Source organism: Microtus oregoni, unplaced genomic scaffold (assembly GCF_018167655.1).
Source record: "Microtus oregoni isolate MIOR12 unplaced genomic scaffold, Mior012 000021F_ref0000039, whole genome shotgun sequence".
In the NCBI taxonomy this organism is placed as follows: domain Eukaryota; kingdom Metazoa; phylum Chordata; class Mammalia; order Rodentia; family Cricetidae; genus Microtus; species Microtus oregoni.
The window spans coordinates 28,605,968-28,750,146 of record NW_024543080.1 but is presented as its reverse complement, the minus strand read 5'-3'; the positions used below and the strand labels follow the sequence as shown (position 1 = coordinate 28,750,146).

Below are 144,179 nucleotides of genomic sequence, written 5' to 3'. Positions count from 1 at the left end.
ACACATTGGACTGTGTGCACACGTGTAAGCCAGAGGTTAACCTCTAAGGGCTCCACTTATATGTCTGTGATAAGGTCTCTTAATGAACCTAGAGGTTTTAGTTTGGATTTCTTTGAGATAGAGCTTCTCTGTATAGCCCTGGTTACATCCACAGTTGCCCATTTTGTTGGACAGAACAAAACAAGTCACATTCACACCCTAGACCAAAACATTCTGTAGGCAAACCACTCCCTGAGAGGAATCCAAAGTTATCTCCTTAAGAGAACTCTTACTTAGTTGGACCCTTAGACTTTTGTTTAAGATAGAAACATATCTTCTTCTCTATTCCTGAAATACAAGGTCTGGCTATTAGCCACACCTGTTGCAGAATTCTGGTCTATGTCTAGGTGGTGTTACAATCTGCTGTGGGCTTGTCCTGCCCCTTTAAGAGACAAGCCCCACCTACTCCCCCTTCCACCAAGGCAGGTGGATTTTCTTCTGCTTCCAGTCTGTGCTCTCTCTCTTTCTCCTCCCTCTTCTGAAGAGGTGGCTGCTGCCTCTGCCTCTTCTCCTCCCCTCCCCCCTCCCTCTCCCCCTACTCTTTCCTTGCCGTCTATAACCCACTATATAAATAAACTATAATAAACTAATTAAACTATACCCAAACTTTCTCTGCGTGGAGTACCTATTTGTCTCTCATCCACTGCTGCTTCTCATGGGACCAGCTGTCCCACAACCCAGCAAGGTCTCTCACCCGCTGCCTCCCACCTGCTTGGGGCCCACAGAGGCCTTGGGTGGTGAGACCGGGGCTGCCCCTTGTGACCTTCTGTTGTCTCCCACACACTGCTGCCCTTAACCACCCGCAGTGACCTGTGTGACACGGGTCCCCACCTGGAACCCACTGTCCCTACTGTCCTGCTGCCGCCCCTTGGGGAAATGCGCTGTTTTATCTAAACCATTACAGGTGGGACCTTTGTTTGAGGTAAAAACACAATAGCCTTGAAGAGTAGAGGTAAGTTCCAACTCTCTGACCTTTGTCAACATGGAAATAGGCTCACATTTTTGGGTCTCCACACCTTAATGGACTCCATCCACCATGAACTCAGTAATAATCCTGTAGAGAAACAGACACCATCTTGTGGTGATGGTGCATGTTATGCCCAGATCATGGAGTCCCCCCAAAACCAACCAGGAGACCGAGTCTTGTATATAAAAGCAAAGAGCCTTTATTCTTATACAAGTTTACAAACTTGGACTTTCCGTGTGTCCGTTGTATTAAAGTGGTTGGAGAGCCCCAAGCTCAGTTAGGGTTTGGGTCTTATCACAGCAAATGTGTTCAGGACCCCTGATTGGCTGACACTTGTCTAGGGGTGTCTTGGTAAAAAGCAATGGGTGTGTGCTGGGAGGTGATCCTATCTACAATGTCTGGAACCTGGAACATTAGGAATTTCTTTTCAATAATCTGTTCCTGGCTGGTGCCTGGGTAGAGCCAGTTTGTGGTCTTTCTTGGAACCAACTATTGCCTTAGGGTAAAGTACTGAGACTCAGGCCTCTATTGAGCTTGTCACGGCTGGGTCCTACAGTGCACATCTGTAATCCCAGCACTCGGGAGGCAGGCAAATTTAGTTCGATTTGTGACTTTCCAATTTGGTTTGTTTCTTTTCTTTCCTTTTTTCCTTCTTTCTTTTCTTATTTTTTGTCCTTTTTTCAAGACAAGTCACAAATCGAACTAAATTGGTCTCCAAAATATGTCTTCACAGCTGGTTTTTTTGAACAGACAGGCTTTTGAATCTTCTCTGAAGCCCATCCATTCTTACTGCCTTTGTAAAATTTATAGAGTATCTGCCAAAGCCTATGTAGAATTGACCTCTGGTAGCAGGCAAGGTGCTTTGGGTGCTTCTTTAGAGAGAACGAGTTCTTTTTCCGTGCCTGAGTTGTAGATGCTCCTCCACCTTGGAGTCATCCCTTTGAAGGTAAAAATTTAGACTCACCTAGCTAAGAAGTTCTTAGAGAAATGAATGGGCGATTGGAAGGTTGATACTCTGGAAGGTGAAGAGGAATTGCTTGGAAAGCAGTAAATGAAAAATCTTAATGAATGCTGTAAGAGCTGTATGTATTACATAGATAATAGTTTTCTACCTTAATAATGAAAAACCTACAAAAAAACTACTTTATTTAAATGACATTTAAGCAGGGTTAAGGCCAGGTAGTGGTGGTGCACACCTTTAATCCCAGCATTTGGGAAGCAGAGGCAGGCAGATCTCTGTGAGTTTGAGGCCAGCCTGGTCTACAAGAGCTAGTTCCAGGACAGGCTCCAAAGCCACAGAAAAACCCTGTCTCGAAAAAAACAGTAACAAAAAATAAGCAGGTTTAGTAAGTAGCTCAGTGATAGAACTCCTGCCTAGCATTTGGAGGCCCTGAGTTTGATTCCAGTAATGCCAAAGAAAACATTGTTTTAAAAAAGTAATAAGGGCATGGAGATACAAATCCATGTTTCCAGCACTTGGGAGGTAAAGTCAAGTCTACGGGAGACCTTGTGACCCTGCTTCCACTCCCACTACAACAAAAATTAAATAGGGGAAATAAAGTTGAAGATAAATAAATAGTGATATAATTATCCCAGAAAACCAGAAATAGACGGAATTACATGTTAGTTCCTGTGACTTAGGTAAATCTTTGGCAAATAAACTATAACCACATGTCTCTTGTTAGTGAGGATAACTTCTGAGAAACACACTGTTAATATTTATTCAAACATTGTATATTTGCACAAACCCAGATGATATAGGTCAGTCATTTGACACAGCCTTTTCTTTCTTATTGTCTGACTGTGTACGTGTGGGCATGCATGTGGGACGTGTGGAAGTCAGAGGACAACTTTTGGGAGCAAGTTCTTCCCTTCCAGTGTGTGGGCTCCAGGGATTAAATTCAGGTCCGCAGGCTTGGCAGCGAACGCCTTTACCTGCTAAGCCAGCTCAACAGTGCTGACGTGGCCTCTTGATTTAGTTATGACTAGAAGTAAGTGTGAGATCTATGGATCTATGGGACTCCAGCCAGCGTAACACGATACACACTGAGAACTTTTTGTTAATCAGGACATGAGTGTAGATATGTGGGCACATGTCTATAATCCTAGCACTTTGAGATGGAAGCTGGAGTCCAGAGCAGCCTAGATGAAATGAGACCTTGTCTCAAAAAAAAAAAAAAAAAAGTCAAGAAAGTAAAATAAAACGGAGTTAGTTGGAATACACTCTAAGATGATGATAAAAAGTATAGTTTAATAAATAAGTAAAAACCATAGCATGGAAAATATGTAAATCAATACCACAGTCATTATCAAGTATTATGTACTGTACATAATTGTGTGTTCAAAACTTTGACGTGACTTAGTGCCATAATTTTATTTGCGCATCACCACAAAGGTGAGAATATGTCAGGCTGCAGTGTTACGTATGATGACTTTGTCACCAGTGATAAAACATTTTCAGCTTCATTGTTCAACCATTTTTGTCGTTTTGTTAGATTTTATTTATTTTTATTTTACGTGTATGAGTGTTTTGTGTACATGAATATCGTACACCATATGCGTGCAGTGTCTAAAGAAGCCAGAAGTGGGTTTTCGATCCTCTGGAACTGCAGTTATACAAGTTTGTGAGCTGCAATGTGGGTGCTAGGGGCTGAACTCGGGTCCTCTAGAAGAGCAACAAGTACTCTTAACCACTGAGCCATCTCCCCAGCCTCTTTGCTTTCTTTTTTGAGACAAGGTCTCTCTATGTAGCCCTGGCTATCCTGGGCAACTATGTAGACCAGACTGGCTTCAAAATCTCAGAGATACTCCTGCCTCTGCCTTGATGTATTAGGTCTAAAGGAGTGTGCCACCATGCCCAGATCTCTTGTTTGCTTTTTATTTTAAGACAAGGTCTCCCTGAGTTGAAATCATTTTGAAGCTTAGGCAAGCCTTAAACTTTAAAGGTTTCTGACCCAGTCTTCCTACTAACCAGGATTACAGGAGTATGCTATCAGGCTCACCTTGGCTAAATCATTTCTAAGCTAAATTACTGAAGCGCTAACTGTTTTTAACATCTTGTTTTTAGATGGTATAAGAAAAATGAATAAGTTTGGGTTTAATTGTTCTTTTGGTACTCTTTGGGGGCCTGCCACCCAGCTCCCAAATAAATACAGAGACTTATTCTTATTCACAAATGCCAGGCCTAGCTTGACTTGTTTCTAGCCACTTTTTCTAACTTAAATTATACCATTTCTCTTTAGCTACGTTTTGCCTTCTGGGCTTTTTATCTTTCTTTATTCTATATATCTTTCTTTCCTTCTAACTCTATGGCTGGCTGGCCCCTGTCATCCTTCTCTTTTCCTTTTCTTGCTTCTTGCTGTCTCCCTAGATTTCTCATGTTTATTCTCTCTGCCCACCAGCTCAGCCTATGTCTCACGCTAGCCTAGCTGTTGGCCATTCATCTTTATCAGACCAATCAGGTGTTTTAGGCAGGCAAAGTAACACAGCTTTATAGAGTTAAATAAATGTATCATAAAAGTCATCTCTTTATCAGACCAATCAGGTGTTTTAGGCAGGCAAAGTAACAGAGCTTTACAGAGTTAAACAAATGTATCATAAAAGAATGTAACACATCTTTGCATCATTAAACAAATATTCTACCACAAATGAATAAACACATCTTAAACTAATATTCTACAACATTCAGGTCTGTTAGTAAACACGGATAAAACAGAGTTGTTCTATAAGGAAATACATGTATCTGAGGCAGGAGGAACTTTGCTGGCGATGGTCCTCACCTGTGTTGAAGCTGTCTATCACTGCAGCCCCAGAGGACCTCATGCTCATCTCTAGCCTCCTGGGGCACTGCATGCCTCTGGTGGACAGTCGTACCTGCAGACATTACAGCCATACACATAAAATAAAAATAAATAAATCTAGAAAAATCGGACATGGTGTTATTCACCTATAATCCCGTCACTCCTGCATAAGGTGGGAGCAGGAGACAGACTTGTGGTGGTGTTCCCCGGAAACCTGAGTTCCTTCATCTGTGCTTGTTCAGCCAGATTCAGCCCTTAGATTCAGTAGGAGTTGTTCCCTTCTTATTTGCTTATTAATTCCTTAGATAAGGTTGCACCGTGCTGCCATAGCGGGCCTCAAACTCCTAATCACAACTTTTTTTCCCTTTCAGATAAGCAGCTGACACTGCACTGAACTATCCCAAGCCCAACTTGAGCTAACTTAAGGAGATTCTGACTATTTTTTCTTTTTTTGTTCGTTCATGCATCTCTCCTTCTCTCCTTTTTTTCTCTTTTAGAAGACTACTCACTTAAGATTTGTTTCTTTTTATGTGTATAAATGTTTTGTCTGCATGTGTGTGTATGTGCGCCGCTTTTGTATCTGGTGACCACGGAAGCCAGACGATGGCTCCCTGGAACTGGAGCCCTAGTCAGAACAGAACTCGGATCTTCCTCTGCAAGAGCAGGAAATGTTCTTAACCACCAAGCCATCTCTCTAGTCTCCTGTGGTTTTGTTGTCACTGTTTTGTTTTTTAAGGAAGGGTTTGTTTTGACTTGTGAGGTTTCTGAACTGTACTTTTTAAAAAATCTACTTGTTGTGTGCTTTCCACACAAGCTGTTAGGTGGGAAAGGGTCAGAGGATAACTCTGGAATGGTTCCTCTCCACTTTTATGTGGGTCTTGGGGATCAAACTCAGGTCTCTCAACTTTCAGAGCAAGCACCTTGACCCCCTGAGCCATCTCTCTGGAGTTTATGTTTTGTTTTTTGAGAGAAGGTCTCATGTTCAGAGTGGACTCAAGCTCACTATATAGCTGACAGTGGGGTTTTGTCCTCACTAGGAGGTCCCACCTGAGAGTTGTCTTCATAGGTACACACCAACTTGAAGCCTCTGCTTTTGAAGGAGGGTTCTAGAACACTTAAATCGCTGTCTCAGAGCCAGGCATTGGTGGTGCACACCTTTAATCCCAGCACTCGGGAGGCAGAGAGAGGCAGATCTCTGTGAGTTGGAGGCCAGCCTGGTCTACAGAGCTAGTTCCAGGACAGCCAGAGCTGTTACACAGAGAAACCCTGTCTTGAAAAACAAACAAACAAAAATCACCGTCTCACAAAACAGAGCAAAACAAAACAAAACAATCCAAAAAAGTGTACTTCTAAATAAACAAACAACACTTTGTAGTAATAAGAAGCAGCGGGGCTGCGTCCCTGGCACCCGGCCGCCTGCACGGCTAGCTTTACCCGAAATAATTACACAGAAACTGTATTCTTTTAAACACTGCTTAGCCCATTTCTATCTAGCCTCTTCTAGGCTAATTCTCACATATTAATTTAGCCCATTTCTAATCATCTGTGTGTAGCACCCCAAGGTGCGTTTACCGGGAAGATTCTAGCCTACGTCCATCCTGGGTCGGAGCTTCATCGCTCACGTCTGCCCGGGAGATGGGAGCATGGCGTCTCTTCTGAGGCGTCTGCTCCCAAGAGGAGAGCTGTCGAGTCTGAGCTCACTTCCTCTTCTTCCCAGCATTCTGCTCTGTTTTCTCCACCCACCTGTGTTCTAACCTATGAGGGCCAGCCAAGCAGTTTCTTTATTTTTTTAACCAATGACCTTCCTCCATCAACACTTTACCATTAAATAATTGCACAGTTAGCACAATGGCACTGCAGAAACAGCTGTTGGTTGGCAGACAGCCTCCACCAATGCTTGGCTCCAAGCACATGTCACCTGATGGGCAAAAGTCCAAAGCAGGATTTTAGAAGCAGTTTAGGCCATCCTGGGCTTTTCAAGAATCCCTCTCCATTTGAGAACAGCACCAGCAGCAGCGACAGCGACAAGAGCGGCTGGAACAGATAGTACACTAACCGAGGTTAGACAAAATTGAGGAGCATTTTAATAAAGGGTAATCTACAAACATTTATTTATTCATTTATTTGAGATAGGGTCTCACTATGTACCCCATGACAGTCTACAATGTGCTGAGAATCCTGGACAACCTCTGCCTTCCAGCGATTTCCCCGCCTTAGTCCCTGAATGTTAATGATAGGGGATCTGCTACCATGTCTGGGTATACAAAGCGCACAAATGTTACAAATAATTGTCCAATAACCAAATCATTATTTTATATTCTTTTTGTTAACTAAACATTTTAAATTATGTATTTAGTTAGTTATTATTAGAATGGGCATATTCCACAGTACACATATGGAGCTCAAAAGACAACTTTGTGGAATTGGTTCTCTCCCCCACCTTTACATGGGTCCAAAATCGAACGCAAGTCATTGGGCTTGTGGGGCCAGCAAGCACTCTTACTTCCTGAGTCATCTTGCCAAGAACTGTTATGAGTAATATTTTCTGTTAGTTGACTCAGCCAAATATCATTAAAATAATTGCTGGTAGATTTTTTTTTGTCCTGGAACTAGCACTTTAGACCAGGCTGGCCTCAAACTCAGAGATCTACCCACTTCTGCCTCCCAAGTACTGGCATTAAAAGTGTGCACCACTACAGCCCTGCCCCTAGCCATTTTAGAACTGGTAGTCAGCACAATATGACTTATCCAATATTCCAAAGATTTGTGCCATTTTTGCTTTCTGGATATTTCTAGGTAATTCCAGAAGCCAGTTCTTGAAATATGGACTGCCTAGATAAACAGTTTTGAAAAACTTCAGAGTTCATTTATTGGAGATTTGTCTAGAGGCTAAAGAAATTAATTAGAGCAAGAAATCTTGTAGGGTCTTGTAGAAGTAGTTGGGGTTTATAATTTTTCTTCCCCCTTTGCTCTGATATGTTGGGTGCACTGCTCTGTAAATATTAGTGAGGTCATGTTGACTGATGATATGGTTGGACTCTTTTGTTTTGTCTTCAAGACATGGTTTCTGTGTGCCCTGGCTGTTCTGGAACTTGCTCTATGAACCAGACTGACCTCAGACTCAGAGATATGCTTGCCTCTGCCCCTGCCCCTGCCCCTGCTCCTGCTTCTGCCTCTGCCCCTTCCTTTGCAAGTGCTGGGGTTAAAGGTGTGCTTCTTTAACATTCTGCTTCTTCATTTTTAAAATTACATTTAGTGAGTGATTGTTTGATTGGGGTGGGGACTCACACCACAGCATGAATATGGAGGTCAGAGAACAACTTTTGGGAGCAAGTTCCCTCTTTCTATAATATGGGTCCCAGAGATCGAATTCGGGTGTCAACGTTAACAGCAATTGTTTTAACCTTCCAGTCTGTCTTGCTAACTGTGCAATGAATTATAGAAGAAGTAAGTTTTCTTTTTAATCTTTAAAAAAAATTTTTTTGATAAGTCTCCTATATCTCAGCTGGCCTTGAATTCATGAAGAAGTGGAGGATGGTCTTGAACTTCCGATCCTCCCACCTCTACCTCTCATGTACTAGATTGTATGCTGTCCCAGAGACCAGACCCAGGGCTTATGCATACTAGACAAGCACTAGCACTCTGCCAGCTGAACTACACCCACCCGGCTCTTACTTTTATTTTTGGTAAACGATTTTGCTATGTAGCTATGGCTAGCCTGAAACTCATCATGCTGACAGGCTGCTTCCAGTTTAGGGCAATCCTGCATCCACCTCAGCAGCAAGAAGGTTACAGGTATGTGCATGCTACCTGGCCTAGGAGGGACAGACAAGCCAGGTGCACACCTTTGATCTCAGAACGCAGGAGGCAGAGCCAGGCAGCTCTCTTTGTATTTCAGGCCAACCTGGTCTGGAGTTCTAAAGCATCCAGAGGTATATAGGGAGACCCTTTCTTAAAAAAGAAAAATAGAAAGAAATAAAAATATGACAGACAAGCTGGGTGTGGTTGCTCAGGTCTGTGGTCCCAGGATTAGGAAAGCACAGGCAGAAGGATTGCTGCAAGTTCATGTTGACCCTGGTCTTCACAGAATGTTTTCAGGCCCGCCTGAAAAGAGAGACCCTGTCTTAAATCAAATAAATAAGTAAAAATAAAATAAGTAGGGGCTGGGGAAATGGTCCATCCATCAGTTAAGAGCACTGGATGCTCTTCCAAAACAACCAGGTTCAATTTCCAGCAATACTTGGCAGCTCACAACTGTCTGTAACTCCAGTTACAGGGACCCGACATCTCATACAGACTTGAAGGCAAACACGAATGCACATAAAATAAAAATAAATAAGTTATAAAAAGATAAGAATAGTTTAAAAATGAAATAATATAATGACAGTTAAGTGTCACAGACCATGTCTATGGAGGTAAGAGGATTGTAAATTTGAGTCCATCCTGGACTACATTGTGAAATCAAGGTCAGCCTGAGCTAGGTAACAAAACCCCTCTTTAAAAAAAAAAAGTAGCTGGGTGGTGGTGATGCATGCCTTTAATCTCAGCACTTTGGGAGTTTGAGGCAGGGGCCTCTCTAAGTTTGAGGCCAGCCTGGTCTACAGATCATGCTCCATACAGTTAGGGATACACAGAGAAACCCTGTCTTGGCAAAATGAATGAATGAATGAATGAATGAAGTGACAGACAGGATGCAGTTCTGGGGCAGATCATTTACTTAGCATCTTTGAGGTCCTGAGTTAAATTCCCAACATCACAAAACAAACCAAAAAAAAAAAAACTGTTAGACAAAATCTGCATCTAATGAGATAAAGCACCCAGAGTTCTTAGACACAGCACCTGCACCCACTATTTAATATCTGTTAGCCTGCTATGTGCTCAACATATGTTAGCCCACTGCAAGTCGTACCGTCACTGCCATCATTGCTGTGAGTTCACTTTGTAGGGAACAACGGGAAAGTAAGTAGTGTGAGCCAGCACCAACAGGTAGATAGCAAAAGAGGGAGATAGTGACAGACACCCTGGTGCCTCAGAGACCCCCCTGCGGGGTGGTGAAATTACAGCTCAGCAGGGAACTGAGGAAGAACTGAAAGACTATCATGAAGGCAGTCCTGTTCTTCCCCTACAGCTTGCCTTCTAAAGAGACCTCCAAGAAGTCTGTTCTTCCCTAAAGAAAATAGGGACAGGACTGGGCAGAAAGTCCCTGCAGGACTTGGGATTTCTTGATTCTGCTGAATCTTCTTGGCTAGTTAGAGATCTCCCTATCCCCACTGTAATGGCCCCCACCACACACACAGCCATCCTCCTGGTTTGGGCTTTGAGGGAACCCTGAGTTGCCTGAGGAAGTGGTATACCTAACCAGAAGCAACAGCCAGGCAAGATCTCAAGACCCACCTCTGTCACCACTCTTTGTTTCTGGAACTGTAACCAGATTCAGACCCCAGCAGGCAGGGAGCACGTGTGACCCATGAGAAGGTATACTGGCCTTGGGGGAAAAGTCACTTGAATAAATACTTTAGTGTAAATGGAGACCCAGGGACCATATGAGAGAATGGCAGTTAAAGGTGTCAGACAACGATGGGAAGAACACAGAACTGAACCTGCCTCGTTTATTCATGCAAACCCACTAAGAGATTCTACATTTAATGTTGTCGCCATTGGCGTTACCAAAGCCCTCACAGATGGGTACAGAAGTGCAAGCCTCTAATTCCAGTCCTCAGGAGAATTCTCCCTGCCAAGGGAAGAATTTGAGGCCGGTCTGGGTACTGTGAATTTGCTATGCCAGAAACATATATGGACTCGTTCGTGTCTTTCCACAATGTCAGTATTCATTAATAATAAATTTATTTACAAGATACAATGATTACGTTGGCGGAAAATTGCTAGTTGTCCCAATATCCCTCGATGATTGTTGACAGACACAAGCTCTTTTATCCTAATCTATTTTTGTTTTTGTTTTTTTTTAATATTTATTTATTTATTATGTATACAGCATTCCTTCCATGTATGCGTGCAGGCCAGAAGAGGGCACCATTACAGATGGTTGTGAGCCACCATATGGTTGCTGGGAATTGAACTCAGGACCTTTGGGAGAGCAGGCAATGCTCTTAACCTCTGAGCCATCTCTCCAGCCCCTCTATTTTTGTTTTAAAGTTTGTGTGTGACATTCCATATGTTTTGTGGTGTGCACACATGTTTGTGGTATGCGTACACATGCATGCGAGTGGAAGTCTCAAGGTGGTTGTTTTCCTGGATCATCTCCACCTTTTCCAAACAGATGTATTGGGGCTGGATAGATGGCTCAGTTATTAAGAGCACTTGTTGCTCCTGTGGAGAACCTGTGTTCAATCCCCAGCACCTACACGGTGACTCTCAACCATCTGGAACTCCAGTTTCAGGAGACCCAATGGGCCCCATGGGCAACAAGCGCACACAGAGCACATACACAAGTGCAGGCAAAACACATTTTATGATTTTTCATTAGGAATATGTGCATAGGGGGCTGGAGAGATGGCTCAGAGGTTAAGAGCATTGCCTGCTCTTCCAAAGGTCCTGAGTTCAATTCCCAGCAACCACATGGTGGTTCACAACCATCTGTAAAGAGGTCTGGTGCCCTCTCCTGGCCTGCATGTATACACACAGACAGAATATTGTATACATAATAAATAAATAAAATATAAAAAAAAGGAATATGTGCATATCTGTGTGTAGGTATGTGTGTATGAGTGAGTGAAGGGGCCCACTGAGGTCAGTGGTATATCACAGGTGGTTGGGAGCTGTCTGATGTGAGTGCTGAGAACTGAAATCAGGTCCTCTGAATTGAGGTTAAGAGCAGTATGCTTGCTGGGAGATGGTGGCACATGCTTTTAATGTCAGCACTCAAGAGGCAAAGGCAGGCAGATCTCTGTGAGTTTAAGGCTAGCCTGGACAACAGAGCTAGTTCTAAGATAACCAGGGCTACACAGAGAAACCCTGTTTCAGAAAGTTCTCTCTTCTCAAACGACTCTAGCTTGTGTCAAGATGACATAAAACTAGCCATCAAAGTGATCGCTCACTAAATCTGGAGCTTGGCATTCAGCTAGGTAGGCTGGCCCATGAGGTTCAGGGATCTCTTGTCTCCACACTGGAGGGTTGAGGTTACAGAGACACCACCATACCTGGCTTTTTGTGTGTGTTCTGGAGGTACAAACTCAGGTCCTTGTGCTTATGTGTACAGCTAAGTTTATTTCGTTAATCAGTCACCATGACATGATTGGATTAGGGATGTAACTCAGTGGGTAGATCATTTGCGTTGGGTTCCATTTCTAGCACTGCATTAACAGGCGAAGTGGTGTATGCCTCTAATACCAGTGCGTGGAAGGCGGAGGATCAGAAGTTCAAGGTCTTCTATAGCTATAGATCTAGTGGAGGCCAGTCTGTGTTACATAAGACTCTGCCTCAAAACTAAATTGGTTAATTAAAACAAAACAAAATAAACCTAAACCTCATGTCAGGACCCCAAAGAACACCCAAAGTATGGTGTTGACTGAATAAATTCTCCTTTTCTGCTTTTCCCCATTGCTTTGCCCATTTAAGTGATCTATTCAGAATGGGTGGTTATTTTAGGATTTCTTTTTTTTAATTTATTTATTTATTAAAGATTTCTGTCTCTTCCCCGCCACCGCCTCCCATTTCCCTCCCCCTCCACCGCCTCCCATTTCCCTCCCCCTCCCCCAATCAAGTCCCCCTCTCTCGTCAGCCCAAAGAGTGATCAGGGTTCCCAGCCCTGTGGGAAGTCCAAGGACCACCCACCTCCATCCAGGTCTAGTAAGGTGAGCATCCAAACTGCCTAGGCTCCCACAAAGCCCGTACGTGCAGTAGGATCAAAAACCCATTGCCATTGTTCTTGAGTTCTCAGTAGTCCTCATTGTCCGCTATGTTCAGCAAGTCCGGTTTTATCCCAGGCTTTTTCAGACCCAGGCCAGCTGGCCTTGGTGAGTTCCCGATAGAACATCCCCATTCTCTCAGTGTGTGGGTGCACCCCTCGCAGTCCTGAGTTCCTTGCTCGTGCTCTCTCTCCTTCTGCTCCTGATTTGGACCTTGAGATTTCTGTCCGGGGCTCCAATGTGGGTCTCTGTCTCTGTCTCCTTTCATCGCCTGATAAAGGTTAATATTCAGGAGGATGCCTATATGTTTTTCTTTGGGTTCTCCTTCTTATTTAGCTTCTCTAAGATCACTAATTATAGGCTCAATGTCCTTTATTTATGGCTAGAAACCAAATATGAGTGAGTACATCCCATGTTCCTCTTTTTGGGTCTGGCTTACCTCACTCTGGATAGTGTTTTCTATTTCCATCCATTTGCATGCAAAATTCAAGAAGTCCTTGTTTTTTACTGCTGAGTAGTACTCTAATATGTATATATTCCATACTTTCTTCATCCATTCTTCCATTGAAGGGCATCTAGGTTGTTTCCAGGTTCTGGCTATTACAAACAATGCTGCTATGAACATAGTAGAGCATATACTTTTGTTGTATGATAAGACCTCTCTTGGGTATATTCCCAAGAGTGGTATTGCTGGGTCCAGGGGTAGGTTGATCCCAAATTTCCTGAGAAACCGCCACACTGCTTTCCAAAGTGGTTGCACAAGTTTGCATTCCCACCAGCAATGGATGAGTGTACCCCTTTCTCCACAACCTCTCCAGCAAAGGCTATCATTGGTGTTTTTTTTTTTTTGCCATTCTGACAGGTGTAAGATCGTATCTTAAAGTTGTCTTGATTTGCATTTCCCTGATCGCTAAGGAAGTTGAGCATGACCTTAAGTGTCTTTTGGCCATTTGAACTTCTTCTGTTGAGAGTTCTCTGTTCAGCTCAGTGACCCATTTTATAATTGGGTTGATTAGCCTTTTACGGTCTAGTTTCTTGAGTTTTTTATATATTTTGGAGATCAGACCTTTGTCAGTTGCGGGGTTGGTGAAGATCTTCTCCCAGTCAGTGGGTTGCCTTTCTGTCTTAGTGACAGTGTCCTTTGCTTTACAGAAGCTTCTCAGTCTCAAGAGGTCCCATTTATTCAATGAGGCCCTTAATGTCTGTGCTGCTGGGGTTATACGTAGGAAGTGGTCTCCTGTGCCCACGTGTTGTAGAGTACTTCCCACTTTCTCTTCTGTCAGGTTCAGTGTGTTTGGACTGATATTGAGGTCTTTAATCCACTTAGACTTGAGTTTTGTGCATGATGATAGATATGGATCTATTTTCATTCTTCCACAGATTGACATCCAGTTTTGCCAGCACAATTTGTTGAAGATGCTCTCTTTTTTCCATTGTATACTTTTAGCTCCTTTATCGAAAATCAGGTGTTCATAGGTTTGTGGGTTAAAGTCAGGGTCTTCTATTCGATTCCATTGGTCGACTTCTCTGTTTTTATGCCAATACCAAGCTGTTTTCAATACTGTAGCTCTGTAATAGAGTTTGAAGTCAGGGATGGTAATGCCTCCAGATGATCTATTTTAGAATTTCTAATGTTGTGATAAAACAGCATGGCCAACGCCATGTGTGGCGGTGCACATACACCTTTAATCCTAGCACTTGGGATGCAAAGACAGGTGGATCTTTGGGGTCTCTGTGAGTTCAAGGCCAGCCTGGTCTATATAGAGAGTTTTAGTCAGAGCTAAATATGACCCTGTCTTAAAAAAAACAAGCAAACAAAACGAAATGACCAAAATCAACTTGTAGAGGAAAGAATTTATTTCATTTTACATCTTGCAATCCATCACCCAGGAAAGTTAAAGCAGAAACGCAAGCCATCAACTAAAGTAGACACTCGGGAAGCAGAGGCAGGCGGATCTCTGTGAGTTCAAGGCCAGCCTGGTCTGCAAGTGTTAGTTCCAGGATAGGCTCCAAAGCTATAGAGAAATCCTGTTTAGAAAAACCAAACCAAACCAAACCAAACCAAACCAAACCAAACCAAACAAACAAAAAAAGAACTGAAGCAGAACCATGGAGGAAGGCTGCTCATAGGACTTCCTTAGCCTGTCTTCTTATACACCCCAGGACCACCTGCTCAGGGGTGGCACCCCCACAATGGTTTGGGTCTTCCTACACCAATCACTTATTAAGAAACCACACCACAGACCAACTTGGTGGGGGCATTTTCTAATTGGAGGTTCCCTCTTCCCAATGAACCCAGCTGTGTCAAGTTGACAAAAAAGGTGCCAGCACAGTGGCTAAGCCTTGCTAGCTCTGACATTAACTCCGGTAACGTTATTCCTTTTCCCTGGGAGAAATAAGGAGACGTACTGAAAAGGACCAAACTTCAGGTGGCTGTAAATTCAAAGATGGCTTTCCCCCACCCCAGCCTTTAAGCTGCCTCTGAGTCTTAGCTGAGTGGAAAAGTACTGGGTTCACCCTGAGCGTCTGCTGCTACCCAGATAAGAGACAAAGGAGGGAAATCCTATCACCCTGCAGGCAGCTTCTTGGAACCAGCCCAGCGACTGCGACTGACGACTTCTAGGAAGCAGCTGCTAGCTTTGTCCAACCTCAGGCAGATTCAAACCTCTAGCAATGGAGGGCCAGTCGCCTTAGTGCCTTGGCCCCTTCCTGTCTAAGAGAGGGAAACACATGTCTTCGCTTATGAAATCTTTGCTCCATGTGATCTCAGCCTAAGTTTCCAAGTTCTAAGTTTTTGAGAAGTTGAGTTCTTGGAAGATTACGTTTGTGCAGGAGGAGCCTGAGCATCTCCGAAGAGCTCTGGGATCACTCTTCTTGCAGGGCGGACCTTATTTTGGGAACTGTAATCACACGATTTAATTAGAAAACCAAGTGCAGTGGGTTTCACTGGCTGCCAGGGTGACAGAGGCCAAGCAGCGGCACTGGCTCACCAAAGGTGAGGTGGGTTGAGCTACTATAGACAAACAGCAGAGTCAAATCAGGGATCAAAACAGTCTGCTGCCCGCAAGAATGGCTGTTATGAGAGCCAGAAGACGCGGCATTCTGGCGAGGACGTGGACGTGCAAGGGCGCCATCGGTGGGAATGGAAATTAAACCAGTACCGCCATATGGAAAACAACATGGGAGTTCTTCAAAACATTAAAAATAGAACTACCATTTAATCCTACAATCCCACTACTGGATGTATATTCAAAGGAAAGGAAATCACAATGCTGAACTATCTACACCCCGGTGTTCTGGGCGACACCACTCCGGATAGCCGAGAGCTGCAAACTGAAGGGCTCGCGGGCTAGCCAATGAGGGGAGAGAGATGAGCCGGCTAGCCAATGAGGGGGCGAGAGAAAAATGCTTCACACAGAACAGATTACTGTGTAGTTGAGTAAAGGATGTAGTCCAGTTATTTGTAACAATTTAGGTATATTACGTTTCATTTTTTAAAATTTGTATTTTTAAAATTTAATTTATTTGCATTAGTGTTTTGCCTGCACGCATGTTTGTGCGAGGGTGTCAGGTCTTGGAGTTACTGACGGTTGTCAGTAGCCATGTGGATTCTGGGAATTAAACTCGGGTCCTCTGGAAGAAGAGTCAGCACTCTTAACGTTGGAGCCATCTCTCCAGTCCCAGGCCTTTTTTTTTTTTTTTTAATGTATAAGGATTTTGAAATTTTCATTAATTTTGTTTCTTGAGTGAGAGTTTTTTGTATAACTCAGGCTGCTTCCAAGTTGTGATACTCCTGCCTCAGCCTCCCAAGTGCTGGGATTATAGGCATGTACCACCACTATTGATAACTTCATATTTTTACAAAAAAAAGAAATGACAGCTAGGACCATTTACTAAGTGACTTAAACAGCTATAAGCTTAGACTAGCCTCCCCACCAAAGACAAGGGGTCCCTATTTGGCATTATCCTTATGATCGGCACTACTACAAAGTCCATCGACATGTGAGGAGAAGTAGTATTTAGGATACATTTATTTAGGATTTAATGGAGTGTGTCTGTGTAGTTTACATTCCTCATGACATTATAATTTATCCCAGCATAGGAATGGCTTCCAGGAACTATACTATAGAAACTCACTAGTAAACATTCATGGACAATGCTAAGACCTTGAGTTTGAGCTCTCCAACACTGCAGATACAAAACAGGACAATACATAGTATTTAAGCTTTATTACTCCCCAAGAGATTTTGAAACACACAAATTATTCTGTAGGCCATGTTATTGTTATTATTATTGTTATTATTATTATTATTATTATTTTGAGACAGATTCTCTTGTAGCCCTGACTGTCCTGGAACTAGACCAGGTTAGCATCAAACTCACACAGATCTACCTGACTCTGCCTCCTAAGTGCTGGGATTAAAGGTTTGTACTACTATGCCTGGCTGGCTTCTTTTTTTATTTTAAAAGATATTTTATCTTTTTCTCTCTCTCTTTTTTTTTTTTTTTTTTTTGGTTTTTTGAGATAGGGTTTCACTGTAGTTTTAGAGCCTGTCCTGGAACTAGCTCTTGTAGACCAGGCTGGCCTCGAACTCACAGAGATCCACCTGCCTCTGCCTCCTGAGTGCTGAGATTAAAGGCGTGTGCCACCACCGTCCGGCTGATATTTTATTATTTGTGTGTATGTGTGTGTGTGTGTGAGTGTGTGTGTACAAGTACCCACAATGGCCCACAGAGGTCAGAATCATTTGGAGCTGGAGTTAAAGGCATTTATGAGCTGCCCAGTACTGTGGAACAATCTTTTTGTACACTGTGAATATTTGTTGTTCTCATTGTTGGTTTAATAAAAGAGGAGCGGAGGAGAGAAGGGAGGGGGGGAACTGGGATTGGTGTGTAGATAGATAGATAGATATCTAGATAGATAGATAGATAGATAGATAGATAGATAGATAGAGGGATGGAGAAATGGCTCAGAGGTTAAGAGCACTGGCTACTATCCCAGAGGTCCTGAGTTCAATTCCCAGCAAACACATGGTGACCCACAACCATCTGTAATGAGATCTGGTGCCCTCTTCTGGCCTGCAGACAGAACACTGTATGCATAATAAATAAATTAATCTTTAGGAAAGAAAGAAGAAAGGAAGGAAGGAAGGAGGAAAAAAGAAAGAAAGAAGGAAAAGAAAGGAAAAAAGGGAAAAGATTGACTGGCCAATAGCTAAGCAGGAAGAGGTTAGGTGGGAGAGCCAAACTGAGAGGACACTGGGAAGAAGAAGGGCAGGGTCAGCAGGAGTTGCAGAGAGAGCAGGAGATGAACATGCCATGCTGAAAAAAAAAGGTACCACTGCTGGTAGAGTGCAGATAAGAAATATGGGCCACTTTAAGATATAAGAGCTAGTCAGTAACAAGCCTAAGCTATCTGCTGAGCATTTGTAATTAGTAATAAGTCTCTGCGTGGTTATTTGGGAGCCAGTTGGCAGGACAGAGCTGACTGCCCAAACACAGAGAAAGTCCACCAACAAATAACACCCAACGCAGGCCAATATATATCCATATAAAAAAAGCTTAAGAAAAGGTTCCAAACCTGCAGAAATAGAGCCAAACATGGCTTCCTAGTCTCACAATCTTCTACCAGCAACAGTACAGAGACATGTCTCCCATAAGATGCTTGTGAGATGGAGCCAGCTGCCAGCCACCATGTGCCAGCGCATGCACTAATCTGAGCTGTGCCAATGGCTGACATGGTAGTTTAAGATTCAGCTCATGCGATCAAAGAACAATACAGATGCTCAGTAAAGACAGATCCAGGTGGAAGAGATCTCTAAACAGGTTGCAATGTGTTTAAAAATATAAATAGGCTTCAGAAGAAAAAGAGAAGGAATATAGACAGTCATAGAAAAGATAATTTAAAAACAATAAAGCCCTTTAAAAAGAAATAAAGTAATATAAAAGAAAAAATGCACATGAAGATGAAAAATACATGGGGAGTCTGGATTCTGTATATTATCGTGTTGTCTTTAAATTTTTTGATTGTTGATGAATGAGCAACAATTGCTAAGACACATTGGATTATGGAGGCTTCTGGATTAAGGCAACCTATATGTTTTTAAAATGTCTTGACTTCAAAATAGAACTGAAAAGATATGTTACTTTGGAGAAAAATTGTGCTTTTATTTCCATAGGAAGTGAGAGGCTGTGGATTCATTCTAGGTTGATATGGTTGATGGACTAAGACCCCATCCCGGAAAACCTAGCTACAGACATATAGTAATAAACCCAGAAAAACTATAAAACACGTAATGCATATTTAACCTGCTCAAACATAAAGCAATAAAAAATATCAAAAAACCAAAAAACAATCTTTGGCTAACTTGTGTACAATGCACAGTCTATGCTTGTATTAATACAGATATGCATGTTACCTTTAAAGTTTATGTATTTTCAGAACAAGGGGACCAGAGACCAATGAAAATGATGAGAGGTGAGCAAGTCCCTCAAAGTGCCTCTGTTACAGTCTCCCCAGAATTCTGCTTCCAGAATACTTTCAAGGCTGGCAGGTTGGCAGATGCCTGCCATTCAAGCTCAGTGCTCGGGAGGTAGAAACAGGATCAGGAGCTGAAGACCATCAGCAGTTCTTATATTTCTGGTTGTGAGCCTATCCTTTAACAGCTGAGCCATCTCTCCAGCCCCCATCAGCAGTTCTATAGCAAGTTCAAGGCCAGCCTGGGATGTGTGGAACCCCGTCACAAAAACCTGAAATAAATGAACCATTGTCGAGTTCACAGTCAACCACTCTAGGAAACGTTTGACAGTTTTTGTTTTGTCTTGTTTTTTAATCTAATCACTTAGCACACTTAGCATGGTGGTGCACACTTTAAGTGCACTTGGGAGGCAGATACAGGAAGATCCCTGAGTTTGAGGCCAGCCTTTTCTACAAAGTGAGTTCCAGGAAAGGTAAGGCTACACAGAAGAAAAAATGTCTCAACAAACAAAAACCAAAACCAAAATTCAAGCACTGAGAAGGAAGAGGCAGGAGAATTGATTCACGTCATCCTTTGCTTCATGAAGAATTTGAAGCAAGTATGGGCTACATGAGACTCTAAGAAAAAAAAAAAGCAAATGGGAGAAAGAAAATAGCTCTAATCTGAAAACCACCAAAATGTGCCTAAGAGGTGACATAAAAGACCATGGATGTTCAGTATTAAAAAGAACTCTTCTCTTTTTCCAAGGCTAAGACTGTCTGTGAACTAACCGTGTGACCTAGGCTAGTGTCAAACTCAGAGCAATCTTCCTGATTTAGTTTCCTGAATGTGAGTCACTGCTCCTGGGTGGGACAATTATTATTACCTACTATTATTAGAATATACGCATATATAGTGTATATTAATGTGTGTGAACACATATGCCACAATGCACATGTGACTGTCGGAAGACAGCTTTATGGAGTGGTTTCTTCCACCTTTATGGAACTTCCAGGGATCAAACTCAGGTCACGAGGTTTGCTTTGCAAGTACATTTAACCTGCAGAGCTGTTTTGCCTGCCCTGGATTAATAATGGGTAAAGCAACAACTTGGGGGACTCTCAAGATATAGTGTGGAATGAGAGCCAAGTTCAAAAGGTATCCACTGAATTCTTTGACTTGTAGAACTTTCTCAAAATGACAGGTTTTAAATTATATTTTATTTCTTCTGTGCGCTGAGGAATGGGTTTGGGTCAGAGAAGAACGTGCAGAATTTGCTTCTCCCCCTTTTACAGTGTGGGTCCTGGGGGTTGAGCTCTTCCATTCAGGATTGGAAAGCGCCTTTATCTGCTGATTCTCCTCAAACGACAAATTTTAGAGATGGAAAACGGATCTATTATTTAATGCCTATCGTATTTACCTTAAGTTGAACTAAATGAGCTTGTTTTTAATTCCAGATAATTAAATATTAAAACAGGATGGAATAGCAAGGAGACAGAGTTTTCCATCTAGACTGCCCAGTCAGCCTTGTCCGGCCAGCCATGCCCTAAATAACCACACAGAGAATTATAAACTCATGTCCAATAGCTCAGGCTTGTTTTTAGGTAGCTCTTATAACCTAAACCTTTCCATTCATCTTTGTGCTGCCCCAAGGCTCACTTCTACATACTTCTCTTCCTGCTCGCTCTGCATCTCATGGCATCCCCCCAACTCCAGCTTTCTTCCCCCCAGCATTTTCTCTTCCCGAAAATCCTGCCTACCCATCAGCCAATCAGCTTCTTTATTAACACTGAGAGCAGCACATCTTCACAGTGCACAGAAGGATTGGTCCACAGCAGTAGCAACTGCTCTTCCCCTTGCTGTGCTCTAACACCTGACCGAAAGCAGTTTGGGGAGACAGGGTTTGCTGTGGTTCACTGTAAGAGAGATTATAGGCAGTCCACCAGGACAGGAAGGCATGGTGGCAGGAACATGAAGTGCCTACTCACACTGTATCCACAAACAGAAAAGAGAAATGAAGGTTGGTACTCAGTGTGCTTGCTTTTCATATACTCAGTGTAGGACCCCAGCCTATGAGATGGTGCCATCCACACGGGAAATTACACACATCAAGGTTTAGAATAGTGACTACTCCAAAGGAGAGAGAAGAAAGTGCTTAGATTTCCGGTAGATCCACAACTGAAAATAAGCATAGACTAATTAAGATTTACGAGAAAGACTACATCCTACTTGTACACTGAGGAGAAAATCTAATAAAGATGAGACCAGATATAGAAGATCTAATAGATGGTAAGGCTGGAAATGGAGAAGTAGGAAAATCATTAAGAGATAGGAATTAGTTCAAAGGCAAGGTGTCATCCAGTGTGAATAACTGCACAAGCAAAAGTGGAAAAAACAACTCACAATCAAGGCAAATAAATAGTAAAATACCAGATATACAAATAAGCATTGACCAAACCAAATACGACAATAGAATGTTGAATCACGTCTGCAGCAATTGGTCCAAGAGGGTTAGGATTTCTTCCAGTGATCTGGAGTCATCCACTCAAATTCAAGACAAGACCAAACTAAATAAGCTCTCCATGCCAACCATGTAAGATGGCTCACTTCTAGTCACCCTAGCTCCAGCTCTGAATCTGATGTTTAATTCCACGACACCTAATGCCTTCTCTGCTCCCACTAGATAACTTCCTGTTCACCTTGCAGCCTCTACCAAAAGCAAGTGGTGACAAACTCGCATGACAGACACTGTTTGCAGTCATGGCCTCTGTACTCCTTTACTTCCAGATGAGGATGATTGAATTCATGGTTTTGAAGGCAGACCTAGAGAGGACCCTAAGAGGAGATGCAGAGGTGAAATGCAGTGGTCTGTTTGAAGATGGAACAGGTTAAGAACTTGGAATCAGGCCAGGCGGTGGTGGCGCCCGCCTTTAATCCCAGCACTTGGGAGGCAGAGGCAGGTGGATCTCTGTGAGTTCAAGGCCAGCCTGGTCTACAGAGCAAGCTCCAGGACAACCAGGATCATCCTACAGAGAAACCCTGTCTCAAAAAACAACAAACAAACAAAACCCTGGATTCAGAAGTGGTGAAGTGGGAGGTAAATAGAATCAGAAAATTATGAAGGAAAGTATCTTTAAAAAGATTTCTGGCCGGGCGATGGTGGCGCACGCCTTTAATCCCAGCACTCGGGAGGCAAAGGCAGGTGGATCTCTGTGAGTTGGAGGTCAGCCTGGTCTACAAGAGCTAGTTCCAGGACAGGCTCCAAAGCTACAGAGAAACCCTGTCTCGAAAAACCAAAAAAAAAAAAAAAATAAGAATATGAAGACTCAAAAGAAAATAATAAAGCAAAGAAACATAGAAGATAGTATCAGGAGGGAATTTGAGTGAGTGCTGAAATTTGCCCGTGTTTAATTTCCAATTTCTTTAAATATCCCTGACCCCTAAAGGTAGAAGAAAACAAAAACACACATTAATGAACAGACCAGTTGAAGGTCACGGGCTACATCCATAGTTAAAATTCTGTTGCTAGAACAAAATAAGTCACGCTCATACCCTAGACCAAAACATTCTTTAGGCAAACCTCTCCCTGCGTGGAATCCAAAACTCTCCTTAAGGGAACTGAAACTTAGTTGGATCCTTAGACTTTTATTTGAGGTAGGAACGTACCGACCTTTCTATTCCTGGAGTACAAGGTCTGGCTAATAGCCACACCTGTTGACGGCAATAACCTTGATAGAGCAGAAACTCTCTGACACTTAGGTGGGACCTTTGTTTGAGGTAGAAGCACAATAACCTTGAAGGAACTAGAGATAAGCCCCAACTCTCTGACCTTTGATCAATGGAAGAAATAGGCCTCAGATTTTTGGGTCTCCACAAATAAGATGACCTCACTCAAATGAGGATTATACCAGGTATTTAAAAATAACAGTTGGCTATTATGATTATTTTGTATATAATTTGTTTTGCTTATATCTTATTCATTTCTGAGACAGGAGAGCCCAGGAGAGGATGACCTTGAATTTCTGATTATCCTATTTCCACCTCTCACGTGCGGGCACATTCTCCCACATCTGATTTTACGCGTTGCTGGGAATTGAACCCAGGGCTTCCTGTGTGCTAGGCAAGCATCTTACCAACTGAACTACAGCACCAGCCCTTATTTATTTGAGACTGCATGTCATGTAGCTCACTCTGGCCTCAAACTTGCTGTGTAGCTGAGGCTGATCTGATCCTCCTTTCTTTACCTCCTAGATGCTAGGATTACAGGCATGCACCACCATGCCTGATGTCTGTGGTACTGGAGATTAAACCCAGGGCTTTGTACATGTCAGGCAATTATTTGGTTAATTAAGTTATATCATCAAGGGTTGGAGAGATACCTCAGAAGTTAAGTGCACTGGCTGCTCTTCTAGAGGTCCTGAGTTCAATTCCCAGCAACCATAAGGTGCTTCACAACCATCTGTAGTGAGATCAGCTGCCCTCTTCTGGTGTGCAGGTGTTCATACTGACCGAGTACTCATATGCATAAAATAAATAAATAAATTTTAAAAAGTTTTTATCATCAGCTCCCTTAAATTTTTTTTTTTGTGTGTGTGTCCTGGGTGATGGTGGCACATACCTTTAATCCCAGCATTCCAGAGGCTGAGACAGGCAAATCTCTGTGAGTTTGAGGCCAGCCTGGTCTACAAGAGCTAGTTCCAGAATAGGCTCCAACGCTACAAAAAAATCTTGTCTAGAAAAACAAAAACAAACAACAACCAAAAAAACCTTTCCGTTGGTGGGTGAGAAAGGTCGCCGAGTAAAGACGTGCACCACAACTTTAATGATCTGAGTTTGAGCGTCAGGACTCACATGGTAGGGGGAGAAAGCTGACTTCTAAAAGTCATCCTCTGACTCAGCATACTAAACAAACAAGTAAGTGTAAGGTGGACATGGTGGTGCACGCCTTTAATCCCAGCACTAGGCAGAGGCAGGCGGATCTCTGTGAGTTTGGTGCTAGTTTAGTTCACAGAGTGAGTTCCAGGCCAGGCAGGATTATATAGTGAATCCCTGTCTCAAAACAAGCAAACAAAAGCAAAAATAAATGTAAAAAGATTAGAATAACAACAAAAAACTGCCCCTAGCCAGGCAGCGGTGGTGCACGCCTTTAATCCCAGCCCTTGGGAGGCAGAGGTAGGCAGATCTCTGTGAGCTGGAGTCCAGCCTTGTCTACAAGAGCTAGTTCCAGGACAGGCTCTAAAGCTACAGAGAAACCCTGTCTCGAAAAACAACAACAAAAACAACAACAACAACAAAAAAAAAAACAACCAACCAAACAAAAAAAGCCTGCCTCTGCCTTGATCTATTTGGATATGTCTACAGTTTACTGTCACGTGTATAGTCATAGAAGTTGGAATGCTCTACTATTCCAAAATAAGTACCATATCCTTGAAAACTCTTTCTCTCTCTTGGCTGACAGTTCTTCTAGTGATTTATTTTACTTTATGTGTAAGGGTATTTTGCCTACACGTAAGTATGTATACTACATGGTGTATATATGTACTACATGTATATATGGGTACTACATGTAGGTATGTGTATTACATGTATGTATGTGTACTATATTATGCAGTGCTCTCAGTTCTCCTGAAACTGGAGTCACAGGAAGGTTGTGAGTCTGGCACCATGTGGATGCTGGGAATGGAACCCTGGTCCCCTGGGTGCTCTTAACCCTAAGCTATCTCTCCAGCCCTATCTGTCCACCCCAACTGATGTTGTTGTATAGGGAAAGTAGGAGTGTGGAGGTGCCTGCAGTGAGAAACTCGGTGGGATTTTCCTGAGGCAGTAACACTCACTTTGTGTCCTGTGTGATGAGTAGGAAAGAACGCTTCTCACTGTTTGTTTCTTTGTTTGTTTCTTTGTGTCTCTCTTTCTTTCCCAAGACAGAGTTTTTCTGTAGCTTTGGAACCTTACTCTGTAGACCAGGCTGGTCTCGAACTCACAGAGATCCACCTGTTTCTGCCTCCTGAGTGCTAAGATTAAAGGCATGCGCCACCACCGCCTGGCAGTTTCCCACTGTTTTAAGTTGACTTCTGTACCCAAGATTATATTGGCTTGTTTGTCTGTTGGAGGGAAAAGGGAGTGAGGGCGGTGAGTGGGGATGAATTCATTTTGGCTCGTGATCTGGGAGCTGCAAGGTTGAAGGTGTGCATCTGGCGATGATCTTCTTGCTGGCAGAGTCTTAAGCACAGGACATTGCACAACGAGAGACAGGAAGTAAACAGGTCTATGTTATGAGCATCTTAACTAATGCTGGGAGTGGAACTCAGGAGTAAAGTGTGTGCTTAGGATGCAGGAAGTTTAATTCCTAACACCAAAATTTTTACTATGGTTTTACAATAGGTCTTTCTTGTTAAAGTCCTTTTATTCTTCTCTCTCTCTCTGAAAGACATGGTCTCACTATATAGCTTTAGCTGGCCTGAACCTCATAGAAATCCAATTCTCTTTGCTTCATGCCTATAATATCAGCACTTAGGAGGTTGAACAGGAGTTTGAGGCCAACCTGGGCTACACAGTGAGTTCCAGGTTAGCGTGGGCTACGGAGAGAGACCTTGTCTCAATGTGCTTTCTCCAAAACAGTGTTGGTCAAAGGAGGGTAATAGGGGAAACCACAGAACATTTTGCACAACAGAATTAGAGAAGGGGTTTGCTTTCAAAGAAGGGTCAACCGAGTAGGGAACAGATTTATTCTTAGGGTTTACTAATAGCTGACAGAAGAAAGAGGATGACGTAGAAAGTCGGGGCATCGGGGACATGGCAGAGGTTTACCCAATATCAGCAATAATGAAAGCAACAATGCCGACCCAAGGAGGCACAGAAAGGGGAATCTGTGAGGGACCGGGTAGGAAAAGGAAGGAGAAGGAAGAGCCACAGTAAGAGCAGCTAAGAGGGTGGTGGGACAGCTGTCCATGGTTGCCCTGTGGAGAAGTCCCTTTTCCGTATAGTGATTTCCCACTGAGGCTGAGGAAAATTGGATCTGTTTGGGTTTCTAGGAGCTGCAACTAAGAAAAGGAAATTCGACATAGCTGCTAGGGTTATAGTTTGGTTCATAGAGTACTTGAATAGCATACCCAGAGTCTGGGTTCAATTCCCAACATTGCATAAAGCAGGTGAGAAGATGCCCACCTGGAAACCAGGGCTCAGGAGGGCCAGGCTCACAGCTGTTCTCATCCACAGAGCAAATGTGAGGCTAGTCTGGGCTACAAGAGACCCCGTCCCAATTCTATATTTTATTCATTAACTGATTGATCAATTGAGACAGGATGTCTCTTTGTAGTTGCCCTGGCTGTTCTGGAACTTGCTCTGTAGACTAGGCTGTCTGTGTCAGTATTAAAAAAAAATCTGGGTGGTGGTGGTGCACACCTTTAATCCCAGCACTCAGGAGGCAGAGGCTGGCGGATCTCTGTGAGTTCGAGGCCAGCCTGGTCTACAGAGCAAGTTCCAGGATGGACTCCAAAGCTACAAAAAGAAACCCTGTCTCCCAAATCCAAAAACCAAAACAAAACAAAGAAACAAAAGTTAAAGAGAGAAAAAGAGAGAGAGAGAGAGAGAGAAAAGAGAAAGAGAGCCGGGCGGTGGTGGCGCACGCCTTTAATCCCAGCACTAGGGAGGCAGAGGCAGGCGGATCTCTGTGAGTTCGAGGCCAGCCTGGTCTACAAGAGCTAGTTCCAGGACAGGAACCAAAAGCTACCGAGAAACCCTGTCTCGAAAAATCAAAAAAAAAAAAAAAAAAAAAAAGAAAAGAGAGAGAGAGAGAGAGAGAGAGAGAGAAGGAAGGAAGGAAAGGAGTGAGGGTGATGTTGGCTCCAAAACTGATCAGTTATGGAACATCTGACAACCCTATTACAACAGGTTTAAAGTTCTGACTTTCACCTTAGAGCCTTTGGGGCTTGGGGTTGCTAAGAGTGACCCTCTGGGTTCTTGCCTCTTCACACACCTCACAGAAGCCTTCTGGACTTCATGCTTATAGCTTCTGGGAATAGCAAGGCACTGTCACTGATTGACTGATGTGCTTGGCCTGCAAAAGGTGTCACCTTGAGTACTGCCTAAGTGACAGCTGATTTTTGCCCTAGCCTACTTTGAGGGCAGGGTGCCAGTGGGCCAGAAGCTGCTGTTCTGCTGGATGAGTCAAAGACGGTAGGAGCTAAGATGGATGTCAGAGTGTCTTAAAGACAATCTCCAACCGTACAATTCCACCTGCCTGCTAAAGGACACACCCTCTAGTACTAGGCCAGTTGCCATGGTTACCACCAGACTCATAAACACAGGGGAAGGATACAAAGTCCAAATTCCTAGAGCAATATCCACTCAACCCAGAGTAGTCATGACTATTCCCTCCAGTTATTGGCATATTCCTCCAAAATTATTTTTTCTTTTCTTTTTTTTTCTTTTGGTTTTTCAAGACAGGGTTTCTCTGTAGTTTTGGAGCCTGTCCTGGAACTAGCTCTTGTAGACCAGGCTGGCCTTAGGCCTCAGAACTCACAGGGATTCATCTGCCTTTGCTTCCCGAAGGCTGGGATTAAAGGTGTGTGCCACCACTGCCCAACTCCAAAAAGTATTTTACTCTTCATTCATTAACCCTGAAGCCCTAAGAGCTGGGGAGTTGATTTGCCGAAAGGATTTCCCTGTGTAATAGCTCGATGTGTGCCGGTGCCACGTATGCCCGGTCCAGGAAGTTGAGTTTGAAGCGTGTCTTTCAGTGGTGTTCCTGGTGAAGCCTGAAAGCCTCCTTCACTGTTCAACTGCTCCCTCATCTGGTTACTGGGTCCACAATTCTGAGAGGAAAAAGGAATCAGGTCACTCTGGAGGTTTGTCATCATGGACTGCCCTCATCACCCTCTTTCCAGGCTATATCAGGTACCCTGAAGAAACATAGGCTCCGTGGACAAAAACAACAATTTAGTCTACCGATCTGCTGGGCAGTGGCGGCGCAGGCCTTCAATTCCAGCACTCTGGAGGCAGAGACAGACGGATCTCTGTGAGTCTGAGATGGCCTGGTTTGCAATGTGAGTTCCAGAACAGGCTCCAGAGCTACAGAGACATCCTGCCTTGAAAAAAAATTATTATATGGGTCATTCTTGACTTTCTTTCCCAAATACATAGTGAGTGAGTGGTGCTGTCTGGCTGTAATATCAGCTTCTCCAGAAGCCCCAGGAGAAGAATGGAAAGTTCAGGTCTTCCCAGACTACAGAGTGGTTTTTTGCCTCAAAATTAAAAATAAATAAATAATCAATAGGAAGGCTAGGAATATAGCTCAGAGACAGAGGACTTACCTAACATGCCCAAGGCCCTGTGTTCAGACTCCAGTGCCAAGTACTAAAGAAGGAAAGCAGTGTCCCCGGGGTCTAACCAAAGGACCTGAAGAAAAGAGGAACCGAGTGCCGACCGCCATTTCAAAGTTAACCACAGTTCTTATCAGGCCAGTGGAAACTGGCCTGTTTGGAAATTCTGGCCAGTATCTCTACAATCCAGACTTCTCAAGAGGTTTGATGAAAGACTGATAGCTTTTTTTGGTTTTTGGGATTTTGTTTTTTTTTTTTTTTTGTTTTGTTTTGTTTTTTTGTTTTTTTGAGACAGGGCTTCTCTGTGTAATCCCGGCTGTCCTGGAACTCACCCTGTAGAGCAGGCTGACCTCAGACTCAGAGATCTGCCTGCCCTGAGTGCTGAGATCAAAGGTGTAGGCTGCCACTGCCTGGCTTTTTTCACCTTTTCTCTTCCTTGAGATAATATATTGTTATATAGCTCGGACTGCCTTGAACTCACTAAGCAACTCAGACTGGCCTGGAACTGGAGGCAGTCTTCTTGCCTTAGGCTCCCCAGAAATTGGCATGAGTGACCCTGTTTTGGTTTTTCATTTGGTTTGTCAAGAAGCTTACTCTAAAACAACAGCCTTCCTCGAGGCAGGGTCTCAGTACCAAGGCTGGCTTTGAACTCCTGACCCTCTTGTCTGCACCTCCCTGGTTCTTCACAAAGTCATCAGACACTGACCTACCCAAACAGCAGTCTCTCAAGGACACCACTGATCTGAAGAGGTAGTGCTCCAAGGTTGCCTGTTCCAGATTCTGGAGAGCTCAGCAGTTCAGAATGCATCGTGTTCTCTTAGCAGACAAGAGTTCAGCCCTGAGCACCCACTTCAAGAGGCTCACAAGCACCTGTAACTCCAGCTCTGGGAAATGCTACACCTCTGCTGACTGTGGTAATCACCTGCACACACGTATGCAAACACACGCGTGCTCACACACACACACACAAACGTAAATTAAAAAATTATCTCACAAAAGTGGAGAGAACAGCATTACTGCTGACCTACCAATTGCACTTCTAAGAATTTGTCCTAAATAAGTGCACACACTAAATCCTACATGTATGCAAATACTTAAGAAAGAGAGGGAGCTGGGCATCGTAACCCCAGCACAGAAAGCGAGGGAGCTGGGCACAGTAACCTCTGCACAGAAAGCGAGGGAGCTGGGCACAGTAACCCCAGCACAGCAAGTAAGGCAGGAGGATCAGGAGTTGCAAGTCATCCTCTGGTACACGACGAGCTTGAGGACATCCTGGGCTACATGAGGTCCTGATTTTATAATTAATTACTGTATAGAATATTTCTTAATTATGTTATGTGCATTGGTGTTTTCCGGCATGCATGCCTGTGTGAGGGTGTCGGATCCTCTGGAAACATGTGGGTACTGGGAATTGAATCCCCGGCCTCTGGAAGAGCAGCCAGTGCTCTTAACCACTGAGCCATTTCTCCAGCCCATGTACAGGATATTTTTCTGTGGATTTTTTTTTCTGAATTTGGAAAATGAGCTACCTCCTTGAGTTTCAGGAGCATATACCATTAGTACATAAGTATGTTTGTCCCTGGGCCTCAGATTTTAGAAGGATGATAGCAACTTTCTCTCCTTCTTGCTTGCATTGATCCTCTGACCAGATCAGAAGTCTTCCCATCTTACTTATGTATTTAAATATGTATCTTATTTGGAGTGTAAGCATGGAGGCCAGAGCAGGTAGGAACTGGAGCCCTCAGGAACCAGGTCTCTCCTTCAGCCTCCTAAGCCGGCTGACCCTCGTCTGTCTTTGGTTAGGCTCCTGTGCAGCCTTCACCTCCACACCACTTTCCATCCTGATTTGATGACATATGCACCCTTTCCTTTTTGCCCTCTTGCATTGCTCAGATGTCTCCTTCAGCATCATCCCGAAAGGGGGACAAAGAAGTGAAACGTTAGGATAGTGTGTATGCCATATTCTAAGTTAAAATTATTCTTAATTCTGAAGTTTATGAGTAACAAACCATTGTATTCTGTTGTGGAGAAGTTTTTAATTCATTCTGACTCACAAGGTTTTGCTCTCCTTTTTCCCTCCCTTTGAAAGATTTTCACCTCCCCCTCCCACCTTTCCTTTTACCCAGTGTTTAGAAAATTTTGACTGGGTAATACCAGGAAGGGACAATCAGGAGGACTCTCAAGAATTCAAGACCAGCTTGGGCTACGTAGTGAATTTTAGGTCAGCCTGGCCTATAGAGTGAGATCTTGCTAAGGAAAAAAAGAGTAACAACAACCCCTCCCACTCCTGTAATAAAATTTTAAGATACCTTTTCTCCCTCAAGACAATTTTATTCCTAAAACATTTTGTTCCTGAGGTTCCTGAGATAGGTTTCATGTAGCCCAGGCTGGCCTCCAATTCTTTGTGTCCCCAGGATGTCTCAGGTACTTCTGATGCTCCTGCCTCCACTTCCCAGAGTGCTGACATTGCAAGTGTGTGCTCCACACTCAGTTATGTGGTGGTGGTGGGGCTCTACTCGGTGCTTAGTGAAGGCTAGACCCTCACTCTACCAAGGGCGCTGAGCCCAGCACATTCTCTCCATTCTGCGTTAGTTCTCTCTTTTATCCTCCCCTTTTCTTTTCCTCCTTACAGAATGTGAGTACGCAGGTGTAAAATCTTACCTCCAAGGATATAAAGTTACTTTTCGAAACTTTTCCTCTGCTCCCTGGATTATTTTTGCAATCTCTAAATCTTTTTTCCCCCTCCAGCTTGCTTGTTTCGGTGTCCGTCTTTATTGTTGGAAGCTTTCCTGTAAGCCTTGGAGGCCTGTTGATCCGTGGATGTTTGTTCTGGCTCTCAGTGGACTTGTTGCAAATCTGATTGGAGGCTGGGTGTGAGGGGGCGGGCTTGCTGCCTGCGAGATTTTTAGATGGAGGTAGCTAAGCAGCTTGAGTGGGGGTGTTCCCGCACGTGTCTATGTATGTAGGTATATTCTCTCTAGCAATTCAGGAGAGAGAGTTACTTATCTCCTGCCAGGAAGAATAACCCCGACTTCTGGCTCTGCGGCCCAGAGAAAGGAAGGAAGGGAATATTTAGGGATCTGCCCACCCTGCCGCAGGCCAGACATTTGGTTGTCCTCAGATAAAGGACTTGTGGGGAGGGAAGTGGGGCCCTCTCCTCGTCGCATCCTCTTCCTCTCTCCCTCTCCTCTCCCTCTGTCCCTCTTTGCCTCTCTCCCAGGCTTCTTTTCTGCACCCCCTCCCTTTCTAACTTTTTATGTAGCCCAGGCTATCCTCAACTTTCAATCCTTGTGCCCCAGTCTCCCCAGTGTTGTGGTACAGGTGTACCCTCCATGTCCAGCTTACCCCCTCCTGTTTGCAGGGTCTCATTCCTAATAGAGTCTCCCAGCATTCAATTGCTGAGTCTTCCCAGGACGCATGGTTTTCCTCTGCCCTCCTAGGAGTTGCCTTCCTCTGTTTTCATGATCATGTGGTATAGACTTGTGGGTACAGGTGTCTCCTGGTTTTACGGAAAGGAGGTTTGTTTCCTTTTGTTTCGGTTGTGTTTCGGGGAAGTGTTTTAAAGAGGTTAGGGCCAGTGAGATGGTCCAGTGGATAAAGTACTTGCCACCAACCCTGTGACTCAAGTTCGATCCCCGGGATCTCATGGTATGAACTCTTCTTTAAGGTCTTATAAACTGTCCTGGAACTCACTGTGTAGGTCAAACCAGTGTTGAACTTAAGGCAATGTTCATGTCTCAGCCTACTCAGTGTGAGCCACACCATCCAACATGACTGAAATGAAAATGTGAGCATGTGTTAATATACAAGGCTATAATTCAACAATTCACCAAGAGGGACTAGGGATGGTGAGGCCTTGTAGCAATGAGCACACTTGGTGCCCAGATCTTGGTTCCTCAACACTGCTCTTTAACTAGAAGAACTGGGAGTGCCTTGGAGAAGTACTTGATTCTAGGCTGGGACATATTGAACCTGAAATGTCTTGCGGTACCAGGAAATAAAGACATGCTTGAAAAGAGAAGTGGAAATATCAGAAGGACTCATGAACTAATGACCTTTTCACTTTCAACTGCCAAACCTGGAACGACTTGAGAAAAGAAATAAAGAATTATAATGTACAGCATAAAGTCAATGTCCATCATAATTATATTGATGTCCATCCCGAATAAATGGGAGTAAGGAAAATGCATTGGCCACTGGGTTCCAATTAATAGATGCAAAATAAACGAGGGATGCAGAGATTAGCAGTGTTCTTCCTGAGGCAGGCACAGCAGGAGGAAGCTTTGCCAGCAAGATGCATGCTAACATCAGGGGCTGCAACACTGAAGAGAACATGTTTGCATACTGTTAAAGTATCGCACATGTGTGAGCCTGCCGCAAGGAAACCTACTATTTTGTACACCTAATGTATGTTAATAAAATAAATAAAATGTCTTAACCAAGCTAGATACTACCAATGCAAAAGAAAAAACAGTGACTTTACTGTCTGACTTAAAACCAGCTCACTGCTTCCATCAAGACTGATGTCACCAGTAGTAAGATACTGATATCATGCACTGAGAAAACAGGCTCTCTTAAATGGTGTTTTTGCCAAAAATCCATGATTCCAATGAAGTGATGGGAAATATACAAGAGCAACTAAATTCAGAGACGTTCACATATTACTGTAGATGGCCCTCAGTTTATAAGGGGTGACATTTGGATTAAAGCTGTCTGTGATGCTGCATTTAGGGTCTCACCCTGATTAGACTGTAGGACGTCTGGAGAGTTGCTAAAGTATATGTTTCCAGAGAACATTGGCATGTGAATTAGCTTTCTGTGGTTAGACCCTCAAGGTAATGAGCGTGATCCAGTCGGCTAGGCCCCACACGTAAGAGGAAGGGTCAAGAAATGTATCCATGGTCTCTGACTCTTGGTGAAGTGGGCCATGCCTGCTGGGCTGTGCTCCTAGACATCAGACCCCAGGTTCTTCAGCCTCAAACTGTACTTACACTAGCAGGCCTCTTTGGCCCCCTTTCACCTTTGGTCTCAGACTGGGGGTTGCATGGCCAGCTTTACTGGTTCTGAGACTTTTTGTTTATTGGGTTAAACAATTTCTCTGGCACTCCATCTCTCAGTGGCCATTGTGGAAAAGATTCAGTTTCTCTGTGTGAGCATGTCCCCCAATAAACACCACATACACAAACACACCTTCTATGTATCATTATAAATTGAAAATACAGCAACCTAAAAATGTGTTTATCTGAGGGCTGGAGAGATGGCTCAGAGGTTAGGAGCACTGGCAGCTTTTCCAGAGGTCCTGAGTTCAATTCCCAGCAACCACATGGTGACTCACAACCATCTATAATGAGACCTGGTGCCCTCTTCTGGCCGGCAGACACACATTACAGAACATTGTACATAATAAATAAATAAGTAAATAAATAAATATTTATATTAAAGAAATGCACTTATGTTTACTTATTTGATGAGCATGATGCATGTTTGTTATATGGAGGTCAGAGTACAACTTGTGGGAATTGGTTGTCTCTCTTCCACCATTCTTCAGGGACTTTTACCTGCAGAATCATCCTGCCTGCTCTGAGAAATAGTTACTATAGCTAAGCGATGGAACATCTTAGTTGACAAGAGAGAACACTGTAGACTGTCTGGTTTTGTAATCCCATGGTTGATTGGGAGCTGCAGCTTCCTGCTGCTGCTCAGTGCCACAGAAGGGTTTCCTACCACATATCACCAGCCCCAAATTCAAAGTTTACATCTTCTTCAAATTAAAAGCTGTAAATTGAGCCGGTCAGTGGTGGCACACACCTTTAATCTGAGCATTCGGGAAACAGAAGCAGGCAGATCTCTGTGAGTTCGAAGCCAGTCTGGTTTACAGAGCGAGTTCTAGGACAGCCAGGATTGTTCCACAGAAAAACCCTGTCTCAAAGAAAAAAAAATTATAAATTGAGCTCTCTGTTGTGATAAGAGCGGCGGGGCTGTGTCCCCGGCACCCGGCCGCCCACATGGCTAGCTTATGCCCTGAAATAATTACACGGAAACTTTTTTTTTTTTTTTGGTTTTTTGGTTTTTTTCGAGACAGGGTTTCTCTGTGGCTGTGGAGCCTGTCCTGGTAGGCTACTAGCTCTTGTAGACCAGGCTGGTCTCGAACTCCTAGAGATCCACCTGCCTCTGCCTCCCGAGTGCTGGGATTAAAGGCATGCGCCACCATCGCCCGGCTGGAAACTATTCTTTTGAACACTGCCTGGCCCATTAGTTACAGCCTCTTATTGGTTAGCTCTCACATTTTGCTTTAACCCATTTCTAATAATCTGTGTAGCCCCACGAGGTGTGGCTTACCAGGGAAGATCTTAACCTGCGTCTGTCTGGAGTGGAAGAATCATGACGACTGCCTGACTTGGCTTCTTTCTCCCAGCATTCTGTTCAGTCTTCTCTGCCTACCTAATTTTCTGTCCTATCAAAGGGCCAAGGTAGTCTCTTTATTTAACCAATGAAATTAACATAAAACAGAAGACTCTCCCCCATCAGCTCTTGTAAATTGGGGACTGTTCAAGCCCTGATCAAATGTGACAAAATCATGAGAGAACAACGGAGCTGTCATAAATGGAAGGAGACTAAGGACATATGACTAAGTGCAGTGTGGGATTCTGGAACAGAAAAAAGAACATTAGGAGAAAAGGTGGCTAAGTTCTGGTAAAGTGTAATTGTTTGGCGAATTCTGAAAGTTCTTCCTCAAGTGCATGTGTTGAAGATATGGTCACCAGCTGGTGGCACTATTTTGAGAAAACTTCCTTGGAAGAAGTCAGTCACCTGGGATGTGTCCTAGGAGACTCTTTCTCCTCCCAGACTCCTCTCTGTGCCTTTTCTCAACTTCTTTTTTTTTTGTTTTTGTTTTTGTTTTCTCAAGACAGGGTTTCTCTGTAGTTTGGAGCCTGTCCTGGAACTAGTTCTTGTAGACCAGGCTGGCCTCGAACTCACAGAGATCCACCTGCCTCTGCCTCCCGAGTGCTGGGATTAAAGGCGTGCGCAACCACGGCCCAGCACCTCTTCTCAACTTGTTGGCTGCCATGAAATAAGTAGCCACTTCCACACCCTCCCCATGCCCTGATGTCTTATCTCATACCCTGAGTAAAGGAGCCAGTGTGTCTTAAACTGAACTTGTGAAAGAAGGCTGGGGAGATGACACAGATGTTAAGAGCACTGACAGCTTGGCTTTCCCAGAGGACTTGGGTTTGCTCCTCAGCATCCACACGGTGGCTCACAACTTTCTATAACTCTAGTCTCATAGGATCTGATATCCTCTTCTGGTATACAGATATACATGCAGACAAAACACTCATACACATAGAATACATTTTTTTTTTAAAAAGGAACTTGTGGCCTGGCGTCTGGAGGCAGAGACAGGTGGATCTCTGTGAGTTTGAGGCCAGCCTGGTCTACAGAGTGAGTTCAAGGACAGGCTCAAAAATAAATAAATAAATAAATAAATAAATAATATTTAAAAAGGGAACTTGTGAAAGAAAGAGTGAGGCAAAATAAACCTTCAGTTCTTCCAGCTTTTCCTCTCCGGCTTCTGTCATGGTGCTGTTGTCTAGAGCAATAGTGTTGGGTAGTTATTACTACCCAATTATTACCCCATTAACAAGCCGGTTCTGAGGGCTGTGCTCATGCAAGCTGAAAGTTTGTAACTTTGCTGTCTGTGGGAAATTATCTCAAAAAGTAAAGGTTGTGGATGTGACTCGGGCTTCCTTAGTATGACCAAAACCCCAGTACTGTGTAACGTGTGTGCGGTGGTATGTCAGAACATGATCCAAGAGTGGAGTCATGTAAGGAGATTTCTGAGTGATTGTGAGACAATGCCAAGAAACCAAAACAAGAATCTTGTGACTTTGGTTTCTTCCAAAACACAGACTTGCTCTTGGATTATGCTTTCGTACCCCTCCCAGCATATCGGATATGAATGAGTTTCCTTCAGATTATTCTTTACAGTTGCCTATTGTTACTTGTCTATATACCTCTATGGAAAACATGCTTTTGCCATGTGTGGCTTGCCCTTATGATTGTACACTTTACTCTGTGACTCCCCTTAACCCTATGAGTGGAAATTGTCTGTTGCTCTGAATGAAGTTGGCTATGCATGAGATTTTAGTCCACCTCTCAGGTACCACTGCCTCTAGATTGGTAAACAGTGGTTCGCACTTGTGATCCCAGCACTCAGGAGAGGGAGGTAGGAGGATCAGAAGTTCAAGGATATCCTCAGTTCTGAACTAAGTTTGAGGCAATTGAGCAATATGAGACCATCTCAAAGGAAAAAGGGGGCAGATGAAGAGGGGAGATCCAGATGAAGATCTGGATATCGAGGAAAGAGCCGCTCTTGGAGGAATGATGCCCCTCCCTCAGAAGGGTTGTCATAAAGTCTGAGTGGTCGTGGGGGGCACACTTACTGACTTGGTGGTAGAGGGCTGATACAGTTCGAGGGCAGACTACAGCTGTACCATCGATGCCAACTCAAAGGCTCTTCCATTGAGTCCAGAACCAAGTGATGTTTATTGACTGTGTTTGCGTGTGAGTCATTACTACGATATGATTCAATCGTTAGTTCTAGCTGTGTGGCCTTAGGACAATTACTTACTCTGTCTGAACTTTAATTTCCTCTGAAAATGGAGATAATTACTCCAATTGTCAAGGAAGACATTACTATGTATTTGATAAAATCTGTCTATATTTCTTATGGTAACATAACTAGATAATGTTTGCCTCTTCTAAGTAGAGTTGCCACATAAATGACTGGCCCTCAAGTTGCTATTCATCTGTGCTTGACGACTTGATGAAAGAATAGAACCGTTGACATTCATGTACTGCGACAAACTTTGATTGGTGATTAACTCTTGTTGCTGTTTTGCACAGATTCTTACACTGTAGCGTCCTGGAAGACATCATCTAGCCCAGGCTGACCTCAAACCCACCTTTGTTGGTCTGCCTGTCTTAGTCTTCCAAGTGCTGGGTTGTCCAGGCTGGCTTTGAACTCACTCTGCATCTCAGGCATGCCTGAACTTGTGTTCCTTTTGTCTCAACCTCCCATGTACCTTGGATTACATGCCTTTGACACTAGACCCGGCTCTTCCCTCTTTTCATGCATCCCTTTCTTCTTTTTTCCTGGAAAGAATCTCTAAATTAGCTCAGGTTGGCCTCTAACTTGCAATCCTGCCTAAGCCTCCCAAGTGCTGGCATTGCAAGTGTGTACCAACATCCCCAGCATCAGGTTTTTCTCCTCTTTATCGAGCTGAACTCTTATTTTACAACCCAACAGAAAAGCCCCACCAACCATCTTGTCAGGAAAGATGAGTTGAGTCGAGAACCTGTGAGGCTTGCCCTAGCTTCTCTTATTCTTTGGCCACGAATAAAGGACATGGTTTGTTTTATGTAGAACTAACTGCTAATGACTAATCTTTTCCGAGTTAGGATCCATAAAGAAAAAAATTATGTATTCTTAATTTCCTCTCATTGGATAGAACTGTAGGAAAATGATAACTGGGGAAAATTTTTGCTGGCATGTTTCTTTCTTCACCCCCTTGACTGGTCTGAAGACAGGAAACTAGGAGAAGCAGTGTAACGATAGGTTGTGCTTAGAAAATGGAAAAATTGAACCCCAGCTAATAAAAACCTACTACAAGATTGAGTCTTGTAGGGTTGTAGGAACTTGGATCAAGCCATCATGGCTCAGATTCCAAACCTGAGCTTCTCTGACTCAATAATGTTTTTTTGTTTTTTTAAATTCAGTTCAACAAATACGTTGCACTGTGGATTTTTTTTTCCCTTTGGATTTTTCGAGACAGGTATTCTCTGTAGTTTTTGGTTCCTGTCCTGGAACTAAAATCTTTTTTTTTTTATTTTTATTTTCGAGACAGGGTTTCTCCATAGCTTTTGTTTCCTGTCCTGGAACTAGCTCTTGTAGACCAGGCTGGCCTCGAACTCACAGAGATCCGCCTGCCTCTGCCTCCCGAATGCTGGGATTAAAGGCGTGCGCCACCACCGCCGGGCGCACTGTGGGTTTTTTAAATATTGTCTCTTAGAATGACTTGTAAACCAGACTGTTGATTTATTATAATAAAGAATATAAAGCAGAGGAAGTAGAAAAAGACAAGATCTCCTGAGTAAATTTGGAGAATGGGGACCATGGGAGAGGGTAGAAGGGGATGAGAGAGGCAGGGAGGGAAGCAGAGAAAAATGTAGAGCTCAATAAAAATCAATAAAAAAAGAATATAAAACAGTTTGCTTATTTACCACCTACTTGAGACACTCTTCTTTTGTAGGAAAATCTTCAAGGGAAGCCAAATCATAGACTATTTTCTGATTAATGGCAAGCTGGAGCAAGATGACCAAAGTAGAGTGAGCAAATTATGCCCCTCCAGCTGGCACACCAATGTCTTAGTCAAAATGAGAGGAAACCATATAATCAGGCTCTTCCAAGATGCCTTCAGGACCACACAAAACTGAAGGCAACAATCTTTTTAATGAGGATAGAGTTTCTAAGAAATGCTTTGTTTTTCCTTTTTTTTTTTATTTATTTATTTTTTTTTTTTTAAATGTGTAGCCCAGGCTGGCCTCGAACTCGTGATCCTCCTGCCTCTGCCTCCTTCAGCAAATCCTACCGGCGTGCGCCACCACAACCGGCTTTGTTTTTCCTTTTTATTCTTTTCTTCCTCTCTCTCTTTTTGAGACAAAGTCTCTGATAGCTGGCTTATCTCAAATTTGACAGGTAGCCAAGGTTACAAGGCTAGTCAAGCGCTGGAATTATACATGGTGAACTGATTCTTCTCTGTGATATTATCTTTCCTGGGAGTTGAAATTCTAGCTTTTTGCTACCTCTTCACTGATCCCAATTGAGGGGAAAGAGAGGCTTACCAAATTGACAGACTCTGGAAGAGCAGCCTAGGCTACAGGTCTCAACTCTTCTTTCTCTTGGGTAAATCTGCTATCAGGGGTACACAATTCCTCCAGGGTCCAGAGGTCACCAGGGCCAACTTCTCCATCATCTAGATTCTGCTTAGTATATGGCATTCTGGCAACTGGTCCTGCCCACCTCAGTTCCCTGAGAGTTTACTTTTTTTTTTTTTTTTGAGACAGGGTTTCTCTGTAGCTTTGGAGCCTGTCCTGGAACTAGCTCTTGTAGACCAGGCTGCCCTCAAACTCACAGAGATCCGCCTGCCTCTGCCTCCCGACTGCTGGGATTAAAGACGCGGGCCACCACTGCTCTTATATTGCTGGAGTCACATTTCCTAGCCCCAGCTCTGGGAATTTCTTGTGTCTGCCTGAAGCGGGAGTTTGCACCCAGTGCTAGCTGCTCAAGTGCTTGGCTGTACAGTAGGGTCTTTTAAGAGAGTCACGCCTTTGTACACTGAGCCTCCCAAAGGGAGCACTTTCTCCAACCCTGTGTGGATATTCCAGCCTCCATGTTGGACACCATATGTAACAAGTCTTTCTCTGTCCTGCCAGCCAGCTCCCAAATAATGACATGGAGACTTATTAATTGTAGAAGTTCAGTTTATAGCTTATGCTTGTGCTTAACTAGTTTTTATAACTTAAATTTATCCATTTATATTAATCTACATTTTATCATGTGCATTATCGCTCTTTCATCTTGCTCCTCCTGTGTCTTCTGGTATCCTGCCCACCTAGATTCCTCCTCTTCTTCCTTTCTCTCTTCACCTGGAAGTCCCGCCTACACCTCCTGCCTACCTATTGGCCATTTATTTGTATTTTTTACACCAAATCATAGCAATATATTTCCCCACAGTGTACAAATAATCTCACAACAATACAGTTTCCTTCCTGGTTAAAGGATACACACATCATGATTATCCTTGGTCGTGGTGGTGGTGCACATGTTAAGCCCCTGTCAAGATATGAAAATTCATAGTGATATGAAACAGGTGATATAATCGTAGCATGATTCCATCTGAACTGTGGCTTATCGTAAAGTCCTCACAAAAATACAGAGCTTACCCCAGAAATGAGGGCACTATCCTTGGAACTACCTAGTTGTGGTTTCTTTCTTTGTTTGTTTTTTTAAAATAATCTTTACCAATCCCGTTTCTCTCCTTTTAGGTTTAGTGTTTGCTGCATGCTTGTCTGTTGAGAAACTGGATAAAACAAAGGTCTGCTTCTCAAGAGCGTCTGTTCCAGCTCCATTTCTGCAAGAGTGGCTGGTTCATCATCATTGTCATGTTTCTGGGGAATGACCCCACGGTCTCATGCATCCTAGGCACACCTCTAACCTGCATTCCCAGCCCTCTTTATTGCTTTCGATATTGTGAGACAGGGCCCATGAGCTTTGGGCTTAAGATCCTTCTGTCTCAGCCTTCCAAATAGCTGGAGTTTCAGGCCAAGGTTGACAGGCTGGCCTGAGTAGCAGGATTTGGAAGCATGGACTGTTAAATGCATAGATAAATGTTTCCTCCTATAGAATAAATATGATCTGGATATATCATCCTGAGACACTTGCCATTAATTTGACTACTTACTTGTAGTCAAGTAAGTTTGGAGGTATTTAGTGTTACAACACTCTTAAAACTCATTATCACATGTGTATCCTAAAGGCTCTGTGAACTTAAGAGGAAAAGCACAGAGCTAAAAGGAGCCCTTCAGATTAACACACATATACTATTTACTCTGTTTTTTTCGTAGCTTTTTTTTTTTTTTGTAGTTTTTCGAGAAAAGGTTTCTCTGTGGCTTTGGAGCCTGTCCTGGAACTAGCTCTTGTAGATCAGGTTGGCCTTGAACTCAGAGATCTGCCTGCCTCTGCCTCCTTCCTGATTGCTTGGATAAAAGGTGTGCACCACCACTGCCCGGCAATCACCCCTTATTTTAATTTCCTTATTACCCCCTGTGTATTTTCTCACAGCTTTGAGAAAGGCTAGCACAGTGGTGAGTGCTGTGTTTCTGAGAGAAGAGACACAGACGAAGTCTCACTCATGCCAGTTCTTATTGGTAACAGTTATCTTCCCTGGCTATGTGGGGCAGTCTACGCTTGTGACCTCCGCACGCAGGGGGTTGAGACAGAGGACCATGAATTCCAGGCCTACTTGAGTTAGTTATTGAGAACCTATCTTGAAATGAAGAGAAACACAGGGGGCTGGAGAGATGGTTCATTGGTTGAAGAGGGCTTAGTGCTTTCCAAAGGACTCAAATTTGGTTCCCAGGATCATGTTGGACGACTCACAACCCCGTAACTCCAGTTCTGGGAGTCCAACACCAGCTTCTGACCTCTGACAGTACTTGCATGCATCTAACAATACAAATACACACAAAAGCGGCCGTGGTGCATGTTGTTAATCCCAGCACTTGGGAGGCAGAGGCAGGTGGATCTCTGTGAGTTAGAGGCCAGCCTGGTCTACAAGAGCTAGTTCCAGGACAGGCCCCAAAGCCACAAAGAAACCCAGTCTCAGAAAAACAACAACAACAACAACAACAAAAAACCCAACCAAACCCAAACCAAACTGAAAAAACCAAAAACCAACCAACAAAGAAAAAAAAATGCCCCCAAAATAAAAAACAAACACACACACACACAAATATATATTAAAGCTGGGCGGTGGTAGTGCACGCCTTTAATACCAGCACTCGGGAGGCAGAGACAAATGAATCTCTATAAATTCAAGACCAGCCTGGACTACAAGAGCTAGTTCCAGAGCAGGCTCCAAAGCTACACAGAGAAGCCCTGTTTCTAAAGACAAGCAAAATATTCCCCCCCCAAAGGAAATAAATAAATAAATAAACAAGAAAACAACGTCTCTCTGGTAGTACTCAGTTCTTCATTCAGGGAGTGTGTGGTGGGCACGTGTACATGCAGCATCAAAACTGACCTTGATCACCCACTCTGTTTAACTGGGCTCTTGAATCCAGAACTCAATTGGGCTAGTCTGATGTGGGAGTCCTCTCTGTATGTTATGAATATGCTTTATTACCATTGGTTAATAAAGAAGCTACTTTGGCCTACGCCAGGGCAGAATACAGGTAGGAAGGAAAACTAAACTGAATCCAGGTAGAATGAAGGAGGAAGCAGGCAGATGTCATGGAGCTGATGAAGGAGAAACACTCCAGGACCCTACCAGTAAACCATGAGCCTCAAGGTAAAAATATAAAATAACAGAAATGGGTTAAGATGTAAGAGCTAACTAGGAATATTCCTGATCAGTTGGCTAAGCAGTGTTGTAATGAATACAATTTCTGTGTGATTATTTGAGTACGGGTACAGTCTCTTTATACTGTCTGGTCTGCCGAGTACTGGGACCACAGGGGTGCCACATCTACCCAGCTTTTACGTTTGTTTTGGGAACCTGGACTCCATTCTTTATGATGGCACAGCGACCACTTCGTCCACTCACTCAACCATCTTTTGCCTGTTTACTGAATTTCCAAAGTGAATTTCATAGGTTAGGATATAAAGTAACGGGTTTCAGCATGGTCTTTCCTGACTGCATGTGTGCCTGTATGCATGCTTGTCGCTAGAAGCTGACAAGGGGCATTTTCATTCCTCTCCACTGTCTGTGTTAAGGCAGGATCTCTCGCTTGAACCCAGAGCTCACTGATGTGGCTTATTTGTAGGAGGGATCATTTCTCCACCTTCCAAGTGATCAGATTGGAGGGAGACTGCCACATTTGCCATTTATCTGTGTCCCAGGGCTCTGAAATCTGGTCCTCAACTTCCATGGCACACACTTTACTCATTGAGCCATGTATGTTCCCAACCCCTGACAACTTTAAGTGATCCAACCTACCTTTTATAGATAATTGTAGAAAATTAGATTTTCTTCATGACTGAGCCCACTCATATATATAATTTATTGAGCTTCTAACATGTGTTCATTATTTAATCAGCGAGCAGATACCATGAGTGGCAGCTGAAAGATAAGGAGAGTTTGGAATATTGAAGCAATTCTCCGAGGCCACAAGACTACCATTGTCTGGATGTGGTAAAGAAGTCTGACACGAAACCACTAGAACTTATTTGCTTTAGCAGTAGCTAAACAGCAGTAGCATCTCCTATCGTCTCCACAGGACTTGCTTGGTTTTCATAGTGCTGAGGCTTCACACGCTAAGCAAGCGCAGGGTGCTCTAACTGACCTACAACCCCAGTCCTTTTGAGACCTGAAACTAGACACGGGACGTCAGTGTATGTTCTGCTTTCTTTTAATAACATTCTAGCAACAATTCAAAGTGTAATTGGGAATGAAAACAATCGATAAGCTATCATGTAAGAAAAAACCCAGACAGATTTCCTTCTGATTTGCCATCTTCTGTCACAGGGTATGCTTACTCTTTTAGCACATTTGCTTATGGTGTACAAGTATCTGAGTTAGGCAGTGGGGAATACAAGGCTGGGTGGAAACAACCCATCTTCCAGGAACTGATAACCCAGCAAGGGAGAACACACGTATGTAAGGAACTGGAATTAACCAGAATGCTGTAAATCAGAATCAAAGGTAGAGGAACATAAAGGTCCCACATACTACTTTTTGTTGGAATGAAGTCATACTTGGGTTCTCAAGGCAAATACAAACAAGCAGGTTTAGAATTTACCCATTACATATGTTCAAAGTGGCTCTAGATAGAGAAATAGAATTGTGATGCCTTGGTGATTTTATTCACAAAAATCAATGTCATTTTTCAAAACATTTACCGATTTCACCATTTCCTTAAAGGTTAGTCTCTTGATTAAAATTTGAGGACTTATCTCATCAGTAAAGGTATTAGCTAGTAGGCATTTTGCCTACTTCTTCACATTTACTTGGTATTTTAAATAATACTACTTTCACATAATTAATTATAACCAATTATACCAGAGCCAATTGAAGACTGCAGAGGGTGGATTATGAGGAGTAGAAAGTCTTACATTTCTTCTTTGAAATCACAGGACACATGAGCTTGAAAGAGAATGTGACAAACAATCCATTTATTCCAATGCTGTCTTCCCTTTGAAAGATGTGTTGTACTTTTCCTATTGGCTTAGAATGGGAACCAATAAGGAACCAGGAGCCTTGTAGCTATTCATAAAGCAAGCCTGGCATTGTGAAAGCTGGTAAAGATTGCTTTGTTCTTTGCCTCTGACTTTCAGAATCTTACGGGGTTGACATTTTTCTTTTGAAGAGTAAGCAAAAATAATTCAGCTTGGGTGGTGTTTGCCTTGAAATATATTCTCTAATGTTAATTCCTTTTTTATTGTTTAGACTTAAGATGTGATAAATCTTTAAACAGATGTTCAAAAGAAAATCAAGAACTTAAATACAAGTTTATTATCATGTCGAACATACTCCAGGTGAACAAAATTAATATAAATTGGCTAGATTTGTTTGAAGTTTATAATTATTAAGGTTCTTTCATTTCAAGAGTGGTATAATTAGTTATTAGTATCCTAATAGCTGCCTAGAAGCAGAGTTAATGTTAGGTTCTCAGCAATAGCTATGTATGCTTGGGATTCTGGATTATTACAATTTTTGTTTATGATAATATTTAGAAAAAGCCTGCAAGGTGTTTACACAAATTTTTCTAAACATTGAAACTCATGATCTCTAAGACAAAAAGAAAATGAAAATAATTTTTCCTTTGATATTCTTTTCTGTGTGGAAGATTTTTTCAGAAAATGTAACATCTTAAGTCTCTGCTGAAATGTTCTAGTTTCTAGAAAAAAACCCACTAGACTTTTTTCTTTGAGTGTGAGAGCGTTCAAACCAGACTTAAAAGGGATTTTTTTTTTACTTGTATTCTGTCCAAATTTACATTCAGTTTAAGTAATTGCCGTAAGAGCATTGACAGATAATCTGTATCTTTGATGTACATGAATACTTTATCATGAGGTTAGTTTACTGCTGCGGGGATGGGGGTGGGGCAGTGAACAAATACAAAGTAATTGCAAAGAGAGAGGAAACTCCTGAAGAAAACAGAAAAGGCGAAGCGGTCAGTACCATCATTAATCAGAAGGCTAGTATAAGACACTTTTGTACTCTGAAAGCACTGACCGTTGCACGTCAGGACAGAACAAACTAAACAGGGAAGAACAGCAGAGTCCAGCAAGAAAAACATGGAGCGGGTTTAGGGGACGGGCTAATAATCCAGGATCCTAAGAGGGAAGGGAACACTGTTGCTTTTTCTTGGCACCTGAAAACTCCAGCTCCACGGGGGCAAAGGCCGCAGCTCTTTTGGGCTCGGGCCAGCGTGTGCCGACCGCACGTTGGCGGCGCGGGCCGGGAGCCGGGAGCCTCCGTCCGGGTCGCTGCGGCCGCGGGGCCCTTTGTTTCCCGCGGGGCGCCGCCGCCTGTCTGCCCCGAGCGAGCGGGGGCCCCCGTGGGGGACAGCGTGGGCCCCATCGCCTCGCCCCTCCGACCTCGCAGCTGCAGCCCGGCCCGCCCCAGCTCCCAGTTCCTCCCTCGCTGCCCGGGCCAAAAAAACGACCTTGTTTTGCTTTTCGGGAGAGAGGTGAGGGCTTGACCCGGCCGCGGCTCCCCGGGGCGTTTTCTCGGGCCCCTCGTCACCGCGAAGGGGACCCGCGCCCGCCTTCCCCGGAGCTCGAGGGGACGAAGGAAGCGCCGCAAGCTTCCGGGAGAGAGAGAGCCCTCGGGGCCGCGGGACCCGGGCTGAGCCGCCCGCCAGGCCCGGGACTCACTTCTCTAAAGGGAGCCGGCGAGGCGCCAGCACCGGTGGCTGGGGTCTCCGGGCCTGCGCTCCGCCGTGGGCCGACACACCCGGGACGAGCCCTGCGGGGACTGGTGCTGTGTGGCGGAGGTCACGGCCCTGAGCCGGGGCGGGGGCGGAGGGCGGCGATCCACCTGGCTACGTGGCAGCCATTGCGGCGGCCGTGAGACCCCTCCCCACGCGGCCGCCCACCCGCCCTCTCGCGGCGGGCTCCTGCGCGCGGCGGGCTCCGGCGAGGCTGCTCTTCCCGGGTCGGACGGAGAGCGGCAGTGTGTCCCCGCTCCGCACGCTCGCGGCTGCGTCTTTTCCCCCCCGCGGCCACAGCTGCTCGCCAGCCCCGCGCCGCGCCGCACCGGAGAGAGCGCAGTGGCGGCGGCGGGAAAGGGTTGCGGACCCGCGGCGCTCGCTCACTCGACGACGCGGCCCGGGCCTCGACGTCCCCGCTCCCGCGGCAGGTAAAGACGGAGGGTGGGGGAAGACAGGCGACGGGACCCGGGGAGAAGGGGGCCGGAGGGGGAAAGAGGAGGAAGGACGAGAGGGGGGGGAGAACCCGGGAGCGCGGAGCCCACAGAGGAGGGCCCGAGGCCGGCGGCGAGCGACGCGGAGACCCGGGCAGGCGCGGGCCGGGCTCCGGGCGGAAGGGGAGTGAGGCGTCGCGGGAGGCGGGCCCTGGCGCGCGGCCCGAGGCCGAGAGAAGGCGGGCGCCGCGGCCGCTTCCCGGGCCTCCAGCGCCTGGCGGGCCTCCAGGCCGCGACACACCCCTCCCGCCCCCGGGGCTCTCCCGGTGCCTTCTCGCCCCGACTTGACCCCGCGCCCCCGCGAGCGCCCCGCCGGTTCCCAGGCCGAGCCTTCTGGGAACTTGGGCCGCCTGCCCGGGCACGTAGTGCTAGTAGAGGTGTTTATTTACTCACTCCCGGAGCACACACGCTCGCTCGCTCGCTCGCTCACCGCCCGCGGGCTCGCCTCCCTCTGGGACTGTGTGCCTGCCACCCCGACCCCTTCCCAGCCCCAACTTTCCCTCCCGCTCTCCGAGACCCAGTGCGAGCTCTCTGGACACCGGGCTTCGAGAGAATGAGTCATACCGAGGGCAGAGTTTATCCCGTTGGTGCTTTTGGTTACGACACTTTGATTCTAACCCCCAAGAAAAAGAGAGCGGAGGAATTTATTATTATTATTATTATTTTAAGTCGAAGCCACATCAGAGCTAGGGCCCGCAGGCTTTAGGGAATCCTTCCGCTACTGTCTTTAGGAGTAGCAGCTGAAATTTGCTGCACCGACAGGTTTGTACACATTCCTGCCATGCAGTGGTTGTAATGTCTCCGTAGCACAGTTCTGACGCGGGAGGGATTGGCTGCTTTTTCTACTCCAGGCCGCCGAGCCAATCAGGAAGCGCGGCTTGCCTGGAGACTGGTTAACTCTGAAAAGGTGGGGATTGGTTGAGCTCGGGGAAGAAAATCCCGGAGATAACCTGGCCTTTTAGAAAACAATGACTGATTTGCCGCTGCCTCCCCCGCTCCCACTTGTTTATTATAATACGTTGTTCTTTGGTAACAGTATTCGCTCTTTCAGTCCTTTGAAGAAATCGCTTCCACTGTTGTCTTTCAAATTAGCTCTCGACTGCAACTCATTTGAACTCCTATGGCTCAGTTTTCACAGAGATAATTTTTAGAAATATAAACATGCGTTTTGTGCATTAATAAGTGTGGCTCGGTTTCCTTTCAGCGGATTTTTGTTGTTGTTGTTGTTGTTAATGGTCAGAATTGAAGTCAGTTTTCAGTTACTATGCCAACGTATTATTTAAATGTTCTGCGAGGATGGGGGGAACTACAGTGGTGGAGGTGGTGGGGAGAATTAGAAAGAAATGGCTGTTGCTCCTCTGCAGAGAGGCGGCGATTTAGTTAGCAAGCGAAGAGAAAACAAAACAACAAAAACCAATAAACACCCCAACCTGGAAAGGCGTAAGAGACCTGCCTCTCCTGCCTGTACTCAGCGGATCTGTGCACCTGTTGACTCCAGTCGCTGTGAAGCAGAGACAGTGGCAGCACTGAACTTCATAGAAAAACGGGCATAAGTTATGGTAAAGGCGTGTATCTTGTATACAGTTAGAGGCTAACTACTATCACTGTAGATGTGTTTAAAAATTTTTTTCTTTTAAAACCTTCATCATTAATCATGGTTATCTTTGCCTTCGGTTATACAAAGGAAGCTTAATATTATTTTTTGAGATAGGGTCTCTATATGTAGCCTTGGCTGGCCTGGAACGTTCTTTATAGTTCAGGTTGGTCTCATCCGAAAGATCGCCTGCCTTTGCTTCTCAGGTTCTTAACTATCTGGGCCACTGGACCCAGAGGGCAGTTTTCTAGTCAGCTTGACTTAGAAAAGAAGTGCCTGTTTTCTTTGTCTTCCTTTCAGTCTTTCATATGCAAAATAATGTAAGCTTGGGGAAGAGCCACCTGTCAGGTCAAGTAGTGACTCGCAACAGACATCTCTTAAATTCTGTTGAAAATGGTTTATGTAGGAATTGAGATCAAAGTTCTTTTGATACTCCCTGTGCTAGGCAGAGTAATACATTATTCCCTTTACTGTCTTCACTTTCATGGCAATGAAATCACACATACTGATGCCAGGTACTGTTTTAAGGACTTTATGTATAGTATTCATATTTAGTTTACCTTACTATGAAATTTGCATGCGTTTTCAGTTTTGTTTTACAGGCAAGAAGAGACTGGGAACTATTCAAATTGCTCAAAGTCACCCAAGCAAGGTATACAAAAGGGTTCAGGAAAACCTAGGTTTTTATGATTCTAACCTTTCTCTTAACACATTTCTGTGGGCCTTTGAAACTAGAACTTCATTTGTTTTTTATCTGAGATAGAGTCTCACTATGTTGCTAGCCTTGGCTGTCTTGAACTCTCTATGCTGGCCTCAAATTCATATAGAAATCTACCTGCCTCTACCTCCCAAGCTAGGATTAAAGGCAAATCCCACCATGTCTTGGATACCCAGAAAATAACTACATTTTCAAAAATCCACTCAACCTATCAATTATAAAATATGCTTACCATTTGTATGTGTCAGTATAATAAATTTTTCCAGGTAAGCTGATGTGTCATTGATTGTAGGGTCCACTACCAGTATGTATGTAATGCACAAATATGTCTTACGTGGATGAAATAAGATGTATCGGATTCTCACCTAGACATTTTTCCTACTGTCACTTTAGTTTCCCTGTGTATAAGGATTTTTAAAACGGTTAAGGTCTTTGGTTATTGGATTTACTTGTATCTTCCTACCTGTCCTCAGAAGGTCTTTTGCCGAGGGTAGGTGGTTAGAAGGAAGGCCTTTCAGAGCCGGGAGCAGTTTCCTTCTTAGCCCAGAGCTCAGAGCTCATTGCCTTCCAGTAGTTATTAATACACCTTGACTACATTTAATCGATTCTATCTGAACACACAGAACTTAACAAATTAAAAGAATACCTCATTGATTTCTATGGGATGTTAAATTGATGAGTCAGCTGGATTTTTATGACTACTAATCAATGAATTACTAGTCAGAAATTCCATATTGTTGCTCCTACTGAAGCTGGTTAGTGCGTGCCAGGTTCACTTAAAAAAAAACCTGATGGTCAACAGTCCATTGTTTTAAATATGGATTGTCGGTGCCTATCCTTTTATTTATTTATTTTGACACAGTGTCTTGTAGTTCAGACTGAGCTTGAATTTAGTATGCGGCTAAGAATGATCTTGGGTCTTGCTGCTGATAAAAGCTGCATCGTCTTAAATGTATACCCTCCACAGTCCCAAAGGATGATGACAGAACTACAGGTGAACTCTAAACGTCCAGAAATGATTCTGTTGCAGAACTTAAATCTAATTCAAATAGGGTTTCTAAACCCAGAAATAAGCTGAGAGTGGTGGTTTCTACCTGTAATCTCAGGATTTGGGAAACTGAGCCATGAAGACTGCCACAAATAAGTTCAGGGTTAGCCTGGGCTACATAATGAGTTTCAGGCCAGTCTGAGCTAGAAATCCTACCTCAAATAGCCAAAAAGTATGTGTGTGGGGTGTGTGAGGGGGCGCTGGAAAGATAGCTCAGCAGTTAAGAGCACTGGGTCCTCTTCCAGAGGTCTTGGGTTTTATTTCCAGCACCCAGATGGCTAGCATCCTCCTTTCTCCTCCATGGGCACCAAATATACGTGTGTACAGTCATACATACAGGCAAAATAGCCATACACACTTACAAAAGAAAAGAAAGAAAGAATGAGTGGGCAGAGGGAGAAAGACAACAAACTCTGATTTTCAGTTTTTTTTTTTTTTTGAGGCAGTGTCGCTTTATATAGTCCTGACTGTCCTAGAACTCAACTGTTCATCCAGTCTTAAATAGGACATGCTTTCTGTTAATTAAATTTAAGAATTATTTGGGAGAGTGATATAAATAGGACTTAAGTTTTTGCTGTTGTTTCAAAGTGGGCAGTAACATTTCTTTTCTAGATGGGCATGGTGTCTCAGTCCTGTAATCCTAGTACTGGGGAAGCTGAGGCTGGGGGATCACTGCAAGTTCAAGGCCAGTCTGGTTTGCATAGTGATTTCAACTCTAGCTCGGGCTCTGTTGTGAGATCCTGTCTCAAAAAAAACCAAAAAAACAAACAAAAAAAAAAAACCCCACAATAACAAAAGAGCCTCCGCTTACTATCGTCTTTCCCCATACGTTCTCCTGACACAGTTTTGAGATGTAATGTTATTTACTGTAAAGGCATCTTCAGTCCTTCCCATACTACTGTATTGAGTAACATTCTCCAAAGGCTAGGATTGCTGAGAGGCTGGTATTGAATCTTAGTATTTCCAACATCCTAAACCAGTGGTTCTGAACCTTCTTAATGCTGTGATCCTTGAATACAGTTACTTAAATTTTTTTTTTTAAGATTAATTTATTTACTTTATGTATATGAGTGCTCTATCTGCATGTACACGTTTATGCCAGAAGAGGACATCAAGTCCTTCTATAGATGGTTGTGAGCCACCATGTGGTTGCTGGAAATTGAATTTAGGAACTCTGAAAGAGCAGCCAGTGCTCTTAACCACTGAGCCACCTCTCCAACCCTTAATACAATACTTGTGTTATAGTGACCCCCCCCACCATAAAATTTTGTTTTGACTTCATAACTAATTTTGCTACTGTTACCAATTTTAGTGAAAATGTCTAAGATGCAGGGTATCTGATGTGCGACCCACAGGTTGAGAACCACTCCCCTGGAAGACTGTGGGCATTAAATAACTTTTAGTATGAATGACAGATACTTGATTTGTTTGTTTTTTGTTTTTTCCAGATAGTTTCTCTGTGCAGCAGACTGTCTTGGAACTCACTCTGTAGACCAGGCTGTCAGAGCTCTGTCTGCTTCTGCCTTCTGAGTGCTGGGATTAAAAGCAAGCTCTACCACTGCCAGACTAGGATTTTTTGCTGTTACCATGTACTTGCTGAATATTGTGTACATCATTAGCCCAAAAGCTCTTTTCCAGCACCTGAACATCTGTCCTAATGACATGCCCATTGGATGTTCTTTCATGTGATTCGTACTCTACATATCCTGAAGCTGTAATCATCAGCTGTCCTATCCTCAAACCAAAAAAGTACACAGGACCATCCCGTTTCTGCCTCATCTCTCTGGGAAGATTAAACTAGGTAGTGCATATGTGTATACACTGATTGTCAGAAATATAAGCGGTTATTTGTATCCCTTTTCATTTTGTTGTGATCAACCAATGGACCTCATTGGGTATTTCTCAGATAATCTCTTGGGTATATTTCTTTATCCTTAATGTTGCCATTGTAGCAACAATGTAGCATCATCTCAGCCTGTTTGCTTGGTCATCCGTTGATTTGTGTGCTTTCACTGTGGCCAGAGTCATAGTTCTAATACATTTGAGTTGAGTAGGTAACTTGGATATGGAATTTGTTTGTTTTTGTTTTTTGAGACAAGTTTTTCTGTGTAGCCCTGGCTGTCCTGGCACTTGCTCTCTAGACCAGGCTGGCCTTGAACTCAGGAGATCTGCTTGTTTCTGCCTTCTGAGGGCTGGGAATAAAAATGTGCACCACTACTGCCTTGAGGGTTGTGGGACTTTAAAAAAGTTTTTCCTCGCCGGGCAGTGGTGGCGCACGCCTTTAATTCCAGCACTCGGGAGGCAGAGGCAGGCGGATCTCTGTGAGTTCGAGGCCAGCCTGGTCTACAAGAGCTAGTTCCAGGACAGGAACCAAAAGCTACGGAGAAACCCTGTCTCGAAAAACCAAAAAAAAAAAAAAAAAAAATTTCTCCTCTTCATTGCTTCATGAGTTAGATTTGGCTTTCAGGATCCTTGTGATTGGACTCGAGACTAACTTGATCCTCCTATGCCTTCCCCTCTTCCCTCGGAGCAAATCTTCCGTAGTTCCTTGCATTTTTCCTTTACCATGCTGAGCTCTTTCAATCTAAGCATTATTAGAGGCCTTTTTCTGTCCTGACTGCCTCCTTATTTCCTTGGTTACCACCACTTTTGTTTGCTAAGTCATACTTGTCTGCCATGTCTCAGTGTGGGCGGTAGTCTACCAAAGAGCTCTTTGACACAAGCCTGGGGAACACAGGCCCCGTGTTTCCTTAGCACTCTGTGTTCTCATAATCACACTGTGATTGCTTGCTTGTTTGTCATTTCACCATGTGCTAGGTTAAGGTATAACAAAATGCCTGAAAAATATGATCTGAGTTGCATTGAAATATAATAGAAAAAGCAATTAAATAGTAATTTGGGAGCTTACTTAGTAGAAAAAGAACAGAGAGAGACATTGGTTCTGATGAAAAATTTTTTTTTCTTTTTTTTTTAATTGAGAAAAGGAGAAAAAAACAAACAAACAAGTTTCCACCTCCTCCCAGCCTCCCATTTCCCTCACCCTCCTCCCACCCTGCGCCCCCTCCTCCCACCCTTCTCCCCCTCCCCCCACTCCTTTCCCCCTCCCTCTCCAGTCCAAAGAGCAGTCAGGGTTTTCTGCCCTGTGGTAAGACCTAGGACCTCCCCCCTCCGTCCATATCTAGGAAGGTGAACATCCAAACTGGCTAGGCTCCCACAAAGCCATCACATTACGTAGGATCAAACCCCCGTGCCATTGTCCTTTGCGTCTCATCAGCTCTCATTGTTCGCCATGTACAGAGAGTCCAGTTTTATCCCATGCTTTTTCAGTCACAGTCCAGCTGGTCTTGGTGAGCTCCCAATAGATCAGCTCCACTGTCTCAGTGGGTGGGTGCACCCCTCTTGGTCCCGACTTCTTTGCTCATGTTCTCTCTCCTTCTGCTTCTCATTGGGACCTTGGGAGCTCAGCTGATGAAAAATTTTTAAGCTGGAATGTAAAATAGTCTCTGACATCTTATTTCCATCTATTTGGTTTTCTTGTTATTAGTTAGGACATTTTGGATTTCAGGTTCTGGAAGTGGCCTGTAGGGGTGGGTGTTATTGGCTCATGTGACAATATAATAGAAGTTGTATGATGAAGGAGGCTGTGAGGATGGGAACTTGACCATGGCTGGACCTTTCCTGTACTTATAATACATATGGACTTCATTTCTCCTTCTGCTAAGGATGGGACCTGGTTCCTATCAGCTCAGGCCTATTTACTTAGTGTCTCATGTTAGTGGCTCTCTGTGCTATTTGATGACACTTCTATAGCCTGTGTTCTCTTAGTAGGAAGCTGACCCCCAGTGGAGGAAGGGATGGGGAAGGAGTTCAGGGCAGATATAAAGCACGTCCATTGCCATTCTTAGTTACTTGTCTGTATGAACTGGTTTTTGTAGGAAAGAGGTGGTCTATGTTAAGGACCTGGGTATTCCAGGTGCTGAAATGGTAAGTCTGCTGTTTGAAAGAACTAGTAGCATTTTTGGCTTATACTGGTATACAGGATATTTATTGAGTTTTTGTTTGCTAAATAATACACATATCTGCTTTCATAGTAATAGTCTAAAGTAGGCACAAAGGTGTCAGGATAAAGGTGTGCCTAGGATGTACTGGGAATTGAGTTGAACTCAGGCTTTGGGAGAGTGGATGACTTTTCTAGAAGAAAGTTAATTAATTGATTTAGGAAGTATCGCTTTGGTGGGGTGGTGTAGCGGATCTCTGGGTTGAGCACGTACGAGGCAGAGATACGTGATTCCTGATGGAAGCAAGTGTGCAGCTACAGATGCAATAGAGAACGTGTGAACTAGGGGAAGAAGGTGCCCTATTGTGGTGAGGGAGCAGGTCATAAGAGTCCCTGAATGCATTACCAGCTTGATGGAACTTGGTGTTGAAAACCAGAGAATCGTGAAAATTTTACGTTGAAGTAGCCATGGAATATTCACGAGGCAGTTAGCTATAGAATTTGGGAGAGAATTCCTTAATAGAATCAGTTACAGCTGTTGAAGCAGTGAGCTTGGATGAACCTAGATAAAGTGAGTAGAGCAAAAGGCTGGTGATGTGACACAGCCTGGAGGAATAGTGGCATGAAACAAGGGGCAGAAGAGAGGACGTCTGTGCATGAGGCCGAGTGCCAGCTAAAGAAAACCAGTGGCGTAATCCCTGTTGTGCACCGGGGGTGTATTCTAAGACCCTAAATGGAAGCCTGAAACTGCGTAGAGCACCAAACTGTTTATGTATTTTTGTTTATCCCTTTCTTCACTCCAGATTTATGAAAAGGTTCCCATGTAGACAGCACTCTACTCATGTTTTGTTGTGTATAAAATATGCTTTGTTTTCATCTCAAAGTCTAATTAGGGAATGAATAGTGGGTGAATAAGAAGAAAGGGGCCAGCCAGGAAGATGGTTTAGGAGGAAAGGCACTCGCTGTCAAGGCTAATGACTTGAGTTTAATACCCAGATCTTTACATGATGGAGAAAAGAAGAGATTGCTTTAAGTTGTCTTCTGACCCCACCCACATGCACAACATGGAATGCACATGTCCACATACGTGCATCATACATACACATGAAATAAATAAATAGAAAAAATCTTGAAAGACAAGAGAAAGCAAGAAGTTGAGATGTGGTTTGAAGGCTATAGTAGGGATAGAGGTGAAGGAAATAAGAATACATCCATATGAGAGAGGATAAGGTTAAGTGATAGCTTCAAAGAGGATCACAGTCAATGAAAATAAGGAATCACATGTCTTTAATCCTAGCACTCTGGAGGCAGAGGTCAGCCTGGTCTACAGGGCAATTTCCAGGACAGCCACGGCTCACAAAGAAACTCTGTCTTAAACTCTTCCCCTTCCCCTCCAAAGAAAGGAATCAAGGATTATTTTTGCTAAATGTGTGGCTTGAGCCATTGGGGGGTGGAAGTACTTCATGAGATTGAGAATATTATTGAAGGCAGAGGTGTAAACTATGCCTTGTGAAACATAAACTCTGGGATAGTTTTAGATATGCAGTGCATTAGGAATGTAACTGGAGGGGGCATGACGGCATGCATGTGGAATCCCTTCTAGCACTGGAGGGGGCATGACGGCATGCATGTGGAACCCCTTCTAGCACTGGAGGGGGCATGACGGCATGCATGTGGAATCCCTTCTAGCACTTGGGAGGTGGAGGCAGAAAGATCCTCTTTGCTGCATAGCAAATTTTAGGCCAGCCTGAACTACATAAAACGTATCTGAGTTCTGGGTTCAATACGCAGTACCACTGCACATAAAAACAAAATCCCAAGTTGAAATATAGATACCCAAGTAGAAATAATACATGCTGTACAAGAGAAAAGGACTTGGACTGGAGGTCTGCCGCTGTGGTAGAATACTTCCTAGCATGTCTTTTCCTGTATATATAAAAGTCACACTGTGAATTAGGCACAGCAAGGATGAACAACAACAGTGAGTAATTAAATAGAAAATGGTAGAAAGTTCTAACAATATACTGGAATAAAAGGTATATGAGGCCAGCCTGGTCTACAGAGCGAGTTCCAGGATGGCCAGGGTTACACAGAGAAACCCTGTCTTGAAAAACAAACAGCAGCAACAACAAAAAGGCTACATGAATGTGGTCTTTCAGATTAACTGTTGGGCCTGGAGAGATGGCTCAGTGGTTAAGAGCACTGGCTGCTCTTCCAGAGGACCTAGGTTCAGTTCCCAGCACCCACACAGCAGCTCACAACCATCTGTGACTCCAGTACCAGAAGATCCAGTGCCCTCTTGGGGCCTCTGTGGGCATCAGACATTCATATGGTACACAGACATACATAAAGGCAAACCACTCATACACATAAAAAAGTGATTGAAGGATCACACTCCTACTTCCTGTGGTCACACAGTGCCTTAGGGGTGAGCTGAAGTGAGGTGGCGAAGCAGTAGCTACTGCTTTCTTCCACTCAGTGGTGAAGAGATGTTCTTTAATACATTTTTTTTTTTTGAAACAGGGTCTTGCTGTGCAGTCCTGGATTGTTTGACACTCTATTTTGATCATTGCAAACTTGCAGGGATCTTCCTGCCTCTGTCTCTGAGTGCCGGGATTACAGGTGTGCAGCGTCATTTCTGGCTTCCAGAGGACCGTTGTGAGCAGGAAGGAAGGGTTTATCATGTTTGGCTCGTGGTTTCCAAGGTTTAGCTGGCCCAGTTGCTATGGCCTGTGATGAGGCATGGCATCAGGGCGGCTGTAGAATGGGGCATAATGTAGTTGTTCACTTCCTGTCAGCAGGAGGGGCCTAGAGACAAGATGCCTCCCTTGATCTGCACTGCCTCCTAAAGTTTCTGTCACCTCCCAAAATACCTGTGAACCCACGGGGTATACTTTCTATCCAAACCCCATACGTCTACTTTTTTTTTTTTTTTGAGTTTTGTGGTAATGGAGATCAAATTTAGGCCTTGTACATGCTAGGTAAACACTGCCACTAAGCCATTTGAAATTATGTTACGGTGAACAGTACCTAAAATGTAACGTGTCATTCTGTCATTTTAACACCTCTCCTCCCGTTTCATGCATGAAGATTTGAGATAGAGTCTCTTCATGTAGCCTAGTCTTGCCTCAAATTTGCTATGAATGAAGCTCAGGCTGGTTTCAGACATTGACACTGCCTTAGCCTCCTGCGTGCTGGGATTATGGGTGTGAAAACCACCACACCTGGCTGTACAAGCTCAATTTCTATCAACCTTTCACCTAACAATGGTTTTTTAGTATCAATTAGTGATTTTTTTTTCCCTGTGGGCACCAGGTATGCATATGATGGACAGACATATACGTAGGAAAAACACTCATGCATGTAAAGTAGAAATTAAAGGCAAATTAATATTTTAAAGTAAAAACTGCCATACATTTAAAATAATTTGTTTGATTTGCTCTTGTTTTGTTTTTAGTGTCTTGACTACTGTAACGACAGTAGTCATGGATAGGAATAGGGTAGGCTGGACGTGGATAGCTAGAGCGAGGCCAGATGAGGAGCCAGAGAAAGGAACCTCAATCCTTGAACTGGGTTTGGGAAAAGGGCAGTCAAGAACCTTACTTGGACCAAGGAGTATTTCAGCTCAAACTAAAACAAGTCAAGTAAATCACTGACTGCTTTTTGCTCTTATTACTGATAATCTGTGAGAGTATTCTACTAGAATAAATGCTTAGTTCTTGCTCCAGTATTTTCATAATGTAGTAGTTGCTTCCAGTGGAGTCAAATGAGGTCTTCTTTAGCTTTCTTTTAACAATATCATGCATTTCTAGATGTTAGATCTACTTTGGATTTTGTTTTGTGGGGGGGAGGGTAGTTTTTGGGACAGGGTTTGTCTGTGTAACAGTTCTGGCTGTGGCGGGGGGTGGGTATTGGAACGCTCTCTGTAGACCAGGCTGGCCTCAAACTCAGAGATCCACCTGCCTCTACCTCCTGAGTGCTGAGATTAGAGGCGTACACCAGCAGGCAAGCAGTGGTAAGGTATGCCTTTAATTTCAGCACTTGGAAGGCAGAGGCAGGTGGATCTCTGTGAGTTCAAGACCAACCTAGTCAACAAAGGGAGTTCCAGGACAGGCTCCAAAGCTGTAGAGAAAATCCTGTCTTGAAAAACAAAAGTAAAAAAACAAACAAACAAAAAAACCCAACCAAACCAAACAGCAACAAAAAATGCACCACCGCTATCCTACTCTTAGTTTGGATTTTTATTCCATTTAAATTAATAATTTGAATGCTGGGCATGCTGGTACACACATACCTTTAATCCCAGCACTTGGGAGACAGAGGCAGATAGATCTCTGAGTCCCAGGCCTGCCTAGAATAAGATTTGGGGCTACATAGTGAGACCTCCATGCCCCCCAAATTGCAAAAAGATTATAATTTGGTATGAATGTGCCTTATAAAGTGTGTCTAACGTTGCATTTATTATGTTTTCCAGTGAGAAGACAGCTTTAGAGTTGCAGATGTCAACTGTGGCCTTCCTGAGCACATTGGTATCGGCAGTGCCAGCCAGACAGTAAGTACTACTAAAATCATAGGTGATGCATATTTTACACGTAAGTTTTCAAGCTTTCATGTACATATTTGAGTGATTAAAAGAAAAATCAAGAGAAAGTGGGCATGAGAAATTTTGTTACTAGGATATGTGTAAGGGCTGGCGTTGGTGTTGTGAAATAGTGTTGACTTCAACAACTGCATTATGGCTCCAGTTTTACCATTTATTGAGTGTTTTAGTGTCTTTTTCCCTAAAATTTCACTTCTTGAGCTTTCATATTTTATATATTGTTAGCTATCTACATATATCTATCATGTGTCTGTTTTATGTATGGAACCATGTTACGAGTTTTAGATCATGATCCATGTTCTCAGAACACGGCTTGTCAGGGAGATGAGCATCTCCAAATGAAACTGAAAGTCACCTTTTGTGTGGATACCCTGGTCAGTCACTTTCTCCAGGTTCTGTCCAAGTGGCATAGGGCACGTAGTGCCTCATATGACGTGATATAGTCCTTTTCCAGTGTGTCGGTCAGCACTGTGGATTCCTCCAGCCTCTCTGGGCTCTGTAGGACAGTGATGGAGAAGATGGATCATGTATAAAACACGTCTGGAAATATTGCAGAGAATACAAGTTGGTGAACTAGCAATGGAAAGCCCTAAAACAAGCAAGATGAATATTGCAGGAAGTAGGAAAGGACTGCAGAAAATGTTGGAGGATTGTAGAGAGGTTTACCTTCTGTCTGTTCTTAGAACAAGAGCCACATGCTGCTCAGCGCTGGTTTTACCTTAGCAGGCTGTCTCAGAACTCTCTGGTTTCTCTAGAATACTGTATTCTTTTTCATTGCTGCATAATACTTAAAGGGTATAGTTTTTATGCTATGTAGATACATGTTAAAGATAATTAGTTTTATTTTCTATAAATACTGTCTGTTTTGGTGACATAGCCCTGGCATTTCCATGAGACTTTAGTATCTACCTTATCCCTAATCATATTGCATACATACTGTAGAAAGGATTCACTAGGTAGCCCAGGTTGGGTTTGAGTTCACAATTTCCTGCTTAAGCTTTGAGTGATGGGATTGCAGGTATATGTCATCTAGTATGCTTGAAATCATCTTTTATCTTTTAGGTGACATAATCTTTTTTTTTTTTTATTTATTTATTATGTATACAATATTCTGTCTCTGTGTATGCCTGCAGGCCATAAGAGGGCACCAGATCCCATTACAGATGGTTGTGAGCCACCACGTGGTTGCTGGGAATTGAACTCAGGACCTTTGGAAGAGCAGGCAATGCTCTTAACCTCTGAGCCATCTCTCCAGCCCCTAGGTGACATAATCTTAAAGAGTATATTTGTTCTTGCTTTTGTTTTCTGAGACAGGGCCTCACTATGCAGATCCGGCTGTCTTGGAACTTGCTCTGTTGATCAGGCTGGCCTTGAACTCACAGAGACCTCTGGAAGGCTGGGACTAAGGGCATACACCACCATGCCCAGTGAACTTCTGACGTTCTGGCCTTTACCTCTCCAGTGCTGGGGTTGCATCACACCCAGGCTATATAGTGCTAGGCACCAGACCCAGAGTCTTGGACATGCTTGGTGAGGACTCTTGGCTGAGCTCCATCCTTAGTCCCAGGACCTTAGCTCTTTAAAATCATTTTAAAAGGGGGGCATTTGAGAGTCTAATATAGGATGATGTAAATTTAAGGCCAGCTTAGTCTACATAGTGAGTTCAAGACTAACCTACATAGTGAGACCCTGTGACACACAAAGATAATCCCATTCAAATTGAATATTAAGGTAGAAGTTTTGGGTACGTATATATGCAATTTGTGTTTAGAGTGTCGTTAATAACTGGTTTTGTTCTTTTGATTTTTGGGACAGGGTTTCTTTGTGTAACAGCTCTGGCTGTCCTGGAATTTGCTTTGTAGACCAGACTGACCTTAGAACTCACAGAGCTCCTAGCCCCTCTGCCTCCCTATTGAGGACTAGGATTAAAGGTGTGGGCCACCACCACCCAACAGCTGTTTATTTGAAAAAGCCAATCTGTTCACGTTTTCCCACCACACATCAAACCTTATCTATCCCTATCCCTATTTTCTGTATCTTTTTAGAATATATTCTCTTATTTAAGACAGCTGTTTGCAAAGAAACTACAACTTGCTTAAATGCATGTCTTTTAAAGGCTCTCATGAAGAAAGAAGACGAAATGTACAAGATTGGATGCTAAATTAGTGAAATATAAGTCACTTATAGTACAATAAATGAGACTAATGTAAATTGAATACAGAAAGTAAAGCTGATAATTGAGATATTTTGTTGTTTTTATACATCAGAATTTCCCAATTTTACTAAATATTGTTTGGACATTCAATCTTCTTATGTGATGATGTTTTCCATATATCTGCACACAAAAAAGGAGAAGAGGTGGTTTGTAAACTGGTTTAGTATAGAGGGAAGATAAGATTTATTTTTGTATGAGATAGTAACCCCCATTCTGAAAAAAATGCATATATTATGTTTGAAGAATGTAAAAGTAGTACATAACAAAGTAACATATAAACTATAATATTATATATTACCACTTGTATATATATATGTATGTGTGTGTGTGTGTGTGTGTGTGTATATATATATATATATATATATATATATATATTACCACTTGTAATCCTTCTTTATTCTCATTCTAATCCCGTTCTGTTTGTGTGGCTTTATAGATGATTTTTAGTTTGCATCTTGTTTTCTTTTTTTAACATTGTATCTTAAAAAAATCAAAACAAACAACCTCCTTTAATATTATCTAAAATCTCGACTCCACCAGCTTGGGAGACCAAAGTAAGAGGATTGGAAGTTCAAGGCTTCCCACTACTTGAGTGACTTTAAGACCAGCTTGGGAAATTTAATGAGGCTCTGTCTCAAAATAAGAAAACTAAAAAGAGGCCTGAGAATATGTGAGGCCCTAGGTTCCCACTCTTAGTACTACAGAAATAAAATTTATCCATAGCCCTGACTGTCCTGGAACTCTGTAGACCAGGCTGGCCCTGAGTTCAGATATCTACCTGCCTCTGCCTCCTCAGTGCTGGGAATAAAGGTGTGCCTCACCGCCACCTGGTTTATTCTTTAAATTAAAAAAAAATTTAAGTAGTTTCTTGCATGCAGGTCTCGAACTTGTGTCCTTGAGCAGTCCTTGTGCTCTGTGCCCACAGTCATCCGGACGAGAGCTACACCTTCCACATTCAGCTCAAAATGTAGTATTTAGTGGCTGCCTACTTAGTCACTATCCTATTCTTGCTAACAAACACCATGACCCAGGCAACTCTTATAAAAGAAACCATTTAACTGGGAACTTTACAGTTTCAGAGACTTAGTTTATTTTCATTGCAGAGAGCATGGCTTTGGACAGGGTGGTGATGGAGATTGAGCCTGTGCAGGTACATTCTTATTCAGACCACACTGCCTAAAATTCTGTCTTTCTGAGTAGAGTGAGAGCCTTGTTTCTCCTTAGCAGTAAAACAACTCAATTTTAGAAGGAACAAGTCATGAAAATAGATGTTTCTTCAAAGATATGCAAGTGGTAATGTACATATAACCTTAGCCACATTAAACCTTAGGGAAATGCAAATCAAAACTAGCTAGTCAGACTAGATAAATCTAAATAAAATTGCCATAATTAAAAAGAAGAACATTAACAGGTATTGGTTGAGAGCGTAGTGAAATTGGAGCGCTTGTACATTGTTAATGGGAATTGCAGTGATGCACCTCCAGGAAAAATAGTCTAGTGGTTCCTCAAAGGGCTGCACAGTTACTGTATGACTTAGAATTCCATTTTAAGAGATATGAAAACATGTATCTGTAAAAAGCCCATTCATGACCATTCAGAATGGGGCTGGAGAGATGACTCAGTGGTTAGAAGCACTGGCTGCTCTTCAGAGGACTCAAATTCAAGTCCAAGCACCCACATGTTGGCTCACAACTGTCTCTAATTCCAATTCCAGAGGATCCAGTGTTCTCTTCTGGCCTCCTTGGGCACGGTACATATGTGGTGCACGTATATACATGCAGGCAAAATACACATGTGCGTAAAATAAGAATTTAAAAAAGAATGCTTAGAGTAAGATTATGTATTATAATCAAAAAGTAGATATTCAATTTTTCATCATTTGGCAGGTTGTTAAATAGGAAACGCTCTCTCTGTACCGTGGTCTGTTGCTCAGCAGCGGTGAGTGAGAGAGGCCCAGCTGTTGTAGGCTGCAAGTAAGGCGAAATTTGACACTGTTCAGGGAAACAAAGCAAAACATGATAAAAAGCCATATATCATGGCTCCATTTATACAATGTCCCTGAATAGGGAGTCTATATAAACAGATTTGTGATTGCCAGGGATTATAGAGGAGGGGACTGAGATTAAGTATTCATGGATGAGGATATGTTAGGAATTTTCTGGAATTAGATTGTGGTGATAGTTGTACAGTTCTGTAAATATACTGAAAAAGCTCTGAATTATTTGCTTCAAAATGGTGACTATAGACCAGGGGATGCTGGCTGAGTGGAGAGCACTTGCAGAGTACACATGAGGCCCTGGGTTTACTCCTTTGTACCATAAACACCAAAAAAAAGGTAACCCCCCCCCAACCCAAAGAAAACTAAAAAGAAGAAAGAGACTGCAGAGGTGTAGCTCAGCTCTTATGAGCACTTGCTGCTCTTGCAGAGGACCTGGGTTTGGCTCCTAGCTCCCATCCTGTGCAGTTTACAGACAGCCGCCTGTATCTCTAGTTTGAGGACTTCCGACACACTCTGCTGGCTTCTGAGGGCACTTGTTCTTGTGTGGTGCACACATAGACAACCAAGCACAAACACACATACATAGATATAAAGAAAGAAAGATGTGTTTATCAACCTGTGAATTGTGACCCCTTTGGGGGGATTGAATGACCCTTTTACAGGGGTCATCTTAGGCCATTGGAAAACAAAGATATTTACATAAGATTCATAACAGCCTGGGCTGTCAGCAGAGAAACCCTGTCTCAAAAACAAACAATAAGTCCTAACAGTAGTAAAACTATAGTTATGAAGTAGCAACTAAAATAATTTTATGGTTGGGAGTCACTACAACATGAGGAACTGTATTAAAGGGTTGTAGGATTAGGAAGGTTGAGAACTACTAGATAGTGAATTTTATGATGTGTGTATTCTGTTTTAATAAAGATGATATATTAATAGATAATTGGGAGTCCACACATTTAAAAGTATGTCCAGATGATAGCCACTGTGCCCAGCTACCAAACATTTTGAATTTGGAACTAGCAGGTTTTGCAAAGTGCTGAAATGTGAGTTGTAAGGGAGAAGGAAGTCAAGAGCTGCTCATGTGGTCCCAGCTTCCAGTCCCAGCACTCTGCTATGTGGAAGCCAGCTGGGCCTACAGTGTGAGATACTGTCTCGCAAGGACAGCAAAATCGCTATTACATTTTTGGTTTCAGCAACTGGAAGTTGCCCTTAGCTGAGATTTACACATGCCTGGCTTGGGTGTTTATGGAGCACTGTGTATCTCTGAACAAGCACTGGAGGAAAGAGCTGAAGGGAGGAAGGATTTATTCAGCTCCTTGTTTCAGAGGTTTCTATCAGCACATTGACTCCTTTGCTTCTGGACCTCTGGGGGAAGCAGAGCACCATGCTTGGAGCATGCGGAGAACAGAGCAGTTTCCTCCCTCGAGTAGGGAAGTCAGATAGAGAGACAGGAAGAACCAGGGCCAGACAGACTCTTCATGTCACACCTCTGGTAGAGTGACCTACTTCTAAACCAAACAAGTTTCACCTCCACGTCCTACCTCTACCAGTTCAGTCATTAGTCTGTCCATGTATTAATCTTGACTAGGTCAGAACTCTGTTAATCAAATCACATCTTACTCATCAGATCTACCAGCTGAAGATCATGCTCAGTGGGGAGTTTGATGTCACGGCCAGGCAAGAATTGCTTGTTAAATTAGAACCTGTTAATTTGTTAGCATGTTGCTTGAGTTTCAAGCCATTAATTTGTCTGTCTCATCTACTCATCTACTCTTTGGTGGTTTCATTCAACCTAATCACTTGAAACCCAAGCAAGAAACCACCAAAGAGTAGATGAGACAGACAAAAAGAAGTCTTAAGACTAAATAAGCCCTGGATACTCAGTTGTTTCAAGGCGAGAGATTAGAAACCCCAAGAGTGGTAGTGTCCTCAAGAGACTAAGGTCTTGGGATGAATTGCTCAACTGTGGAAAGGTAAGGACTGAGAAATGGACTTGAGATTGAGATTTTCCTGACTCATTCTCTCTCTTTGCTCATGTCTCTCTCCTCCCTCTTCACTTTGATACCTGAGGTAGCTCATGCTTACTGGATAAGTGTTGTACCACTGAGCTGTATCCCTAGCTAAAATCACTTTCTACTGGTTGCTAATATACAGAAATATAGATGGGACCAGGGTAGAATTTTCTGATGCAAGCCTGGAGGCCTGAATTTGATCTGTGGGACTCATTCATGTAAAGGTGGAGGGAGATAAACAACTAACTGCACAGTCTTCTGACCTCCACATAACAACAATAACCACTAGAACATGCCATCAACCTGGCTAAATTACCTGATGAATTCAGTACTCCATAATGATAGTTTTGTATATATAGTTCTTTATCTTAGAACATTTTTATTTTTCCTGGCTTTTTGAGACATAGCCTGACTGTCCTGGAACTCACAGTGCAGCCAGGCTGGCCTGGAACTCAAAGAGGTCTGGTCTCTCGCATCTGGCTTTTCTTCTCTAGAACTTTTATCTCCTTTTCTAGCCTAACTTACATGCTGAGTGACCTCTGGTACAGTGTAGTAGGGAAGTGATTGTGGCAAGAATCTGCTTTTCTGTTTGCAGAAGGAAAGCTGTCAGCAGTTTACACTCTGGGGCGTTTTAATGCCTTCAGCAGCTCCTTTCTATTTCCAGTTTGTTCTTGTTAGCATGAGTATCTCTTGTGGGGATTCTGTCAGTTTCCCTTCCTTCTTTCCTTCCTTCCTTCTTCCCTTCCTTCCTTCCTTCCTTCCTTTCTTTTTTTGTTTTTTTGGAGCCTGTCCTGTAACTAGCCTCGAATTCACAGAGATCTGCCTGCCTCTGCCTCTGAGTGCTAGGGTTAAAGGTGTGCTGCCACCGCCACTTGGCTTTTGTTTTGTTAATACTAGGAATTGTATTGATTGATTTTTCAAACATTTAAAAACGCCTTAGTCTTAATAAATTGATGCATTGCATTTTTATGTAACTAATGTACCTTAAGTGGTTAAAGTTTACATCTGAAGTGTCCAGAGGGCTCTGTGTTGGGCTTAGCTGGTGGACATAGACTTTGAGAGGTGATTAGCTCACAAGGGCTTTGTTGTAATCAATGGATCAGTTCACTGGTTCATAATTTGGCCTTAACTAAAGAGGGTGGAAACTAGGAAGTGGGTCATGGTTGGAGGAAGTAGGTGCTAAGTAGGGAGGCAGCATCCGATTCCTAGCACTCTCAGTTCCTTCTTCCAGGAGCTGGCAGGAAGCATCTCTCTCGCTGTTGCTGCTGTCTGATGTGCCTCACCATAGGGGATAGCAATGGAGCCACTCATCCACAAGCTAGAACCTGAAACCGTGACTCAGATAATTCTTTCTTAGTTTATTGCAAGTATTTTCACAGTGTCAAAAAAGTGTACCTTATCTGCTACTTTTTACTATACGCTTGCATTCGTGAGATATTCCTATAATTGACAAATGTAGTGTTTTACGGGTTTTGTTTTTATGGCTTGGCTCTCTGACCAGTGAGCCCCAGGGCTTTCCCATCTCTTTCCTCCCCTGCTCTAGGATTATAAGCAACTGTACTGTGCCTAGCTTTTTATGGGGTTCTGGAGACTGAAGTCAGGTGCTCCAAGCTTTTTACAGATGGACCTATCTCTCCAGCCCCAAGACTTGGTCTTTTTGATCTGTGGATCAGTTAAAAGTATGTTGCTCAGATTCCAAGTGTTTGAAGATTTTCTTCTTGTCTTTATGGATTTCTAGTTTGTCTAGTTTGTCTCTTTGCAGTTAGAGGCATACATACTTTGTATGCTCTCGATTCTTTGAAGCTCGTTAAGACTTGTTATGTCATGTAGGCTATGGTTTATCATGGTAAACTGTGCATTTGAAAGGAATGTCTGTTCTGCCACTGTGGAGAGGAATGTTCCGTGATTGTTGGTGGTGTTGTTCTGTCTTCTTGGGTATTGTCTAGTTGCTCCACAAATTGCTGTCAGTGGAGTATTGAGCTCTGGACTGAAGTGAGATTTGTGTACTTTCCCTTTTAGTTCTGTCAGTTTTTTTTTCCTGTTTGTAGTTGTTTTTGATGCATAGATATTTAGTGTTGTTATATTTTTTTCTGGTATGTTGGCCCTTATTATTACACAACGACCTCTTATTTCCCGCTCATAATCTTTCCTCTGAATTCTACTTCTATCTGATATAATATATAAAAAGTAATTTTTAATTTTAATTAATTTAAATTTAGGCACATGTGGCTCGTGGCTGTCATTACTGGAAGGTGGAGGGAGCTATGACACAGTTTAATTAAAGGTAAATTTTATAGTATGTTAAAAGATGTTAAGAGCAATGGGGGATTAGCTAGAAATGGGGACTGAGACAGAGCGAGTGGGATATGTGACTGAATTAGATAGTCAGGGAAGAAATTCTTGACTATGACACTGAAGAGGGAACAGAATTTCAGAGTGAGAATTATACATGCTAATACCTTGTGAAGAGGACATATCAAGGGCTGGCAGGGAGGCAGGCAAATGTATGAACCTGAGCTTTACTCAGAATGGCCTGGAAAACTACTTGAGAACTTAGAGCAGCCCCTGATCCAAGCTGACTTTGGCTTTGTAAAGATTACTGTGGCTGATGTGTTAAAAATAGACTCTAGGGGACTGTGGTGCAGTGGAGACAAGTTAGGGGATAGGAGTGTAGGAGCAAGATAATGGCTGCCAGACCCAGTAGTTAGGGTAGATTTTGGGAAAAATATCAGGGCCTTTAATTTCAGTGGTTATCATCTCTTTAAAACATCTGAAATTAAAGATTATTAATTTTAGAGATGTTAAGTTGGAGATGTTTATTAGACATACTGAAGCAGAGAAAACAAGTAGACTGTGGATGTACTGCAGATCCACAAGTCCCTCCTCTTGTGGAACTTACATCGTCCTGGATATGGATAGTAGACACATTGGTGAATAACGTACTAGAGATAACAAACAGGAAGAAAATCCAAGTAAGAAAGGAAGTATGTTTTTTGTGGAGAGTGTGGATGCTGCTCATTTAGTAGAGTGCTTGCCTAGCATACATGAAGCCCTGGGTTTTGATCTTGGCAACACATAAAACTGGAGGTGGAAGCAGAAGGATCAGGAGTTTAGAGTCATACTTGGTTACATAGGGAGTTCAAGGTCACCTGGGCTACTGAAAAGATTTTCTTGTACTGAATTAACAGTATGGTCCCATTTGAGTAATAATAAGGTGGTGAGAAACGCTGTCTTACAGGTATCTGTTAGAAAAGTAGACAGAGGGAGCCCGAGTGTGAAGGGTCCCAGGTGGGAGCATGGCTGAAATGCTTGAAGAGAGCAGAAGAGCCGGGAGGCTAGATGTGCTTCCAGTGGCAAGAGCTAGGGAACAGTTAGGGGCAGGTAGTGTCATGATGGCAAGTGTCTGGATGACAGGCTATTTTAATGGTGCTCTGTCCTGAGTGAGATGGGATAGAAAATTAGGGACAGTTTAGCAGACAGAAAGTGTCATCCAACCCATGGATTAAATGTCACTGCTTGTGTTAAGTAGATTGGAAGAAAAGGAATGGAAGCAGGGGGATTGGTTAGTGCAGGCTAGTAGAAAGTCTGATAGTTAAGTCAGCGGTGATGGCAGTAGAGGGGATAAGGAGCACACTTTAGGAATTGCATTGCCAGGTTGTCTTTCCACTTGGATGAGAGGCAAGCATAATTCCAAGATTTTGAGCTGAGCATCTAGAAGAATAGAGTTACATTAACTGAGATGGAAATACCAGGAGAGCAGGTTTGAAGGGAGTGATTGGGGTACAGTCTTAGGTATGTTAAGTTTAGGATGCCTATTAGATATCTGAGTATAGCTGTTCAGTAGGCATTCTGGTAATGTTTATGGGCCCTTTTATGCTTTAAAATTAAGTAAAGATATTAAAACAGTACATTTATTATTTAGAAATATGTTACACTATATTGTTATTTTAATTTTTAACATTTCAAATCATGACAGCTGGAGTATTTTGGAGATAAATTGATTTGGTTTTGGTTTTGCTGTCAGAGTGGTGCTAAGAGTTAGTCACACATAGATGTTCCGTCTTAGAAGTCTGAGTGTTTTACTTGCTTTCTATTTTAGGTCCTATTACTACTGGATTTGCAAGATTTTAATATGAATTTTTCTTTGAATTATGATTTAAATATCAAAAATCTTTAAATTTTTTTAAAAAGGGAAATATTTTAGTTTTGGAAGTCAGAATGCCAAGGAAAAGGAAAAATCTTGGGGGAAATCCTTTGCGGAAGACTGCAAACTCTCAGGAAATTGTCGTATCCCGTGTTGCTAGTCATGAGGAGCCAACCACTACTCTCCCTTCCATGTGTGAGACACAAATTGCTCAGGAAGAACTCTTCACCAGTATCTCAGAGATGTTTTCTGCTCTGGATCCTGATGTAGTGTATTTGATGCTTTCTGAATGTGATTTTAAAGGTGAGAAAAGTTTAGTTTGAATCCTTTGCATCTTATAAGAAGACTTCATGTTCTATACCATGATGAATAGCAATGCAGAAAAATGATATTATTTTGTTTGTAATGTGTAAAGTATCTCCCTTGGACAAAGGTACTAAGTTTGGTATCACTAGAGCTGTGTAGATAAAGATGCTTTCTACTATAAAGAAATGTACAGTTGTAGATGTAAGATGCATGAATACATATATGTTCTACATTTCATTCTCTCTTACCTCCTCTAGTCAAGTTGGTGTTCTTGACATCTTTGAGTTTGTTTTCCTAAGTTGTTATTGAAAAATAATAGTATGTATTGTCTAGGTGTTTGTGGTGAGGATTGAAGGTTTATTTTGTTGTTTGATAAAGACTTCCGTATAGTATGCTATAAATTACCTGTAATAAGTTGTTTAGAAGTATGTTTGCAGGCAAAGAGAACACTTCGTTGTCTGGATAAAAGTTAATATTATTTTTGGCTATGGTTGTAAGATAAAATCGTTGTAGATTTGAAGGTTTTGCACATGCCTGGTAAGCTTACATTCTAAGTTACTGTGTGAGCTGTAATGTGAGCATTTCTCTCCTGTTACGATCTATACCAGAACCCAGGTTTCATTGGTGCTCGGAAACAATAGCAGGGAGTGTGCTGTAAGTGACTAACACACCTATTTCCTAATTTTATTGCCTTTAAGTTTGATTTCTTGAACATACGTGTAGAACACAGTTGGGAATTGCAGCCATGTTATCCTGTGACCTAACAAACTCATTTCTCTTTTTCAGAATCTCCCGTATGTTGTATTACGGAGCGGCGGGCTGTGTCCCGCCATCCGGCTAGCTTTACCCGAAATAATTACACGGAAACTGTATTCTTTTAAACACTGCCTGACCCATTAGTTTCAGTTTCTTATTGGCTAGCTTTTACATATTGATCTAACCCATTTCTATTAATCTGTGTAGCCCAAAAGCTGGCTTACCAGGAATGATCTTAACCTGCTTCTGTCTGGAGTGGGAGAATCATGGCGACTCCCTGACTCAGCTTCTTTCTCCCAGCATTCCGTTCTGTTTACTCCGCCTACCTAAGGGTTGGCCTATCAGATGGGTCTAGGCAGTTTCTTTATTAATAAGAAATCACTCCCACATCACCCGTAGACCTTTTTTATAAACACTTGATGTTATGAGTACTTTGAATAATAGCATTGATGGCATTTTATGTTCTGCTTTTTAAAACTCAATATAATGGGAAAGTTTTCAGTGCTCTTATATATTTCTCTTTATAACAAGCTTTATGTGTTTCTATTTGGTGGTTTCTTAATGCTCCAGTGAGTTGTATTCTAATTTATTTTATTTCTAAGTTTCTCATTAATTATCATTATTATAAAGAATATTTCAGTGAAAATTGTCTTTTGTTTCTTTTGGCTTTTCTTTTTAGCCCCAAAGCTTTACTTCTTGCAGCACAGGTTAAGAATAGTTTTCTGGACCTGGAGAGATGGCTCAGGGGTTAAGAGCACCAACTGTTCTTCCAGAGGACCCAGGTCCGATTCCCAGCACCTACATGGCAGCTCACAACAGTCTATAACTCCAGTTCCAAGGGACCTGACACCCATGGCAAAATATCAAGGCACATAAAATAAAAATAAATAAATTAGACAAAGAATAATTTTCTGGTCTTGGAACTATACTGCTAAATTAGCAACCAGTGAGGTATGCCAGAGTGTAACACTACCACAGCCTTCTCAGCCTTGTGAAGAATTATTTTAAGGTTTCAGTGGTAATAAGATTGTGTCTTTTCTTAACTTTTTAAAATAAAGAATAATGTTGAACATTTGTGTATTTGAGGTTTTCTCATATTCTATTAATTTAGTTTTAAGGTCATTTTTATATTATGGTTTTAATTTTTCCAGCAATCTTTTTAATGATAATTATCTCTGTATCTTGGTATGTTACTTTATACTGCTTTTCATTATAAATATGCTACTTCTCTAGTTGATCGCTTTGTTTATCTACCATGTTTTTTTATTTTTTATTTTTTCTCTTCTGTTTGCTTTTTTCCCCTATACTTTGTTTTAGTGTTTAGGGCTTCTTGTCTTTGTAGTTTTTCTATATTCTCCTAACTGACCTCTCTGCCAGGCTTGCCCCTCCAACCCCTCTTTGTTTTTCTCTTAAGGGAACATTAATTGGGTGCTTGCTAGGTGCCAGTCCTTGTACACAGCACTTTTCATGGATTTTCTCATTTAATCCCCACAACAACCTATGAGGTAGGTACTTTTATTATCCCCTATTACAAACAAGAGAGTCAGTTTAGGGAAGTTAACTAGCTTGTTTGAAGTATCATATCAAGCATGTAGAGATTTCAGTGATGGTGTTCTGACTCCAGAACAGAGCTGTGTCCTATGTGCTGTGCCTTTCCATGTTTAGCTTCCTTAAGACAAAACAATATAAAACAGAAACATAAAATAGAAAGGACCTCCAAATTTCAAATGCTTAAAAATGACTTTCTTTTCTTGTGGTGCTGATGCCAGACCCAGGACCGCAAGCGTTTTACCCAGGCTCTCTGCCACTGAGCACCGCCCCTAGCTCTCACATGTTTGAAACCTAATGGCTCTCTTATTTGTGTTGCACCAAGAGCTCAGCATTGGAGTCAAACACACCGACCCTGGCTCTGTTACTGTGTGACTGGGGTCCAGTTTGTAATACTTTTTTGAGCTTCATTTTCTTGATGCTTTCTAGGATGATAGGTTTTAAAGTATTAATTGAAGACCCAGTGAGGTGATCTGTGTAGTGCTCCTAGCCAAGTGCTGAGGCTGGTAATTTCTCTTCCTCTCATGGCATTCAGGACCCCTCTTCTCCAGTTTTATCTTCCTCCTTCATCCACTGCACAGAACCCTATGAGCTAACTCTCCAAACCAACTTCTCTGAATACTTGAAACAAGTTTTATATTTTCTTTTCATTGAGACAAGTTCTCACTATATAGCCCTGGCTGTCCTGGATCCCACTATGTAGACCAGGCTGACTTTGAACTCAGAGAGATCTGCCTGCCTCTGCCTCCTGAGTGCTGAGATCAAAGGCAGTTTTTTATTTTCAAACTTGGCTTTAACTTTTGCCCTGTTTGGCAACTTGATTTTTAATCTTTTAAGTGCCAGATCATATACTACTTTATGTGAAATCTTTCCGTATTCTTCTATCACTATAATATTTCTACGTTATTAAAAGTACACATTGTTTATATTAGGATGTAATTATATTTTAATGTAGATGTCTTTATAGTCCATTTAAACTTTATAAAATCATTTGTATTAAAAATATGTCTTAATTTTTGTAGCAAGTATTTCTGATTCATATTTTTTATATTGTAAAAAACATAGAGTGAACAATGTAAATGGATAGGTTTACTAAGAGAATACATATTTAAAATTCTTTATCCTTAGTAGGATATCCAGTAGGTAAATAATTGTTGGGTGAGTCAACTGATTTTAGAACCTTTATAAATGACCCTAATATATATAGTCTGTTTATCAGAAATTTTTAATTGGTAGTAGTTTATTAGTTTGAAAGAATACCGTTCCATGGCTTTGTCGCTGATACTTCTCTAATTTAGATTTTGATTTGTTAGAGTAGTGTTAATTTTCAAAAGATTGATACATTTTCAGTGTGTATATGTATTTTGTTGTTGCTGTTATTGTTCTCATGCAGTTGAAAATGCTATGGACTGTCTACTAGAATTATCTGCCACTGATGCCAAGATGGAAGAATCGCCTTCACAAACTTGTGTTGCTTGTGAGGACAAGCCAGTTGCATCAGGAAGTGCAGCAGTGGACATGCGTCCTCCTGAAGAAGACAGTGAAGATTCAAAACTGGATTCATTTTTGGATATGCAGCTAACTGAAGACTTGGATTCCTTAATACAGAATGCTTTCGAGAAATTGAACTCTTCTCCTGATGACCAAGTATATTCATTTTTGCCTTTGCAAGATGCTAAGAGTTTTAATAACCCTTCTACCTTTATGAATTCAGATTCTAGTGGTATGACTTCTGTTCTTTCTGTACAGAATACGGGCTCAAACAATGAAATTCTCCAGAATTCTGCTGCTTCACTCGGTTCAAACCCACTGACTTCACCTTCAGTTTTGAATGAGTCTGAAAGTTTTACCAAGGGTAGCACGCTGGCAGTAGACGGTGGCTTCTCAGAAGATTCTCCTCTCAGTGGCTCTTTAAATCCAGCAGATGACTCTGTTGTAGGTTCTGGCAATTTTAGCCAAAGACAGAAAGATCTTTTAGAACCCAAGTGTCCTAGTACACAGTGTCCTCAAGCCCTTGTAGATTTGGGTACCAGTGAACCTCAGGTTCCTTCAAATCTTCCTCTACAAAATCCAGGGCTTGATTTACCAGGTACAGATGGGGACCGGAAATCTGCTTCTGTGCCTGATGTTTTTGTGCCCTCTGAAGGGTTCAGTTTCAAGCCACACAAACATCCTGAACTGCCACCAAAGGGGAAGGATATGAACTACTGCCCAGTTCTTGCCCCTCTCCCTTTACTCCTTCCTCCTCCACCACCTCCACCAATTTGGAACCCCATGATTCCTGCTTTTGACCTCTTTCAAGGAAACCATGGCTTCGTAGCGCCTGTTGTGACCACAGCTGCACACTGGAGACCTGTCAACTACACATTTCCACCCCCCATCATCTCCCATACTTCCCCAACAAAAGCATGGAGAAACAGTGAGGGGACAAGTGCTTACCAAGTGCAAGAGGCCCCAGTGTCCCAGCCTGCCAGGAAGAAGACCACATCTTATGTTGGCTTAGTTCTTGTGCTTCTCAGAGGGCTACCGGGCTCAGGGAAGTCCTTTCTGGCAAGGTATGAGGATTTATTGGCATTTTTAAGGAAATACAATTCATGAATTTGTACTGCTAATATGAATGTACAGAACACTTTGCTAAACAGGTGGTTAATAACTCAAGTTATTTATTTACTATTTTTTCTTTTAAGATAGTAATATTCAATAGCTAGGTAGTGGTAGCACACACCTGCAGTCTCAGGTGGTAATAGGGGTCAAACTCAGGACCCTGTGCGTGGCAGGAAAGCATTCTACCAATTGAGCTACATCTCTTGCCCCAGTAATAGCAATATAAAGTAATTCAATGTTACTTATATTTTATATGAAAAGTATCCATATAAAATCAGTTGTAGCAGTTGCTTGTGAAATGAATGGGAATAGAAGCAGTACTTTAACAGGTGATAGATTGTAGAGCTAGATCAATGCCAAAGTCTAGTTTTGAGAGTGCAAATAGAAGACTTTTTGTTACAAAACAGGAACTATATTGTGGGAGTCTGGTCCATAACATTACGTTAGCATTAACATGTGATATGAGGAAAATCTGATACAACAGCAAGGTTTTTGGATTTATTGGAAAGGTCATGAATGGATTTTTTTAAAAATTAACTTTCTTATACTGTAAAGGTAGAAAGCAGAGGTTAGGAGTTGATTCTGAAAGACAAAGAAGTTGAGAAAAGCTGAAAGGGACCCCATAGTGTAGTTTCACCTTCTTTTCCTTGTGTATGTATGTGTTTGCATAAGTATAGGCCCATGCGTATTTGCAGGTACGTGTGTGGGCATGTTTGGAGGCCCAAGGTTGATTTTGGGTGTCTTCCTCAATTGCTTTCCACCTTTTTCATTGAGTCTCTCAATTGAACTCAGAGCTTGCTATGGCAAGTCTGGCTAGCTAGCTTGCTGCAGGTATCTCCTGGCTCCACCTTCCAAGCACTGGAATTGCTAGGGGCTGCCATACCCACACAGCAGTTTTCATATGTCCTGGACATCTGAATACTCTTCATGCTTACATGACAAGTAGTTTCTACTCATGCAGTAGTTATTTAAAGATAACTCAGGTAGGTGCATACTTAGACCAGGTGTGCTGGTCATGTGCATGTCTCAGCTCTTGAGAGGTGAAGACTGCAAGACCAAGTGTTCAGGGTCATCCTTAGTTAGTTTGAGGTCAGTAAGTTTGAGGCCAACCTGGGCTGCATGAGATCCTGTTTCATAAAACAAAACCAAATTGTATTTCGGAATAATTTGTATAAAGCAAAATAGACCTATCTTGGCTCAGGTGTTTTTTTTTTTTTTTCTCGAAGAGTTGAACTTTTGCTTAAGACAATTTCCAATGTAATTTATTTGAATTTTTATTGCTCCTTTAAACATTATTACTTGTGTTTTTATTTGAAGTATGACTATAAAAGAAGAGAGAATTCTGGAAAGAAAATTAATGAAAATAATCCCTTTTGTCATTCTTAGGACTTTGCAAGAGGATAACCCAGGTGGAGTCATTCTTAGTACTGATGATTACTTTTATATAAATGGACAGTACCAGTTTGATGTAAAGTACTTAGGAGAAGCCCATGAATGGAACCAGAATCGAGGTAAGAACAGGTGTGAGGGTCTGCGTGCTGTTAAAGTAGTAGGAAGAGAAAATTTTCTTTAGGATTTGTTTTTTGAGAGCACTTTAAAGAACTTTGTTTACTTATGTTTTGTGGTGCTTACTCATACCACACAAGTGTGCTGCTGCTGAACTATGGCCAGAGGTAGAGGCAGGAGGATCTCTGCAAGTTCGAGACCAGCCTAGTCTGGCCTATAGAGTGAATTCCAGGAGAGCCAGTGGCTATGCAGAGAAACTCTGCTTCGAAAAACAAGACAAACAAACAAAAATAATTTGTAATTAAGATAAATCAGGATAATCCCAGCATTTGGGAGGCAGAGACAGGTGGATCTGAGTTTGAGACCAGCCTGGTTTACAGAGTGAGTTCCCGGACAGTCAGGGCTACACAAAGAAACCCTGCCTTGAAAAAATAAACAAACAAAAAAGAGTTTGTAATTTAAAAAAAATTAATTATTTATGCATATGAGTGCGCTGTTTGCATGTATGCAAGCATGACAGAAGAGGGCATCAGATCCCATTATAGATGGCTGTGAGCCACCATGTGGTTTCTGGGAATTGAACTCAGGACCTCTGGAGGAATAGGTAGTGCTCTTAGCTACTGAACCATCTCTCCAGTCTGAGTTTGTAATTCTTTTTTTTGTAATTCTTATGTTACGTTTTGGGGCACAAGGACATGTGTTCAATTCCCATCCCCCTTAGATAAGTCAGACAAGGCAGTGTGTGCTTGTAATCTTAGTGTTGGGGAGGTAGGGACAAAGATGGTCTCTGGGCCAGCCAGTCTGGCCAGATTGGTGAGTTCCAGGTTTATTGAGAGACCTTGCCTCAAAAGTAAGGTAGAGAGCTATTAAGGACAGCACCTAAACAGGGCAAGGTGGCACATGCTATTAATCCCAGCACTAGCACTGGGAGGCAGAAACAGGCAGATTTCTGTGAGTTGGAGGCCAGCCTGGTCTACAGAGTGAGTTCCAGGACAGCCAGAGCTGTTACCCAGAGAAACCCTGTCAAAAAAAAACCCCATAAAATTCAACATGGTCTCCCCTCCCCCTTCCCTCCTTTCCCCTCCTCTCCCCTTCCCTCCCCTCTTTCCCCCTCTCCTTTCCTCCCCTTTCTTCTCCCCTCCTCTTCTCCTCTCCCCTTTCTCTGTCCCCACTTCTATTTCTGTCTCCAGTTCTTCTCTTTGAGTCACAGTCTTGCTGGGAATCTAGGCTGACTTTAAACTATTTATCTCTTGCTTCATCGTCCCTGTCCCATTTCTGAAATGGAACTTGACTTGTTAAGTACTGGTCTTCCCTAGATTGATTCCATCTGTCCAGCCATCTCCCTCCCTCCCTCCCTCCCTCCCTCCCTCCCTCCCTCCTTCTCCCTCATCCTTTTCTTCTTTTCTTCTTAACTGGGTTGGACCCAGGACCATAATGTGTGAGGCAGGCTCTGTCTATTACTAAGAGCAGTAGAGGAAGATCCTGAGGTCTTGCTTTGGCTTCCTCATGAGTGCATGAGTATGCACATGCACACTTACCTGCCTCTGCCACACAGACTACATACATACATATACACACATACATACCCATCTGTCCGTCCATCCATCCATATACACATGCACACACAACAAAAAAGTGTTGTTTTGTGGTCAAATAATGAAGTATCACATCCGTGACTTTTAACTATGAAATTAAGATTAGATTTTTTTTTGAATTAAGGTTATACTTAATATTATTTTTGTTTTTTGAGACAGGTTCTCTCTATTGTGTAGCTCTGACTGTTCTGGAACTTGCTTCTGATACAGTCAAGGGATCTTGGTTGGAATTGTTTCCTCTGTCTGTTAAAGAATAAAAAGACAGAAAAATCTGAAGTACCACAGGCTGCAGCAGAGACTCCTCAAGCACCCAGCAGAAAGGTGTTTAATTAGCAGTGAGGAAACACAAGTAACTACAGGCACACATAGAAAAAGATCCTTTGCAAAGCTGAGAGGGGACACTGGAAGCAGAAAAATCCATCTCTTCTCTAGGACTGGGGTTGTCAAGGCCTCTGAAGAGTTTTGCTCCCCTAACTTAGGGTTGATCAGTTTGAAGAAAGCCAGGATGGTTGGTTGACTCAGAACTGTCCTGAACAGGCCTTGAACTGGTGAACCAGTCCATCAGCAGGGGCCTACTGGTGGCAGACGAAAGCCTACAAAACTTGGTTTTGAGCTGTCAGGCTTTTGTCTCAACTCAGGAGGGTGAGGAAGAAGCTTGCCATCTTGGAAATTCATGACCTTTATTATTACCTAGCCATGACCTCTTTCTCTGTTTGTCTTTCTTCCAGGGAGTCTAACTCCTTGACTTTCACCACCATGCCCACTCTATTTAATATTAAAATGATGTTATTTTGTATTATATTTTTCAGCAAAAGAAGCATTTGAGAAGAAGGTGTCTCCAGTAATCATAGATAATACAAACCTTCAAGCATGGGAAATGAAGCCATATGTTGCTTTGGTTTGTACCATAAGTTTGTATTATTGGGTTTGGAATCATTGAGGGAATGTCGGTCTCACAGGTGAATCTCCAACACTGCAGAATGTCTTGATTTGCCTTGAACCGAGTCTTAGTCTTTGGGTGGAATGGGAAGAGTAAGACAGCCAGACTGAGCTTCTCTGTGAAGCTAAGTTTACTCAGCTTTAAGATTCTGATGTTCAAATGTTACCCTCTCTTTTCCTCTGCTCCCTACTATTGAATCTTCTAGGTGTAGCACTGTGCTTGGTATATAGTAACATTATTGACTAAATCCGATAAAGGAAGCTTTTGTGACAGCTTGCTTGCTTCCTTCCTTTTTACCAGCGAGTGATGTGTGTGATGTGTCCTCCATTAGTAGCGCATGCCTTGCAATTGGAAGAACTTCTGCCTCCTTAGTTGAGTGCATATTGGAGTTTTCCTTTTACATCCTCAACATATCCAGATTGCTATTTATATCATTTGGTTTACTAAAGGGTCTGCAGCCACTCAGAGATTTGCCAGTCTCACAGTTAATAAATTTTAACAAAAAAAAAAAAGAGATTTTATTAAATACTGGCCAGAACCATGGATACTGCCCAGGTCCATATCCAAGTCTCATGCTTAGAATGCAGCTCCAAATTACATTAGTCAGGTTTATAAAGGCAAAACTCACAAGGCTAGTTCCTGCCTTCATGCAGTCAGAGGCAAGACACATCCTGTGTACTCCTGCCTATATAAAGCACACATCCTGTGCAGTTGGTGCAACTAACCTTGTTTATAGATGTAAAAACACACGACTTGATATCTTATGTGAACATCAGCCCCCAGCATTTTAGGAAGTTACCTTGGGCAAGTGGGACTTACAGGTTAGAGGCATTTTTGTTTTATAGATCTCTTAAGCATAGTAATTTAAACTAAAAAATGTAACATTTAGCCATCATGTTTAGTGCACTTGAACTGTTTTTTAAGTACAATTCTTTACATTTCTGGGAAAATGTGTCTTGAAAGCCGTGCATGGTGCTGAAACACCTTTAATCCCAGTGCTAAAGGAGGCAGAGGCAGGTAGATCACTGAGTTGAAGACCAGCCTGGTCAACATAGGGAATTCCAGGAGAACCAGGGCTACATAGAGACTGTCTCAAACATCCCTGCCCTCCCAGTGTGTTTTCACTGTAGAAGCAGTGGATTTGATTTTAGTTTGTTGGAAGCAGAAATATACTTTGTTTTCTAGCTGTCTACTAAGATGCTTAGTGTTGGGATAGGCTTACAAGACTGCTCTGTAATCTTCCCATGTTTTCTGTAGTCCTCTTAGAAAGTTTTGTGATGTTGTCTTTCTGTATTTATCTATGCTTGTCTACATTCATGTGAATCATCTGTGTGCAGCAGGTCATAGAGACCAGAAGGGCATTGGATCCATGGCACTGGGGTGGCAAGTGGTTGTGAGCCACCATGTGGGTGATGAATTGAACCTGAATCGTCACCAGTTCTCTTAGCTGCTGAGCCATCAATCCAGCCCCAACACTTAATTTTTTTTTAAGTAGAAAATAAAGGGTTCGAATTGCTTTGTTTCTGATGTCCCAGTTATTTTTATCTTCTGTATTTTTTTTTTTTTGGATAGGTTGTTATCAGTTCATAACCCAGGCAGCCTTGAACTATTTTGTCTGTTTTAGCCTCTTATGTACTGGAATTACAGGTGTGCTCTGCTCTACACAACTTCCTCTCTTCCTTCCTTCCTTCCTTCCTTTCTTTCTTTCTTTCTTTCTTTCTTGTACTGGAACTCACTCTGTAGATCAGGCTGGCCTTGAACTCAGATCTGCCTGCCTCTGCTTCCTGAGTGCTGGGATTAAAATTGTGTGCCACCATTGCCTAGCTTCCTTTTTTCTTTTATGTTTGAAAATACAAAAACACTTTTTCATGCTGGGCATTACACAGAGAAACACTGTTGCAAAAAAGCCAAAACGAAACAAAATAAAAAACATTCTTTTCCAGTATTGATTTCTTGGCTTTTGTTAACTGTACTCAGAAGTGTATAAGAGACCCCGCTTCTCACATAGTGTCAAGTCAAACTCATTTGTTTCCTCATAAAGACTTGGATATAAGGAGATGAGGCTAGGTCTGGAGTGTTAGACAAAAGACCAGTTCTCAGGCACTACATTTTGAGCAGAGGCATGGATGAAAAGGACACCCTAGTACCATAAAACAAAGAAATAAAGAAAATAAAAACTGGTGATAGTCTTGTCTTTTTTTTCTTTTTGGTTCGTTAAAACAGAGTTTCTCTGTGTAGTCCTGACTTTTCTGGAATTCACTCTCTATATCCAGGCTGACTTTGAACTCACAGAGATCCACCTGCCTCTGAAAAAAAAAATAGCTGGAATTAAAGGCCTATGCCATGACCTCTTGGCCACAGACTTTTTTTTTTTTTTTTTTTTGAACAAAAGGGATCTGGTAAATAGCTGGTACATGGAAAGTAGAATCTGATGAGCCAAACAAGTGGATGGTATTTATTTATTATGGAATTAGTTCAAAGGAAGAAAAGGTGCACAGTGTCTGAGAGGGAATTGCCCAAATCAGTTATTCCTGAGGGAGGATTAGTTACAGTGTAAAAATGCGGTGGTTGATATGTGTACTACAGCCATGCTAGAGCTCTGGAACATGGAATAAGCTGTTGTTGGCAGCAGGTTTTAAATAAAACGGACACTGAATGAAAATGAGGACAATATTGTTCCATGGTGTGGTTGGGAGAAGGTTGCATCATCTATGAGGGAGAGAACAGCCAGAGGCACCTGGAAAAGTTCAGACTGAACTGGGCCAGCAAAATAGACCAGGACCAAGAGAACCAAGAGGGCACCTAGCCGAAATGGTGGAGTCCTATAGAGAAGCTGAGCCTCTTGGTTGGAGAGGTTTAGGATAGGGGGCAGGGTAAGAATTGCTGGGAGGAACCACAGATGCTGAGTGAGACTTGCCCCAGTTTCTTTGGAACCTGACAGGCGTGTACATATTTGATAAATATCCAAACTTTAAAACAGTGCCTAAAGTCCTTTTCCTAGAGAGAAGTACCTTTAATAGTGTTTTTGAGAATCTTTCCAGATGTTTTTCATGCATGGACAAATTTGTGAATAATTTATTTTCTCCCAAGTGAAAACTGTTTGGCTTACTTTCTTATCAGTTTATTTTAAGGGATGTTCTCATTCTCTCATTTAATATAGGATTTTAAAAATGATGTGTTTGGGGCTTGGAGAGATGGCTCTGCAGGTTAAGAGCATTGACTACTTTTCCAGAGGTCCTGAGTTCAATTTCTAGCAACCACATGGTGGCTCACAACCATCTGTAATGGGATCTTTCCCCCTCTTCTGGTGTGCATGAGGACAGAACACTCATATACATAAAATACACAAATAAGTCTTTAAGCCAGATTGGTGGTGGCACCTCCCTTTAATCCCAGCATTTAGGAGCCAGAGACAGGTGGATCTCTGAATTTGAGGCCAGCCTGATCTACAAAGTAAGTTCTAGGTCAGACAGGGCTATACAGAGAAACCCCATCTTGAAACAAAACAAGATTTTATTTTATGTTTATATCCTCATTTATTTAGATAAATTCATATCAGTAGCCAGACCTTTTCTATTCTTTGCTACTACAAATAATAGTGAACTAAATATCTTGGCATACACATGTTTTGTTTATATCCATGTTTGTTCTGTTTATACAACTATCAGTAACAAAGTTTTGGAACTAAATAGCTGAGTCAAGGAGATTGTGTAAAATTGCATTTCCCCATTACAGTTTATTCCAATTCTTACTTCTGGCCCACTTCAGCCTTCTAAGGTAGTGTCTTAGTGTGAATTTCTATTGCTGTGAAGGATACCGTGAGCACGACTGCTCTTATAAAGAACATTTCATTGAGGTGGCATCTTACAATCAGAGGTTCAGTCCATTATCATCATGGTGGGGAACATGGTGGCCTGCATGCAAACATGGTATTGGAAAAGTAGCTGAGAGGAACTGAACTGAAACACTGGGTGGTATCTTGAGCATATATGAGACCTCAAAGCCTGCCTCCTTCAATGAGACCACACCTACCCCAACAAGGCCACACCTCTTAATAGTGCCACTCCCTGTGGGGGCCATTTTCTTTGAAACCCCCACAGGTATCCCAGGGCTGTAGAGGGAGCCAGGAACCCTAGGAAAAGGATAAAAGTTCAGCTAAAGGAGACAGAACCACTCAGAGCCTGATGTTGTGGTGCTTGTAATTCCAGTTTTTCTACAAAGTGACTTCAAGCTACTTGAGGCTTTATCTCAAAACAAACACCCCCAAAACAACAGCAGCGCAAACCCTCCCAATAATCCTTGCTGTCTAAGACAGTAGACTTTTTAAAAATATTTGTTTGCTTGTTTGTTTGTTTGTTTATTTAATGTATACTGCATGTATGTTTGTGCAAGGATGCCAGATCTCTTGGAATTGAAGTTACAGACAGATGTGAGCTGCTGCATGGGTGCTGGGAATTGAATCTGTTCTCAGCTGTAGAGCCATCTCTCCAGCCCCAGCAGATAGATTTTTGATCTCCTGACTAGGTCATCTGTGAGGGTTTTTTTTTTTTTGGAGGAGGAAAAGGTTTATTTGTACTATACTTTCTTTTTTATTTATGTATTTATTTATGTATTTATTTATTTATTTAGGATTTCTGTCTCTTCCCCGCCACCGCTTCCCATTTCCCTCCCCCTCCCCCAATCAACTCCCCCTCCCATCTTTGAGGGTTTTTGTTTCTAACATGATATAGTTTGCAAACATTGCATTTAAATTTATGGAAAAATTATATACATTCTTTCTTGTCTTTTCCGTATGCAGTCTCAGAAGCATAAATATAAGGTCCTTTTCCGGGAACCAGACACATGGTGGAAGTTCAAACCAAAGGAGCTTGCAAGGTAAAACTTGGAGGTTTTTTGACATGGCCTTTTATTCCACAACAGTAACTGAAAGTTTATTGTGATTGTTTTTTCCTTTATAAATGATGAATGAAACAAATGTGATTAGATTTTGGCTTGACCACTTATAAATTGGTAAGATTTTATATTATGTATGTTTTATCTTATTTAAAAAGAATTATTTTAAAGATCTTTATATGTGTGTGTATGAATGGGTGCAAGCACACTCATGTGTCACATCACTTGTTCAAGGTCAGAGGAGAACTCTGGAGTTAGTTCTCTTACCCCAGTGACAAAAAATTATCATCAGGCCTTCAAGCAAGTGTCTGTGTCCACTTGGTGGCCCTTATCCCAAGTTTTATGAAAAGTTGGGAGATTTATAATACATGGCCAAAAAATTTCCAGTTGTCTTACATTGTCAGTTGTGTACTTCCTTGTAATAAACTAAATCTAGAACAAACCTTGGAGTTGGTACACTTGAGCCATGTACTTGGAGCGTCTAGAATTCTTAAAGTAGGAGGGAAAGGTTGCAGATATTTCGGTCTCCTACCCCAACTCGTTATCTAGGTGCTTGTCTTGAATTAAAAATATGTTATTTAAGAGATGAACATTCGCTGGTCTTGGTGGTGCACACCTTTAATCCCAGCACTTGGGAGGCAGAAGCAGATGGATCTCTGAGTTTCAGGTCAGCCTGGTCTACAGAGTGAATTCTAGGACAACTAGGGCTCTGTTGCACAGAGAAACTTGCCTCAATAAAACCAAGAAGAAAAAAAATAAAAGATGAGCATTCGTTGTTTTTCTTCTGTGCTGTGTATTCTTTTAGAAGATTTTATGTAATTTTAGGATACTTTTTTGTAATAATTTTCATACTAACTAAGACAGTCTGACCTTAATATATTCACAATGTTGTATGACCATCACTACTGTTTAATTCTGAAACATTTTCTTTCTTTTCTTCCTTCCTTCCCTTCCTTCCTTTTTCTTCCTTCCTTCCCTCCCTTCCCTCCTTTCTTCTTCCTTCCTCCCTCCCTCCCTCCCTCCCTCCCTCCCGCCTTTCCTTCCTTTCTCCCACAAAGAAATACCCAGCAGTTCCTTCTCTGGCAACCCCAGCTGTGTTTTTTCCCTAGGGTTTTCCTGCTCTGGACCCTGTATTTACAATGAATACATGGAGTCTTTTTGTCTAGCATCTTGCACTTACAATGTTGCCATGGTTTATCTATGTTGCATCTTGTCATACTCAATTTCTTTTTATTGTCTTTTGATACATTAGTGGATCTGGTTTCCTATATTTGTTTGAAATTTTTGCATCCATATGGATGAATGACGTTAGGGACCAGCATTCCCCTCCCTGACCAGCCTTGCCTGATTTTGGTATTGTAAACTAATTGAGAAGTATTTCCTCTCAATTGGAATTTTCCCTGTCTCACTCATCCTGGCAACCCTGGAACTGCATAGATCTGCCTACCTTTGTCTCCTGAGCCCTGGGGTTTGAAAGCTGTGTAACCACAACCAGCCCCAACTGTCACTTATTAAATGTTCATACTTGCTTAATGAACATGTGTATTGGAGGCTTGTGAAAAGTTCAGTAGGCAAAGGCACCTGCAGCCAAGCTTGAGCACTTGAGTTTGATCCCCTGGTTCACATGGTAGGAGAGAACCAACTCCTGTAAATTGTCCTCTGACTTCCACATGTGTGCTGTAGCATGTGTGTATTCATACACATATAGCACACATGCATACAAAACCCCGCCGTGTACTGGTGATGTTGTGTTAATATGGTTAGTAAGTCATACTTAGCAGTTCTGCTGTGCAGTGTGTTCTGTAGCTTTCTGTGCTTGCTGTTCTTTGGTTGGTCTTGTGGGGTGAACTCTTCCAATGTGAGATAGTGTGTTGAACTTCTGTTCTATTGCCCATCAGTTCTGTCCGTTGCCCTACCTGTGTTTGCTTTATATATTTGGAAGTTAGTTGTTGAAGTTTCTAAGAGCTTAGCATTTTTGATATTACTCTAATTAACAAGGCTTTATCCTTTCTGCTGATTTTTCTTTTGTCTTTAAGAATAACTTTTGCTGTGAAGTCTGGTTTGTCTAATTAATAGAACTGTACTGGCATCCTTTTAGTTAACATGTGAGAATTCTTCTTTTCATACTTTTACTTTCAATGTTTTAATATCCTTAATGCTTATATATTTAGTGTACCTAGCATGGCTGGTTTTTAAAATATTTTCTGTCTACCTTGGTTTTTTTCTTCTGTGTGTGTGTTGTGGGGAGGGTAGGTCAAGGGTTTGGAGGGGGGTCTTCTGTAGCCCAGGCTAACCTTGAACTCCTGATCCTCCTGCCTCCGCCTAGCAAGTGTTAGGATTTCAGGCAAATACCATAGTGCTCAGTCCTGTCTTGGCTTCAAATGATGAAGCAGCTCTTTCATGAGTGTTTTGTTACTTATACCATTGGCCACCTTCTCTCTTACTGTGCTTTAGTTTGTTTTTTGAGACAAGGTCTCACTATGTAGCCTTGGATGACCTGGAACTCTCTTTGTAGACCAGGCTGTCCTCAAACTTGCAGAGATCCACCTGCTTCTGCTAACCAAGAAGAGATGGGATTAAAGCCACGTGCCACCATGCCTGGCTTCTATGATTGTTGTTATTTAAAAAAATTATTCTTATTCAGTTTTTCTCTCATCATGTTTTAGAAATTTTGGATGAAATTTAAGTCTGTTTTTTTCTATAGTAATTGCTAAATTATAAATGTTTTGTTGATATTCTTTTAGTGGCCACCTTACATGTTTCATTATTTAAAGCTCAAGCCTACATTAAGCCATTTTTAGCCTTCTTCTTCACAAACACAAGGACCTTAAAGCAACTTCCTGTGATAGTACCCATTTGCTTCCATGGTATCACTATGAGATTTATACACAAGTGTTGGTTTTTGCTCAAGTATTTCCTTTGTGCTTTCTTTCCCCATTGCAGCATAGATCTCTTTTTAATCTGAAAGTTTGTCTGCCTGGTGTTTACCTTTAAATTTTTCTTTACAGTAAGGGTCTGTTTGTGTGAAACTATTGCTTTTTAAATTTCCATTCGGAAATCTTTTCATTATCCTCCTTCATATAAGACACTTGCTCTATATATTCTGGGATGTCAGCAAGTGTCTATTATTGAAGGTAACATTTATGTTTTGTTTCTATTACCATGTTAAGTTTTCTCATTCTAATCATTAGCTCCTATTTATATGACTAGCTTTTTAAAAAAATTTTTAGCCTAATGTCATCTCTTTTCTTTGGTGTGTGACAATTTTAGCATATGTTTCTAGTTGTGGATTTCTTAAGCTGTTATCTTGTTTGACTCCTGAAATCAGGACATTTGTGTCATTCATCAGTTCTAGAAAATTCTCAGAATTTAATCTTTAAATTGCTTTTGTTCATCCCTTTCTTCTCTTCTTCAGACTTCAATCAGTGGTATACGAGACCAGTTTTTTTACTCTGGCCTCTTTGTCAATGTTTCTTAACCTCTCTCATATTTTCTATCTCTTTGCTTCTCTGTGATATGAAAACCAGACAAGATCGAGGTAGGTAAATATGAAAGCCAGATTTACTCAAGAGGCAAACATAAATATTAGCCCTGCAATTCAGACATAAAGCCTTGAATCCAGAACAAGTTAAAAGAGTTACAGCTGAGATCTTTTCATTAGGAAAGCAACCCAAGAGGGACTAAAGCTAATACCCCATCTCCTGGCAGTGCAAATCCAGAAAGCACCCTCGGTTTGAGACCTAAGGATTCCCATGTTAGGGTTAACTAACTGTGAGTTCAATAACAAAAATATACAAGTAAACAAGCAAGACTGGAAACACAAATAATAAATTTCATGATTGGACATCCAGAGACTTAATATGCTAGGAATTTAAAACTATTGTTTGAACTTACAGTGTAATAAAATGTGTTTGTTTTGATTGAGCTGGGATCTGTTTTCTAACAGGAAGGCACTTTGGGACATTTCCTCAGAGTCACTATAGTGGGATACTTACTACTTAGTTAAAATCTTTGAGACTTCCTTATTGTATTTATATATTTATTTATTGCAGAGCTTTAGAGGAACTCTTTTAAGGTATTGAAGCCTTATTTCTCCCGAATTCATAAAAGATATATGGGGGAAATTGTATAGGATGATTGATAAAATGGCAATGCACTTTATCAAAAGGGTATGACTAGGTAGCATTCCAACACCCAAAAGTCTGAGGCAGGAGGATCCCAGGTTTCAGGTCAGCAGCCCAGGCTTCATAGCAAGACCACGTCTTAAAATGAAAACAGACCTCTAGAAACAAAATGAAACTAAAGGGAAATTAGGGCTAGATAGTACATATTGTGTAAAAACGCCGCAGAGCCGTGCCAGCATGGTGCTGGGGATGTAGCTCAGAGGTCAAGTGTTTACCTCACCTACACAAGACCTTGAGTTCAATCCCCAGTACCGAATAAAATGAAAACAAATGTACTATTCTCTTGGACTTTGTATGTTCTTTGTTTTTCCCCCTTGGTTGACTGTAACATTCTTTTCACCTTTCTGCTCCCTGGCATTTTCAGGCGTAACATTCATGGAGTGAGCAAAGAGAAAATAGCGAGAATGTTGGAGCACTACCAGCGCTTTGTGTCCGTGCCGATCATCATGAGTTCTTCAGACCCAGAGAGGGCGGAGCGCATCGCATTGTGTGCCTATGCCTGTGAGGACCAGAGTTCTGGGTAGGCTGAGTCTGCTGACAGAGCCTCGGTTTGCAGCTGTGCATTGTTTTTAATGATGTTTTTGAAGATGTTTGACGTCAGCTGAGGATGTTAGCAAGAGAAGTGAAAGTTCATGTGAAAGATGAGTTTTTCCCTTGGAGCTGAGGCTTTGCAAGTCTCTGCCTATACAGCAAATACACTATTTTAGCTTTTCCCTTTTCTCTTAATTGTTTTTGTATATATCCATATTAATTTTAGTTTGTTAGGTTTTAGTGAAGGTACTCTTAAGTTTCCCATAAAGAGTTCCATTAATGTTAAGTGTGATTTTATTTGGGAAAGCTTAATGGGAGAGCTGGAACTTTGAGGGTCCCTGATATAAAGGAAGATGGTTTGACAAACTGAATAAGTCATGGAAGTTGAAAGTGTGATGTTGAATTAGAAATGAATATCTAACGAATGACATCTTAAATGAGAGCTTCCTTACCTGTTTCTTTAGTCTCTCTCTCCCTTCCTCTCCCCTCCCGTTCCCTCTGAAATTACCTGGTACGAGTGAGAAGGAAATATGGACCATGCAATAGACCTGCTTAGGGGCTTGTTACAGGGGTTGTGTACAGCTGTGGGGAAGTCTGTGTGCAAAGAGAGACAGAGAGAAAGATGGTGCATCCAGCTTTTAAAAGCTGCCTAGCGCATGTGCACAGGGGATTGACGTGACTACGTATGACAGGGCTCACGCATGCTGCCAAGGGCTTAGCTGAGTCGTACCTGGATGATGCCACCACACAGGCACGTAGGTCACATGGGGCCTGGAGCCATTAGACACAATGTGTTCAGAGACGTCACCTGAGGGCTTGTCTGCACATGCGTGGTCCCTTAGAACCTGGAAGTGTCAGCTTTATTGTGGCTGAAATCATTACACCCTTCCCTCCCTCCCTCCCTCCCTCCCTCCCTCCCTCCCTCCCTTCCTCCTTCCCTCCCTCCCTCTCTCCTTCCCTCCCTCCCTGCTTTCCTCCTTCCCTCCCTGCTTTCCTCCCTCCCTTCCTCTCTCCTTTCCTTTCCTTCCCTTTTCCCCTTTCCCCTTTTCCTTTTCCCCTTTCCCCTTTCCTCTTTCCCCTTTCCCTTTTTCCTTTTCCCTTACCTTCCCTTTTTTCCCTCCTTCTCTCCCTTTCTTTTCTTTTTTTCGTTTTTCCAAACAGAGTTTCTTTGTGTAACAGTCCTGGCTGTCCTAGAACTTGCTTTGTAGACCAGGCTGGTCTTGAACTGCTGAGATTCTGCCTCTGCCTCCCCAAAATGCTGGGATTAAAGGTGTGTGCCACCACCACCTGACTCTTTCTTTGTTTTCAATTTTGTTTTTCTTTCCAGACAGTCTTAAAGCAGAGTGTTGAGTATGAGTGCCACCACACCTGGCTTCTTCTTCTTCTTCTTTTTTAATCACACAAATTATGTTGTATTATTGTTCTTGTTGGTAGTGTGGACCTGGGAGGGAAGAGCCTAAAAATAGGTAGACTAAAGTCTCATGCAGTAACCAGCTTTTTTCAGGACATTAGACAGTTTATATTCTGAGGACATTCTGAGGGTTTAGCAAGGTCATGTGAGCAAAGTTCACTTTAGTTCAAGTTGGATATAGATAGACACAAGGGCAAGGTCACATGAGTTAGGTTGGACGCAGTCAAGAGGACAACCCGTGTTCAGAGACGTCATCTGAGTAATTAGTAACGGATGGGGAATCTGAAGTAAACCACTCCTATTTACTACACCTAGGCGGGCATGAAGCACATTCCAGGATCAGCCCATGTGATGGAGGAGCAGAGGATACCGGACGCTTGTCTTGTAGAAATCTCAGATAGCTTCATTCATGGACCGTATCTGACAGTGTTGGTTTTGTGGTCCTGTAGAGCAGTGGTTCCCAATCTTCATAATGCTGGAACTCTTTAATATAGTTCCTCATGTTGTGGTGACTACCACACCATAAAGTTATTTTCATTGCTACTTTATAACTATAATTTTGCTAGTGTTATGGATTGCAATGTAAATATCTGTGTTTTCTGATGGTCTTCGGTGACCTCTCTGAAAGGGTTGTTTGACCCTCAAAGGGCTCATGACCCACAGATTGAGAAACAATTCTATAAGTGAAGCTTCTTCTGGCAGATGGACATGGAGGTAGGTCTATGTACTGTAACATATGCTAAGCTGTGGGTGTGAACGAAGCCAGCACAGGGATGTCATCTCATGTGAGCACAGTGAGAACCTTCATAGTAATAGTCAACACATAGCACTGTGACTGACAGCCGCAGGTTACTGTCCAACTCAGTCTGCTCTGTGGATGCTGCACCGAGTGCCAGGCATAGGACTCAGTAAAGGATGTGTTTATGATATTTTAGGGAAAGCCTAAGATTAGCTCTTAAAACACTTCTACTAGTCTGAGAAAGTGGCCTGCCTCTGAGCTATACTACTGACTTATATCCCCATCCCAGCTTTGCTAATTTTTGTGCAATTTATTTTTTAGTATTTAGAATAAATGGTAAATGCTGTCTGGTTGCATGCTTCTTTAATTTAAATCACAGTATTAATGGTACTGTGAAGAGACTTTCTTACCACTCTTCAAAAAAATGTCTTGTAGCCCAGGAGACAAGGAAGCTATTACCTCTGAAAAAGAAGAGAATGTCTTATCCACATCTGTGAAGCACTTAGAGTTACCTGAGGAGAAGACACCTGAAGCGGCCAAAGAAGCAGTGTTCCCCGAGGGCACTTCCCCCCTTCCTCGTGCCAGTTTAAATAGAGGAAGAAAGGAGATGAGCACCGTGGGTCATGGCTTCTTGCGGGAAGCCCCAAACACCTGTTTTTCTCACTCTGAAAGCAAAGTTCAAGCCACAGACAAGAGTGAGAAAGAGCAAGAGCCGATGACATCAAAAGAGCGTGCTGAAGTTGATGGTTGGAGTCCTGCAGAGGGAGCATCTCCAAGTAGTTACTGTGCTGAGGATAGTCAAGAAGCTGGTGAGCTTGCAAGTGCTGGGACCCTCCAAAGTGAAAATCCCCCACCTCCTGAAATACTGGAAGAAAGAACAACAGGAAAGAAAAAGACCACTGGAAAACAAAAAAGCAAATCATCTTTGGAAAAGTTCCCAAAACCTGAACCATCAAATTTTGTGGGTGACTGGCCAGTTGATAAGACAATCAGCCAGAGGACCAAAAGGAACCGGAAAACTGAAAAAGGTTTATCTGTACAAAATGACAAGAAGTGTCATCGCCCTCAGTCGCAGATAGTATTTGATACTAGGGTGTCTGTGAATACGGATCATGTCCCGCAGCAAGGCTCTCCACATGGAAAGGACAATCTTTCAGAAGTGCCCAGTAGCTGTCAGTATGATCCTTACAAAAGTACCGAGCAACCCTCCTTCAGCACTGTGGGCGACTGGCCCTCACCTGCTTCGTTAGCTCAGAGAGAGCACAGGTTGAGGATACCAAAAGCTGGCTTAAGTGAAACCAGCTTAGAATTTGGAGCTAGTGACAGTGTGGGTGAAATACCCTTGTACCCCACACATGAGGCCTATTGGGGCACAAGCCCTGAAGAACTCAAATCACTGGGTTCCACCCTTCGAAGTTCTGAAATGCTGCCTAGTAAAGCAACTCACGAGGATCAAACTTCCCTGAGCAAAACGATTCCTAGCCAGCACACACTGCCCCTTCCCTTCTCCAGTAGTGCAGCTGCCCTTCCTGGAGTCGTGGGACCTCCTCGGTCTCTAGCAGTGGGGGTGTCTGGGATTGTCTCTGGAGTAGATACGAGCACATGTGCCCAGACTGAGCCCCAAGATTTTGCCCTTTTGTGGAAACTAGAAAAGAATAAAATCAGTGTTTCAGATTCTGTCAGAGTGCTAACAGGAAAACTAGATGGGTTTAAGCCAAAAGATTTTACTACTAATAGGAAATTAAGTGTTCATGAAGCAATTCCATACAGAGTAATGCATGACAAAAGCACATATGTGGAAGAAAGTGAGCTCACCAGTGCCGACGAGTCTGAGAATCTTAACATCCTTTGTAAGCTATTTGGGTCATTTTCCTTAGAAGCCCTGAAAGATTTATATGAGAGATGTAATAAAGATATTATTTGGGCCACGAGCCTTTTGTTGGACTCTGAGACTAAACTATGTGAGGACACTGAGGTTGAGAATCCCCCCAGATCATATGACGAGTCACAAGTGGGGCCATTCTCTATGGGGCTGGATTTGAAGGAAATTATTGGCCATAGAGGAACCTCAGAAGATCCTAAGTGTTCCATGTCAGAATTTAACCCTGGGGCTGGTATCAGGAACACTAACGCACAGTCTGCTGGTGATGCAGAGAAGGGAAACTCGAAGCAGGAAGAGATAAGAGCTGTAAATCCTGAAAACCCTGAGCTCATAGCCAGACTATTTCCTAATGCTGCTGTAAACATAAAGAGTAATGCTGCAGTAGTTCCTAGCACTCAGGCTGACGTGTCGGGTGTACACAGCTTCAAGCTTACTCCAAAACCTAATGTCCTCAAAGATGTTAGTGAAATGGAGAGGAATCTAGTAGCCACAGAGACTGGCGGCAGTATTCATTCTTTTTTAAATTTATCTGATATTATCAACTCTGCAACAAGCACTTCAAATCCTGACTTAAATGAAGTTTATCTTACTAGCTCGTTGGAAGTAAAGAAAAATGAGAATCTTCCTAAGGATTATGTGAAATTTGGAAACATGGAAGAATTTATCAATGAAGATAAACAGGAAATGGAGAAAATTCTAATGCCAGGAACTAGTTTGTCAGCTGGAGTTAGTCGAGAGGATAAAACCGAGGTATCGAATCCCACAACAGTGATGGCCAAATCTCTGACCATAGACTGTCTGGAGTTGGCATTACCCCCTGAGTTGGCTTTCCAACTTAATGAATTATTTGGCCCAGTTGGTATTGATTCAGGTAAGGAAAAAGTAAATTATCTGTGTGTGTGCATGTGTGCATGAGCACGTGCCAGCATGCGTGTAAATAGACAGCGTATATAAGTTTATCTCATTGACTGACTCTGTCAGCAGGTTATATCACATATTTTTACTTAGTGCCTTACATTTGGCATAACATGTTTTTAAAGGATTCAAAACAATTTGAAGTAGAGAATATTTATGTAGAATTTTATATCAGTATATCCATTAATATGTTAGAAGTTTATTTGCAAAAGTGAACTTTGTGTCTTTTGGTGTTATTTCAGATAGATTTAAAGCAGGAAGTAATTTCCTAGAACACAATTACGGAAATCTTAGCTAAAGGAATGTATGGAGCTGAGAGCAACCTAAGTAGATTTGTCACACAGCTTTGTGTGTGCATCAGCTACGTATGAAAACAATGTCAGAACATAAGAACATTTCATGTAAATAGGAATGTGTTCGTGATGATGACAATATTTGGTTTATGCGTATGATAGTCGGTCGAGTGTGTTGTCTGCAAATGTATGATGAGTAACGATGGTCTTTTTCTCTTTTTCTTCCCTTCACAAGGCTCTCTAACAGTTGAGGATTGTGTGGTTCATATAGATCTGAATCTGGCTAAAGTGATTCATGAGAAATGGAGAGACTCTGTAATGGTTGGTAGCTTCCTTGTATGAAAAGCTAGCTCCCTGTGTTTGTTTTACACATATGCAGACTTAAATACATGTACCCACATGCAGACGTAAATACATGCACAAAATTTTAAAAAATAGTGAAAATAAATCTTAAAAATCAAGAGTTTTGTAAGTAGGGAAATATATATATATGTAGCTATTCCTAGCAATTTCACTTATATAATTTTATTGTTTTACTTAATTTTAATAATGACTTACAGTGCATGAGAAGAACTGATTTCTAGAGAAAGCTGCTATAACTTTGCAGCTTTATATCCCAGTGCCCCGCCCTTTGCCAATCTTTGCTCTGCCTTTGTGTGCAGGAGCGACAGAGACAGGAGGAGGTGTCTTGTGGCAAGTGCGTGCAAGGTAAAGTACATATTCTGGCTTTCACTTTGTCTTGAGGTTGAAACATGGAGTGTGTCTTTTTGTTTCGTTTTGTCTTTTAAGACAGGTTTTTCTGTGTAAACACTCTGTCCTTGAACTCCCTCTATAGACCAGGCTGGCCTCGAATTTGGAGATCTGCCTACTTTTGTCTCCCAAGTTCTGGGATTAAAAGTGTGCTCCACTATCGCTGGCTCAAGTGTGCATGCATGTCTTAACTCATTTTCATTGTGCTTCCACAAAATATGGTACCCAAGGATTTCTAAAATTATATCAAAAAAAATTTTTTTTGTGTGTGTGATGCTGTGTGTATGATGGTGTGTGTGTATATGTGTGTGTGATGGTGTATGTGTACAGTTCAGAGAACAGTATGTAGGTGTCTCTACTATGTGTCCTGGGACTTGAACTCAGGTTGTTAGGTTTGGCAGTGGATACCTTTACTCATTGAACTCAGGACCTCTGAAAGAGGAGCCAGTGCTCTTAACCACTGAGCCATCTCTCCAGCCCCCTCCAGATGGCTTCTTAAACAGTCTTGTCTCCAGTGATTTCTGTCATGGCAGGTCTGGTGAGAAGGGCCTTCCTTTTGTCATGAAGCACTGTTAGTACTTCTTTTGTGCACTCTTCCCTGCAACCAAGGTGCGAAGCTTCAGGTTGAAGATTCTTGGGCTCCACTTTATTTCAGACCTGTGACATGTGTAGCAGGGAACACTGGCCACACACCTAAGAGTGTATACGATTGATGGACTTTAAAAAAATGAAAGACATAAATTTTGGTTCACCTGGGGTGGGGAGTGGGTTTTGGACGAGATGGGGGAGGTGGGTGAATATGATCTAAACAATCTATGAAATTTTCAAAGAATTAATACAATTATTTAAAAAGAGAGATAAAGCTGACTGAAGGTAGAAGTGACTAAACTGTAGTGTAGTCGGATAAATGCAAGTGGCTGCGACGACTGTGTGTGTACCCTCGGAGAGACAGGGCTGCAGCGACTGTGTGTGTATCCTCGGAGAGACAGGGCTGCAGCGACTGTGTGTGTACCCTCGGAGAGACAGGGCTGCAGCGACTGTGTGTGTACCCTCGGAGAGACAGGGCTGCAGCGACTGTGTGTGTACCCTCGGAGAGACAGGGCTGGAGCGACTGTGTGTGTGTACCCTCGGAGAGACAGCGCTGGAGCAGAGTGTGTGTGTACCCTCGGAGAGACAGGGCTGCAGCGACTGTGTGTGTGTACCCTCGGAGAGACAGCGCTGCAGCGACTGTGTGTGTGTACCCTCGGAGAGACAGGGCTGGAGCGGAGTGTGTCTGTACCCTCGGAGAGACAGGGCTGCAGCGACTGTGTGTGTGTACCCTCGGAGAGACAGCGCTGGAGCGGAGTGTGTGTGTACCCTCGGAGAGACAGGGCTGGAGCGGAGTGTGTCTGTACCCTCGGAGAGACAGGGCTGCAGCGACTGTGTGTGTGTACCCTCGGAGAGACAGGGCTGCAGCGACTGTGTGTGTACCCTCGGAGAGAGAGGGCTGCAGCGACTGTGTGTGTACCCTCAAAGAGACAGCGCTGGAGCGGAGTGTGTCTGTACCCTCAGAGAGAGCCCTGGAGCGGAGTGTGTCTGTATCCCTGGAGATGTTGAAGGGTTACTTGGTAATGCCTATCACTGTGAACTTTGTGGATTGTCCCTTATTTTCAGCATAATTTGCTCCGTATTTATAGTATGCCTCTGTTCTGTTAATATTTGTCAGCATGTTGCTCTTCTGAGTTCTGTGAACAGAAGAGCGGGCTTAAGTGGAGCTCTCCCAGTTGCTCACTACCCAGCATTTACACTTCCAGCACTGTTTTGCTGAGGAGGGAGGGAGTCAAAGTGACAGAAAAGAATGGGAAGCACTGAGCTAATTTCTAGTCACACCTAGATCATTGCTCATTGAAATATTTCTATATTATCATTTCTTGCTTGTAGTTATATGAAGGTTTATTTTGAAATTTCAAAGTCATTGTATTTACAAGCTGAAAAAGATTTTAAAATCTCATGTTTCTTTTGTCTTGTGACTAATATTTAATTTGTACATCAATTGCTGAAAATGTTACACCACTTTATTATTCTTGTAGATCCTTTGCTGGCTGGACCTGCTGTTCTTGATAATTCTGAACAAAAATCATCTCAGAAAACAGGCAAAAAGTTATTGAAGACTTTAGTGGCACCTGAGACACCAGATCCCTGGAACACTCAAACAAAGAAGGTTTCACTGAGAGAAATAATGTCAGAAGAAATCGCCTTACAGGAGAAACATGATTTGGTATGGGTTGGCACAATACTAATCTGTGGTCTCTGTGGTGTTGTTTAGCATGTGATTTTCATTTAATTCTGTGTCTCCTGCTCTGGACTTCATATTTAACCTGTCTCAAGCCAATATTAAAACTGAAAAATGTTTTAAGTAGAATCTGGATGAGGCTTTGTTTCCTGCTAGTTGGTACTCTGACATACACAGTTTATCTATGCTAAGTATGGGTTCACAAGCTCTATTATTGTTTGTTTTTACATTTACTTCTGTAATCTTTTACTAATAGAAAAATATGAACTCTTTCACTTGCAGATGGTATCATACATTATTTAGTAATAATAATTGTATTGCTTTCTAAGGATGTGCCTATTTTTAAATTTTAAAACAAAAAATTTAGAGAAAAAAATTCAGAAGCTTCAGAATTTGTATTACAATTCAGTTTTCTTCCTTCTACTCTTCAACTAGAGTTCAAATAGAAACTTTATTTTAAATCTGATATACTTTTTGCTCTATACTTCAGTGTACTTATTTGAAGCCATTGGTTAATTCGATTTCTTTCATATTTCTTTTCAACTTTTTCTTTTTTAATTTTGAAAGTGAGAACTAAAGAATTTAAGAAGTAAAATATTAGTCCAGTTAAGGGCAAAGTGATTCTTAAGTGGCGACTGAGGTGTCTTCCACTTCACTGTGTCTGGTGCAGGAGGAGCGAAGGTGTTCTTCCTGCTCCTATTGGCTTCGTAATTCCTGCCATTGCACCCATGCGTAAAGTAGCTTCAAGCAGTATCTTACAGTTTTACTGCGGTTTCAGATAGCCTTCTTAATTTATGTGTAGCAGGCTGGAGAAATGGATTCTCTCTCTCTTTATGTACACAGTGTTCTGCCTGCATGTTTGCCTGCACACCAGAAGGGGGCACCAGATCTCATTACAGATGGTTGTGAGCCACCATGTGGTTGCTGGGAATTGAACTCAGGACCCCTGGAAGAGCAGCCAGTGCTCTTAACCTCTGAGACATCTCTTAAAAGAAATAGGAAAGTCTGATTTTAGGCTTGAATAATGTAATAGTTTTGCTGAAATGCCATTTCTATCACTGAAACTTACCTTTTGTTTCTGACCTGCCTCATAATCTTTCTAGTATTTAACAAATGAATGTCTTTTGACTTTACAATTTAATGCATTTTTTTCTGTCAGTAATTTTTCCTTTTTTTTTTTTTTTAAAAAAACAACAAATTGGGTAACAGAAAGTAGACAAGAACTGGGTGGCAATGGCACACACCTTTAATCCTGGCACTCTAGGAGGCAGAGGCAGGCATATCTCTGAGTTCAAGGACAGCCTTGCCTACTGAGTGAGTTCTAGGGCAGCCAGAGCTATGTAAGAAAAGTGGACAACTTGGTTCAAAGAATATTCTTTTAAGGAATCCTCACTTTAGATGAAGCCTTAGTAAGGGAATTTCTTGATGTTTCCTTTGCACTATTCCAAAGGAGAAAATACTCTTTTGTATAGCTCTGGAAAAAAGAAATACAAAGCAAACATATATACTAAGGACTAAAACATGAACATTAATTTTTTTTTTTTTTTTGGTTTTTCGAGACAGGGTTTCTCTGTGGCTGTGGAGCCTGTCCTGGAACTAGCTCTGTAGACCAGGCTGGTCTCGAACTCACAGAGATCGCCTGCCTCTGCCTCCCGAGTGCTGGGATTAAAGGCGTGCGCCACCATCGCCCGGCTTAACATGAACATTAATTGTAGGATGATGAGATCTTGGGTTTATAGTTCATCGATGTTAGAATTCATAGTTTATGTTAGAACTCTCTTTTTTTTTTTTTTTTTTTTTGTCTTGAGACAGGGTTTCTCTGTAGCTTTAGGGCCTGTCCTGAAACTAACTTTTTTAGACCAGGCTGGCCTGAAACTCAGATATATCTGCCTCTGCCTCCCAAGTGCTAGGATTAAAGGCATGCACCACTATTGCCTGGCTATATTATGATAAAGAATCTTTATCATAATCTTAGTTTTTTTTTTTTTTTTTTTGGTTTTTTCGAGACAGGGTTTCTCTGTGGCTTTGGAGCCTGTCCTGGAACTAGCTCTGTAGACCAGGCTGGTCTCGAACTCACTGAGATACGCCTGCCTCTGCCTCCCGAGTGCTGGGACATAATCTTAGTTTAGAATTTGAAAGAATTGTAGGGACTAGAAAGATGGCTCAGTGAGTAAGAATATTTGCTGCCGAGCATGAATACTTGAGTTCAGATCTCCCAACTGTGGAGAGCCTGTCTAAAGGGAAGAAGGTAGAGAGAGAGAGAGCCTCCACAGGGAGCATGCAGTGTATTCTGTAGATGGGTAGGCAGAGAAAGGATGTATTTTAGGAAAGTTCATTTAGTCTGACAGTTTTACTTTATTTAATTATTTACTTAAATTTTAACTTGTTGTGCTTGGATCTCAACATACAGCCGAGACTGTCCTGAACTCCCAGCATTTTAGGTGTGTGCAACTCTACCTGGTGGAGTAGTGCTCAGGATAGGCAGCTTCATGGACTGTGAAAATACTGATACTCATAGGTTATTTTTGAGTAAATGTATTTGTGAAAAATTTTTAAGTAATTAGGAGCTAGCTATACGGTTTTCTGTCAACCTGAATTTTACAACCTTTATACATTGTAGTTTCTGCCCATTGAGGAGAGTGTATTTGTGAGGACGGTCACAGCCACACACAGTATCCCTTAATCAGGACTCAGGGAGACATTTCTCTCAGCTTTCAGTACCAGAAAGCTGTACTTCTCCTGAGTAACTGGTTTGTTTTAAATTTATGGACACTGAGAATGTTTCTTTCCCTTTTGCTTTGGCCACTAAGGGGGCTCAGAACGGAATTTGTAGCAACTCTACAGGATTTTATGGCATGGACTTATACACTAATTTTATCCTGTATTCTTGCCTTCATTTTCTCTAATCTTTGACTTCATTTATTTATATCCTATTTTTAATAGACAGTTATACTGATTAATGATGAATAATGTCCCAAATAAAGTATCATTAGGTGATTTGTTGTATGGATATCATAGTGTATTTACACCAGCCTAGTATGGCCTTAAGCTGTATGGTACAGCATATACCAATCAATATGAGGGTCCTCATTTTCTGAAGCACCGTTTTGCCGGACAGTGGTGGCGCACGCCTTTAATCCCAGCACTTGGGAGGCAGAGGCAGGCGGATCTCTGTGAGTTCGAGTCCAGCCTGATCTACAAAGGGAGTTCCAGGACAGGCTCCAAAGCTACAGAGAAACCCTGTCTCGAAAAACCAAAAGGAAAAAAAAAAAAAAAAGAAAGAAAATGAAGCACCGTTTTGTGGTTCATGACTGTATATGTAGCTTCTCCTTGTTACATCATTTAGTGGACTGTTTTGAGATTGTGTATGTATGTGTGTGTATGGAACTGTGTGTCTTTATGAGCGCCTTTGAATACTTGGCAAAATGGGATATAAATAGTGTAAGAATACTTATATTACTAACTTCCGCCTTTGATCAGCGAGGAAAGGCTGTGATTGCTTATAAATTGTTGGTGTTTTTGCAACAAAATAATTAGGCTTTCGTTCAGTATTGTCTGGCTTATAAATTTCATCATAAGGGTGATTCTTTTCTGTTTTGTTTTAGAAAAGGGAGACACTTATGTTTGAAAAAGACTGTGCCACTAAACTAAAGGAGAAGCAGCTCTTTAAAATATTTCCAGCCATTAACCAAAATTTCCTGATGGACATTTTCAAAGATCACAAGTGAGTGCTAGACGGACTGGCTGTGATTTTTTTACTCTAATGTCACTGGAAGTATATTGAAACAATCTCGTGTTCATTTTTCTGATTAAATATAATATAAATAATTAAGTTTAGATTTAATATATATATAATACAGAAAGTGAAAATTTCTAGCCATTTGTATTCCTTGTTCTTTTTTTCCTTAATTTTTTGGTTACCTTTTCACCACGAGAAACCTGCCCAGATAACATGGGACTGAGGCAGACGGCTCTTTGATTTCATTTTTAAACTAGAACCTCGTGGTGTTCAGTTTGTTACAATATAAATACCGGCATGGGGGTATTTTATCTGTGTTTGATTTTGGAAGGAAATTGAAACTTTATAATTCCCCAAAAGATTTATGGAATATAGATGATAAAAGAGAAACAGTGCAGCTGATGTGCCTCCGATAAACCCAGGAACTCAGCACGTAGGCTACAGGCATGCACTAGATAAGCCTGACTCCAGAATAAATAATTAGAAGAAACTGAGTTGTCACGTTACCGCCTCCGCCTACTACTTTGGTATTAGGGATTGAATCCAGGACCTCACACACCTTTTTTTTTTTTTTTTTTGATTTTTCGAGACAGGGTTTCTCTGTAGCTTTTGGTTCATGTTCATGTCCTGGAACTAGCTCTTGTAAACCAGGCTGGCCTCGAACTCACAGAGATCCGCCTGTCTCTGCCTCCCGAGTGCTGGGATTAAAGGCTAAAGGCATGGGCCACCACCGCCCGGCCCTTTTTTTTTTTTTTAATTAAAATCTACTGATGGTCTCCTGTATCCCCAGGCTATCATTTAAATTTGCTGTGTAGCTAAACATGACCTTGAACTTCTGACCTTTTTCTGATTACAGGTTTCTGCCTTCAGGGCCAGTTCTAAACAATTCCAGGGATGAAACCCAGGACTTCCTGCATGTTAGACAAGTGCTCTACTAACTGGGCCACATCCCCAGCTCAGTTAATTTTGACTGGTATATAAACACAAAAGTGTGCATATTAATGAGTCATAGATTGTTTTTATGAATGTGTGTACTGTGTAGTGCTTAATGAGGTTAAACATTTTTTCCAAACATCTGAGTTTTTTGCTTATTCATTCATTCAATTATTTATTGTGTGTGCAAGCAGTAAGTGTGGAGGTCGTGGCTCTTTTCTTTTGAACATGTGGATCCTGGGAATCAAACTCAGGGCATCAGGTGTGGCAGAAAGAATCTTTGTCTGTTGATCTATTGTACCTGCCCATTATTTTTATTACTAAAAACTTTCCAAGTCATGGACTAGAGATATGACCCAGTGGTAAGAGCAGTGGTTGTACTTCCGAGGACCGGGGTTTGGTTGGTAACACCCACATGGTGGGTATCTCCAGTTCCTGGAAACCTGAGGCCATCTTCTGCTCTCCGCAGGCACCAGGCATGCATGTGGTGCATAGACACATGCAGGTGAAACATACATACACATAATAAAATAAAAAAGATCCTTAGTATTGTTTAAAATTTTTTTTTGACAGCATTAAGGAGGCAGAGGTAGGCAAATCTCTGAGTTTAGGTCTGCCTGGTCTTTGTAGCAAGTTCCAAAGCAACCAGGGCTATATTGTGAGATCTATCTTAAAAAAAAAAAAATAGGGCCCAATTATTATTTTTCCTGAGATTTCCTAGAGGTTCTTCTTGAATCTTCAAGTACATTAAGTTTCAATATTAAAAACTTAAAATAAGCCAATTTCTTACACTTTAAAATTTTTAAAAAAATATTTTTTATGTATCTGAGTGTTTGCCTACATGTATACTCCTTGTGTGTTTGATGCTCACAGAAGGCTTAGAGGGCATTAGCTCCTCTGGAACTAAAGTTGCATGCTGTTGTGAAAACCTGGATTCTCCTCAGAAGCAGCAAGTGCTCTTAACCTGAGCCATCTCTCCAGCCCATTTTTTTATATTTTTAGAAATTGCTTGAATTTATTCCACAGAACTTTCATTTTCTTTTATTAACATTATATTTAAACAGCTATTCACTGGAACACACAGTACAGTTTCTAAACTGTGTTCTTGAAGGAGACCCTGTGAAAACAGTTGTCGCTCAAGAATGCGGTCACCAAAATGAGAATATCACTTCTCATACTGCACTGAAATCAAAAGAGAAAAAGGTATGGAGGAATTGGATCTTGTACTCTTTTGGCAAATACATGTATATGAAAATATGATTTGTTGCTGGGTGGTGGTGGCTCATGTCTTTAGTCCCAGCACTTGGGAAACAGAGGCTGGTGGATCTCTGAGTTTGTTTTCAAGACAGGGTTTCTCTGTGTAGCTCTGGCTAGCCTGGAACTCTCTATGTAGATCATTCTGGCTTTAAGATCTGACTATCTTTGGGATTGAAGGTATGGGCCACCATGCCTGACTCATAATTAATTTTTTGAAGAACATGGTGATATCTATTTCAAGTCTCTGCAGTCCCAGGCTCTAAACAAAATATTAGTGAGGAAATTCTGTACCCAACTGTTAATTATGTATTGGTCAGTACTTGCAAACCTTTCTTCCCTTATTTTTTATCAATTAGAGATTATATGTGTGTTATATAATACACTATTTTGTAATATTATTGACTGAGATTTCTGTCCTGTCTGGTTCCCATAGTCGTTAAGTCCCGAGGAAATCACACAGGGTCTACATTAGTTATAAACTGATTGGCCCATTAGCTCAGGGTTCTTATTAACTCTTATAACTTATATTAGCCCATTATTCTTGTCTATGTTAACCACGTGGCTTGGTACCTTTTTCGGTGAGGCAGTTATATCTTGCTTGCTCTGTGGCCAGATCAGGACAGCAGACCAAGCTTTCCTCTTCCCAGAATTCTCCTTTCTCACCTCTACTTCCTGTCTGGTTGTCCCACTTATACTACCTGCCTGGCTACTGACCAATCAGCATTTTATTAAAATACAATTGACAGGCTACAGACCATTGTCCCACAGCATAGTATTACTATAAATTAAGTGGTAGACTTTAAGATTTTAAACCTATGTGTCACTGTAGATTGTTTCATAGAGTACATTATAAATATAATTCTTGGTAATATTTCTAAGCGAAATGATAATTTCCAAGTTGTTACATTCAAGTGAAGACTGAGTTGGCTTAGAGATCGCTGTGTTTCATTTGTTAAACATTAGTTTTTGATAGTCTAAAGACATTTGAACATACTGAGAATATTATCTTAAAAAAATAGTTTTCTTCCTTAATGGAAAACATATAGGCAGCTTGAATAATTACTATTTTCATTATCTTGTATTTTACATTAGAAACTTGTATAAGGATCGCTTTTGGATAATTACATCATCACGTGCACAGGTGGGTGCACACACACGCACATTTCATTGTTCTCTCTTGGATAATTACATCATCACGTGCACAGGTGGGTGCACACACACGCACACTTCGTTGTTCTCTCTTGGATAATTACATCATCACGTGCACAGGTGGGTGCACACACACGCACACTTCGTTCTCTTTTGGATAATTACATCATCACGTGCACAGGTGGGTGCACACACACACACACACTTCATTGTTCTCTCTTGGATAATTACATCATCACGTGCACAGGTGGGTGCACACACACGCACACTTCGTTGTTCTCTTTTGGCTAATTACATCATCACATGCACAGGTGGGTACACACACACAAGCACACTTCGTTGTTCTCTTGGATAATTACATCACACGCACAGGTGGGTGCACACACACACACACGCACACTTCGTTGCTGTGTTTGGATTCTGAGAGGATCTCACTACGTAGTTTATTCTGTTCTCAGTACAATCGCTTGGCCTCCATGCTGCTGAGATTTTAGGCACAGATTTTTTTCTAAAAGGTTACTGAATTTTTCTTACCACAGTGGCTAATGGTAGGTTGAAACTGACTCATAAGTGTATTTATGATTTTTTACTATTGGTCATGCCATCTACATGAGGTGTTCTTTTCTTTCTTTCTTTCTTTCTTTTTTTTTTTTTATTTTTTATTTTTTCGAGACAGGGTTTCTCTGTAGCTTTTGGTTCCGGTCCTGGAACTAGCTCTTGTAGACCAGGCTGGCCTCGAACTCACAGATATCCGCCTGCCTCTGCCTCCCTAGTGCTGGGATTAAAGGTGTGCGCCACCGCCGCCCTGTTCTTTTCTTTTTTTCCTTCCCCTCCCTCCTTCTTCTTTTCTTCCTCTCCCTCCCCTCCCCCCTCCTCCTTTTTTTTTTTTTAGTGGGTCTGAGTTACCTCATTCAGGATGGCTTTTTCTAGTTCCATCCATTTGCCTGCAAATTTCAAGATGCCATTGTTTTGTTTTGTTTTGTTTTGTTTTTTACCACTGAGTAGTACTCCATTGTGTAAATGTATTACACTTTCCTTAACCATTCCTTGGTTGAGGGACATCTAGGTTGTTTCTAGGTTCTGGCTATTACAAATAATGTTGCTATGAACATAGTTGAGCAAATGACCTTGTGGTATGAGTGTACATCCTTTGGGTATATGCCCAAGAGTGGTATTGTTAGGTCTTGATGTAGATTGATCCCCAATTTTCTGAGAAACCACCACACTGATTTCCACAGTAGCTCTACAAGTTTGTACTCCCATCATCAATGGGGGAGTGTTCCTCTTACTCCATATCCTCTCTTGCATAAGCTATCATTGGAGTTTTTGAACTTGGCCATTCTGACAGGTATAAAATTATAAATGAAAGTTTCTGTCCCACCTTGGCCTTTCAGTAACAAAGAAATACACAGAGTCTTATAATAATTATAAACTGTTTGGCTTATTAGCTCGCTCTATCTATCTATCTATCATCTATCTATGTATCTATGTATCTATCTATCTATGTATCTATCTATCTATGTATCTATGTATGTATGTATCTATCTATCTATCTATCTATCTATCTATCTATCTATCTATCTATCTATCTATCTATCTATCTATCTTTGAGACAGAGTTTCTCTGTGTAATAGCCCTAGCCGTCCTAGAACTAGTTTTTGTAGACCAGACACACCTGCCTTTACCTTCCAAGTGCCGGGATTAAAGGTGTGCGCTACCACTGCCCAGCTTCTATTTCAGTTTTTAAGTCTTTAACGTTTTCCTTCACCTATTTGATTGCCTTTTATTGGTTTTAAGGGATTTGTTGATCTCTTCCAATTTTTTGTTTGTCTTTTCTTCCATTTCTTTTAGGGGAATTTTTCATTTCCTTTGTAAGGGTCTCAGTCATTTTCATAAAGTAATTTTAAGTATTTGGCTTCATCTGTGTCGGGATGTTCAGGTTAGAACCACTAGTTTCTGGTGTTGCTGTATTGCTCTTTGTGTTATTGAGTGTATTCTAACCTTGTTGTCTACCCATCTTTTCCTCCAATTGGTTTGGGTAGAGCCTGTGCTTCAGGAGGTCGCTTTTCCTTCAGTTGGTGTGGCTTGGGGCTGTGGCTCCGTTGAATGTTCCTTCAGTTGCAGGCAGGACTGAGCCTCTGGTGATTGTTTCTCCAGGTGTAAATGGGCCCAAGACTCAGATGCAGGCGGGGCAACAGCTCCGGCAGTCATTCCTCCAGGTGCAGAAAGTATTAAGTCTCCAGCTATAACTGGTCTAGGTGCAGGTGAGGCTGAGGCTGAGGCTGAGGCTGAGGCTGAGGCTCCACTGGTTGGATAGTTTCTGGAGGCCCTTGCTATTACCGTGATCCACTGGGCCCACAGCGAGTGGTGATGCTGTCTCCTGGCATGGCACAGACCCAAGGGGACAGTGAAACTATCCCCCTGAGCGACTTCTCTCTCTCTCTTTTTAATTATTTGTTTTTAATTGGCTTTTAAAAATCGTAAGTTGAAAATTCTCATTGTTACATTGAAACTTTTTGTTTGTTTGTTTAAAACAAGACACTTACACGTCTAGCTGACTTACATTCCTCACGCAGTCAAGAATGACCTTGAACCCTTGCCTCTGCCCTTAGTGCTGGGAGGATGGGTGTGCAACACTATTCAAGACTTTGGAACCTTTTGGATAGGCTTCACCACAAACCAAAAGTTGGATTTCTATGCTGATTGCATTCCTACAACTCTCTATCTTACCTTCTATCTTTTGGCTTGATTTATGTCCTGATTATATTTTAATGATTTTGAAGAACATTTCAGTGTTTCCTAAAAGTGATTAAAGAAGAGGTAATGTTACTGACAAGAAAAAGCTAGTGGTAGTACGTGCTTGACTTACAGTGTAGACACTGAGGAAAAAGATGTCTAGTTGTTCATTTTGTTTCTTTTTTCTCTTTTTCTTTCTCTCTCTCTCTGTCTCTCCCTCTCTCTCCCTCTTAGCCCTCTCCCCCTCCCCCTTTTTGGAACTCTCCGTAGACCAGGCTAGATTGTATTGGCCTTAAATTCAGAGATCTGACTCTCTGCCACCAAAGTGCTAGGATTTAAGGTGTGCACCACCGTGCCTGGCTGGTTTTACTTTTGTTCAGTCTCATGTACAAACTGCCTCCAGTTACTGTGTAGCCAAGTGTGTCCTGATCGTCCTGCCTGTTTATGACCATACCTCCCTCAACACATCTGATTGTGTGATCTTCTTGCTTTTGCTCCCCAGTTAATTTCTAGGATTACAGACTTGTACCATCAAGCCTGGCTCACAGCCTAGTTTATATATGCATTTTCTGGTGATAAGACATCCATTTTGCAGTTATATTTGTGTGTATTACATATTGTGTTCTTCTAGGCAAAGAAACAGAGAGAGACTGATGATACGGCAGGGGACTCGTCTTTCCAGGATTTTGAGTACCCCGAGTATGATGACTACAGGGCGGAGGCTTTCTTGCACCAGCAGAAGAGGATGGAGTGCTACAGCAAGGCCAAGGAAGCCTACCGCATGGGGAAGAAGAATGTGGCCACCTTTTATGCTCAGCAGGTGAAGTGGAAAACTGATTACAGCTTGTTTACCAGTTCATGTAGTCTGAAGTGCATGATACTGACACTAAGTTTTGGCCTAACAGTTGTTTGGGAAGGAATATAGAGATTATATAAGTGACGTATAAAGTGGGCTAATACGAAAGAGTCCTGTGACTGTGTGATTTGTGTGCTTTGCTCAGGCCTGTCGTTGCTTGTGTAGTGTAGCTTCACGAGCTACAGCCGCTCTTCCGTCGTCAGTGCGAGCTGCTCTCATCCAGCCCTCTGTTTTGCTTTTCCTTTCCTTTTCTTTTTTCTTTATCTTTTATTTTGAGACTGAGTCTGACAAAATTATCCAGACTGGCCTTGAACTTGTGATTCTTGTGCCTTAGGTCCCAAGTTCCTGGGAAGATGGCCCTTTACCTCTAGGCTGGGGGATTATGGCTTGTTCTCTTTTTCCTTTAGATTAAATCAGATCATCTAGTGATCTCCTGAGCATTTGTTATTCAGTAGTATGTCTGAACATGAAGTTTCCTGAAGGAAAGAAAGCAGAAAAGTTTGTTTTAGGCTGGAATCACATGAGTCTTCTTACATTGTCTATAATGTTTGGATTTTAAATAAGGCATTTTATTTGCTTACTTATTTGTGTGTGTGTTGTGTTATTTGTGTATGTATTTGGTATGAGCACAGGACTTTTTGAATGCATATTTCTGTGCATACAGATGCCAAAGGAGGACACCAGGTATCTTCCATTATCACTTTCTATTTATTACTGTAAGACAGGGGGAACTAGAAGCTTGCCCTTTGAACTCCGGAATCTACCTGTCTCTTCCCCTAGTGCTGCAGTTAAGACAAATACGAGTATGCCCAACTTTTTACATTGATACATTGACTTGAACTCTTTGTCTTCAAGCTTGCTGTGCAAGTGATGTTAACCATGAGCCATCCCCCTAGCCTCCAAGCATCACTTTTATGTTACAAAGAGAAAAAGGATGGTAATATTTTTCAAGAGGATAAAATTTCTGGGCTGGGCTTTTTTTGCATGGTCATGTAAGAAGTACCCTTTTCATTTTTGTGGCTTCATACGCTTACTCTTTTTGTTGACTAGAAGGTGTCATATTAGTATAGCCCTTTGAAGCCTGACAGCAGACCTTGTAGGGCGGATAAATAGAAGAAGGTGTTGGAAGGGAGCATCAAGTTGTGGCCCAGGATTATCAAAGAATACACTTTATTAATCAAGCATTAAACCATTTGGTTCTTTCTTAAGCTAAATATTGTTAAGTTTCCTATTATGATTTTTGTTTAAGAATTTTTTATTTTTACTTTACAAACTATGATGGAGTAGTTTAAGAATCATATTATTTAGTTACTGAATTTTTCCAAAGTTTGGTTCATCTTTGTCCTTTTGCTTGTTACATCAAGATGTTAGATGTTCTGTTTTTTTATTTAGGGCACTTTTGCTTCTTGACTGTCTAAATCAACTGTTCTCAACCTATGGATCATGAATTGAAATGTGCATGTCAGATATTTACATTATGATTCATAACAGTAAAATCATAGTCATGAAGTAGCAAAGAAATAATTTTGTGGTTAGGGTCACCACAACATGAGAAACTCTGTTAAAAGGGTCCCAGCATTAGGAAGGTTAAGATCCACTGGACTAAGTGGTAGTTATCATAAGTGGCTGTTGGTGATGTGTTATGATTAAAGGGCAGTCTTCACGAGCAGAAGATGAAAGAAGCCAATCACCTCGCTGCTGTGGAGATTTTTGAGAAGGTCAATGCCTCTCTGCTGCCACAGAATGTCTTAGACCTGCATGGGCTGCATGTGGATGAAGCTATAGAGCACCTGACGGCAGTTTTACAGCGGAAAACAGAAGGTAGGAATGTGCTCATGTCTTAGTGTTGATAGACCTTGCCACATGCAGAGGATCTATCTGTGCAGACTGGGGCTATCTGTGATGTTAAGATTTCCTTCTCGGAATTATTTATATCCCGTAAAGAATGAGGTCCAGTGTAATGTGGGAATCCTCTGTGACTGATAAGTGGGACTTGTCTTGACTAGCGTCTGCAGTAGACATTTGTTCAGTACAAAAGTAAGGAGATAGGGTTTTTTCAGAATTGCTCCCACAGGCAGGCTGTCTACGTGCCTGCAGTGTCCCTGCTCCTTCCTTCTGCTGGTGTCTAGTCACACAGGTCAGGAGGAAAAGTTCCACCTGTAATTTCCTAAATTCTGCATCTTCCCATGGTCTTCAGCTAGAGATCTTGAAGTGTCATGTTGGCATAGCATCTTGCTTCATTTTCATTATCAGTTGGTAGTATTTCATAGAAAGCTCAGTCTATTTGAGTTATCTCGGACACTGATACTGGAAGTCATCTGTTTGTCATTACTGGAGAAATTTTGAATTATAAAGATGCCCTACATTGTCATACTTTATCTGTACATTTATCAATTCAGTCGTACCACTTGTGATAAAGTAGGATTGATATGTAAGATTGAAAATTCATCAACTTATTCTGAGACATTGCAGCTATGTTGAAGAGGCTGCAGAATAATATAAGAAATGCCCACAGACCAATGAATCCCATAGCATGTGCAGGCGGTTTACTGTTTCTCATTTTTAAAATGCTTCCTATTAGACTTCTCTCAATCTCTTCTCTACCTTTCTTTTCTATTGGAAATCAACATCGTAAAATTTATTCTATATCCTTCCTACCCGTTAAAATATCTCCTCTATATATGCAATACCTCTCTGTTCAGTATATACAATTCCTTTTTTGTTTTCTCCATCTTATTTTTTGAGGTGGGCTCTCTTACCGACCTAGGACCTTGTTGATTTCCCTGGGCTGAATAGCCAGCAAACCCAGGGACCCTTCTGTCTGCATCTTTCCAGTGCTGCTATTACAGTCAGGCATGACTCACTGCTCTGAGCTTTACATGGGTGCTGGGTATTGACTTCAGGTCTTTGTGTTTGTGTGACAGCACTGTATTTTACTTTTTAAAGATTTAATTATTCATACTTTATGTGAATTAATGTTTTGTTTGCATGTATATCTGTGTAAGGGTGTCAGACCCCCTGGAACTGGAATTACAGACAATTGTGAGCTGCCATGTAGGTACTGGAAATTGAGCCAGGATCCTCTGGAAAAGCTTTACTCTTAACTGCTGAACTGTCCATCAGCCATCCATCTCTCCAGCCCCAAAACGTTTTTGTTTTGTTTTGTGGTTTGTTTTTTTTTTTTGAAACAGGGTTTCTCTGTCTAGCTCTCCCTGTCCTGGGCTCTCTATGTAGACCAGGCTGTCCTCGAACTCACAGAGATCCACCTGCCTCTGCCTCCCAAGGGCTAGGATTAAAGGCGTGTGCCGCCATATCCATCAAGTTATAATTGTTTTTAAATTTTGCATTTGTTTGCTAAAATTGTTTTGTAGTCTTCTTACCTCAGTACTTATATTTTTTAAAATTTATTTTATGTATATGAGTATTTTGCTTGCACGAATATGTGTACTATTTGTTTGCCTGGTCAGAAGAGGGTGTGGGATCCCATTGAGTCAGAGTTATGGATAGTCGTAAGCCTCTGTGTGTGCTGGAGCTGAACGTGGGTCCTCTGTAAGAGCAGCGAGTGCTTGTAACTGCCAAGTACCCCAGTGCTTTTAATAACTAGAATCTTGGCCTTGAGAGATGGTGTTGTGTGACTCTGGGAGATAAAAGCAAATGCTCAGCCCTGATAGAGAATCCATGACAGAAAAGCTACCACCTCCACCAAGGCTTACTTGGTGAATTAGTGAGTTTATTGGGGTTACTTACAGAAGTATGAATGAGATGTCTTGGATGAGGTGGCTCCTCTCCCCTCATATATTTTGAGTCTACAATTGGTGGGAATGGGAAGGAATAGGAGATGTGGCCTTATTGAAGGAGGTGTGTCTGTGGGGGTAGGCGGTAAAGTTTCAAGGCCAGACCATTCCTAGTTAGCTCTCTGGCTCTTACTGTTGGATAGTGATGGAAGCCCTCAACTACTGCTCAGCACTGTAATGGTGGTCATGGACTGTAAGTCCTAAAACTGTAAACTCCCAATAAACTTTCTTCCATAAGTTGCCATGGTTACAGTGTCTCTGTCCAGTAGGTAGAAAAGTAAGACAATGAGTGCAAAAAAGTAAGACAATAAGAGCAAAGCAGATGCCATGGTAGTATGACTTACCCATCACAGTGTAGCAATGTTGATAGCTGTCACGCTGTACTTTAGATCTCAGAACTCATTCCTGCAGTTGAGAAGTTATGCCTTTTGTTTGACCCACATTCTGTTTCTTGTTCTGCCTTGAACCACTCCAGGAGTTTGACCTTTCAGATTCCACATGTAAGTGTCATCATACAGTCTTTCCTTTTAGTCTTAGAGAAATGTTTTCCCCTTCCTTCTTTCCTACATGCGTGTGTGTGTGTGTGTGTGTATGTATGTATGTATGTATGTATGTAAACAGAGTGTAGTACATCTGTTTAATGGAATTTTACTTGTCCATGAAGATGAAGTTCTCATACATGGATGAACTTCTAAGAATGCTACGTAAAAGAAGACCAGTACAAAAAGTGATATTTACATGAAATGTCCTTAGAGACAGAAATATTAGTGATTGCTTGGGTTGGAACTGGTAATATGAAGTAACTGCTGACCGTCACATGGTTTCATTTTGACAGGAGGGAATACTGGAAGCAACAATGTTGATTGTGTAGCTGTAGCATTGTTGATATGCTAAAGAACCAAAAACGACAAACACTACTGAATAAGGGTTTTTTATTTTGTTTTGAGACAAGATGTCACTAAGTTGCCCAGGCTGGTCTAGCCAGGGTTGACCTTGTACTTGTGAACATCCTGCTTCAGCTTCCCAAGTAGCTGCAACCAAGGCTTTCATCACCAGGCGCAGCTGAACTGTAAAGTTTGAAAATGAAGAACATTATGTTATGAGAATTTTATATAAATAAAAATTTATAGGAAAAAAGAGACTTTGGTAACTTGCCCAGGGTAGTGTTTGTTCAGATCCAAGGTGCAAATAGTTTTCTGAAGCCAAAGCCATCTGTGTGTGCTTGTGCGTGTCTACCCCTTACCACCAGATGGCAGGATTGCTGAGTAGAAGTGTCTGGGGCTGGGAGGACTCTGGGGGTATTCTTGCATTAGTTTTAGCTATCATATAAAAGCACTTTCTAAACTGCGGATGAATAGAGACATCTGTATCCTGTGTGCCTTGTGGGTGAAGTCCTACCCACCTGTGAAGTCTTTCTACCCTCGGATAAACTGGAAAGTCGAGAGTCTGGATGCAATTAGTAATAGGGATTCATGGGGAAGAGGAACAATACATTACCATGAAATACAGTCAGCAAAATAAAGACTGGAAATCTCAGATAAAGTACTCTAATTTTTAAAATTAAAAGTAAAGAAAGATAAAGGGAAGGAAAACCTTTGGGTTTATAACTACTTAAACATAGATCAGATTGGCACAGTGGTGCATTCCTTTAATCCCAGTACTCAGAAGGCAGAGACAGGCCGATCTCTGAGTTTGAGGATGCCTGGACTACATAGCGAGTTCCAAGTCAGCTAGAGCTGTATAGTAAGATCGTGTCTGAAAATAAAAGAAGCAAACATATCAAGTGGGACATGGTGGCTCATACCTGTAATCTCAGCTCTTGGTAGGGTGAGACTGGAGAATCACCATGAATTCAAAGCCAGCCAGGGCCTATATGAGAAAAAATAAACAAACAAAACAAAACAAACACGAAACGTTAATCAGCTGAATGAAATGTTATTTCAACTCTAATTTAAAAAAAAAAACCACAGCCAGGCAGTGGTGGTGAACACCTTTAATCTCAGCACTTGGGAGGCAGAGGTAGGTGGATGGATCTCCGTGAGTTCGAGACCAGCCTGGTCTACAAGAGCTAGTTCTAGGACAGGCTCCAAAGCTACAGACAAACCCTGTCTCGAAAAACCAAAACCAAAACAAAACAAAAAGATTGCTCCATAACACGTTTCAGGTAATTGGAGAACTGTCATTAATAAGATGAAAATTGAGTGGTTTGTTTGTTTTTTTTTTTAGTCTTTTTGTTTTTGAGACAGAGTTTCTCTGAATGGTCTGGAACTCACTAGGTAGACCAGGTAGACCAAGCTGGCCTCAACCTCACAGAGATCTTCCTGCCTCTGCCTCCCAGGTGGTAGGATTAAAGGTGTGCACGACTGCTTGGCTTTTTACAATTCTTTAGAGGAGTTCTTTTTTGGGAATCATTTGAGCATTTGTAATTTAAAGTTATTAGCAATCTGAATGTACTTAAGACTAAGTTAAAGAGTGTTTCAGAGGTGATAAATATCAGGAACAGTCTGTATTCTAGACAGTAAGCATGTACATTAGCTAGACAAGTCTCTTTTGAGCTGCTCCGGGTTTGAAGTATGTGAATCACCTGGAGAGCCTTTTCAGAGCAGCTGTGCACTGTTAGTAGAGAGGTGATGGGGACCGACCTGCCTGCTGAGGCAGAAGTGAAAGTGATGAGAACGGGTTCAAGAAAATTAAAATGAAAGCTTTCAGTTTGTCTCGAGATTGGCCCTTCTTGTGTAGGCAGCCCAGGCTGGCCTTGGACTCATGACTCTCCTGTCCTAACAGCATAGCCTTTTAGAATTCCGAGCTAGTTGGGTATGGTGGTCCAGGCAGATCATTGGTAAGTTACAAGACAGCCTGGTGTCCATAGTGAATTTCATGTCAGTCAGGGCAATACGGTGAGACCCTGTCTCAAATAAGTAAATAAATAAATAAAATGATAAGCCAAGTATTGCCCTGTATATAATGAGACTTGGAAAATAATATTTTGGTTCCATTTTATTAAGGTAACTTAATGAACAGAATGAAATGTTCATAATGTTTTATACTAAAGATAAAACTTAGGCTATTTATGAATGAGAAACAAATTTGTTATATCAAGTACTTTATTATTAATAGGACTTTTTGGTTTTGTTGTTGATATTCTATAGAGCTGTTGTTGATTTCAGGGTTTATATATTTACCTTCTCAGGGTTAAATATGAAGTAGCAACTGCATTCTTTAAAAGATCGGTGTCACTGTGTGGTGGCGCACACCTTTAATCCTAGCACTCAGGAGGCAGAGGCAGGTGGATCTCTTGAGATTGAGGCCAGTCTGGTCTACAAGAGTGAGTTCTGGGACATCCAGGGCTACAAAGAGAAATCCTGTCTCAAAAAACCAGAGAGCACGCGCGAGAGAGATCAGTGTCATTCAGTATTTCAAAAAGTTCTCTTCTGGGAAGGATTTAACAGTGGATTATCTTTGATAGTAGGGCTATGTTAAAATTAGATTTGCCAATAGCCAGCTGTACCTGGAAGACAATCTATAAAGTAATGGCTGTTATCATCTCCCTTTCCTAATGTGAAGAAAAACAGGCTTGCGCGTGGTCACACACAGTTAATTTGTGGCAGAACTGTGTTTCATACTGGTTTGGTTGGCTGTAAAGTACTTCATTAATAAGGTTGTTAGGGAGATTATAATTCACAAAAATATGTCTTTAAAACTTTGTCTGAGTCCATGTGTGTAATAACTTTTAGATATAATTAATATTGTTGTCATTATTATTCAGAAAGACTTGTAGAGGATAGAAATTGCTCTCCTAACTTGAGCTTACTATTTTTCTTTCCTGGTAGAGTCTCACTGTGTAGTGACTCAAACTCATCTTGTACTCCTGGCTGCCTCCAAGTCTACAACCTATGTCTCTCAGCTTCTGCTGTCAAGTGTGTGCTGCTAGGCCTGGTCCTTATGGCTTTCAATGATAAACTGCTTTGGGTCTCTCTGTGGTTTAAAAACAAATTTTAAATCTCCTAAAACACCATGAAAGTAATTTCATATGCTTTTGAGTAGATTTTGTACTGAGAATGTAGAAAATTATTTTAACTGTTCCAATTCCTATTTTAATAGAATTTAAGCAGAATGGCGGTAAGCCCTACCTTTCTGTGATTACGGGGAGAGGAAACCACAGCCAGGGAGGAGTTGCTCGCATCAAGCCAGCTGTCATTAAATACCTCACAAGCCACAGTTTCAGGTGAGTGCAGGCTTCTACTGTGCTTCTATTCAAAGCTACTACGTAGTCCAGCTATTTGATGTCAGTCGCAGATCAATAAAAGAGGATAGCTTTCTTGCTAGATGTGTTTTGTCTGGTAGATGAGAAATCAAAGGAAAATAAGGCTTTTGTCAGTGATGATCTGCTAAGACTTTCTGTCATTTTATAATTTAAAGTTATAAAAACAAAATCTCTTGCATTCCTTTGTAATGTGCTACCCCACAGAACTAGATACATGAGTCTTAAGACTTGCTCATTTTGAAAGACAGAGTGTGTGGGACACTGGCTGAAATAGTTATAATTTGTGTATGTTTAAACTTTATCAGAAGTTCTAAGTGAATGATATGTCCTCATAAGTTAAATGCATTAATAATTTTTATTGACAGATATGAAGTGTCCCTTTTCCCTTGTAGTCTGTAATAGAAACTGACAAGAAAAATTCCAAGTATAGATTCTTTGAGAATACCACTTCTCAAGTCTCTCCCCTTTCTTCCAGTCTTCCAATTTCAATTAGTGTGAGACTTTTGTATGTGCTGTGCAATGAGATATTACTTGATGAAAGTTAGAAGTCTCTCGGGACTAGTTCTGCAGTTGAGTTGGTTAGGCTAGAGCTGTGTCGTATTAACAACTGTCTCAGCTACTGGTGTGCCTCTTGAGGTTGACACAGGACAGTTTACAGCCTGACATGGCCAGACGAGTGAGACTTGTCTATGTATCAGAGCTCTCTCCTTGGTGCGTTCTTGATGCCCAGAAACAATGGAATACACCATCTTCTCTTTCATACAGCAGGCTCTTCCTCATGAAGGTCAGATTCAGGATTGAGAAGTTTGGAAAAACTGTAAATTATATTGACCAGTGATCTAGGAATAACCCACAGCTTTAGGATTGTTTTTGCTTTGACCATAAGTCATTATTGGTCTTGGATGTTAATAAAAGATGCAGTGTTAGTAATAAATTTAAGTATAGGTCATTTGAATTGATTAAAAGATTTTTTTAAGTTAGAAATGTTTACATTTTAAATAACTCTTTTTCTCATTTCCACAGGTTCTCTGAAATTAAGCCAGGGTGCTTGAAGGTCATGCTAAAGTAAGATTTAAAAGCCCTGACTTAGAGGCATGAAGATTTATAGGCTGAAATTGGTTTTATCTGCAGTAATTCAGTCAATTCTACTCTCAGATGTGTTTTATTAGGAATATAAAACAAGAAAAATGTTTCTCAGAATCCAAGGAAAGTTTTTTTACTGGATCAATTCCAGTCTGTTACTTGGTAAAACATTAAAAAGAATTTTTATTGATTATAATATGCCTAAAAAATTATCACCTGCAGTTTAAAAGTCTTAAGTACTCTAGTTTGTTTTTAGGAGAAAACACAAAACAAGAACAATGAAAACGCTGCCTTTGTGTTAACCGTTTTCTATTAGAGAAGTCTGTAGAAGCCTGTGAGAGGCACTGTGCTTTTGAAACCTGGTTCCTGGCTCTCAAAGGACTGGGTTCAAAATAGTAAAGGGGGAGGATGATCAGCAGAACACGGATTCTTTCTGCTTTCGAAGCCTGTCACACAAAATCACTTGACGTTGCTGTCCCGTGCAGATGGGCGGACACTCGGTTATCCTTTCCTCTGTGTCTGTGATCTTGATCCCTTCCCTTCTGTGCTGTTCTGTGCTGTGCATTTCCTGGGAGGAAAGCGGGGTCTGAGACTAAGCTGCAGTCTCAGTTCAGGGGAGGAGATTGCCTACAGGACTGCTTGTGGACCCATCCGAGAGTTACTCCAGACAGTGCTAAGTGGCTGTTTTATACTTGTAACGTCATTTCTAAGCTACGTGAGTTAAAAATCCTATTGATATAAGTGTGAGAACATACTTTGGTATAACTGTAAAAGAAACCCTTGTAATTAGAAAGATTTTTTTACCTTTATTTTGAAAAGGAGCCAATTATCTGAAAGAAAAGTCTCATTGGCTTCTGTTGGGCCAGTGTCCTGTTAGAATGTAAATTTCCTTTATACAGACTTAGTATGGTGAAGTGTAATTTTTCTATAATGAGATAGTAGTTAAAATAAATTTAACTTTGGATATACAGAGTATTTTCAACATATACAGTGTTTGCAAACAATTATGTTGCTTTTTATTTGGCTTACAAAATCACCTTCATCGGGAATGCGGCATTGCCTTGCACTGAAGAATACTGGCAGACAGAATGAGCCCCCAAAGAACAGATATGTTAGCGGGAATAAAGCTCAAAACCACGTTATTACATCTTGTGAATCATGCTTTTAAAATAAGAGCCTTACCATTGAATTTTATTGCCATAAAAACAAAAATCCATGTTTATTACCTGCAAATGGTTAGTGATTACTGATATTCAAGTAGTTATATTTTTAGACTTGTAATAATTTGTTTTAAAAATTGCAATAGTGTCTCACTTTTTGGTAGTGCTCAGAGGTGTTATATATATTAAAAAAAGCAGTTCCCTTTTATAACTTAGTACAAAAACCATAATCAGTAGTTACTGAAGTAAGCTTATTTCTGTTTTCAGGTTAATACGATTTAAACAGTGAGAAACAGTATTAAGCCTGCAGTTATTGGAGTGTGTGCAGCTACATACTCTTTTTCTGTGTTTTATATTTTTCATCTTTTAAAAAACTCATATTTGAGTACTTAAGATAGTCTTATTATATTACTGTGATTATAATTAATAAGGGAGCAATGAGGAGAAGTACAAGCCTGGCGCACTGTGGTTGGAGGCCAAGGGGAAGCAGCTGTCTTGATGCTGTGCCTGATTCTGAGAAGTCCAGCCGTGGTTCTGTGTGATGGAGTGACCTAATAGAGACCTTGACGTCACTACGCACAGCAAGTCAGCCACAAACTCACAATCCTTCTGCCTTACCTGCCTAAATGTTTAAGATTATAGGTGTGCTTTGCCATGCTTGGCTTCCTATTCCTTAATTATTATCTATAAATACACAAAGCTTGAACATTATACATATATACATATATATATTTGTAGTCCCAAAATTTCTCCCCACCCTACTATCTGGTATTGTCTAGGCAGTTACAATTATGAAAGAACATTCTCTGATCTTTCTTTTGCCAATCTCTGAATCTCATGTGCCAGCCAAAGGTAGATATTTTGGGGATCATGGTTTTTTTTTTTTTTTTCCTCCACTTCTAAATTTTGTATGTCAGAAGTAAAGATGGTTTAGAAATAATCCAGGTTAGGAGAACTCTTTGTAAACCTAATATTTTAAAGCATTTTAAAAGTACAGGATTTCTTCCAAAACCTTGGAAGCTCTTGGTAGCAGTTCTACACATCTAATAGTCTGTTGTTGCTGTCGGCCCGTGTGAGAAGAGAATGGACAGGATACCGCGGTGGGAGTGCAGCAGGGCCAGGGCCTCAGGACCGTCCAGCCCATTCCTGACTCCTGGGAGACAACCTGAGCATGTCTTCTGACATTCATTAGCTCTTCATGTGTCGCTGTTATTTTCGAGTTGAAATTTTCTTCTGTTTATTAGTATTCCCACACTACTTTTAATTCTGTTTTTAAATACGATCCGTATTACATGGTGGAACCTGGGGCTGAAATGATTGTATTCTAACATATATGGAGAAGGAAAGCTTCCAGTTCCTTTGGGTGGTTTCCTGTCCTTTGTTTGTTCTTTTTTCTCTTTAAATTCAAGTATTCTGTTTGCTTTAGAAGGACACGTGTAATGACAAGGTTAGTTATTTCTGAGCTGGCAATTGGAAACTTTTGAAACTCAAGAAATTGTTCTGACAGTGTTTTAGCTGCTCTCAAAAAAAAAATGTTTGAAACAGATAAAAATAATGTGTGCTGTTTTTTCCGAGTGCTTTTCCGTTGTGCAATGAGGTGACATTTGATAATGCTTTGTGCTGTGCTTAAATGTTGCTTATTTTTAATTACTTGTAAAGAAAACAGATTTAAATGTCTGTGTGGCCAAAACCAAGTGCCATTTAAAAGGAAAAGTAAGGTGATGTAGAATGTATGTTAATGGTGCTTATTTTTTAAAGTGTAATTTAAGTTTACAGTATTACTTGGGAATAGAGAAGCAAGGCTAGAACCTCTGTGTCCTAAGGCCTCATGACCTCAGTTAGATGATGACGACGTTCATTCATTGTGTCCTCACAGCTGAGCGGTTGACTTCTGTGGTCAGATGATGAACCTGTTGTTATTGTTGTTTACCCCAGACGTCTCATTACTGTGCCACACTGCAGCTAGCGGTTGAAGAGAGACTATAAGCTGCTCAGACAGTATATATTAGAAGCAATGTTTTTGTTTGTACTATAAAAACGTGATTTTTGCTGTCAACTCTGTACTTTTTTATTGAAAATGTTTATAACTTTGCTTTTAAAATTTCTTATGAAACCATTTGCAAATTACACACTTAATTTAATAAAATGCTTTAGTCACAGTCCAATGTGAAGAAATCTTTCGTTTGATGTGGAAGCTTTAGTGGCTTTTATATTAAGGAATATTTTTGCATGTATCTTTGTGATTCTCTGGGAACAGTGTCATAAAGTTTCCATTTCTGTACAACTGTGCCAGCTTGTGTTGCTTTTGTAGGTGGGTTGGTTCACATTTGGCCTAGAGAAGCATCTCAGCCTTCTCGTTTTACACCCTTGCATTGTCTAACTGACATCAAAATTAGGAGCTATTATTTATGCCTATTAGGAACACAAATAATACTCTTTACATCAGCTTTATTCAGCTCAAAAAGCAAAATAATTTATCAATTATCAAGGATGTTAAAATATTTATCCAATGAGTATTTATTGAGCACTTGTTCTGAAGATACAGTATAAGACAGCATCTACCCATAGGTTTATTATGCTCTCACCAGTTAATATGTGTACAGTGACTTACAGTGCCTAACATGTTCACACATGTTTACTTGTGGGTCTCTAGGGGCTCTTCTTACATAGATGGTGCTACCCCAGTTCAACTGATAGAGACACACAGGACTAGAAGAGTTAACTGATCCCTAGTGTGTAACAGCTGCATATGTCCTAAAAAAAAGAAAAGTGAGCTAGGTATGGTGGTCACATCTTTAACCCCAGCAGTCAGGATACCGCATAGGCAGGCAGATCTCCATGATTCCAAGGTTAGCCTGGTCTCCATAGCTGGTTTCAGAAGAGACAGCGGTGGTGAGACCCTGTCTCGAATAAGAATAAGAAAAAGACAAGAGGGCAGGGTGGCTGGTTAGCATGTTTGAAAATCTCCCATTTATGAAGTTGCCTTTGTCCTGTATCTACAGAAATGATGGAGGAAGGTCATTGGTTAAATAAAAAGAAACTGCTTGGCCCTCATTGGTTAGAAGATAGGTGGGAGGAGTAAACAGAACAGAACGCTGGGAGGAAGAGGAAGTGAGCTCACACTCCACAGCTCTCCTCTCGGGAGCAGACGCCTCAGAGAGACTCCATGCTCCCAGCTCCCAGGCAGACGCACACGATGAAGCTCCGACCCAGGATGGACATAGGCTAGAATCTTCCCGGTAAGCGCACCTAGGGGCACTACACAGATGATTAGAAATGGGCTAAATTAATATGTGAGAATTAGCCTAGAAGAGGCTAGATAGAAATGGGCCAAGCAGTGATTAAATGAATACAGTTTGTGTGTTGTTATTTTGGGCATAAGCTAGCCAGGCAGCCGGGGTGCTGGGGACGCAGCCCCGCCACCCTTATTACTACACAGAAAGCCAGTGTTTAGGGAACACCAAGTACTGCAGACACAACATCATGACTTATTTCTCTCTTGATGTTAGATGCCAGCAATAAAGACTCAAGAGTGGTGTGAGCTCTCTCTTCCATGAGGCTTTCTGGAGGGTTTAAGTCCTTGTAGTTTTCTGCCATACTTGGGCCTCCAGCCACTTCATTTTGTTGGAAGGAGGTCGGGAAGTACAGTAGGCAGCACGAGCACTCCAGAGGTTGTTTTTGGAAGCTGCTGTAGGACTTCTCTGTTTGCATCTTATTAGCCAGAGGATAGTCATGTGGTCACATGTACCTTCAAGAAAGGCTGGGAAGGCATCCACTTCACACTGCCTGCCCTCTGTTCAGCTAAGTTTTGAGTGTTTTCTTGGAAGAAAAAATGAATAGTCTTTGCCTTGTCATTTTTACTATGATACATAAATATGTAGATATTAGTGCTCACTGTGTTTCTTTAGCAAGCGGTTGATAATTTCTAAGTACTGAAGAGTAATAAGGAAAACCTACAATGTTAACTGTTTTGATTTTAAGTATTTTGGTAATTTTAATAATATATCTGAGGAAATGGCTTTGGGGTTCATAACTTAATTGCTAACAGGATCACTTTGATTTGACAACTTTGTTGTAGTGACTAGGTGAGGTCTGTAGGTTGTTTCTTGTGATAATGCTTAATCCGTTTGCATATTACCCTGTGCCCCCCCTGTTAATTACATCCATCTAAAGTGTTAACATTTTTTAAAAAAACACCTGAGAAATCTAGGATGCCCTCTAAAGAAAATGAGAAGTATTACTAGCTCTTAACTGTGGGAGTAAGTCCTGCTCTCATCACAAGAGGACTTGAGGACTGCAGCCTTGCGGTCTTCCTTAGGAAAAGACTTAGTGACATGGCTTTCAGTCTGTGCTCCCTGAAGGGTTCTTAAGCCTAATCACGTTTCTGGGATCGCTACACCAGCCTGACCTGTCTAATATGAGATATGTACATGTTTTGTATATACTTGGACTTCACATTGGGGACTGGGGACAACTACAGATCTGAGTGAAGGTATTAACTCTCTGAAAACATTGCGTAGTTGGCAAGTTGTTAGGGTTATGCCAGAACCGGGTGAGAACACCTTTTCAGTCGGTGCCTCTGGTCACAACTCAGTTTGAACTTGGGGTACGAGACTGATGACAAAGCCCAGAACACTTGGGATTAGTAAGAGACACCCTCAAAAACATGAGCACCCTAAAGGACTTTCTCCTTGAAGGGATGAGAATAAATGAAATACTTTTGTTTTCCCACTCCAGAAGGATGCAAGGAAGATTGTCTTGGCCATGAGCAGAGGTTTTAATCTTTGGTTTTCACATATCAGTAGCCTAAAGACATATAACCCATGGTAGTAAAAAGCAACACCCCTCACCCACCCTCCGCCCCCCAGTGGCTGTGAGCTGAGTTTAAGTGTTCCCAGATTGCTAATGCCATTGTTAGCTACCTGTCAGAGGCTAATGCAGATCTCAGAAAACTCACCTTCATTGTGGAAGAAGAAGCCTAATGAAGCTTTCGTACCCAGCAATTTCTGGGAATTGCGGAAGACTGAACTAGCAAATCATCGGGCCCAGGCACCAAAATACAGAGAGCAGGAAGCAAACAAGATGATTTCTTCAAATCCAATTTCATGAATAAAACCACACAGATGAAGGGAGGACTTAGACATCAAGACTTGAAATGTGTCAACCGCTTGCAATCTGTGGACTTTATTTGAGTACTAGCTCAGCAAAACAAAGCTAAGTGTACTACAATAAAAGACATCAACAGTGTGAACACTGAGTGGATACATAATTACTCTGAACCTTTAAGAGTCTACTGCTTCAACAGTGCTTGCCCAAAAGGATGTGGTTGACATTTGCTTCAGAATAGGTGGTGGGCAGAGAACCAGTGCTGTGGACTGGTGGGAGAGGCCCAGGAAGAGGGGAGGGAATGGAGAAGGGGGTAGGGATACTTATGAATCAAGACTGATGTGGTGCACACTGTCCTAGCACTTGAGAGGCAGAGGCAGGAGGATCATGAATTTGGAGTTACCTTGGGCTATATAGAGAGATCCTGTCTTAAAAACAAGATCAGTTTGGCAAAATAAGTTAGTGACTGTTAAAGATGGCATGGGTATTGATTATCTACTATAATGTCTACTTTTGAATACAGTTAAAAATGTACAGACATTTTTGGTTATGTAGGAGATTTGTTGGCTTTGATTTGTCCTGTCTTAATGAGACATGGTCTGACTAGGTAGCCCAGACTAGTTGGTCCCATTTCAGCCTTCCATGTATGGGAACTGTAGATATGTTCCACTGTGTCCAGCTGAAAACAATATCATCATCATCATCATCATCATCATCATCATCATCATCATCATTGTTTCGGTTTTCCTCTGTGTAGCTTTGGAGCCTGCCCTGGAACTTGCTATATAAACCAGGCTGGCCTTCAACTCACAGAGATCCCCCTGCCTCTGCTGGGATTAAATGTTTGTGCCACCACTGCCCGGCTTATTTTTTAAGTTAGTGGACTGCTTAAAGAAATGGGCCATAGGCTTCTCTCTGGGAATGTGTTCTTGAACACTGTGGAATTACCCTGCCTGGTAACTACACTTCTGCCAGACTTAAAGCTGAGGCACCAGGAAGGAAGCCGCTATGGTTATCACCACCACAGCCATTCTCAGTCCACCCAGAGTAAGTATCAGAAAAGTTTGGCAGAAAATTGAGGTATCTTTATGACGTGACTTCTTGGCAGAGTGGGCAGTAGCAACAGGTTGTGCCCTGTACCCTGCAGAGCCCAGGAGGTCCTGTTCTGCATAGAGAATTGCATCTGTCAGCATGGTCTGGGAGACAAGCTTTCCACTCTACAACAGAAAGCTCGTAGAAGTGGAGCAGAAGGCTACACTGGTAAGACTTGTCAAACCATGCACTAGAAATAAGGTTGACTGGGGCAGTTGTATGTCTGTTTAGTGCTAGCTACTTAGGGTTAGTCTGTGCAGCATAGCAAGGCCCTGAAAACCCAGAAGACTCTGGGTAGTCAATTTTCTTGTAATGAATTACCCGGCGAAGACAATCTGAGGAGGAAGGAAGGACGTATTTGGCTCCTGGTTTGAAGGTACGGTTCATCGTGGCAGGGAAGGCCTGATGTTTGGGTAAGGCTGCAGGTTACTGCACCCACAGTGAAGAAGCAGAGGGAGATGAATGCTGGTGCTCCTTGGGCTTCTGTTTGATTAGGACTCATGGGAGAGGCTCTCCACAGCCAAGGCGACCTCGCCCTCCGCTGAACCTCAGCACCCTCATAGACAGCAGGACCTCAGCCCATTGGAGAGGCTCTCCACAGCCAAGGCCACCTTGCCCTCCTCGTAGACATTCCCAGAAGTGGTTTTCCATGGTAATTGCCATCAGGTTGACAACGAAGATCATGGCTGCTGGAATATACAGAAGTGTACCAGGGAGCCGGATGAATGCACACTGGCATACAGGGGATGGGGTGGTGGCAGGAGAATCAGGAATTCAAGCTTCAGGAGTATAAGGTCTCAAGCAGAAATACTCCAAGAAGTGTCCTAGCTCCAGGACATGTTTAACATCCTCCCAGGAGCATTTTATCCAGCAGCAAACGATACACAGAACTATTGGATGTGGCTTTTTTTTTATTTTTTTGGAGCATTAAAACAAAAATGAATATGTTAAGGAGAATTATAAAATTTACTTTTAATCCCAGCAGTTGAGAAGCAGAGGCAGGAGGATCTGAGTTCAAGGCCAGCCAGAGAAACTGGCTGTTAACACAGAGAAACTCTTGAAAAACTAAAACAACTCCCCCCCAAAAATGCTAAAAAATTCTTTCCTTCAAAGTAGTGGTTTTCAAACTGAATGTACAAGAACTATAGAATGTTTCGTTCAAAATTAAATTTTTTAAATTTTGATTGGACCCTGCAATTTTAAGTAAACTTTGCAGACACTTAAGATGGACAGTCCCCACCAAAGACTTCATCCTTGCCCCTACTAAGTCCCGGTCTCTGTACCCTTGTATATTTACATGCAGTGACTTGCTGAGTCCTCAGAACAGGTCAGTGTGGGGCGCGGGGAGGAACTGAGGTACAAAGGTGAGCACCTTGTCCAAGAAGTGATGGAGCCAGTCAGTTCCTGCTTGGTGCGTTTCAGCTTGGGTCTTAAGTTGTTAGGACTTGCAATCAGTTAAGGGAAAACCAGGACTCAACTATGTGCTGGATTTTTGTGGGGTTTTTGTTTGTTTGTTTGTTTGTTTGAGGCAGGGTTTCTGTGTGTAACTTTGGATTCTGTCCTAGCACTCACTCTGCAGACCAGGCTGGCATTGAACTCACAGAGTTTGCCTGGCTTTTCCTCCTGACTGCTGGATAATTCCAGCATGCACCACCACCAACTGGCTAACTACCTGTTGTTAACAGGGCTTACTGGCGTCGTGGGTTTCTATAACTAGTCTCAAGACTGTTAAGTTTCTACTCATTTTCTAACATTTTCCAATTCCGTCCCGTTCAAATTTCAAAGCTTCCATCTGTATGCACGCGCGCGCGTACACATACACACACACACACACACACACACGCGCGCGCGCGCGCGCGCGCGCGCGTGCGCGCGTGCGCGCGTGCAAGTGTGTGTGTGTGTGCAAAAGCCAGAGGAGGAGTCTTTGTTACTTTCTACCATTCTTTTTGATCCAGGGTCTCATTGACCCTGAAGCACACTGTCTTAGCTTGGCTGGCTGGCCAGAAAGTTCCTAAGATCCCCACCTCTGCCCCCAGTGCTTGGGTTATAGGCGGTGTTAGACCAGGATTGATACCAACACGGGAATAAAAGGGGAGACTGGCCTCTTCCAAAGCAGTTTGTCCTTTAGTCAGAACAATGAAGGGCAGAGGGGCCCTGGGGGCTTAGAGGGCAGAAAAGGGAACTTTAGGGGTGGAAGATTCCATCTGCTGGTCTGTTCCCACCTGTCTCAAGGTGGTTGGCTTATTGATCGTACCAGAAGCTTTCTGGATCCTAACAGCCTGAAGGTGTTATCAATCAAGTCAACTTTCCTGGCCCAACTTTCTCACCCCTGCTGGGCTTTAGTTCACCAACCTTCAGGCACGCACATCCATGCTTGGCTGATGTGGGTCCTCGGAATGCAAACTTAGGCCTTCATGCTTGCACAACAAGCGTTCTTACCCATTGAGCCATCTATCCAGATTAAGTCTTCAGTTTTATTAAGGTAATGACAAAAATTGTGCCTAAGGCATAAACTTTGTGTTTTGATGTATGCATGCATTAAATGTGTACATTATATACACATTTGTATATTCCCCACCACAACCAACCTAATTAGCATATCTATTTCTCCATCTGGATCACCTCCTGACATGAGACAAAAACCTGGTAGCTTAAAACAAAGGCCTAGCAAGCTTTTGTTCCTATCCAGGCCCCTTGAAAAGCTCAAAGCCAGGTCAGCATGTTTACCCCAAGTTAGGGGACAAAGACCTCTCAAAGACACTTAAAATTTCCAGCCCTCATGGACTTGGGCTGCTGGAGCACCTGCCTTGCCCATGGCCTTTATGTGCCTTGCTGTGCTGACGGAAGCCTTTCTTTAGTGGCTCACTCTGCTGTGTCTGAAGATTTCCGGCTATTGCCCTCAAGATTTTTTTTTTCTGCCTTTTGCTTCGTTAACTGGCAAGGAAAACAAACCCAACCTGACCAGTCCCCATGGATTAACAGCTTTGTAAGTCTGCCTGCTTTTCTGAATTGCCCAGAAAAGCCCAACTTTCCCTTTGAAGCATGATTTCCCTAATGCTGTGGACTTCCTTATTCTCTAAAGTCTCTGTCCCGCCATAGGGCTTGCTGCTGGTCCACCATGCAGCTGACCTCTACGCTGGCTTAGAATGACATGGTTTGGACCCCTCCTCCACTGTCCTTTGTGAAGCTGCCCTGGGAGTTTTCCCCTAAGTGCTAATGAAAGTGTCCTCCAGCTTGCGCTTGTGTTTCAGTCTGTTCTTAAATTATTTTATTAGTGAGCTAAAACCCCAGGAGCTACTAAACAAGGGATCTCCCCTCCCTCCCCAAATCCCAATAACAGGAGCAATTCAGGGTGCTGCATGTCTGAGGGTGAAGTGGCTGGCGGAAATCAGTTAAGGGTGCTGTATGTCCGAGGGTGAAGCGGCTGAAATCAGTTAAGGGTGCTGTATGTCCGAGGGTGAAGCGGCTGAAATCAGTTAAGGGTGCTGTATGTCCGAGGGTGAAGCGGCTGAAATCAGTTAAGGGTGCTGTATGTCCGAGGGTGAAGCGGCTGAAATCAGTTAAGGGTGCTGTATGTCTGAGGGTGAAGCGGCTGAAGTCAATTCAGGGTGCTGTATGTTCGAGGGTGAAGCGGCTGAAGTCAGTTCAGGGTGCTGTATGTTCGAGGGTGAAGCGGCTGAAGTCAGTTCAGGGTGCTGTATGTTCGAGGGTGAAGCGGCTGAAGTCAGTTCAGGGTGCTGTATGTCTGAGGGTGAAGCGGCTGGCTGAAATCTGGACTGGGCAAGGAACCAAATGGGATACAAGGAAATGGAAGTTGAGTTCTGAAGATGAAGAACAGCTTCAGAAAGGCAGAGTCTGAAGGAAAGTGGGAGGAAGTGGGAAGGGAGAGAATTCCAGAGTTTGAAATATTAGTGACGAGGACACTTCTGTTCCCAACAGTTTGATTTGTGGCATATCCCACAACAATCCCAGAGATGGCTGCCACCAGAGCAGAGAAGGTCAGAGAACCAATCTCAGATTTCTGGGTCACCCACTCTCTACACATTATTCAGGAAGGTGACAGACAGTGTGGCTGAGTGCAAGATTGAAAGCCTGCTGGGAGGATGGGTGAATTAAAAGATGTTTTCTTTATTCGTACGGTCCCCATCTTTCACACTGATTGGATCTGGCTCAATGCAGTGACGCTCGGAGGAAGGGTTGGTTGGGATCCTTCTGTCCTCGACTGTTGCGTATTCACTGGAGAGAGAAGATGGACGAAGTGACGGGGAAGCTGGACAGAGCGTGAGAAATGGATGTGCTCCAGTTCTTTGAATCACTTTGCAGTGGGGCGTCACTGTTTGAAGTTCCTCTTTTTCCTGTTTATTTTCCATCCGAATTTATGGGGGAAAAATCAATAAAATATACTTTAAAAAAGACACTAGAGCTGGTGGGATGGCTCGGTGTGTAAAGACGCTTGCTGACCCATAATGCAAGCCTGGTGAGCTGAATTTGATTTCTGGAACCTACTTAGAGGTGGAAAGAGAACCAACTTCACACAGTATCCTCTCAGCTTCACACACGAGCCCCTCCGTCCTCCATAGCATACACACATGAGCGTGCACGTGCACGCACGAGCCCCTCCGTCCTCCATAGCATACACACGTGAGCGTGCACGTGCACGCACGAGCCCCTCCGTCCTCCATAGCATACACACGTGAGCGTGCACGTGCACGCACGAGCCCCTCCGTCCTCCATAGCATACACACGTGAGCGTGCACGTGCACGCACGAGCCCCTCCGTCCTCCATAGCATATACATGCGAGCGTGCACGTGCATGCACGAGTGTGCGCACACACACATGAAAAGCTGATGCACATTTTTGCAATGCTGCAGTTTTACTGAGGATTCGGGTTGACTCCCGTTAGCCTCTGTGTTAAGATCTGGAAGTGGTTGAGTCTGCAGAGCAAGAGGAAGTCACTAGCGTTTTAGGCTCAGGGACAGTCTGGCCCTGTATTTCATTTATCGTTGGTGTGTGGGACATTCCACAACATACATGTGGGGGCCAGAGGACAGCTTTTGGGTGTGGGTTCTTTCCTATCTTGTGGAGTTGGGCTGCCATTTCTGCTGCTCTGCTGCTTGCCTCAGGCTAGCCCACCATCTTTGAGTTGCTGTGCAGTTCTCCCATCTCAAGTAGGGGTGCTGGGATTACAGGTGTGAGTCACCACAAATGGCTTTTTGTGGGTCCCAGGGATTGAACCTGGGTCATTAGACTTAGGGAACATTTTTATCAACTCAGACCTGGTCTTGTTTTTTTTTGGGGGGGGGGTAAAATTAATTTCTTTCCCTTAAAAATAGTTTCCAGCACTTAGGACTCTGTTTTAAAGTACCTTGTTAATTTTGTATTATATTAATGGAATTTAACTAGAATTTCTGAATACAGTTTCTTCCTGTCCTTGGAGTCTGAAGTCACAGCCTTTGATTTTATTTAAGCTAACTCAAATAAATCTTTCTTTCTTTCTTTCTTTTTTCTTTCTTGGAAGTAGGCAGCTGGAACATCTGTGTTTTTGAAGGGAATAGAAGCAAGGCTGGGGAGATCGCTCAGTGTGTAAAACCCTTCCTGTGCAAGCATGAAGACCAAAATTCAGATTTCCAAAACTCCTAGAAAAGCTGGGCAGCCAGGTCAGCTGCCTGGAATGCCTGTGCTTGGGAGGCAGAGACAGTGGATCTCCAAGGCAAACCGCAGGCTCGGCAGGAGACCCCATCTCAATAAATAAAATGCAAGGCCAACTTCAGGCCCTCATGTGTGTAAGTGCACACACATTGTGTAACCAGAGGCTGCTCGTTCATTTCCCAGCTGCCCAGACCCGAATAATCACACAGAAACTATATTAATTACAGCACCGTTTGGCCAATGACTCCAGTGTATTCCTAGCTAGCTCTTACATCTTAAATTAACACATTTCTATCTATCTGTGTATCGCTACGAGGCTGTGCCCTACTGGTAAGGTTCCTAAGCTTCCAGTGTGTCCTCCTTTGGCAGCTATATGGCGTCTCCCTGACTCCGCCTACTCTCTCTATATCTCTGTTTGGCTTTCCTGCCTGGCTTTACTTGGCTAAGCCATTGGCTCAGAAAGCTTTATTCATCATCCAATAAAAGCAACACATATACAGAAGGACATCCCACATCACACATGAAAAAAAAATAAAGAAGCAAGATGCAAAAGACAACTCACGATGCAATTCCATTTTTAAGACAAATATGGGAGCAGGGGTCTGGAGAGGTGGCTCAGTGGTTAGAGCAGGGTCTGGAGAGGTGGCTCAGTGGTTAGAGCAGGGTCTGGAGAGGTGGCTCAATGGTTAGAGCAGGGTCTGGAGAGGTGGCTCAGTGGTTAGAGCAGGGTCTGGAGAGGTGGCTCAGTGGTTAGAGAAGAGGGTCTGGAGAGAAGGCTCAGTGGTTAGAGCAGGGTCTGGAGAGGTGGCTCAGTGGTTAGATCAGGATCTGGAGAGGTGGCTCAGTGGTTAGAGCAGGGTCTGGAGAGGTTGCTCAGTGGTTAGAGTAGAGGGTCTGGAGAGAAGGCTCAGTGGTTAGGACATTTGCTATTCTTTCAGAGAACCAGAACTCAAGTCCCAGCACCCACATCAGATGGCTCACAGCCATTTGTAACTCCAGGTCCAGGAAATACAATGCCCCGGACTTCTACAGGCAGCTACACTCATATGCATACATACATGTGTATGCGTGCATACACACACACACACACACACACACACACACACACATCTACACTTACTTAAAACTAATAAAAATAAATCTATAAAAACAAAAATATGTAAGTAATCATTCTAAAAAGTAGGTATTGTAGATGTATATTACATATAACAAAAATACTGAAATTGTCTAGTACGCAAATCATGAATTTTTCTGAAATGAATTCTACTTATTCTATTCCAGTTGCATGTAATAAAGTTCCCAATAACTTACTGCCATAAAATAAACCTTTTATTGTGTTCATAGCTTCCGTGTGTCTGGAATTTGGAGAAGACACAGTGGGAGCAGTCTGTTCTCTATGGCCACCGAGGCCTCATGGGAAAACTGAGGACTTGAGGCAGGATCTGGAATTATTTGAGGAGTCACATGCCAGAAAGTCTAGCACTTGGCCCATGATATTAACTCAAGCCATCTTCCAGAGCTCCCATACCTGGGTGCCCATCGTAGCCAGGTTACCTCACAACATGGTAGCTGGAAAAAGATGAGAGAATGTAATAGAACTTTTTTTCTAGTATGGTCACCCCAGTTTCTGCCACATTCTCTCTGCATTGATGATAACTGAAGGTTCCAGGTTCCAGAAGAGGGCAACTTGATTCTACATGCTTGCAGGAATGTGTCTGGTTTCTGGAGGATGTGGAAACATGGTGGTTGTTTCTGGACATAGACACTCCTGTAGATCTGGATCAGCTCACTTGAGGGCACTGCAGGGTGCATTTGTGTTAAGTTAATAAACACACCGAAGTCCAGAAAATGCACCCAGTGCTGTTTTGTAGAACAATCAGTGGCAACTTTGATAAATATGTGTGTTCATGACTTTAAAAAGAGGCTGAAAGGTCCGTAGAGGTAAATGGCAGGTAAGTAACACAGGCTAAGGGTGTCCACAGGCCAGAGGACAGTGTTGGGCGTGGAGATGAGAGGACACTGTGCAGAAATCTCTTCTCCCTTCCACCATGGGGTTCCAGGTGTTAGACTTTCGTGACAAATGCTATGCTCACCGAGACACTTATGGTCTGCTTCTTTTATTTCCTGAGATAGGGTTTCGTGTAGCCCAGGCTTGCCTCAAACGCGTTGTCTAGCCAAGGACAGCCTTGAACTTTTGGTCCTCCTGCCTTTACCTCCTGAGGGCTGGATTACAGGCATGCACCACCCCATCCCGTTTATGAGGCAGTGGCGATCAAACCCAGGCCTTCATGCATGCCAGGCAAGCACTCTGCCAGCTACATACACCTTAGTTCCCAGGCCTTAGCTCTTAGGCTGTCTTGGTCCCTTTGGCCAATCCCTCCAAGCCAGGGCTGGAGCATGTTATCATAGTGATGGGGACAGTCTACATGTAAGCAAGTCCGAAAAGCAGTTTCATGTTATCTGATGAAATCTGGGCTTAGCTTCAGGTTATCTCTTGAATATGGGTGCTGATGAGGGGTAGGGTTCTGTGTCTCCCCACATTCCTCTGTCGAATCCTAAAAGCATTTTAGAATGCGGTAGAACTCAGGCAAGGTTAGTTTAGGGCCCTGTGCGCTCACCGGAAGAGCTCAGGCTGCACACTAAATATCTTGGCTATCACCCTATGCTCTCCTCAGCATTAACTGTCTCCTCTCCCTTCCTTCCCCTTTTCATCTTTTCTCATTCCTTCTTTCCTTTCTCCAGAAACAGGGACAAGATATACACAGCACAGATTTGTAGTTTCGAGCCATTGACTCCTTCGCTTCTTTATGATTACAGAAGCAATAAATAATTGTGAGGTAAATAATTGAATAAGACAAAAACATCAGGAAGCTGGGTGTGGTGTTGCACACCTATAGTCCCAGCACTTGAGAAGCTGAGGCAGGAGGATCTGGAGTTCCAGGCAGCCAGAGCCACATAGTGAGAACCTGTCCCCCAAACCAAATCAAATAATGCCTCCCCTATTGCTTCAGAAGGAAAAGGAATAACCAGCGTGGAGGAGGGCGAGAGGAAGGGAAGCCCTAGGACACCACTTGCGGGCGGTAGATCTGGCCAGTCATTGAGGGAAACAGCCGTAGGCATCTAGAGGAAATTAAAATGTTATTCCCACAGGACTGAGCTATCCCTCTGTCTTCTGGGCATATCCCCAAAGCCAGTGAGATCACTGCACTCGCGTCTCACCGCAGCGCTGGCTAACATCTGGAAACGATCCAAGTGTCCATCAACAAATGAAAATGGAGACACAGAAAAAATAAATTATAAATGTACAACAAGACATTATACAATGTTCTAAAAATAGGAGCCCTTTGCCACAGCACAGGTGAACCCGGAGGCCATCAGGCTAAATGAAACAGATCAGACATGGAAAGAAAAACACTGTACCACCTCAGTTATGTGTGGAATTAAAGAGGGGCAAGTGAGATTGATAGAGACAGAGAAGAAAACAGTGTTGCCATGGGTGGGGTGGTGGAAGGGAAAGGAGGTATACAGGCCAGAGGACACAAACCACAGAAATACAGGATGAGCCTCTCAAGCGAAGGAGCAGCACGAGTCTGTGGTTATTAGCAGTGTGATCAGAATAAAACCCCTGAATCCATGCTTAATGTTTTGCTTCATATTTTTGTGCATATGGTGTTTGATTTTTAATAGTCAATAATTAAAAGTGTTAATGTTACTTACTAGGTGCAATTGTCTTTACTTTTGCAATGAGGATTAAATAATATATTTAATTGTGCTTGTGTGTGTTTGTGTGTGATGTATATTGCGTGGGTGAACTCAGAGTCAGAGGACCACTTTGGGGTCAGTTCCCTCCTCCACCTTTACCTGGACTCCGGGAACAGAGCTCAGGCCATCAGGACTGTGTGGCAGGTCCTTTACCGGCTGAGCCATCTCACTGTCCCTACACGCTCTTTTCTGATGCTCGCAAAAGTGATTATAATGGTTACAGATATCCTCTTTAACCTGTATCATGATGTACTGGCTGGTTTTGTGTGCTACTTGACACAAGCTAGAGTCATCAGAAAGGCCTCCATGAGATCCAGCTGCGGGCTTAATTAGCAATCAGTGGGAGGAGGGCCCGGCCCATGGTGGGTGGTGCCATCCCTGGGCTGGTGGTCCTGGGTTCTGTAAGAAAGCAGGCTGAATAAGTCACGTGGAGCAAGCCAGTAAGCAGCACCCCTCCATGGCCTCTGCATCAGCTCCTGCCTCCAGGTTCCTACCCTGCTTGAGTTCCTGTTCTGACTTCCTTTGATGATGGATGGTGATCTGGAAGTGTAAGTCAACTAAACCCTCTCCTCCCCAGCTTGCTTTGTGGTCATGGTATTTTGTTGCAGAAGTAGAAACCCTGACTAAGACACTTAGCATCCTTTGTTTATCGCTGGACAATCTTGCTGAGTCGAGTTCTTGTCATTGGTAATGTGATGAGCATCTGTCCTTATTGTCTCCAGGACTGACTCTTAGATTTCTTCTTATGTTTATATGTCTTTTCCTTTGTTTGGACCTTTGTTCAGCATCTAAGCAGTGAGAGCATGAAGCTCTAAAAACAACACTGCCAAGGCCAATCTAAAATCACAGCTCCCTCTCCTCAACTCCAGTTAAGGACAGAAGAATTTATCAATAAATCACTGCAGTGACGGGCAGACTACACGGGTGGCAACATCATAAAGGCCGGAGTAATTAAGATTTCACTTTTCCCCCCACAGAGTGAGCTTTTTGAGTTCTCTGGGGGGAAGGTGTGCATTTAAAATTCCCAGTCAGTGGAGATGATACATTGTGTTTCAGCCGCAGACCACAGGGCAGGCTGACCCTCTTTCCTGCCTCCCAGAATTTTTCTGCAAAATCAGTCTGGTTGGGAGGAGGGAGTCTGGTCAGTGTCTAGCTAGTGCTCAGAGTTGAGAGTAGTACTTCTTAGGCGGGTTGGTTATGGAAGGAAGCAAACCAGTGGGGACTTTGGGGAGATGGGGTAGCTGACTGCAGAGCGTGGAAAGGGAAGGAAGGAAGAGGGGGAAGACAGTTTTTGTTGCTTTGTTTTTTAAGACTTCTTGTTCAATGAGAGCAAGACTTCGATGTGGGAATACATGCTGTGTGTGTGTGTGTGTGTGTGTGTGTTTGTGTGTGTTGTGTGTGCCAGAGAATAGCCTTTGCAATCATTCATCAGATGCTGTCCAGCTTGTTTTGTTTTCGTGAGGCAGGGTTTCTCACTGCCCTAGAGCTCGCCAAGTAGACTAGGCTGGCCAGTGACCCTTCAGGTATCTACCCAACACTGGGGATTACAAGCACACGCCACATGCTTGGCTGTTGCTGGTGGTGGTTTTTTAAGACAGGGTCTTCTTTTTTTTTTTTTTTTTTGATTTTTCAAGACAGGGTTTCTCCGTAGCTTTTGGTTCCTGTCCTGGAACTAGCTCTTGTAGACCAGGCTGGCCTCGAACTCACAGAGATCCGCCTGCCTCTGCCTCCCAAGTGCTGGGATTAAAGGCGTGGGCCACCACCGCCCGGCAAGACAGGGTCTTCTTATGTCCTGGCTGTTCCGAGACTCACTGTATAGACCAGGCTGGTCTCAAGCTCACAGAGACCCATCTGTCTCTACCTTCTGAGTACTGGGATCAAAGGTGTGTGCCACTGTGCTGGGCCACGCTTGGCCTTTCTACATAGGTTCTTGATATCAAATTCAGGTCTTCGTGCTTGCATGGTAAGCAGTTTACTGGTAGAACAACCTCCCCAGCTTTCTAGGCTGGCTAATCGCTCGTACTTCCTCGCCTTGCGTTCTCATGGCAAAGGCTAGGACAGCATTCTCTCTAAGGAGGCCCTCAGCTTTATCTCCGCCTTCCTCCAACATCTCATGCAGAGAGCCACTCCTCTTCAAAAGCCTCACTTGGCATTCCTGATTGCTAGGATCCATTTGTCCTTTGAAATTCAAATCAAATTGCCTCAAATAAGTGCTTTTATAATGAAACGAGAAGGGGCAAGACAACAATTAAGCATTTAGCTTATAGACTTATAAACAACTCATAATAAAATAGTACAAAGTATAATACAAAGTAATGTGGGCTGAGTTATTTGTTCAGAAATATGTACAACTGTTGTACCTGATATAGGTCAGGAGACTGAAGCAGTTTGAGGCATGGGTAACTCGGGAAAACTCTGTTAAGGAGATCCAGAAAAAGACCACGTGAACAAAAACAACCGAGAAAAGCCGTAGTCTGCTGTTGTTTACTCGACTCTCTTTGGGGGCCTCCACCCAGCTCCCAGAGAAGTCACACACAGAGGCCTATCCTCAGTTATAAGTGCCTGGCCTTAGCTTGGCTTGTTTCTAGCCAGCTATATTTTAAGTTAAACCTTAACTTAAAGTAACCTGTCTACCTTTTGCCTCTGGGCTTTGTCTTTCTCTTACTTCTGTCTATCTCTCTTTCCTTCTTACTCCGTGGCTTGCTGTGTAGCCGGGTGACTGTGTGGCTGTGTAGCTGGGTGGCTGTGTGTGTGGCTGTGTAGCTGGGTGGCTGTGTGTGTGGCTGTGTAGCTGGGTGGCTGTGTGTGTGGCTGTGTAGCCGGGTGACTGTGTGGCTGTGTAGCTGGGTGGCTGACCCCCCATGTCCTCTGCTTGTTCTCTTGCTCTTCTTCCTCCCTTTCAGATTTCTTCAGTTTATCCTCTGCCCGCCAGCCCCGCCTATCTTTTCTCCGACCTTGCTATTGGTCATCCAGCTCTTTATTAGGACCATCAGGTGTTTTAGACAGGCAAGGAATCACAACTTCACAGAGTTAAACAAATGCGGCATAAACAAAAGCAACACACCTGAAAATGATGTTCTACAAACAAAAACCTGTCTCAAAACAAACCAAACCAAACAAAAACCCCAAAGCCTAAACCTCCCAGCCTTCCATACAGGAAAGACCCAACACTCTGGGAGAGCTTGAAGAACTAAGTTGAAGAACTCATGGTTCTGAGGGCAGCATGTGCTTTTCTGATGGGTTTCAATGATTGTTACCATGACAAGGACACATTTCCTCATTGTGAAAACAATGAGCCGTCTTCCTGTGCTGCTGTTGCTCCACAAGGACCGAGCGCTTGGGTGAACAGCATAAGTCACCCAAGACTAACCTCAGATTTGCAGAGGTCAGCAGGGGCTCCCTGAGGCCAGGTCCCAGGGCTGGGAGCCCACTGAGTGCTAACAGGAGCAGCAGATTTGTATGAGGTGGGATCAGACGGGTTTGCTCAGTTGCTGTTTGGGAGCGCTGTACGGCAAAGCTTATCATGAAGGCCCAGAATCCTTTGCTTGTGATCTTCTTTCTATTTGCTTGCAGTCTGTTGACGGTCTGCAGCTGGTTCTTGGGTTTGATTTCCTGTGGGCTTCTCTTCCTTCTCATTTGCAGCCTTCGGTTCTTTGTTAGCAGACAGGGAGTTTCCTATCTAGTGAGGTGCGCAGGTGATGGGAGACGTAAGCTCGTTTCGAAGGGTTGTGTGCATGAAGTGAGGGACTCGGTCATGGGTTATTTAAATGCAAAAGCATTTTGGAAATCTGTCATTAAAATCACCAGAATAGTAGCTCAAACAGGAGAGCTAGAAATACTGACTTGTGAAGGGGGCGGCTGGTATGCACTAATTTGTTAATCTTCTCAGTAATATGTCAGGTACCCCATTTACCACTCCAGAAAAGCAAGGCATGGAAATAAAACCAACATTCTAGAGGTTTCTACAGAAATACTTCTCGTGCACAATTCCACTCAAGTGTTACACCGTTTTCTATAAGTATAGTGCTTCCTACCAGCCAAAAGCTGAGTTGACATCAAGGTAGACCAGGTCGGTGAATTCAACTTTCCCCACCGTGAGATACCGAGTTTGTTTCCCAGAACCGGAACGATATCTGCTCTGTACCCACTGGTCAAAATAAAACAAAACCAGACTGCAAAACAAGGTGTGTTGTATGCTTCTTTTTCTGGAGTAAAGGAAACACTGTGTGCAAAAACAGACGTGGCTTGGGCCCTAGGGACTGCACTTGCCTTGTTCTCTGTACTCTTAAGTATAATTGTGATTTTTCACTTCATGGTCCGAGGTCGTTGCTCAAACTTGACCTCCAAAGGAGGATGGATGGAAGGGGAGAACACTCCTGGCAGTGGCTTGGTGGGGAGGTGGTGGGAGGAGTGGGGGAGGTTGCTAGGGGTGGAGGAAGTGGATAGGGTGGGGGTGGGATGTGTTCCTTACTGACTGTTATAATTCCAGACCTGTGCCACGTGGCAGCTTCACCCTGAGCTCTATGCGTTTGCTTAAAAATAATGTTCTATGATGAAGGAAAGGGAGTTAAAATGCACATGAGAGCATGGGTATTTTCTTCTTAAATTGCACATTTGGTGAGTCTCTGTTTTGCAAATATGATTGATTACTATTACTATGATTAGTTTGCTCATCTGTCCACTGAGTGTCCGATATCCACAATTTAAAATATAGCAGTGCAGTTGGTACTTGGAACAGTCCTTGTCACCACAGCGTCATGAAGAGCTCTTCAACCTAGGCACCAGGCCTTTGTGGTGTCACAGCGTCAGGAACAGCATCCTCAAGAATTCTCTCCATCCTGTTATTTCTCACAGTTTCGCATGGTGTGTCAACCTTTGACGTCTGAGTAGTTTGTGGACAGGATAAATCCAGAAGTCTTCCTTGCTCAGTGTTGGGAATTCTTGGTCCTCCAGGGGATGCTGATGGCCTTGGCTCACTTCCCTGGGTTCTCACCATCCACAGACGGGCAGGACATCCTTGTGGAGGGTGCTGTCCCGAACTGCCTTTCCTGAATATTGCTGTATTAATATTTGGTAGAGAAACTGGGTCATCACCTCCTTCGCCCTCTTCTGAGTCTTCCAACATGATCCGTATGGTCATGGTGTGTTTGGTCGTATCATTAACTGTTTCTTCATCAGGACTCCACAACTTAATCAAAGGCATGGCTCTTGGTCTCAAGAAGTTGGAAGGGTGGAAGCTGACGGGAGTAGGGTGGCATGCATACAAGAAGAGAAAGACAGAGGATAGGTTGCTCTTATTGATTTTAAATTGATGCATAAAATGTTTAAAGTATGCATGTTAATGGAGTACCATGCCGTACTCCAACACGTGCACACAGTTGCGCTAACTATACAAATCAAGAGTGTATCATTTCTTTACGATGAAAATGTTCAGACCCTTTCCTTCTAGCGTTTGAATTGCTCTGAAGTCAAGAGCGTGCACAGAGGAAAGAAGAGCGTGTTTGAAGCGGCTGAGATAGGACATACGGTGGAGGACCAAGCTGAAAGCATGGGCTGAGGAGTTTGCCATGGTTGTAGACAGGAGGGAGCGAAACGCTTTCTTAAATTTGATAAAAATTCTTCCAGGGATGTAAAGAGGAATTTCTGTCCATCAGAGCTACTTTTTGTTTTGTTTTGGTTTGGTTTGTTGTTTAAGACAGGCTATCATTCTGTAGCCCAGGCTGGCCTAGAACTCACTATACAGCCCAGACAGGTCATGAACTCATGGTGATCCTGCTGCCTCAGCTGGGATTATAGGCAGGAGCCCAGTTATTTGATACTTTCCAATGTTAAAATGTAGCCGCTGTGGCTTACCGTGTGGACAATGTTGCGGCGGCTGAATAAGTGCTGCGCAATGCAATCAATCCCAGCTCCCCCAGTTCCTTTAGCGGTTCCTTGAACGTTCTGAAAGCGCTGTCATCGCAGGGAAACAGTCTCAGTTCTGCCTCCTTTTCCTCCTCTTTCCACGTCGTCTCCCTTCCCAAGCAGCTCTTATAAGGCATATGATTTTCTTAACTATTGTGAAGTTTTTATTGTTTATTATGATTCTCTGTGGTGCTCAGAGCCAAACCCAGGGGTCTTGCACGTGTTAGTCAAGCGCGGTAGTTCAGAGTTTACCTAACTGTACTACTCAGCACCTGAATACTCTTTTTTCAATGCTTACATATGGGCTGGAGATGTAGCTCAGTTGGTAGGGGGCTTGCCTAGAATACACAAAGTCCTGGGTTCGATCCCCAACAAGAGATAAAATCAGATGGATTGGCACATGAATGTAATTCCAGTGCATGAGTTCAAGGCCAGCCTGGGGTACAGGAGACCCTGACTCAAAACAAAACAACCAAACCTGCACAATGATCCAGTAAAATAATCCAGCCATTTCTAAACAACAATCTACATTTTTGGTTATTTAGGTTGGGGTTTGGCTAAGTTCTTATATATTTTTTTAAATTTTATTTTATTTTATTAGCGGTTTTTATTTATTTAGTTCTTTTATCTTTTATAAGGTATTGGTAGCATTGACTTCAAACCTTCCTTATTTGTTTTTGTTGTTGTTATTTTTGCTATTATAACTATATCATTAAAAGGAATTCAGTTTCAGTTATGAGAACAAGAAAACATGACTTCGATAATTGAGCCATTTTATCATCTCAGATACAAAAAGAGTAAGAAGTGGTCCACAGGTCAGCAATGCTAGGCTTCTTCTGGGTCTCTACAGTACTTTTGCCTTGTTAGTCCTCGGAACCCCATATCTCACATAGCCCTCATAGCAAGAAAACAAAATAACAGGGCCTTCTGCTCACATCTCCTGGGTTCCACTGGTTAGGAAGCAAGCAAGAAGATTTCCCCAACATTTCATTGTCTTGAACTGGGTGACATTGACCCTCCTCGCTGCAAGGAAAGCTGGGAGACCAAGAAGTAAAAGATTCTTTTTCATCATCCTTAACTGGACAACATGATTCATCTGCTGGTATGGGGCATTTTTTTTTTTTTTTACATCTCCAAAGAGAGTTTTTGTTAGCAAGGAAAAGAATAAACGAGTACTGAGCACAGCAAGGAAAAGAAGAAAGGAGTCTTGGCAAGTGGTATTCTGAGTTAAACATTTAGATGGTGTAGAGATGATGAGAACCACAAGAATAGATTTTTTTGGGTTGAGTTCTCAAAAGCTACCCTATATGCTACGGGAACCAGAATGGAAAAACACATTCTATAAATACTGCCCTGTGCTTATTGCATAGTAATTTTTTTAAAAAATGATTTAGTTTTCTCTGCACGTGTGTCTGTGTGAGGGTGTCGATCATCTGGAACTGGGAGTTACAGGCTGGATGAGCTGCCATGTGGGGTCTGGGAATTGAACTCAGACCCTCTGGGAGAATAGTCAGTGCTCTTAACCATTGAGCAATCTCTAGCCCCTAGTTTTGCTTTGTTTTTTAATCCTTCCTTTTTTCTTTCTTTCTTTTTTCTTTTCTTTTTCTTTTTTTTTAACATTGAAACCAAATCTGCTTTTTTAAAAAGAAAATAATAAAATTTCCAGGTTGGGGTGGCAGGGACACCCCACAAAGCAAAACCCAAACCAAAACAAACAAGCAAACAAACAAAAAAGAAGTGACATAAAGTGCAGTAGATAATCCCGAGGGAGAACACGGTAATGTGGACAACACGCAATTAAACACGGGCTCTACCATTCCTCTTTCTTATTATGGAGCTTGTTTTCGGTAGTTCACTTAGAATGTGCGGAGTCCACAAAACCAAGGAGAAAAATGAGAGGAATTATCCTCAATGTCATCCATTGCTATTCTGTATAATTATTCTCGGCCTTCAGACATATAGATACGTTTTTATTTCCATATATAACTGGGAACTGGGGGCTGGAGAGATGGCCCAACAGTTGTGAGCCTGTGCTGTTCGTCCATGACTGTTCTGCTGTTCTGTCTGACTCCACCTCAGTGGGAGCCAATGCCTCTTCTGGCCTCTGTGGGCACCCACATCTACACACACCCCAACACCCACAGGCACGCATGCACACACACGCAAATAAAAATCAAAATAAATCTTTAAAACATTTGGATTTTACTGAACAGATAATTTCATAACTTACCTTTATACAGTAAGTCTATGACCTCTGTTGAAGAGGCCGAAGGTCAATTCGCACCTCTCTTACTACAAAGAGCTAATGTGGAAAAGCTCTCTGTAGCATTTTTTTTTTTTTTTTGGTTTTGGGGAGGGCAAACTCCATAGGAGTCAAGTGGTCTCCGCAGTCTTCTCTCTCTGACTGGGTGGTCTTGTGTAAGTTGCTCAGCCTCTCTGAGGTTCAGATTTCTCATTTACAAAATAAAGACCAAAGGCTATAATGGTTTTCTCCAATTCATGGTGATCTTGTCAGGTTTATAAAAATGAACTCTAAATTGAAAAGTAAAGTTTTAAAGGAAGCTAAAAGAAAACTGAGGGATGTTAATATAATCCCATCAAGGTACTTTTTTAAGAAACTTAAGATATTTTATAATTAAAAGATGAAAAGATAGGAATTAGTGAAAACCACTATATTTTGGATAATGAGCATCGCAGCGATGGATTGTTCAAATGGTAAAAACTCTTGTGTTTTTGGTACACGTTTAAGAAATGAAAAGTCTTATTTGGAAAAACTGTTTTAATAGCAATTTCAAAAAGAGATTTATGCTGTTAAAGAAATAAAGTGGACAGGAATTTATGACTAGTCTTGAAATTCCAAGTGCAATTTAAACAGTGCCCATTTATGAGAATTACCGAGTACTTCTTTTCCTTCTACTGATGAGGTGTACACAGCCACGGTAGCTTAGGAAATGATAATAGTCAGAAGCGGGCTAAGTCGGCAACCCGATCGCGCTATCGTTGACTGCACCTGCCACAAACATGTTTTCCCTCAATGAGCATCAAGCATTTCCCACTACCTCTTTCTTTCTGAGCTCAGACACCGAATTAATTTTCTGGAAACCCCACTCTCTTGTTTCTGAATGCTTCTTCATCTATCTTCTCAGAAGAAGATAACCGGCAGATAGCCCGGGAGAGTTTTCCAGCCTTGACTGCCCTCTGACGGGAGCGCTCGGGCAGGGTTTCTAACAGATTTAACCCCCGAACCTCTGGCGTTCCCCCCCCCCCCCCCCCCGGAGGGAGAATCTGTCTGAGAGCTGTCATACATCTGGTTGGAATCATGTGACCCCAGAGAGGCTGAAGAACGGGAAGATGACTTTGCTGGACTCCGCTGTGGTTCAGCGATTTTCCTCTGAGAACCAACGGCTCTAAAATCACTAGCTGTTCCGCAAAGCACGGTGAGGATGATGCAACACTAAGGTTTACAGAAGAAACTTAGGTAGGCTTGCTCAATGGAGTTATAAAGAATAAGAGAGGTTTAGTGGGTGTTCGTTTCAGTGAACAGTAAGGACATTGGGTACACACCCCTCTGTTACTAATGATTCTGTGATTTACTGGGTTGATATTGTCTTCCTGGGAGTGAGGTAATAGCAGTAGAGACTGAGATCAGCGTCTTTCAGAAGAAAGTAGACACCACAAGGGACTTGGTCCTTGAGCCCTTGGCGCTCCCCAGAAGTGATGTCAGCTGGATGACGTGCTCCTCTGTTTTACTTGGTTATGTATTTTATCTACAGGCTACTGAATTGCGACTATAAAAATGTACAGATGTTCTAGTGCACACTTCCCTTCACAGTGGCTATATCAGCAAGGAAGAGACCAGAATTCCCACTCTTACCGAGATGATTCAACATGGATCATTTATATTAAGCAAATGGGAGTCTCCAGGGAGTAAAGCTAATTAGGGGAGCAAGATATAGCTCAGTGTTTGCCTTGTATGCACAAGGCCTTGGGTTTGATGCCCAGCATCAAATTTTAAAAGGCAAATTGATTAAAAATAAAAATAAAAGTCGGGCGGTGGTGGAACACACCTTTAATCCCAGCACTCGAGAGGCAGACGCAGGAGGATCTCTGTGAGTCTGAGATCAGCTTGGTCTACAAAGCAAGTTCTAGGACAGCCCAGACTGTTACACAGAGAAGCCCTGTCTCGGGGAAAAATAAAATAAAAATGAAAAGAATGGGTAGGTTGATCTGAACTCAGTTTTCTGAAGCTCCAGACGGTTCCAGAGTCACTGGCAGGTCAGACAGGAACCTTTTCCTGAAGTGAACAGAGCTGAGGGAGTCAATTGCCTGCCAGGGCGAAGAGTTTATCAAACATTTTAATTCGGTGAGTGGAATCTGTAAAGACACAGCCTGCATTCAGGCAGGGCCTGAAATCTGTATGTATTCTGGATATTAGTGTCAAAAACACTTTTTGGCTTGCTACATGTAATTAAAATACTACTGTTGAGCCAGGTGTGGGGGTGCACACCTTCAATCCCAGTACGCAGGAGCCGGAGGCAGATGGATCTCTGTGAGTTCAAGGCCAGCCTGGTCTACATATCAAATACCAGCACAGCTAGGGATACACAGAGAAAACCTGTCTTAAACAAACAAACAAAAAACAAAAACATATACACAGAATAAACCAAGTAATAAATACTGTTTTAAACCCAGGATGCACTATGATTTTCTTGTGTTTTAGTTTATAAAAAAACACAGATTTCCCTTTTTGAAGATTACACGCATAAAAAAGGGAATTCATATTTTTATCTAAGTGATTCAGTATTTATCATTTATATTGATCAAGTGGGCATTTCTTTTATTTAAGATTTATTTTTGCATTATTTATTTGTGTGTGTCTGTGTAACCGAGCATACCTGTGTGTGTGTGTGTGCATGTGTGTGTGTGTGTGGTGTGTGCCCAAGAGCCCAGAAGAGGGCATCATATCCCTTGGCGCTGTAGTTACAGGTAGTTGAGCTGCTCAATGCTCACCTGGAACTGGGAACCGAACTCAGGACCTCTGGAAGAGCAGTCAGTGCTCTAAACCACTGAGCCATCTCTCCAGCTGCCGGCTACTGGGTATTTTTCTAAGACAGGAACTTAACCTCCGGCACGAGATTCATACAAGACGCATTTTACCCTCGAGAGCTCTACCTGTTCAGATTAGGAGTCTATAGTCCACAGCAATTCTACTTTTGTGTGACTTTTAGAAGGCGGTGATGCGCCTTGTGTGTGAACCAATGCATGCCTGTAAGCTTCCAGAACTTTCTGAGGGCACAAATGAAGGGCGTTGTCACACAGCAGAACTACTTGGTCATAGGCTTAGTTGTGTAGTGACAACAGCTCGTCAAAATAGCATCCCAAACTGAGTATGTCTACAAGTTGTGCTCTGTGTGCTGGAGCAGGAAATGAGAGGCATTAGGATGGGGGAGAGGGACGGAGAGAATCTGTTTAAAGGGGCAATGGAAACTTGCTCTCAGTGATGACAACTGTGGGGTTTTTGTTGGTGTTATTATTTTTTTTTGAGACAGGGCTTTGTTGTGTAGTCCACATAGGCTTCAAA

General features: G+C 42.4%; 1 protein-coding gene across 6 annotated transcripts; it reads left to right on the top strand.

The window, feature by feature from the left end:
• Positions 1 to 46,464: 46,464 nt before the first annotated feature.
• Positions 46,465 to 119,243, top strand: N4bp2 (NEDD4 binding protein 2). 6 transcript variants are annotated; one of them, XM_041671273.1, is made up of 19 exons: positions 46,465 to 46,595; positions 58,490 to 58,567; positions 67,064 to 67,128; positions 69,036 to 69,291; positions 72,992 to 74,153; positions 75,589 to 75,713; positions 78,113 to 78,201; positions 83,042 to 83,118; positions 87,685 to 87,840; positions 90,437 to 92,754; positions 93,327 to 93,412; positions 93,754 to 93,799; positions 95,911 to 96,098; positions 99,719 to 99,837; positions 101,850 to 101,988; positions 106,559 to 106,747; positions 108,436 to 108,604; positions 114,679 to 114,802; positions 115,865 to 119,243. In XM_041671273.1, the coding sequence occupies exons 4-19, from the start codon at positions 69,063 to 69,065 to the stop codon at positions 115,908 to 115,910; spliced, it is 5,262 nt and encodes a 1,753-aa protein (XP_041527207.1). In that variant the 5' UTR covers positions 46,465 to 46,595; positions 58,490 to 58,567; positions 67,064 to 67,128; positions 69,036 to 69,062; the 3' UTR covers positions 115,911 to 119,243. The 6 variants fall into 6 exon arrangements, with proteins under 6 accessions (XP_041527207.1, XP_041527208.1, XP_041527211.1 ...); XM_041671274.1 differs by having other exon boundaries at positions 68,944 to 69,291; XM_041671279.1 differs by lacking the exons at positions 46,465 to 46,595; positions 58,490 to 58,567; positions 67,064 to 67,128 and adding an exon at positions 71,465 to 71,555 and having other exon boundaries at positions 69,164 to 69,291; positions 72,992 to 73,245; positions 73,348 to 74,153.
• The last annotated feature ends 24,936 nt before the right edge of the window (positions 119,244 to 144,179 follow it).

Excerpts from the sequence above, each read along its gene's own strand:
- N4bp2 (XM_041671273.1), top strand. The coding sequence starts at position 69,063 with ATGCCAAGGAAAAGGAAAAATCTTGGGGGAAATCCTTTGCGGAAGACT. Across the intron at positions 78,202-83,041 it reads TGAAGCCATATGTTGCTTTG|TCTCAGAAGCATAAATATAA; the intron begins GTTTGTACCATA and ends TTCCGTATGCAG. Across the intron at positions 93,413-93,753 it reads AATGGAGAGACTCTGTAATG|GAGCGACAGAGACAGGAGGA; the intron begins GTTGGTAGCTTC and ends CTTTGTGTGCAG.